The sequence below is a fragment of the Nelumbo nucifera genome, chromosome 5, assembly GCF_055504915.1.
Source record: "Nelumbo nucifera cultivar China Antique chromosome 5, China Antique-T2T, whole genome shotgun sequence".
In the NCBI taxonomy this organism is placed as follows: Eukaryota; Viridiplantae; Streptophyta; class Magnoliopsida; order Proteales; family Nelumbonaceae; genus Nelumbo; species Nelumbo nucifera.
This window is the reverse complement of record NC_142653.1, coordinates 71,379,483-71,523,661: the sequence shown is the minus strand read 5'-3', so window position 1 is coordinate 71,523,661 and position 144,179 is coordinate 71,379,483. Positions and strand designations below refer to the sequence as shown.

The window sequence follows — 144,179 nt, the reverse complement described above, 5'->3', positions numbered from 1 at the left end:
ACCCAGATAGATGCCATCCTGAATTCTTTGCCTCTTTCCTTCAATCCGTTCATCATGAATTACAACATGAATAAGCTGAATGTCAGCGTTCAGGAACTCAGCAATATGTTGCAGAGGGCCGAGGAACTGATTAAGAAGGATGAGCCTATTGCTATGCTTGTTGAAGCTAGCAAGTCGGGCAAGAAAAAGAGGAAGGCAAAGAAGAAGCCCCAGAAGAAAGCCACCAAGTCCAAGAAGCAGAAGAAGGATAGAGCATCAGATGCTTGTCACTTCTGCAAACAGACTGTTCACTGGAAGAGGAACTGTCCTCAATACCTGGAATCCAAGAAAGGTAATTTCGAATCCTATGTCATAGAAACCAATTTGTTGGTAACTTCTACTTCCTGGTGTATTGACTCCAGGGCATCGACTCATGCGTGTAACTCATTGCAGGGGTTCGGGATAAGCAGAAGACTGAGTGACGGAGAAGTAACTCTTTACTTGGGGATTTCTACAAGTGTTGCAGCTACGACTATAGGAACCGTAGAGTTATTTTTTAGAGAATGATTAATTGTACTGAAAGATTGTCTTTATGTACAAAATTTGAGAATAAATTTGATTTGTGTTTCAAAATTGTGTGCGGATGGATATTCTATTCTTTTTGGTAATACGATTACTATTAAAAGAAATAACAAATTCATCGCATACGGAGAACTTGAGAATAGTCTCTATGTTCTTCATCCTTCTCTGGAAACTAACATAGCCAAAACTACGTCGGTTGATATCCCCAAGAAAAGAATCCGTGATACAGTTAATCCCACGTGCCTATGGCATTACCGACTTGGCCATATTAATATAGATCGTATCACAAGGTTGGTAAAGGATGGTCCTTTGGATTTTCTAACTGTAGAAGATCTTCCCACTTGTGAACCTTGCCTTCAGGGTAAGATGATGAAACAAACACTTAACAGTATGCCTGAAAGATGTACAGGCATGCTTGACCATATACATACTGATGTATGTGGTCCCCTGAGTGTTAAGACTCGTAACCAACATGTGTATTTTATTACATTCACCGATGATTATTCTCGGTATGGTTACGTGTACCTGATGAGACACAAGTCTGAATCATTTGAAAAGTTCAAAGAGTTCAGACAAGAGGTCGAGAAATAGTTAGGGAGAGAAATTAAGACCCTTTGATCGGATCGAGGTGGCGAGTATCTCTCTGACGAATTCAGGGTCTACTTGAAGGTCAACGGGATAGTATCACAGTTAGCTCCTCCTGCTACACCATAGTTTAACGGTGTTTCAGAAAGGAGGAATAGGACCTTATTGGATATGGTCCAGTCACTTCTCGTGCACTCAGAGTTACCCACATCCTTTTGGGGATTCGCATTAGAGACTATGATATACGTACTGAATCGGGTTCCAACCAAATTGGTTCCGAATACTCCATATGAACTTTGGACCGAAAAGAAACCAAGTGTCAAACACTTGATGATTTGGGGTTGTCTGGCACACGTTAAAAGAACGAGTGTGCACAAATTGAAATCCAAGACCAGTCGTTGCCTATTCGTAGGCTACCCCAAAGGCTCTATGGGTTACCTATTCTATGACCCGGGTGAACAGAAGGTGTTCTGTAGCCGAAATGCCCATTTCTTGGAGGATTATTACATCCTGAACAATCATCATCAGGAAGTTGTTCTTGATGAGGAGAGCTTAGGGTCAGTGGGAGATGTCCCACAAGTTCTAGGTAGTGACCAACCTAGAAGATCTACCCGAGTATCCAGGCCTCCAGTTCGTTTTGGCTATGACCAGGATAGTTACCTGGTGGAAGCTATGACTTGTGAGGAGGATCCCGTGATTTATACGAAAACTGTGTTGGACATAGATTCCTTGAAGTGGGTAGATGCCATGAGAGCTGAGATGGACTCAATGGAAACCAATGGAGTCTGGTCTCTAGTAGATCTGCCCCTTGGGGTAAAAGCAATTGGTTGCAAATGGATCTATAAGAGAAAGAAGGGCCCCGATGGTAAGGTTGAGACCTACAATGCTTGTCTGGTGGCGAAATAGTATACTCAGAAAAAGGGCATCGATTATGAGGAAACATTTTCGCCTTCGCCGGTGGCCATTCTTAAATCCATTAGGATCCTGCTAGTTGTAGCAGCATACCATGACTACGAGATTTGGCAAATGGATATCAAAACTGCGTTCCTGAAAGGAGATCTTACTAAAGATATCTATGCGCAGCAACCACAAGGTTTCATAGTTGTGGGTCAAGAACACATGGTATGTAAATTAAATAGATCCATATATGGACTAAAGCAAGGTTCTAGGAGTTGGAACATCCGGTTTGACTCTAGTGTCAAAAAGTTTGACTTTGAACAGAATCTGGATGAACCCTGTGTTTACAGGAAATCCAGTGGAGATAAGGTTACGTTCTTGGTTCTATATGTAGACGACATTCTACTCATTGGGAATGATGTAGGAATGTTGACTACGGTGAAAGTATGGCTTTCACAGCAATTCTCCATGAAAGATCTTGGAGAAGCCTCCTATATACTGGGTCTTTAACTCTATAGAGATAGATTGAAGCGGATAATAGGATTATCCCAATCTGATTACATTGACAAAATAGTCAAGTGATACAGCATGGAGAACTCCAAAAAGGAAATGTTCCTTTCAGGCATGGACTCACTCTCTCCAAGGGGCTGTCTCCCAAGACTCCCGAGGAGATTGAGGGCATGAAGGACGTTCCCTATGCCTCAGCCATAGGGAGCATCATGTATGCCATGCTGTGCACTTGTCCTGACATTGCTTAGGCAGTGAGTGTAGTAAGTAGATTCCAGGCCAATCAGAATGATGTACATTATGACATTTATTGTAAATGAATAAAGTACATATTTGATTCATGTTATAGTGGTGTGTTTCCGTATAATACCCTTAAACACGACACTTATGAGACTCGTGTTAGTTTAGAATGTTCACAACTGATGGATAAGTCTGGGGAGATTTATCCTGCTAAGGCTGACACTGATGTGCCGCCAAGTGTTGGGGTGACCTGTCTCAGCTGCCAGGGTGAGACCCAAGGTACATGCAATGTAGGTTTACTTGAAACCCTGAACCGGACCAGATTTCCAGTATTGCCCTGGACCTTGGTGATTAGTGGGCAAAACTGGAAAGTTACATCGGACCCCTAGACTCGATTATGATACCGCACTAGGTGTTGGATTGGGTTGTCTTTGATATGCCGATCAGTGAGATCCTTAGCGGGGGTCAAAACCTGAGTATGTTGGGACAGTCCGAGAATTCATCTGAGTGGGTGATCATAGTGACAGGATCAGTCCTTTTGTCGGACAAAGGTAATGATCGGGGGTGCACTCTCTCTGATGGAAACCAAGACTGCCGGTAGCCAATTTCAGTCGTTGAAATTTGTTTTGCAAAATATATTTTATATATGGATATAAATATATACATATTATGGTTTCAAAATGTTTGCAAAATGTTTTAATTCCCGGGATCCATGTGAGTAGAGAGTGCAGCACTGTTCCTTGTAGCCGAGGGAGTTTTCCTCTCTTGTCGGGTAGTGTATGATCATTATGGGCTGAGAGGTTAAGTGTAAGACCATTGAGGGTAATACCTGATGGGCTAATCTTGCATCTGCCCACAATCCCTGGGTTTTTATAAGGTGGCTTGGCCCAGGGACCACTTAGTGTAAGTGTTGGGCCCATTAGGAGTCCATGTGATGGGTTTCAGGGGGTTCACTGTCTTTTCAGTGAATTCGGCCAGGCCTTGTAACAGAGGCTGGGCTGAACCTATGTGGCTGATGTGTAGATCAATGTTTGGGTCCCACGCCATACAAAGAAGCCCAACTAGGCAGTAGTTTGGAAGCAGTTTGAGCACTTTGACTTCATTGGCCTAAAAGCCCATTTCGAACTGGCCTAATTTGATTAGTTAAATAAAGGGGTGGGTCTAGGATTAAATCAGCAGATAGGATAGAGTCTTACCCTATCCACTCAGAGAGTCCAGATCTGAATTCAGATCTGGAAACCTTCTAATGAGATTAGGAGAGAGCTGATTTAATCTGCAGATAAGATAAGGGCTTTTCCTTATCTCTTAAAGAGAACTCCTTATCCAAATACGGATTTGGATTAGGAAACTCCAAATGAGATTAGGCATTCTCTTTAAGCCTATGAAAGGAGGAGGGGGTGAACCATTCAGGTCATCCCAAGCATCCCAGAAATCTTAGAGATACAAGATCTCAGATTATAGAGAGAAGTCGAATACAGTGCGACTGCACCTTCTCCCTGCGTTCTCCTCCTACTGCCGCCATATTGCCAGTTTGTTCTCCATTTTCTTAGGAGTGATCAAGATCAGATCTTGATATCAGTCTTTGGAGAAAGACTGATTTGAAGTTGTGCTCACTGCCTCCATTGAATTCTTGTGAAGGGTTCGGTTCTTGGGAAGAACACCGCTGATTCTGCTTCACCCTACACTGTGTCATCTTCAGTGGAAGCAGTCTTTGGAGATTTTCTTTGGGCGTAAACACCTTCATTGGGAGATACTATTTCTTTGTATCAGGTATATCCCTCTCCTACTTTTTTGTTCAGATCTTGTTCGGTTCTTGGTTCAAGATTGATCCTTGAAAAATGCAGTTTTTTCTAAAACAGGGAATGTGATTCCCACATGGGAGAGAGAGAAATTTTTGAAATTTCGCCCTACCTTCCTACAGGGTTCGGCCATCCATATGATGGATCTCTCATCCCTTCAGTGGTATCAGAGTCAGGTTCAAATCTTGAACCAAATTAAATCAGATCTGAACTTGCGCAAATGGGCAGAAGGCGTTCTACCCGATTTGCGCAAATTAGGGTTTTTTCTGGGAAATCGGTTCCTAGTTAAAGGGTGAATGATCTGAAATTAATTTTATAAATCTGGATTATATTCAGAACTGTTCTTTATTATTTTCTTGATTTTTGGGTTGTTCGTACAACTGGAGATCGAAATCTTGATTGACGTAGTGAACCTGCGATTTTTAGTTTTTCTTTTTACATTATGGTATGTAAATAATTTTTTTTTATTTTCTAGAGTGAATGTATAGGATTCGATTAGATGTAATATTAATAGAAATCAGGTTTTCTATTTATTTTATTTTCTTGATCGAAGATGGCACCGTAGAAGGAGATTTCGTAGATAAAAAAATCGCTATCTGCGATTTGCAGTTTGTGAAACTGCAAACTGTGTTCTAACATTTGTTTTACAAGATAGAGGTGTGCAAACAGCCCTGTAACTAATTCTTGCCTGTTCTTTAATAAGTAATTATTTTTAGATCATTTTCTTGAATTAAATCTTTAATTAAAAATCAAACCCTAGACCCTAATTTTCAACTTTTGGGTCAAAGGTTGATGGTTAATTAAGAGACTTAATTCGGCCCACACCTGTAAGGCCCAGTTTTAAGGTGTTAAAACTGCAAAAGCTCACAATTTGCAGGAAAGCTATATGGCCCGAACTGCCTAACCCTATTCGGCCCATATACCTAGATAATATTAATTGGTAATATTATGAATTAAAATGGGCTTTACTAATGGGCTTTATAGATATTAATTGATTGGATCAATTCTATCCTTGCATGTGATGTATGGATGTGTGATGTGCTATGTACATGGGCCATAAGTGCTTGGCTCATGCAGATACGATAGTGGCTCTTGCGCACACCATGGCTGAATGCACATCATTGCCATGGTGTCCCTAAAGATCATTAGATGATCTCCCTCAAATATGATAGTGGCTCTTGCACACACCATGGCTGAATGCACCTCAAGCACCAAGGGATAGCTCGGGGTAACAACTACCGAAAAATCCTACTTCGGGTATGTAGCTCTAACAGCTTGAGTAATAAAATCGCTTCGGTAGAAAGTAAAGAGCACACCATACTTAATAGAAAAAGATAAAAATTCCATTACTAATTTATGTAAATAAAAAACCGGGCTTAACAGCCCGGGAAGAGTTCAACAAAAGCAAAATAAGGGCCCAACCGCCCAAGAGAAAGATATTTAAAACAGGGTTCTGACACCCGGGAATCACTAGAATTCGTTCAGAGAAGAAAAAATAGAAGAGCCACCGGCCTCAGGGATCCACCACCTCCACCTCGTCCTCATCCTCCAGAGAGTCAGGCTCCTCCTCCTCCGCTAGGTCTGCCGTCTCAAGATCCAGACCCTTCATTGTTATGCCGTCGAGGTTGAGCCCGGAGAATTTCTTTCGGACTAGCCAATGGCAGAGCTTAAATCCAGAGCGATAGGAGCTTGAGCCATACTCCACTTAGAGGTCGTGGTACTCCTGGAAGTCCTTAAAGTCCCACACCACCATAGCCCGCTCGGCCTCCACCATGCTGTCGAAGTTCTGAGTTCGGTCCTGAAGCGTGGACTCCAAGTCTCAAACCTGCTGGTGAGGAAGCTCTCTCTCCGCTGCCACCCTTGATGACTCCTCCTTGTAGCGAGCACTCTCCTCAGATAGTCGGGTGATCTGCGCCTCCTGGTCCCGGACAAGCAGTTCCTGGGCCTCGCTCCCCTTTTGAGCCTGAAGGACTTCACCTCGGGCCCGGTCGAGCTCGCCCTAGAGCTTCTGCATGGTTGACCTCTGAGCACGAGCATCGCCAGAGTGGATGTTGGTCTAGAGGGCCATGGCATGGATGGCGGAGTTCACCTGCCAACAGGAGACTAAGGTCAGAAAAGAGAAAAGGAGAGAAAAGAAAGAAGGAAGAGAAAGGACACTTACCACCATGCAGTGAGCGGAGGCAAACCTGGCGAGCTCCTTGGGGTCCATCTCTCCCCAGCTAGCGACCTTCTCGTGGCAGATCACCCTTCGGCTCTTTCGTGCAGCCACGATGTAATCATTAACACCCTTCCTATTCCCGGTAGGAAACTACGGGAAGGGAAAAGGGCGGGATGACCCAGACGAAGGAAATTGCCCTTGAACCAGGAGTTTGGGCTCTTCTGTGCCACCTTCCGTGGAAACTCCCTCGAATGGGACTAGTGGAACCTCAAGTGGTGGAGAAGCGAAGGCCGGGTCAGCAAACTCGAACTCAGCACCCCCAGAAGTGGAAGCTCGGTCAGGACGCGACCTCTTTGTCTTGTGCTTCTGGTTGCTGGACAGGAGGCGGCGTGCGTCAACACTAGACATGATGGCTGCCAAAAATCACAAGGTATTAGTCTAGTAAAAAAAAAGAAAAAAAAGAAAGAGAAAATTTTACAAGGCACTACACGACCTAAAAGGCAACCTACCCGGGCTCAGACCGGCCTGCGCAAGCTTCTCCTCGATCAAGTAGTCCGACCAATGGAAGCCGACTGCTGCCCAGGACTGCAGCGTTTTCTGAACTTCAGGGTCCAACTCAACCCCTGAATCCTGTATGGCAGCCCTCTAGTGAGTTGGGAAGGGTTACCCTTCGGGGTTGTGAACAACAAAATAGTCCCGCTTCCAGGCCGGGATCCTGTTCAGAGGCGCTCCAGGAGAAGCATTCTTAATGCACAAAATGGTGGAAAGGATGTCAAGATTAAGGGGAAGACAGTACTCATAAAACAAAGAGATAGTCCCAACTACATTTCGGATGGAGTTGGGGTGAAGCTGGTCAATAGTGAGTGACGTTGAAGTGGTTCAAAACCTCCACTCTCAGAGGATGTAGAGGAAGACGGAGGCCAACGATGAGCTGCTCCTGGAAGATCACTATCTCATCAGGACCATGCTCCCAAGGATAGTTGCCGAAAGGGAGACTATAGACAAGGTCTCTGGGGAGGTTAAATTGGAGAACCAAGGTCCTAAGTCTCTCCATCAACATGGAGGAAGGACCAAAGCTATTGGGCTCCTTGCCCCAAGAGGTGGAAGCAGTCTCACCAGAAGCCTCCCGAGCTTCCGGAGCCTGCCCCCAAGCTCCCCTTGAGCTCGAGGGGGCGTCATTTTGGTCATCACCACGGGAAAAGACGTGGTACGGATACCCAGACGGACTAACAAAATGATAAGACTCACCAGGGAAGAAATGAACCAAAAAGACGGTGTGAGCAGAAGAAGAGCTCGGGCAGCTAGATGAAGATGCGACCTCTGACTCCAAAGGCAAGGCAAGTTAGCGTAAAAGAAATGAGGCCTGGGGCCCTCCCAATTATAGCCATTGTGCCCTCAAATCGACGACTCAGATTAAAACGGATCTGACGGTTCGCAGTCAAGCTGACCACATGCCTCCTGAAGCTGAAACGTGACTGGCTACACGTTTCCCATGATTAAGGTAATGACGACTGCACGTCTTCCGGAACTGAGAGCCGCTTTTGCACGTTCTTTTTGGCATTCAAAAGGTCCAGAGACCCCTTGACTTCTGCGCGCGCATTTAATGCGATCAGTCAATCAAGTTTAAACTTCGGGTCTGATGAGAGTAGAATTTATCATATTTTTATCCCCAATTATTCTGTCTTTTATACTGAATTAGCACCTAATTGGACTCATATTTATGTTCAGGGCATGAAAGAAGGCATCAGGAGCAAAGAAAGACAAATCGGATGATTTTTCACAGTTTCGACATCGTTTAGTAATCTGGGCCTAACTCGCGTATCCGAACTCCAAATGGGATGATTCAAGATCCACTGGAAAGATAAGAGACAAATCCACAACTTTCATGTTTTAAGCTTTCGCATATTCGACCTGCATCGAAGTCAAATATGGGCCCTAAGTCGCGGCAGTTTCATAGGAAGGCCCAATCCGCAGCTGAAGCCCAACTTGCAGAAAAGCCTAGCTGAAGCCCAATTCGCAGAGGAGGTCTAATACGAATCCAAGAACAAGAAACTGAGAAGAGTCATTCCAGATCTAAATTCTTGATGTAATCTTAGAGAGATAAGATGATTGAGTTCATTAGATAAAAAGATAAGATTAGAATTAGGATAGGACTTTCTATTCTTGTAAAGATTAACTTCAAGAGGAACTAGGAGACCCCCCCCCCCCCCCTTTAAGCTATATAAAGGAGGGGGTTGACCAGCTTTAGGCATCACTCAATCACTCACTTCCTGATTTGAATCAAGAAGAAAATAAGCAATCAGCCAAGAATTTCCAAGAATTCAAGAAACGTGGAGGAGGAGATCAAGAATTCAAGAATCCCCAAGAGCAAGGTGGCGGCAAGAAGAGGAGATCTCAGCACCATGGGCGAATTCAAGAGTTTTTTCTTTCTCTTTGTTTGCTTTAATTCTTCCATCATGAACTGATTTGTTTCTTGTTAGGACTGTGGAAAGTCTAACCATGATAATGAATATATTTTTATCTCTATGATTTTTTCAAGATTGTGATTCCCATATAGTCTATGAATTATTGGCTTAATGCGATTAGGAGTGGCCATCTCTTAATTGATTCGGTGTATATGAATGAATCAGAGAGAAATTTATATACTCGACCACATAATTCATGGTGTGAAATGAATGGTATATATACACATGATTCATCTGAATATTTGAGTTTTTCTTGCACTTAATGCATTTCTATTATTGAGAACTCTAGTCGAGAGATCGAGGGGTTACTTAATAGAAATAAGTTTAATATATCTTGGGAAATAATATTAAATAAAATTGGGAAAAACTTCAGCTTATGGGAATAACAGTTAATCTCGGTTAATCGAACCCATTAATATTCATTACATTGGTTAGGTGGACCAAAGGTCCTAGCGATTTCATCATTTGCATATTCGATTAGTGATCACCCTTGCTTTTATTTTCTTTGCTCCAGTTTTATTATCAGTAATTCTTGCTCAATTCCAAAGTTTGATTGTCCAAATAATTAGGAAAAACTGTGACTCTAATACTTATTTTGTTAAATCCCCGTAGAAACGATATTATTATATTACTTGATAAATAGTGCACTTGCTAGGGTTATATATTTATAGCTATTAAGTTTTTGGCGCCATTGCCGGGGATTTAATCCTAAAATAATATTAGAATTTGTTAACTTTGATTAATTTGGACCCTTTTATTTCTATTATTATTTTCTTTTTATTTCTGTTATTATTTTCATTTTTGTTTATTTGTTCGAACTCTTGTTGTGTTCAGATTTATTAGTGCATGACACACACTAGAAGAGAAGGACTAGTAAGATTCGATCCTGCAATAGAAAGAACCCTTCTTTATTTAAAGAGATGCTTAGGGAGTATTCTCACCATGGAATACTAGTTTGGTATCAAAATCAGACATTTTATAATGGCATTACCCCCCCCCCCCCCTAATCAATCTATTATTGATGCAGCCGCAGGTGGCACTATCATGAGAAGAACACCAGTGGAAGCCTATGACCTAGTAGAAGAGATGGTGTCAAACAGCTGCCAATGGAGTAATGATTGAACCAATCAAAGAGGAGTACACCATATCGATTCCTTTGCTGCTCTATCGGCTCAACTTGCTAGTCTGAATAAGAAACTTGATACTCTTAATATTGCAGCAATAAATTCATTATCTAGCATCCCATGTGATTTCTGTGGTCAAATAGGACATACTAATTCTGATTGTCCATTAGGTAGTCCTTTTACTTCATATGAGAATGCTAATTTTATCTCTCATGCTGGCGGGCCGAATTTCAACTCCTACTCAAACATATACAACCCAGGGTGGAGGGATCATCCAAACTTTTCATGGAACAACAATCAACAAAAGGCACCCATGGGATTCCAACAACAGCCACCCCCACAAGAAAAAAAAGAGTAATTTGGAGGAGATGATTTTTAAGTTCATCAATGCTACTGAAGCAAAACTCCAAAGCCATGAAGCATTGATTAAGAACTTAGAAGTTCAAATGGGGCAGATTGTGCATATGTTGTCGGAAAGAAAAGAGGAACGGCTGCCCATCAATACGGAGAAGAATCCAAGAGAGCAAGTAAATGCCATAGCTTTAGGAAGTGGGAAGACATTTGGCGAACCCCAGAAGGATGATAAGGAAGCTGATGTGGCCGATCTGCAAAAGGAGATCGAAGCAAGTACACCTAAACTGAGTTCAGATGCTTTTAAACTTCCTCTCCCCTACCCTGAAAGAGTTTTGAAAGCTAACTTGGATGAGGAAGTTAAGGAGGTTTTGAACAATTTGAAGGCTGGCCAGGAAGGGTGCAAGCCAAGACAAGGTAAGGTTCATTATAATATGTTGCTGATTTCTAATAAGAGACCGTTACCCTCTATTTTGCAGGCCCCTGTTCCATATTTAAACCCACCCATGATGGATGGAAGGGGAGCACACCGAAAGCTAAAACCACGAGAGTTAGAGGATCCGACTTATGATAGGGAAGTTTGCTTTTTCTTTTTGTTCTTACATTTCTAGTTTAGTTTTTTTTGCCTTTTCTTTGCATTTAACCTCACATTGGGGACAATGTAAGTTTTAAGTGTGGGGGAGGGGATTTAGGATTTATGTTAGAATTTAGGTGGTGTTTTAAAATTTGATTTAGGTCATGTTTTCTGCATTTAAAAAAAAAAATCAAAACCTCAACTCTTTTGAAATCAATTGAAACAATGTTCTAGAAAATTTTTTGTAAACCTTGTAATGTGGTACAATTAGGAAGTACACGACCTATCTGAAGCCATTTCCAGTTAAACTAGTCCTAAATTCAGGTTTAAGTAAATAGGGTGAATATTTTTGGTAGGATGGAGCATAAAATGCACCTACCAACCAAATAATTTAATGGTAGGATGGAGCATAAAATGCACCTACCAACCAAGCAATTCAATAGTAGGATGGAGCATAAAATGCACCTACTATCCAGCAAATTCAACAATAGGACGGAGCATAAAATGCACCAACTGGCCGAGTGATCAAAAAGTGAGACGGAGCATAAAATGCACTCACTCCCGAAAAAAAAAAAAAAAAGAGGTTTTCCTTTATTTACTACCTGGTTTGCAATAGCAAAAATTGGATTGGCTGATAGATGAGTTGAGTATAACTTGGTTGTGTTGATTTAATGGTTTGCAATAGTTAACCTAGAATACTTGTGGAGAAAGAGGAAGGAGAGTTGAGTTTAAAAATCGGTAGGAAAGTTAGTTTTTTCTTGCTTTATTTCTTGCTTGAGTTTTGTCTTGCCCGAGGATGGATAAGAGTTTAAGTGTAGGGGATTTGATGAGAGTAGAATTTATCATATTTTTATCCCCAATTATTCTGTCTTTTATACTGAATTAGCACATAATTGGACTCATATTTCTATTCAGGGCATGAAAGAAGGCATCAGGAGCAAAGAAAGACAAATCGGATGATTTTTTACAGTTTTGACATCATTCAGTAATCTGGGCCTAACTCGCGTATCCAAACTCCGAATGGGATGATTCAAGATCCACTGGAAAGATAAGAGAAAAATCCACAACTTTCATGTTTTAGGCTTTCACAGATTCGAACTGAATCGAAGTCAAATCCGGACTTGAAGTCGCGGCAATTTCATAGGAAGGCCCAATCCGCAGCTGAAGCCCAACTTGCAGAAAAGCCTGGCTGAATCCCAATTCACAGAGGAGGTCTAATACGAATCCAAGAACAAGAAACTGAGAAGAGTCATTCCAGATCTAAATTCTTGATGTAATCTTAGAGAGATAAGAGGATTGAGTTCATTAGATAAAAAGATAAGATTAGAATTAGGATAGAACTTTCTATTCTTGTAAAGATCAACTTCAAGAGGAAGTAGGAGACCACCCCCTCCCCTTTAAGTTATATAAAAGAGAGGGCGGACCAGCTTTAGGCATCACTCAATCAGTCACTTCTTGATTTGAATCAAGAAGAAAATAAGCAATCAGCCAAGAATTTCCAAGAATTTAAGAAACGTGGAGGAGGAGATCAAGAATTCAAGAATCCCCAAAAGCAAGGTGGCGGCAAAAAGAGGAGATCTCAACACCATGGGCGAATTCAAGAGTTCTTTCTTTCTCTTTGTTTGCTTTAATTCTTCCATCATGAACTGATTTGTTTCTTGTTAGGACTGTGGAAAGTCTAACCATGATAATGAATATATTTTTATCTCTATGATTTTTCCAAGATTGTGATTCCCATATAGTCTATGAATTATTGGCTTAATGCGATTAGGAGTGGCCATCTCTTAATTGATTCGGTGTATATGAATGAATCGGGAGAGGAATTTATATATTCGACCACATAATTCATGGTGTGAATTGAATGGTATATAGGGATATATACACATGATTCATCTGAATATTTGAGTTTTTCTTGCACTTAATGCATTTCTATTATTGAGAACTCTAGTCGAGGGATCGATGGGTTACTTGATAGAAATAGGTTTAATATATCTTGGGAAAGAATATTAAATAAAATTGGGAAAAACTTTAGCTTATGGGAATAACAGTTAATCTTGGTTAATCGAACCCATCAATATTCATTACATTGGTTAGGTGGACCAAAGGTCCTAGCGATTTCATCATTTGCATATTCGATTAGTGATCACCCTTGCTTTTATTTTTTTTGCTCCAGTTTTATTATCAGTAGTTCTTGCTCAATTCCAAATTTCGATTGTCCAAATAATTAGGGAAAACTGTGATTCTAATACTTATTTTGTTAAATCCCCGTGGGAACGATATTATTATACTACTTGATAATTAGTGCACTTGCTAGGGTTATATATTTATAGCTATCAGGGTCAAATCCACCCGCCACACTTCATGAACTCCTCACGCTAAGGTAGCACCCTTAGCCCGAGGAGTGGGGGGCAATTGATGGAGGGTGATTTGACCCGACCCCTTGATACAGTGACATGTGGACATGACTCAGCATAAGTAACAGTTTGGCACAATAGCCTCACCGTGACTAAGTAATGAGGCCGCAGGACAGCTCGCTACATCATAGCTCGCCATAGGATGAACTTGCTACAGAACGAGCTCGAAGACCCCCGACGTGTTGAAAGGGAATACTCCAAGGCAAGTCTATTCCATCTCGCGAGCTAGGATAACCAGCTCACTCCAATACTTAGGCAGAAAAACTGCCCCAAAGGCAACCTTAAGAGGAATCACCTCGAAGCACCCCTAGGACCTCGCTACAAGGTAGCTCGCGACAGAATAGCTCACTACAAGGTAGTTCGCTACATGGCAGCTTGCTGCAGCATAGCTCGCTACGGGATAGCTCGCTACAAGGCAACTCGCTGCTAAGCGACGTGACGTTTTCAGGAAGCTTCTATCTGACAAGACCGTGCCCTCCAGACTGCACCACGTCTCCTGACTGATGGCGCAGTCCCTGCCAGCCCAACAAGACTGCGCCCACGTCTCTCGACAGATGATGGCGTGTCTGTCCTTCTAGGACGTGTCACTCATCCGATTGGGTAGTACTCTGCAACGGTTACCTGTGCAGCCCTGGCAGATAACGGCTGCGATAGAGGTCCAGTGGCGGTTATGCCCGATTTGACAAGAACGCTCATATTTAAGAGCCTCCTAGTTGAAGGGAAGGGCTCTCTCGAATATCTTGAGTATCTTATCTTTAATATCTTGAACTTACTCGAACTTTCTCTCGAGCTAACTTAGTGATCTAGCGCGACCTACACTTTTAGCCTTCTTTGCACTCTTTATTGCTTTCTCCAGCGTTCTAATTTAGCATCGGAGTATTCCCACCGGGCAAGTCCCCTAGGAATCCTTCATCGTCTTCTTCTCAGGTACTGTCCATCGCTAGCAAGGAGCCAGTTAGCTGCCAAGTAGGAATGCCCGGATTGCACAACATCACCACTTATTAATCTAATTGGATGAATTATATTAGAGAAAATCTATGATATTGGAAAGGCATGGTACTGAAAGAGATTTGACTAATCAAAGCACCGTGCCTGTAAATTTGCCTCATTCATCACCTCTTTTGTGTTAATGGTTGATTGGGTATAAGTTTTTCCAGTATCATGTTTTTCTGATATGATGGTTGAACCCATTATGTTATGAGAGCAACTATACTAAAAACTTTTTCACTTACACAAGGATTATACTTTTTGTACAAGTTTAATCCCCACCCCATTAATATTTCAACATCTTTTAAAAAATTGATTGCACGTATCTCATGTGGCCTTGGTGATTTGAGAGTACCTATGCTAAAGAATGCCTCCTTATCTCTTAAGGGTCTGCAATAAAAGTTTACTCTCTTCCCAAGTGATCATCGGACTTGAGCCACTAAAGCCTTCAAGTGAGGGGTTGCTAGAAGTAAATAGCTCTTGGAAATAAATTGTGAGTCAAAGGGATCTCAATCAGCATGGAAGTCCACATACCATAAGCTTTCTTTAACCATTGAAATGATTCCTTTTTGGGATTCTAGCCGATAAAGGCAACTTTTTACCTCTAATATCAATAAAAATAACATTTTTAATATAATTTATGTAACATGATAACTTTTTTGGAAAAAAATATCAAATAAGGGCATGAGATGTATGCACCGTATGAACAGGATAATTTTTCGCACTGTTCACCCCTTTCCCTTCTTCTTCGCATCGTTTTCAAACCTTCCCTACCTCTGTTCTTAGTTGCGAAAAAAACCTCACAGCAGTGATTCTACTCATTTTCTTTTGGATTTCCGGTCCACTATCACTCGATGCTTATATGGGTCTCCTCCATCGATTCGACTCTCCAAAACCAATCACCAAAGCTCCCTGTTGTTTGCCAGTAAGAGCAGAACTGTCCGTTGTAGGTATCATCTGAGTTGTTCCAATCTTTCTCTCGTTTTCAAATTGCCCTAAAATAGAAGAATGCAGCAGAGAAGGCGGTGTCCGACGGTGGATCCTCCAGCCAGAATATCAAAGCTTTTGTGGATGAAGTTTGACGTTTGGCACAGATCTAGTATAACAGCGCCCTTATTTGATATATTTTCAAAAAAATTATACTGTTCTAATTGCTATATTAAAAGTGTTATTTTTATTGATATTAGGGGCTAAAAGTTGCCCTTATCAGCTAGAACCCCTTCTTTTTCTGCTAGAGGCCAACATCCTTCTATACATCAATACATAAACTTTGCGCACCGAGGAATTTGTTTGACGACACTAGGGCTGCTTGTAGCCCTATGAGTTGGCACTCAATATCAGATACTTTTTTCCTGATATCTATGATATTGCCACACTTGGACTATAGAGATTGCCGAATTACACCACACTTATTGTAAATATCACCGGAGAACTCCCCTCAGAGGGAACGAATGAAAGGCAGAGTAAAAAGAAAAGAGTATCGGTTCATCAAACACCAAGCTTCAAATCTGTTGGAGGGTAAACATTGTGAACTACTAAGAAATAAAAGAAAACAGGAGCATGGCCACCAAAGATTGCAGTCAAATGGTAGACTGAAACATATGGGAAACAAATGGAGCCAATCTGCAGATCCAATTACCCAATCCAGTCTCATGTTAGTTGTATAAGAAATAGTCTTATTACATCTCTTAACTGTTGCAGCTGTGAGCCTGTGATGGACCAGGAAATTGTCTCCCCCCCCCCCCCCCGCCCTTCTTTTTATTAAAGCCACCAATCACGCACTAAGGTAAGGACAGAGGTCTACGATGAGAAAGGAGTACATCATAAAAATTTGCTCGTCCAGTTTGAGAAGGCTGGACATAATGATAGCATAATAGTCACGAGCTACAAAGTAAGTTCAAAAACATGATTCCGAAGGGAAGGGAGATCGATCATATGGATGGCCAAACCATGCGGAGTGGCTGGGCAAAATTTCAAAAAAAATTATTTCCTTTTTAGGAATCCTATTCCTAGATTTAGAAAACCTGCATTTTTCAATGTTCATTCTTGAAACAAATCGGACCAAATCTGAAACCAAGATTAAGGGAGGGATATACCTGATACGAAACCAGCAATAGTTCCCAAAGTAGGTGTTCACGCCCAAAGATTTCACCAAATCCTTTCTCTACTGAAGATGGCATAGCTTAGGGTGAGGCAGAATTAACAAAAAGATTATTCAGCAAGAACCCCAATTCTTCAGCAAGAATCACGTAGGGATGTAAGCACAAATTCAAGACTGTTTCTTCTAGCAAGAAACAATATAAAGATCCAATCTTGACCACTCCAAGAAATAGAAATCGAACCGGGTAGGGTGGCAAGAACAAAGAGAAGATTTGAGATTTGCAAAAGTGTTTAACAGAATGATTTCTCCCTCTATTTATAATCATTCTTGGATCAACTTCCTAATCATATCAGGAGAGGGTTCTTCGATCCAAATCTTTATTTGGATTAGAAATCCTAAGTGGATAAAACATATCTTATCCTCTTGCTGATCTAGAAGCAGATCTAAACTTAAATTCACCCATCTCTTAACTAATCTAATTAGCCTAGTTCGAATTGGGCCTTAGGCCCATTAAGCCTTCAGGCTCACTTCCTTTTGATTGCTGGTTAGCTTGGCTCTCTTTGTATGGCGTGGGACCCATCACTGATCTCTACATAAGCCATATTGGTTAAGCATAACCTCTGTTACAAGGCTTGGCCAAATTCACTGCTAAAGACAATGAACCCCTGAGCTCAACAGTGTGGACTCTTAACAGGCCTAACATTTACACTAAATGGTCATTGGGTCTAGCCACCTTATGAAGGCCCAAGCACTATAGACTTATGTGAGATTAGCCCATCAAGTATGAACCCTAATTGGTCTTACATTTAACCTCTCAGCCCATAATGATCAAACACTACCTGACAAGAGAGGACCTTTCCCTCAGCTGCAAGGTACAGTGTTGCACTCTTTACTCACATGGATCCCGGGAATTAAAACATTTTACAAACATTTTGTGAAACCAAAACATATATGTATATCTATATATAAATATATTTTGCAAAAACAAATTTCAACAAGTTTGAAATCAACTGCCAACAGTTTAGGTTTCCATCAGAGAGAGTGCACTCTCCATTCATTCACTTTGTCCGACAAAGGGGCTGATTCTGTCACTATGATCACATACTCAGGTGAATTCTTAGATTGCCCCAATATACCTAGGTTTTGACCCCCACCAAGGATCTCACTGATTAGCATATCAAAAATAGCTCAATCCTACATCTAGTGCAGTACCATAGTCGAGTTTCGAGGTTAGGTGTAACTTTTCAGTTTTGCTTATCTATCTCCAAGGTCTAGGGCATAATTGGAAAATGGTCCGATTCAGAGCTTCAAGAAAACCCACACTACATGTGCTTCAGGTCTTACCCAGGTAGTTGAGACAAGCCACCCCAACCTTCTTGGCAGCACATTAGTGTCAGCCTTGACAAGATAAACCTCCCAGGTCTATCCAATGGCTGTGAAGATTCTAAGCTAACACGAGTCTCGTAAGTATCCAGTTTAAAGGTATTATACAGAAAGACACCATAATAACACAAATCAATTATGTACTTCATTCATTTACAATAAATGTCAATAAGTACATCAATCTGATTGGAGTTAAGGGCATAACTGTCTAACAACTCCCACTTGCAAATTGGTCCAATCGGGTACAAGCCAGAGTCTCATACTTTCCAGGTGTTTCTCAAACACTTTTTGCATTAGGGGCTTAGTCAATGGGTCTACCACATTCTCCACCGATGCTACATTCTAACAAAAATCTCTCGTAGATCCAGTGTTGTCACACAATAGTGGAATGGGTGGTATACTGAATTCCTAATTCTAGAATGAACAACTTCATTCTTTAGGTACCTTCACTTACAACAAAGTGCTTGGCTTGGGTCGTGGACTATTTTTCTTACTACATAAGACCCCATCATGAAAATATAACCAGATGTAGACTTTCTATCATTTGGGTCTGATTGGAAATCGGCATCGGTATACCCTAGAATCTGTAGTGAACTACCTTCGAACACCAGACAAAACTCTTTTGTTCTTCAAAGTTATTTTAATATCTTTTTCACAATTGTCCAGTGCTCCTGTCTTGAGTTAGATAGATATCTACTTACTACACTCACTGCTTGAGTAATGTCAAGTCGAGTGCACAACATGGCATACATGATGCTCCCTACGGCTGAGGCATAGGGAACCTCTCTCATGCTCTCAATCTATCTCTATAGAGTTGAAGTCCCAAGATGTAGGAGGTTTCTCCAAGAACTTTCATGTAGAATTGCTGCGAAAGCCATACTTTCACCGTAGTTAGCATTCTTACATTATTCCCAATATGAGTAGAATGTCATCTACATACAGAACCAGGAACGTAACCTTATCTCCCACTGTTTTCTTGTAAACACTAGGATCATCCGGATTCTTCTCAAAGTCAAACTGTTAACAGTAGAGTCAAACCAGATGTTCCAATTCCTAGAAGCTTGCTTAAGTCCATATATGGATCAATTGAGTTAACACACCATGTGTTATTGACCCGCAACAATTAATCATTGCAGTTGTTACATGTAGATATCTTCAGTAAGATTTTCGTTCAGGAACACGATTTTGACATCCATTTTCCAAATCTCATAATCATGGTGTGCTCCTACAGCTAGTAGGATCCTAATGGATTTAAGCATATCCACGAGCGAAAAATGTTTCATCATAGTCGATTCCCTCTTTTTGAGTGTACCCTTTCGCCACAAGACGAGCCTTATAAGTCTCAACTTTCCCATCGGGACCCTTCTTCTTTTTGTAAATCCATTTACAACCAATTGCTTTTACCCCATGGAGCGGAACTATAAGAGTCCAGACTTCATTGGTCTTCATTGAGTCCATCTCAACTATCATGGCTTCTACCCATTTCAAGGAATTTATGTTCAACAAAGCTTTCGTATAAGTCACGGAATCTTCATCACTGTTCATGGCTTTCATCAAGTAACTTTCTTGATTATAGCCATAACGAACTGGATGCCTAGAATCCTGGGTAGACCTTCTACGTTGGTTGTTTTCTAGAGCCTGTGGGACATCTCCCACTATTCCTGAAGTCTCCTCATCAAGAACAACTTCCAGATGATGATTGTCCAAGATATAATCTTTTCCAAGAAATGGACATTTCGACTTTAAAACACCTTTTACTCATTTGGATCATAGAATAAATAACCTATAGAGCTTTTGGGGTAGCCTACAAATAGGCAATGACTAATCTTGGATTTCAATTTGTCAGCACTTGTCCTTTTAACATGTGTTGAACAATCCCAAATCTTCAAGTGTCTTACACTTGGTTTCTTACCAGTTTACAACTCATATGGAGTTTAAGAATGGATTTGGTTGGAACCCAATTCAGCATGTATATCGTAATTTCTAATGCGTAACCCCAAAAGGATATAGGTAATTTCGAGTGGACGAGAAGTGAATGGACCATATCTAATAGAGTTTGATTTCTCCTTTCCGATACACAATTTAATTATGGTGTAGCAAGAAGAGATAGTTGTGATACAATCCCGTTTTCCTTTAAGTAGTCATTGAATTCATCGAAGAGATATTTGCCTCATTGATTTGATCGAAAGGCCTTAATTTGTTTCCCCAACTGTTTCTCAACCTCGTCTGAACTCCTTAAACTTTTCAAATGATTCAGACTTGTGTCTCATTTGGTACACATAACCATATTGAGAAAAATCATCAGTAAATATTATAAAGTAAACATGTTGGTTACGTGTCCTAACATTCATGGGGCCACATACATTAGTATGTATCAGGTCTAGTGTGCCTATAGATCTTTCAGGCCTATCTATAAATAGTCGTTTCGTCATCTTACCCTGAAAGCAAGGTTCACAAGTTGGAAGATCTTCTACAGTTAGAAGATTCAAAGGACCATCCTATACAAACGTTGTGATACAATCTTTATTAATGTGGCCAAATCGGTAATGCCACAAGCACGTGGGGTTAATTGTATCGCATGTTCTTTTCTTGGGTATTACATCCGATGTAGTTAAGGTTAAGTTTGTTTCCAGAGAATGATGAAGAATATAAAAACCATTATCAAGTTCTCTGTAAGTGAGGAATTTGTTTTTCCGTTTAATAGTAATCGCATTACTAAATAAAATAGAATAACCATCTATACACAATTTTAAAACAGAAATCAATTTTTTTCTCAAATTAGATACATAAAGACAATCTTTAAGTAAAATAATTCATTCTTTGAAATACAATTCTACAGTTTCTATGATTGTAGCTGCAACTGTTGTAGAAGTCCCCAAGTAAAGAGTCACTTCTCCGTTACTCAGCCTTCTACTTGTCTTGAACCCCTTCAATGTGTTACATGCATGAGTAGAATCCCCAGAGTCAATACGCTAAGACATAGAAGTGTCTGACAAATTGGTTTATATGATAAATGAATCAAAATTACCTTGCTTCTTGCTCTCTAGATATTGAGGAAAATTCCTCTTCTAGTGGTTGGTCTACTTGAAAAAGTGACAAGCATCTGATGTCTTTTCCTTTTTTTTGCTTTTTTGTCTTGCCAATTTTCTTCTGAGGCTTCTTCTTTGCATTCCTCTTCTTCTTGCCTGATTTGCCACGTTCAACAAGCATAGTAATTGGGCTATCCTTCTTGATAAGTTCTTCAGCCCTCTACAACATATTGCTAAGTTCCTAAAGACTAACTTTTAGCTTATTCATGTTGTAATTCATGATAAACTAATTGAAAGAGGTTGTCAAAGAGTTAAGAACAACATCAATTTTAGTATCATCACCAAGCCCTGAACCAAGAGCCTCGAGTTCATTGATATAGTCCATCATCTTTAGACAATGGTCATGAACCTATTAGTTCTCAGTCATTTGAGTGGTCATAAACAATTTTAGGACCTTTTTATCGAATAGAACGATTATGCTCTTCATACGTCGTCCTCAAACTATCCATGATATCATTGGACAGTTCGATCTTATCAAATTGTCGCTGTATCAAATTGTCCAAAGAGGCTATAATATAACATCGGGCAAGAGAATTTGTCTTCTTCCATTCTTGACTCTTTCTTCCGTGCCCTAGAAGCCCAGTCACCCGGACGTTCCGGTGCAGTTTGTTTGGCTACCTTGTCCAATTTCTTGGATATCAACACCAGCATAAGGTTACGGAATCAGTTAGCGCAATTTGGGACCTTAAACTTATTATCATACAATAGTTTGGCGAATTGTCCATTTGCCATTTCTGATAAAAGGCAATGCAAATTATTAGTCCACAACCTAAATTGATTCATGTTATTTACATAGAAAAGGCTTTTAATCTATATTCCATTTCCATTTCTTAATCTCTGAGACTTTCCTCCCATTTCAGTGACAGAGACGCGATTATGTCTCTGGAAATTTGGGAAATCACATATGGTGCATGGAGTTAACTGTTTCAGCTGCATAACCTCACCACTTTCTATGAATGATCATATCCACTCATCTTATGAACTTTCTCTTTGGCCTCTGTCAAACAAAGTTCATTGCTATTTTAGATTAAACATTTCTGTTTAGTAAGTGCGGACCCATCATATTCGTGAATGCCAAGGTACTATGAGAGAGTTCTATTTTATGATAGGCCCCTCCCACATCGGTTTATGATGCCCCAATCGTATTATGAAGCAATCAAACAGACTCACCAGCAAATGGATAGCCCAATTATATGGTGCATCTCCCTATTACTAATAAACCCATTCTCATGTTAATGACGGAAGGCCTTTAGAGAGTTCATCATATGAATCTCTCTATCACATGCACTTATATAAATCTAGAGGGAACAAGTTGTTACATCCCTATATCTGATTTAAGTCAAACCAAAGTGACTCCCACTGACTTTCTTAAAGTCAGATTCAAATGGCCACAAAACGGCTAGGATTCCGCACGGTTCCTCTTATGCGTAGAGAACCACTAACGAATGAACATGGTCTAAGTGTTTATGGCTCATGTATGTAGTACATCACACATCATACATCACATGCATGAAACTATCACATAATTTATCAAATCAATTAAATCAACTGTAAAACCCTAAATTAATTAAGTTAAATCAATATCAACCCATTAAATCCCATAATATTATCATATAACATTATCTAGGTATATGGGCCAAATTGCTTTTTGCATTTCGGCTCATATAGCATTTATGCTGAAAAATGGGCTAATGCAGTTTTAACTCATCAAAACTGAGTTTTATAGGATGGGCCAAATTGCATCTTGTAATGGGCTATCAAACCCCTGGCCCAAATCAGAATTTAGGGCTGAGAACAGACCCCTATTGAATCATAGGTTCGGTCCAACCAATTTGGACCAATCATGGGTCAAACCGGCCTAAGGTTTGGTGTCCATTACTAGATCCAATTCAAAATTGTGATCTGAAATTAATTACAGTCGATTAAAGACAATCAAGAATCAGCAAGAAAACATACCAGAGGGTTGTACGTGTGATTTCAAACCTACAAAACAAAGGGGATTGTAAATAGTGAAATCGATATATGCAAATCGCAGATTGCAATTTCTCAAACTGCAAAAGGTCTTCTCTTCTTCCACACGTTACAGCAAGTCTTCAGATGTAAAAAAAAAAGAAAAACCTAATTTTCTATTAATTACATCACATCAAATCCTATACATTTTGTCTAAAAATTAAAAACAATTATTTACATGCCAAAATGAATAGAATGAAAAATTATAGGGTGCGCAAATCTTGCCACGTTTAAAGAATTCGATCTCCTTCACACAACAACCCAAGAATCCAAGAAACAATTATAGAACCATTCCATAATCAATAAAGAATAATAAATAATTAATTTCATATCTATACACCAAAAAATTGGAAACCAATTCCCAGAAAACTGCAAACTTGCGCAAATCGGGTAGAATAATTTCTGCCCATTTGTGCAAAAATAGATCTGGTCTAGATTTGGTTTAAGACTTCAACTTGGCTCTGATACCACTAATGGGAAGAAGGATCCATCATATGGATGGTCGAACCATGAAGGGTGGCTGGGCGAAATTTCAAAAAAAAATTATTTCTCCATTCTGAGAATCCTATTCCTTGATTTAGAAAAACTATATTTTTCAATGTTCGTTTTTGAAACAAACTGGACCAAATCTGAAACCAATATTAAGAGAGGGATATACCTGATACGGAATCAATAGTAATTCCCAACATAGGTATTCACGCCCAAAGATTTCACCGAATCCTTCCTCCACTGGAGATGACACAACTTAGGGTGAGGCAAGATCAACAAAGAGATTCTTCAACAAGAACCCCAATTCTTCAACAAAAATCACGCAGGGATGTGAGCACAAATTCAAGACTCTTTCTTCTAGCAAGAAACAATATCAAGATCCAATCTTGACCACTCAAGAAATAGAAATCGAACCAGGTAAGGTGGCAAGAACAGAGAGAAGATCTGAGATTTGCAAAAGTGTTTAACAGAATGATTTCTCCCTCTATTTATAATCCTTCTTGGATCAGCTTCCTAATCATATCAGGAAAATGTTCTTTGATCCAAATCTTTATTTGGATTAGAACTCCTAAATGGATAAAACATATCTTATCCTCTTGCTAATCTAGAAGCAGATCTAAACTCAAATTCACCAATCCCTTAACTAATCTAATTAGCCCAATTCGAATTGGGCCTTAGACCCATTAAGCCTTTAGGCTCACTTCCTTTTGATTGCTGGTTAGCTTGGCTCTCTTTGTATGGCGTGGGACCCATCATTGATCTCTACATAAGCCATATTGGTTAAGCATAACCTCTGTTACAAGGCTTGGCCGAATTCACTGCTAAAGACAATGAACCCCTAAGCTCAACAGTGTGGACTCTTAACAGGCTTAACATTTACACTAAATGGTCATTGGGTCCAGCCACCTTATGAAGGCCCAAGCACTATAGACTTATGTGAGATTAGCCCATCAAGTATGAACCCTAATTGGTCTTACATTTAACCTCTCAGCCCATAATGATCAAACACTACCTGACAAGAGAGGACATTTCCCTCGACTGCAAGGTACAGTGTTGCACTCTTTACTCACATGGATCCCGGGAATTAAAACATTTTACAAACATTTTGTGAAACCAAAACATATATGTATATCTATATATAAATATATTTTGCAAAAACAAATTTCAACAAGTTTGAAATCAACTGCTAACAGTTTAGGTTTCCATCAAAGAGAGTGCATTCTCCGATCATTCACTTTGTCCGACAAAGGGGTTGATTCTGTCACTATGATCACCCACTCAAGTGAATTCTCAGACTGCCCCAACATACCCAGGTTTTGACCCCTTTAAGGATCTCACTAATTGGCATATAAAAGACAGCCTAATCTTATTAGGAAAATGTTCTTTGATCCAAATCTTTATTTGGATTAGAACTCCTAAATGGATAAAACATATCTTATCCTCTTGCTAATCTAGAAGCAGATCTAAACTCAAATTCACCAATCTCTTAACTAATCTAATTAGCCCAATTCGAATTGGGCCTTAGACCCATTAAGCCTTCAGGCTCACTTCCTTTTGATTGCTGGTTAGCTTGGCTCTCTTTGTATGGCGTGGGACCCATCATTGATCTCTACATAAGCCATATTGGTTAAGCATAACCTCTGTTACAAGGCTTGGCCGAATTCACTGCTAAAGACAATGAACCCCTAAGCTCAACAGTGTGGACTCTTAACAGGCTTAACATTTACACTAAATGGTCATTGGGTCCAGCCACCTTATGAAGGCCCAAGCACTATAGACTTATGTGAGATTAGCCCATCAAGTATGAACCCTAATTGGTCTTACATTTAACCTCTCAGCCCATAATGATCAAACACTACCTGACAAGAGAGGACATTTCCCTCGACTGCAAGGTACAGTGTTGCACTCTTTACTCACATGGATCCCGGGAATTAAAACATTTTACAAACATTTTGTGAAACCAAAACATATATGTATATCTATATATAAATATATTTTGCAAAAACAAATTTCAACAAGTTTGAAATCAACTGCTAACAGTTTAGGTTTCCATCAAAGAGAGTGCATTCTCCGATCATTCACTTTGTCCGACAAAGGGGTTGATTCTGTCACTATGATCACCCACTCAAGTGAATTCTCAGACTGCCCCAACATACCCAGGTTTTGACCCCTTTAAGGATCTCACTAATTGGCATATAAAAGACAGCCTAATCTTATTAGGAAAATGTTCTTTGATCCAAATCTTTATTTGGATTAGAACTCCTAAATGGATAAAACATATCTTATCCTCTTGCTAATCTAGAAGCAGATCTAAACTCAAATTCACCAATCTCTTAACTAATCTAATTAGCCCAATTCGAATTGGGCCTTAGACCCATTAAGCCTTCAGGCTCACTTCCTTTTGATTGCTGGTTAGCTTGGCTCTCTTTGTATGGCGTGGGACCCATCATTGATCTCTACATAAGCCATATTGGTTAAGCATAACCTCTGTTACAAGGCTTGGCCGAATTCACTGCTAAAGACAATGAACCCCTAAGCTCAACAGTGTGGACTCTTAACAGGCTTAACATTTACACTAAATGGTCATTGGGTCCAGCCACCTTATGAAGGCCCAAGCACTATAGACTTATGTGAGATTAGCCCATCAAGTATAAACCCTAAATGGTCTTACATTTAATCTCTCAGCCCATAATGATCAAACACTACCTGACAAGAGAGGACATTTCCCTCGACTGCAAGGTACAGTGTTGCACTCTTTACTCACATGGATCCCGGGAATTAAAACATTTTACAAACATTTTGTGAAACCAAAACATATATGTATATCTATATATAAATATATTTTGCAAAAACAAATTTCAACAAGTTTGAAATCAACTGCTAACAGTTTAGGTTTCCATCAAAGAGAGTGCATTCTCCGATCATTCACTTTGTCCGACAAAGGGGTTGATTCTGTCACTATGATCACCCACTCAAGTGAATTCTCAGACTGCCCCAACATACCCAGGTTTTGACCCCTCTAAGGATCTCACTAATTGGCATATAAAAGACAGCCTAATCTTACACCAAGTGCTATACCATAATCGAGTCTAGGGGTTAGGTGTAATTTTCCAGTTTTGCCCATCTATCTCCAAGGTCTAGGGCATAATTAGAAAATAGTCCAGTTCGGAGTTTCAATCAAACCCACACTACATGTGCTTCAGGTCTTATCTTGGCAGTTGAGACAAACCACTCCAACTTTCTTGACAGCACATTAGTGTCAGCCTTGGCAGAAACAAAACATAATAACACGAACCACTTATGTATTTCATTCATTTACAATAAATGTGAATAAGTACATCAATCTGATTGGAGCTAAGGGCATAACTATCTAACAGATTCATAATCATAAGCCTAACAAATTTATAATAGATTTTCATAATACAAGAAAGTGCAAAGTAATGGTAAACTTGCCTATTGCCTACTAGACCATGTCATAAAAAATGGTTTAGTAGCTTTCAAGCTTAATTTCAACCTTTTCATTTAAATTGTTTTTTATTTTCCTATGTATTTTTCATATAGGTTTTGTATTAGAGATTCTTTAAACTCATTTTGATTCATTACCAATTACCATCTTAAAGAGTTGTCAATGGATGGGATTTTGATCTACTCCAATTCAATCCAATATAGTAGGATATTTTTTTGAATCTTAAAAGAATATTCGTTCAATCTCGATGAAGATCAGAATGTACATGTCTTCTAAAAATCAGGATGCATAAGCCATGTGGATACATGTAGACAAGATAAAGCATGAAACACAGACTATTATGAGGTCAGAAAGCAAGCTTCTGCAATCAGCAATAATCATGTTAATGCACCACAGAAGACTAGATGACTCCAACAGGAGCATAGTGTTAATGCTAGGTAGTTCTTTAAACCCACCTAACTCAAGTATTGCTTGTACTAGTGACCTTGAAAATCAATACACATTGTGTAATACGCACCTGATACATTGCAATATTTTGAATCCTGATACATTGCAATTGAGGCAAGGCAATTTGGGCTATCTCCCCTTCATTTGTATGCCTTACCAGCTATCACCAAGTCTCACCTTCTATAACCATGTTAAAAGATTGTAACTAGTAGAAACTTCAGACATGGTTGCAAAATATTGTATCAAACCAGTTGGCGAGAATTATTTGTACCACAATAATAAATTATAGAAGACAAACTCTATTACTGGGCAATAGAATTGCAATTACTCATTTATAAAGTTATTTGTATCTTGCATGACGTTTTTGTCCCTGTCCAAAAGATGGCAAGAATCATATTACAGGTTTACAACTCACTTGACCTTTGATCAGATAACAGCAATTGGTTCCACTACTGCAGTTATTGTAAATACATGATTCCTAAGAGTGTGGGGCGAGCTGGATTTTTAGTGCCTGTTTAACCACATGCCAGAGGGTGAATCAAGTGTCTGGCAGATGCTACAGGTTCTCCCTCCATGTACTCTTCAACCAAACTTGGACTATGTTGTTGCAGATAAGACACTATTCCTCTTCAAAGTTCATGGGCGAAGGTCATTACAATTGTAAGATATTTCATGCACCTCTACCCCCAACATAGGTGCTCAGGTGTTCCTCATAACTGAAAGGAACCGGGAGGAAGTCCATAATTCCCATCTGTGGGACTCTTACTCTTAAAAATACAATGAAGATGACTGAATTGGTTCTAGTAGGGTCTATATCGCAGTGATGTTCTAATTAGCCGACTTACAGAGGCATCATGAGAATTTATCAACTGCCAAAAGAATAAACATAAACCAGTGTGAAACACAACTAAGAAGACATTAAGAAATGTAATGTCAAGTCATTCATTTTTGATGAGGGAATGAAGGAACTCCCCCACCCACCACCACCACAAACCCACAATGTAAATGGTTTTAGAAAAAAAATATAGATGCCATATGTAGTTTTAGAGCATGTGTTGGAGAATCATAAGAAATCTTAGAATCATAATCTATAATTGATGTGTAAAAAAGTTGAACTAATATTTACACCAGGTGAAATGTTTTACAATTTCCTTTGAAACAAATAACTCTAGAAACAACATAAAACATGAAAGCTAAAATGCTTTTCTCTTAGATAAGAAATTAATCAAGTAATAGCTATAATTCCTCTTGCCCAAGTAAAAATCCGAAAGCAATCTTCACTTTACTAGGAAAGAGGTTACATTTGAGATGTATAAATCTGGAAACAATACTCACCTTGGTGTCCTGAGTTTGTTGATTGGCTATATTTTGTTGTGTTGAAACAGACATCTCTAATGTTCTGGCTATGGAAGTGGAAGTGGGATCTGTACTCAGTTCGCTTTCTAGGGGAGCTGCGCGATCCAACACAATCTGCAGGCAGTTAAATATTTTTAATTTTAGAGCATAACAGCAAAGGAACAAAACCCTGAAGAGGGACAGAAATGACAAAACAATAATAGCCAAACATTTATCTTCAATGTGGATATCTGTCATATCTGTTGCTGAAAATCTAGATATCATAATCATTGGAATTGCAGGACACTATTGCATCTTTTTCTTTTATCATGATGATGAGAATAAAGTACTTTCTTCTATAGTTAGGTGAGGGAAACACCTCATTTATCTGTACGTGGATATGCTGGTATGCTATTCCATGCATCCCTCCAAAAGTATATTTCATGCAGATGACATACCAGAACAAAATTTTGACAATTGATCATCTTATCTCTAGATGTAGATTTGAGATATGTCCTTGTACTTCATCAATATCTTTGGGATCTTTCTGTGGTTGATAAGAGTTTTGGCTCATGAAAGGAAGCAAGGCCAAATTTTTTAGGAAAGAGTTGTGAGGAGAACCAGTTTATGGGGAGCCCAGACCAACTTATCATCTGATAGTATTCCATTTTATCTGATTTTGAGAGGCAGAATTTCTCAAAATTTTGTATTGGGAGAAAATTATTTTTTGAAAACCTTGGGAGGACTACTCCAAGAAATTCCAAATAAAGAGATTTTTATAGAATGGGACATGAATGGACAATGTAGGGAAAAGGAGTGCAGGATATGATATGGTACTAGAATATCTGGGTTTGGGGAGATGAATAAAAAAGGAAATACAATTTTAGAATTTGTAATAGATTACACAAAGGTAAATAGATATCAAAAAAAGGATGAACATATAATAACATTTGAAAGGGGAACAAACATATAGATTTTTACCTTACTAGGAGAACAGAAAGAATGATGTAAGGACTGCAATGTTATCCCAAGGGATAGCTTAACCACACAATATGACTTAACACTGGTAGATGTGCACATTAAGAAATGGAAGAAAAACATAGAAGAAAATAGGTGCCCTAGAGATCATGATATATCAATAGAAATGGTTAATTTTATAAGGAATAGTAAAGGATCTTTTAGGAGAATTAAAGGAAAATGGCAAAATGCTAAAGAAACTTGATAGTGGAATGAAGATTCCATGAGAAAATCCCAAAAAAAAATCTTCGTTATATGAAAATGAAACATAAATGAAAATTCTCTAGAGATCATGTACAATCTAAAATTTGTATACTCTTATAAATCCTAAAAGAGTAATTAGGATTTTTCATGAGAAAATCCAAAAAAAAAGTCTTCATTATATGAGGCTGAAACTTAAATGAAAACTCTCTATAAATCATGTACAATCTCTAGGTCTATACCACCCAAACTTAAAGCACTATGTTGGGAGGTTTTTCTTGGGAAGGTGAACACCTGCGATATGCTTCAAAAAAGAAGGCCAAATAAATGCCTCTCCCCTCGTGTGTGTGTTTCCTTTGTTTTGCAAATGGAGAATCCTTACCCCATTTACTAATCTTTTGTCCTGTTGTGCTTTATGTTTGGGAGTTATTTTGCTCTCTTTGGGTGCAGGTGGATAACTCCACAGGATGTGGTTAGTCTCTTCAGCCCAAATTTCCTAAGGCAAACAACAAAGAGATGAAGAGTTATATGGAAAACAGTAAGGGCAGCTGTAGTGTGGACTATCTAGGAGGATAGGAATGCAAGGATCTTCAATGAAAAGCATAGGTCAAAGGAAGAAATTGTGGAAATTATAAAAGTAAGTGGCACATTGGGTAAAAACACTTGATCTATTTCACAACTTGAAAATAAATTTCGAGAAAAGTTGTGTGGTGGGGCTAAATGTGGAGGGAAGGAGTTAGAGTCTATTGTTGCATGCTTAGAGTGTCCTATTTCTGCTTGGCCCTTTACCTATTTAAGACTCCCCCTAGGTGTAAATCCAAAGGAAATAGATCAACCACCCTCAGATCCACCACTAGAGTCTGCCATTGACAGATCCACCACCCTCAGATCTTGATCTTCTTGCTGCTTTTCATAAGGATAAGCATGTTTGCATAGATTACCCCCTTTCTTGGTATGTTTCCTTTGCTCACTTATCTCCTTCACATCAATGGTTTATTTTCCTTTTATCCTCTGTTTCCCTACCATTTACTATATAGGAAGTCTTCTCATCTCATGACTAGAAGAAAATGATGGATGAAAAATTTCATGCTCTCCAAGCCAAATAATACTTGGCATCTCACTTCCTTACCACCTAGGAAGCAGGCCGTTGGTTGTCGATGGGTCTATATAGTTAAACATCGTCAAGATGAGAGCATTGAGTGGTTCAAAGCTCGATTTGTTGATCATCTCTTTAGTTGCCCACTTTGATTGGCCCTTGTTTCAACTTGATGTCAAAAATGCTTTCCTCCAAGGTTATTTTCAAGTAGAGGTGTATATGAAGCAACCTTTGGGTATATTGCTTAGGGGAGTCGGGGAATGTGTTTCAATTGAGGAAGGCTATCAATGGGCTGAAGTAGTCAAAGTAGAAATCTGTTGAATTAAAAAATATGAAAGAGAGTAGTTTCTCGATGAGAGAAGGAAGAGAGAAGGAGAAGAGAAGAAGAGAAGTAGAAAGAAAAGAGAGAAATAATTTGGCCGCCCCCTTCACTTATTATTTATACTAAAATAATAGAATAGTACAAAGACAACTATGCCCTTATAGGGCGGCAAAACATAAAACAACATATATAACACTCAAAAAACATAATAAAATTTGGACTCACATAACTACTGTGATCCCCACCTCCTATCTAACAACTAACATAAAACATCTACTCAGAAAAACATCATAAAACTAATTAATCTTCAACACTCCCCCTCAAGAGAAAGTAACGGAATCCTCCCATGGAAGGGATTTGATATGGCCCCCATACATCAGCGTGAACAATATTAAAAGCAGAAGTACTTATTTTATTACTTGGTTTAAAAGGTTGTCTACAATGCTTTCCTAACTGACAACTCTCACACTCCAAAGTAGATAATTGAACAGACTCAAACAACTTTAGGAAAAGACATTTCAAAGAACTAAAAGAAAGATGTCCCAAGCGATTGTGCCAAAGCATAATCTGGTTTACTGACTCGGACCCACTACTACTGTTGCTACTAACATGATGGCCCTGATGTCTTGGAATCTCATCCAGAAGGTAAACTCCATTCACCTCACGACCACTCCCAATCATCTTCTTTGACTCCAGATCCTGTAAAACACAATTACCAAGAAGAAAGGTCACAGAACAATTCAAATTTTTTGTCAAAGAACTAACAAACAATAGGTTGGTATTAAGTCTAGGGACATGTAAAACAGAGGACAGAGTTATATCATTGGTCACTCTAACTGTCCCCTTCCCAACAATGGGCATATGTGAACCATCTGCTATAGAGACTATCTCTACCAAAGCACACCTGAATCTATAATCCAGGGAGGTCCCTCCTTACCTGAAGTGGATGCAAGATTCGCAGTTGCATATGAACTACCTGTATGTGCAAAGGAAGTGGTGTAGTTGGCTCCTGCATTCTGCTGTCCATCTGGAAGGCTAGAGCTGGGTGAATCTTTCTTATTCATAAGCTGTCCAAACCTCTCCAATTCTGTTCTCAATGCTACTACTGTAATGGATTCCCAATCAGTTTGGGAGAGAGGGGTTGAAGAGTCTCCTGTAGTGGCTACATTTGCATTTCCCTTCTTGTTTTTTATCCGAATAGGCATAAGATTTGGATGAAGCTTCCAACAAGTGTCCTTGGCATGCTTAGGCTTCTTGCAATAATCACACACCAAGTCCTTCTCATCTTCCCTTCTAGTCTCACTACTCCCCCTGTCTCCATTCGGCTTAGGTTTTGTTGTACCAACCATAGCCGACTGGTCAATCCCAGGCTGTCTCAACATTACATTCCTCCTACTCTCCTCTCCAGAGACAAAAGCATAGGCCTAAGAGAGTGTCACACCCTCCCTAGAAAGAATATGCTACCTAGCAATGTCAAATTCAAGGTTCAGCCCTACCAAGAACTCAAAAACCCTATTCCTCTCTACCAGTTTGTGATAAGTTGTTGCATCATTTACACTTTCCCATACCATGGTTTCTAAGTGATCTATTTCCTACCATAGGGTTTTCAGCATGGAAAAATACACAACAAGAGGTTTTTCTCCCTGTTTCATACTTATCACCTGATTTCTTAACTGATAGGCTTTGGCTTCATTTTGCTTTTGAGAGTAGATTTCAGTCACTCCATCCCAAATCTCCTTAGTAGTATTGTCCCATAGGAAATTTTTTGCAATATGAGGTAACATAGAATTACACAGCCAGGACATTACCATGTAATTCTCTTGCACCCATCGGGAAGAGTCTGTATCAGGTTTCTTCTCCTCCCAGCGAGATACCCTAATTTTCCACGAGCACCAATAGCCATCTTAGTTGATTGTGCCCACTCCAAATAATTTGTACCATCAAGTTTTACCGTAGTAATGATCCCAGACCCAAAAATATCACTACTACCTCCAACACCCAATCCCACGATACCGGTAGATTTCATCTCGGTATTCCAACTCTCCATTTTACTTCAAACAGTTCAACAATAAGAAAAAATAGATTAGAGAACTTCAAAAAATAATTTAATACCACACACAGAAACCAACCCTTCCGAAAGAAGAAAACCCTAGCTGGAGGGAAATCACTCTCCTCCCCACACCTCTCAACACAGAGAAAAGTGAATCGATCACTCATGGAGGCCTAGAAAATTTCAGAAACCAAATTGCCCTCTTTAGAAAATCAAAAGAAAACTAACAATACCTGGGCACCCAAGATCACATCAAAAACAAAGAGTCCAACTTTTCTGGGACTCTTCCCCGTACTCCAGTTCTTCCTGATTTTGATGCTGAACAATAGATCATCTTCCTGATATCTAGATCCCACCAAAAACTCCAAGAACTGGGCAATCTATAGTAGATCGATCAGCCCTTACTACTTCATGCAGTCAGCTGATCTAGGGCTGCATGAGAATGCTTCAAGAAACCCTAGTCGATGCTCTAATACCAAGTAGAAATCTGCTGAATTAAAAAATATGAAAGAAAATAGTTTCTTGAAGAGAGAAGGAAGAGAGAAGGAGAAGAAGAGAAGTTGAAGGAAAAGAGAGCAATAATCTGGCCGCCCCCTTCACTTATTATTTATACTAAAATAATAGAATAGTACAAAGACAACTATGCCCTTATAGGGCGGTAAAACATAAAACAACATATATAACACTAAAAAAACATAATAAAATTTGGACTCACATAACTACTATGGTCCCCACCTCCTATCTAACAACTAACATAAAACATCTACTCAGAAAAACATCATAAAACTAATTAATCTTCAACAATCACCACAAGCATGGTTTGGTTTTTTTAGTACTGTGGTGCAAGATTTTGGCTTATTAGCCAACCCATTAAATTGTTTTGTCACAACCAATCCACAACACACATTCCCACCAATCCAGTGTTTCATGAAAGAACTAAACATATTGAATTTAATTGCCATTTTGTGAGAGAGAAAGTAACAAGTGGAGATATTGTTAACCCCTAATGTTAAATCGAAAGACCAAGTAACTGATATTTTTACCAAAAGTTTAGGACATTCAAGGATGGATTATATTTGTAACAAGCTGATATATATGCTCCAGCTTGAGAGGGAATGTTAGATTAGTTGATAGGGGCATAATTGTCTTCTCCCTTGTTATTTTCCTCTCTTATATCTGTTGTAACTTATCTAGGGGCATTATTGTAACTTCAGTAATCAATATAACGTTAATACAAGTTGGGTCAACACTGAGGAGAGTTGGTTCAACTTCTCCTTGCTTAACTTCCCTCTTTTCTTCTATTCCTCTTCTCTATCTTTCCTCTACTTCTTTCTTTTGCTTCTTTTCCTCTTTTTTCTTTTATTTTCTCTCTTTACTAAAGTTGGAACATATATCTATATCTATATGTGTGTGTGTCATCATCATCATCTGCCATACCATTGTTAAGTTTGGCGCTTAAATCATTCCTTATTACTTTTATCCATGTCCATTTGGTCTACCCCTTGTCTTTGTAGCCCCTTCAACTTGTAACAAATCACTTCTTACCGGTGTTGTTGATGGTCTTCTATGCACACGATCAATCCATCTTAGTCTACTTTCTCTCATTTTATCAACTATTGGAATTATTCCTTTGTTCCTAAGAATGACTTCATTTCCGATCCTATCCTTTCTAATTTTTCCGTTCATCAATCTCAGCATACACATTTCTGCTACACTCATTTTCTAGACACTTTGTTTCTTGACTACCCAACACTCTGCTCCATACAACATAGTTGACCTTACAACTATTTTATAGAATTTTCCTTTTAATCTAAGTGGTATTCGCCATCACATAAAACTCCAAATGCATCCCTCCATTTTGTCCATGCTGCGCTAATTCTATGGACAACATCCTTTCTTTTGATCAATAACACTTTCATTAATTCATCAGTAGAAAATTTACAAGTGGAAGACAAACACACCTATCTTCACAAAGAACTTCAAGAAAGGAAAAAAGAAAATACAAAGATACAAAGACACTAACGTTACAGCTTAGCCCAAAACAAAGAATCCCTTTCTGCCCCTTGTTTTGCTAAACCGTCAGCTAGGGAATTAGCTGATCTTTTAATCCAACATGTCTTAACTTCCATCTCCCGCACCAGCCATTTGAATTTCCTCTTCTCATTATTATACTTCCATAAATCATTCTATGGACAACATCCTCCTAAACCTCTCCTTTGTGATGAGTTATCAAGCCAAGGTACCAAAAAAGGTCACATTGAGTTATCCCTTGGTCTCGAATCCTAAGTGTACCCTGATTATGTGTGTGAACATAAAATTACAAGGAATTATAGACATAAAATTCTCTTCAAATTTAGCCATGAACTCACCTTCTGTCCCAGAATTCTATGCACTTTTTGAGAAGCATACTCGGCTGAGATTTCTTCCGCAAATGTAACAAAACCAAATCCTCTATGAGAAGTTTTTCTGTCATCCTGTAGGAAAGGATTAAATGATTAAGCCTGCATGTTGGTGCAATAATGAATGTGATGGTTGAGAATGTATCTATACATAAACCATAAAGATTTATGCAAGAAGATGTTAAACAATCTCTTCAAAATGGCATGTGAATCAAGACTGTCAGAATGAAAGCAGGGCCATTAGTTTGCAGCTATCAGCTACGTACTGTATTATATTACTTAATATTAAAAATGTATTCTTTGTATAATATAATCATGGATATAAATATTTCATAGTAACATGGATGACACACATGAAAAATACATATACGTTCAAAGATAAGCATTTACCTTGGGAAGATAGACATCTAAAACATGGCCAAACTGACTGAAATGCAACCGAATATCAATAGCTGAAGCCTCCATAGGAATTCGTCCAATGAAAAGCTTCTTTCCCCACCTAGCAGTTGAACTAGTTGATGGCTGGATACAACTCTCATTTTCAGTTGCAGCCCCAACAACCAATTCAGAGGGAGGCGAGCTTTGTTTAACTCCAGTTGATGGATCTTGATTCACAAAAATCGACCCAGTCCCATGCATTCGATCTGTAGGAGATGCAAAGTCCACAGCAATCTGCATTCTCTAGAATTGGTCAGTTTTAAAATATAAAGAATTTCTTCACAATCAGAACTTGCCAGATGAGGAACTAGAGAGAATATGCATGAAAGTTAAACAGACCCTAAGAGTTCCAAGAAATAGGTTTTTAATTGATTCTCAACAAATTTATCAAACACATCATGAAAGAAGCATGCCAAAGAGTAAGCATCAATAATAGATTGAAAAATGTCAATCATATTTTTTAATCTTTGTAATAACGAGCTGCATGCTAATCCAATCAGATATGGCACAGTCATTGACAATTGTTTCAATTTAAAGTCACCAGACACCAATTCCTCAAATAAACTAATCATTAACCACTAACTATCATAAATTTCTTTAGCATTTTAGGATCTGAAGTTCCTATGCATGTTAACTGATAAATAGCAAAGGACACCATTTCTAATCATTTGACATGAGATTGGAGTTTAGATTTAAGTTGTTTTGATGGTTCTTCAGGGTTTAAATTTCAACTGGTTTATCCTGAAACAAGTGATCATTAAAAGTTAGTTGGAAGAGATGACTGAAAATCAGATGAAAATGATGGCATCATTCATCACTCATCTCATCACCTACACCTCATTTCAAAGAGATTGCAAATTTCAGAGATGTACTGAATCCGTAGATCTATTGCCATTAGTATGGAAAGGCCCTTGATGAATGGGAGGGGATTTCAACATTATTCAGTTTGAGGAGGAACCAAACAGTATCAGCATGTCTATTGCCATTAGTAAGAGAAGTTTTATCTTCTCATCAATACCTGCAAGCTTATAGGATTCCCCTACTTTGATGTGGAATGGGTAGTAGTTGCACAATAGATTGATATTTGCCAGCTAATATCTATGGACATATTGATATTTAAGAGAGCTAACAACTTCAGCAGCACACAAGTGAAAGTTTTCACTGAAGGGGAAAAAACTAACTTTAAGTTGACTTGCTATTCTTTTTTTTTTTTCTGATAGCAAATAGAAAATTTCATTATAAACGAAAAAGGAGATAAAAGAATAGGTAATAAGACATCACCATAAAGAAAGAACAACCAATGACAAAACCAAAATCGAAGACTTTCATTAATGTTGTTTATGTAGTGTATTTGTTCAGTTTTGTGTCCTAGGGGCAATCTGGTCTTTTTCTCTTCTTTATGTTCACCCTAATATAATAATATGAGGGGTTTCTGCCCACTCACTTTTCTTCTCTTATCACTTTTTTCCTCTCTTGATCTGAATCAGAAAACAATTAAAATTCAAAGCAACCACCCCAAGCCCAAAACTTGTCTCAACATCTTTTGAAATGGAATAGTAAGAGAAGAATGTCAAGTTACCTGTCATGTGATTTAAGGTCCTAGAGTTTATGGTCCAAGGGTTAGGCAGAGTGGGATGAGGTAGCATGATGAGCAAAGTGTTAGACAATGTATGCCCTTAACTCCTATCAGCATGATGTACACTATGACATTTATTGCAAATGAATAAAGTACATATTTGATTCATGTTATTATGGTGTGTTTCTGTGTAATACCCTTAAACTGGACACATATGAGACTCGTGTCAGTTTACAATCTTCACAGCCGTTGGATAGATCTGTGGAGATTTATCCTGCCAAGGTTGACACTGATGTACCACCAAGTTGGTTGGGGTGGCTTGTCTCAGCTGCCAGTGTGGGTTTTCTTGAAACCCTGAACCGGACCAAAATTCTAGTATTGCCCTGGACCTTGGAGATAGATGCACAAAACTGGAATGTTACACCTGACCCCTAGACTCGATTATGATACTGCACTAGGTGTCGGATTGGCTGTCTTTGATATGCCAATCAGTGAGATCCTTAGAGCGGGTCAAACCTGGGTATGTTGGGACAGTCCAAGAATTCATCTAAGTGGGTGATCATAGTGACAGGATCAGCCCCTTTGTCGGACAAAGTGAATGATCGAGGATGCACTCTCTCTGATGGAAACCTAAACAACCGGCAGTTGATTTCAACCGTTGAAATTTGTTTTTGCAAAAAATATTTATATAAAGATATACATACATATATATATATATTATGGTTTCAAAATGTTTGCAAAAGGTTTTAATTCCCGAGATCCATGTGAGTAGAGAGTGCAGCACTACACCTTGCAGCCGAGGGAGAGGTCCTCTCTTGTCGGACAGTGTTTGATCATTATGGGCTGAGAGGTTAAGTGTAAGACCATTGAGGGTTATACCTGATGAGCTAATCATGTATCTGCCCACAGTCCTTGGGCCTTCATAAGATGGCTGGACCCAAGGACCATTTAGTGTAAATGTTGGGCCCATTAAGAGCCCAGAGTGATGGACTCAGGGGTTCACTGTATTCAGCAGTGAATTCGGCTAGGCCTTGTAACAGAGGCTAGGCTGAACCCATGTGGCTGATGTGTAGATCAATGATAGGGTCCCACGCCATACAAAGAGAGCCAAGCTAGCCAGCATTAAAGTGGAAGTGAGCCTGAAAGCTTAATGGGCCTAAAAGCCCATTTCGAACTAGGTTAATTAGATTAATTAAATAGGGGTGGATCTGGGATTTGGATCAGCAGATAAGATAAGGGATTATCCTTATCCACTTAAAGAGTCCAGATCCAAATAAATATTTGGTTCAAAGGAACTCCTAATTTGATTAGGAAGGCTGATCTTTATCTGCAGATAAGATAAGGGATTATTCTTATCACTTAAAGAGTCCATATCCAAATAAAAGATTTGGATCGGGAAACTCCTAATGAAATTAGGAAATTGTCTCTTTAAGGCTATAAATAAGAGAGTAGGGCGAACCTTCAAAACAGACTCACTGAATATAGAGAGAAGACAACACAGTTAGACTGATCTTGCCTTTTGCTCTTTTTCTTCCTGCTCTTGCCGCCCTACCCTGTTCGATTTCCAATTCTTGGATTGGATCAACATTCGATCTTGATATTGTTTCTTGCCAGAAGGAACAATTTAGAAGATGTGTTCACTATCCCATTCGATTCTTGCTGAAGAATCACTAGTTCTTGGTGAAGAACTACCTATTGATCCTGCCTCATCCTAAGTTGTGCCATCTTCAATGGAGGGAGGATTTGGTACACTCTTTGAGCGTGAACACCTACGTTGGGAGGAGCATTCTTGCGTGGATTCCGTATCAGGTACATCCCTCCCTTAATTTGGTTTCAGATTTGGTCCGTTTTGGTGACAAGAACGAACCTTGAAAATGCAGTTTTCTAAATTGGGAATAGGATTCCCGGATGGGAGTAAAGAAATTTTTGAAATTTTGCCCAATCTTCCTGCAGGGTTCGGCCATCCAGCTGATGGATCTCCCATCCCTTCACAAAGTAAATACCTGAATGAGAAAACTAGGTGGACAGGACACAATTGCAACCTTGTCAATTTTGGGTAGCAGTCCATGGAATTTCTCCAACTCCTCTGAATAGATGGTTACTCTCTCATTAGAGAATGAAGATAGAGCAATGGGGGCACACTGATTCGTGGATTCACTTGAGGTATCTTCTCTATTGGCATTATTTGCTCTCTTCTTCTGCTTTCTTCCAGCCATGAAGATCCCAATGTATACTCTTACTATGACTTTTCTGCCACAGTGATGACATTCTACTTATTAACTGCCACTTCTTTGTTGAATTTTTGACTTTTAACAGATGTGATGTGCAATTCTCTTGCGTGACTATTTTTCTATTCTTGGAATGATAAACATGAGAATGCATGCTTGAGTCTTCTAGCAGCCATTTTCTGAAAGAAAAATCTGAAGGTTAGGTCCACATCCAAGCCACCCCACCCAGGACTATGGATATTTGGGACCAAGTAAGTGGATCATAGTGATTAGATCCTTCCCTCAATGAGAGCAGATTGTGGCAATTTTTTTCGAAGTAAAGTAATTTGTATTATGAAAAAAATAAGCAAGTAACTGATGTACAACAAGAATCTGTACACCCGACTACAATACTAGCTAAGAGCCCGCAAAAAACTCTATAGACAAAAAGGAATAGCCTATCTCTACACAAAAACTCCATGGATGGAGAGACAGTCCCTCAAAAAAAATAAAAAGAAGAGTTTATCACAGCCCCCATAACTTTTGTTAGCGTCAAACACAGACATTCCTCTCTAGCCATATAACCCAGATGAACGCTAGAGGAATCAAAGACCACCATACAATCCTTCCTTTCTTGATGGATACCCTTTCAGCAACATAGGTCCATTAGAGATTGGAAGTGTTCAAGAAAACACCAATGCTGCAACCACTGAATATCTCTATACATCAAATGCAATGTATTTATAGTTATGGATAAAAAAGATGTTTAGAGGGGTTGTATTCTACAAGTAACTTTTTCCCCTTTTTCCTTTTATGTAAAAAATGAAGATCAACAAGATATTGCTGACCCAAAATTTGATGGCTATCACTGTTTTATCTACTAGTTGTTCTTTAGATGATTAATAGATACCATGAACATATGAAAAGAAAAAATAAGAGTTTCCTAAACTCGTCTGGCCTTTCCTTGTGTGGCTTTCAAAATTCAAACCCCAAGTTTTAGTTCACAACACAGAAGCACTTCAATACAGTAGCAAATTTTGGCTATCTGAACTTTGAATTCTTCATCTATTACTACTATAGAAGTGAAGTAACCCTCCTAGAATCTTGGTGAGGCTCAATCCATTTTCTTATACCATCAGTTACCTTTACTCAAAGGAGATAATGAGGATTTTTATATAAGTTCAAAAGATGATTGAAGCCAGATAACCAAAAGATAGCTAAGCTATTTACAATACCATGTTCTATGGCTCTACTTTTCTTCCCCCCTTCCCCACCAAAAAAAAAACTTCTGATTTGATTTCAAGTACTTATTGCATGTGCAGTGCTGCACATGACACCTTCTATTAAATTCTAAAACATTGATGTTCTGCTAATCTAATTGGTATTTAACATTCAACTTCAAGTAAGATTAGGGGTGCAAATGGATCGGATAATGATCGGATCCAATCCGAGATCTGATCATATTTGATTGAATTCAGATCACCCCCCTATCCAATCCGAGAAGATCCGATCTGATATATATATTATATACTTATATAAATATAAATATATAATACATATAAATATGTTATTTATTTATTTATAAATAGATTTTTTATATTATATTTCTATAAACTTGTTATATTATTTATTTTTTATAAAAAACATGTATATATATGATGAAAATAATTAAAAAATACTTGTATTTTTGTTTATACTTTATTTAAATTAGTATATTTTATTTATCTTTTAATAATTTATTAATTTTTAAAGAAAACAAGTTGGATTGGATGAGATCCGAAGATCCGACTTACCGATAGGATTCGAATTCAAATCGAGTCCTATCAGTTCGGATCGGATCCAACATGAACAGTGTTGGATCGGATTCAAATATACCCTCATTTGAGTCCAATCCAATCCATTTGCATCCCTAAGTAAGATTACCAAGGAGAATAACAATTCCAAAACAAAATGAATTGTTCATATGATATAAAAAAATATATATTAAAAATAAAAGAAAATTAGAGACCTCTCGACCATGAATGAAATGTCTAAGCCGAGAAACACGTGTAGCTGAGGCTTCATCTGCAAACGTTACAAATGCAAACCCTCTATGAGAAATTCTCTTTGCATCCTGTTTACCAAGACAAAATTTGGAATGAAATGGTAAATATTAGCTGAGATTTCCACATTCTTCTATCTTGACAAAGGATTGGTAACATAAATCGTCAAGGAAAGATAGCAAATGAGGCCTTTAGAAGAGAAGCAACGTACTATACCTTTGGCAAGTAAACATCAACAACCCATCCAAACTGGCTAAAATATGCTTGCAGATCTTCAGCTGTAGCTTCCACAGGGACACGACCTATGAACATCTTTTTTTCTGCTCTTATTGTGGCACCTTCAGCAATTTGTACAGTACTGCTCCCTATTGAAATGATACCTCCTGCAATTGATGCACATCCTGAGCTAGTGTTGTCTTTGACAGAGTGGAAAACAGATGGCAATAATTTGTCCGCTTGGAGTTCATTTGTTGCTGTTCTTGAACAGCCATCAGTTTTATAACCAACTATATTTGATGTTCTAGAATCATGTGTTGCCTTAAGATAGTGACTTGAAACCCTGTATCCTCTGGAATCCTCCTGTAAGAAAAGCCAAGGAATACGAGATAAGTTTGAGAGAATTTCTAAACAGTATATTGTACAAGAATCAATTTAAGTGGAGAAAACCCCATACAAGGGTAAATAATTGAATCTATACAATGTGGGTATAAAAATTAAGCCAATGATATTCACAACGAAACAATTAACCTACCCAACCTCTTTAAAATTCCTACTCATTTTTGGCCAAGAATAGTATAACTTAAGAATTAGTTAAGATACAGTATGACAAGCAGCTTTCTAGCATCATTTTCTAAAATGACAGATATATTAATATTAGAAGTGGGCTTGGCTTTGCTCAGATCCTCTTCCTCCATTCCACTCTAGCTATGGTCACATATTTTATTAAACATTTTGCAATGTAAGAAGTACAGTTCAAATCAAATGAAAGCATACCTTGGGAGTTGCTCGATCAATGGCAATTCTAGAACCTCCAAGTTCATGAGTCTCTGATATAAGATGGTCTACTGAATCTGCAAACAATTGTCAATCAACTTGTGAGAAAGCTATTAAAAATTACACCATTCGTGGAAGGGTGATAAATTTCTTAAGAACTAATCAGTTAACACCCTTGCTCTTATTGTGTTGAATTAGAATTGTGATGAATGTTGTGCAGCTACTGGGAGTGTTTCAAGTTTACATTGAAGAAGCCAGATACTTCTTCACCACTGTTTTGTAGTATGGAGTAAAACGGGCAATGTGTACTGCTAGTGGACATAGCTTTTGTAAGGCATAATACTTGTTTATGATAAATAAAAAACAAATCTATAATTTGTTGAAGATCAAAGATCAAGAGAGAAGAGCATCAAAAGAAGAGAAAAAGAAGGAAAAGAGAGTAGGCAAGAAGAATGCAGGAGGAACTGTCTTGGGGATCTTGCACTTCCCACTTATCCATTTATATAAAATGTCGAAAATAACAAGTATACCCTTATACACAACAAATATCGCAATCATCCCTCTGAAATTGAGTATAGATATTAATCATGTTCGGCTTGCTTACATCAATCTCGAACTTAGACATGATAACCCCTTTGGTGGATACATTAGCTAGTTAACGTTCTAAAGCCAGAAAAGGAACACACTTCTCTAAAGGTTAAATATTCATGCCCAGCTTGCTTACTTCACTCTCCAACTTAGATGCACTTCTCTAAGGACAAGTACGAGTTCATGTCACGCAAAGGCTTGCTCAGAACACGTACCAAGCCAGAAAGATATGCCGAACTAACAGGTTTTATCCTCAATAAATTCGTAAATTTCCGGCAGGATTTTGATGCCCCAATTATTGACCATAAATCCCAGAAACTTGCCTGTCCGTACCACAAAGGCAGATTTCATGGGGTTCATCTTTAAGTTAAACTCCCACATCTTTTGAAGACTCAAGTCAGGCTGCTGCTGCTGGACTAACAGAATCTTCTTATGCTGACTGCTGCTCCTGGAACTGCTTGTGCAGCTCCAAAAAGCTAAGCCTACTTCAAAATTTACTTTCAACAACGTCAACAACAACACGAAAAAAGTATGCTTATCCAAGGACACCCATGCTTTATATAAGAAGAATATTTTTTAGCTCATTTGCCAGACCACACTCTTGACCTCCGGTTGAGCTATGAGAATGAGTAGGTAGGCGGCCGGGGTGGGCTTTCAGTCTTTAACAGTCATTGCAAAAGTCAATTCAAGGTTTCCATTTTTTAGTCATTCCATTCTGTTAATGTCGAGTATGTAGGGGTAATTTTGTCTTTATGCTTGTGTTTAGGTGTTGATGTGTAAGTTTATGTTGACTTAATGTCCCTAACTTAAGTAGGGGCATATGTGACTTTTCCACATTATTTTAGTAATATAAAATACATCTGGCCGAATGGGAGAGTGAACTTTTTCCTCTCATTCAAACCAGAATCTTTTCTCCTTGTTTCTCTTCTACTCTTCTCCTTTCTCTCTTTCTCTCCTCTCTTCTCTCTCTCTTCCTTGACTGTTATCAGTCTAACAGGCAGACCGAACACTAACATGGTATCAGAGCTAAACTGAGCAAATCAGATCAGCCCAGAATTCTGTTATCTGCGCACCCAGCCTAGGGTTTTCTCTTATTTTCTTCACCATCAGCTAGAGATAAGGGACAGGGCTGAAAAGGAGTGGTCACCCTCTTCCCTTGGAGGTTTCTATGCCTCCAATTGTGGTGTTTGTGGTCGGTTGCTGCAGTTTCTAAGAAGCCCTCCCTTAATCGATGAAGAGAAGAAGGCTGATTCGTGTGGTGCAGTGGGTGTCTTGTGTGGTCTGATTTTCGGTGATCAGGTAAGAGGTTTTATGCATTTTTTTTGTGTGAATCAAATGAGAAATCTATTTCAGACTGTATGGTGGGATTTCAGATTGTAGTGTGCTAGGGTTTGTGCACCCTTCAGTGTGATTCGAATGGGGGGTGTTCCTCAAACAATGTTGAGAAGTTTCAGGCAGTCGTGGAATTGGGTTTGTGGTGTAAAGAGTGCAATTTGCAGCAGTAGTAAGTGCTGAAATCAGGGTGTAGTGTGATCTAGTATGCAGTTTGCCGAATTCAGCAATGGGAGACAACAGTGATAGCAAGACTAGTGTGATGGTCCCTACTGATTACCTGAATGTTCAAATGACCTCTATTAAACTGAATGGAGAAAATTATGTACCTTGGGCCAAATCTGTAGAAGTCTTTCTTAAGGCAAAGAAGGCGAAGCACATAAGGGATGAAAAACCTTCCACTGATTCTCCCGAGTATGATGACTGAGAGCAGGCAGATACACAGATCATCACATGGTTATGGAATAGTATGGAACCCAAGATTAGTGTAAATTTCATGTTCCTTGATACTGCCAAAGAAGTGTGAGACCATGCTAAGAAGCTGTATTCGGGTCAAAAGAACACAACCAGAGTATATCAGTTGTACCAGAAATACTTTAATCTACAACAGGGTAATCAGAGTCTTGAGGAGTACTATGCTAGTATGAGAAGCATTCGTAATGAATTGAATGTTAATCACCCCCTCACTTCTGATGTCAAAATTCAGCAACAACAGAGAGAACAACTTGATGTGACTCGGTTTTTGGTGGGGCTGAAATCTGAATATGAACCAATGCGGGCTCAGATACTAGGAGGGTTAGCTCTCCCTTCCTTAGAAGAGGTGTTTGCTCAACTCAAGAGGATTTCCATTGGATCTACTGAGAACCCTAAATTTCTGATAGATCAGCCCTAGCAGTATCCAGAGGCCGTGGTGTTAGAGGTGGAGCTCGAGGAGCTCAATCTGGCTGGAGTGGTGGTAGTGGGCCTACATATAACCGTGGTGGTGGTCGCACTGGAGGTCGAGATTTAGGGGAAGCCCGTGGCAGAGGACGTAGTTCGGGTCCAAGGAGGTGTACACACTGTGGTATGGATGGACATACCATCAATTATTGCTATGACTTGCATGGTCCACCTTCAACTTGGGCCAATCATGCCGTGACCAGTGACAGTAGCTTCAGACAGGAGATGATGAGTATTCCTCGTGATGAGTATGAGAGGTTAGTACAGGCCATATCTCAGCAGAACACGACCACTCTCGCACACTCAGGTATGGCTTGTCTAGCATCCACACCCCATCCCTGGATTATTGATTCTGGAGCCTCCGATCACATGACTGGAACTTCAGGTGTGTTTTCTTCCCTTTCTCATTGCTCAACATTACAATCTGTTACCCTTGCTAATGGCTCCACATCCTCCATTTGTGGTGTTGGTAATGTTGACCTGGACCCTGTGTCCCTATCCTTAGTTTTGTATGTCCCTAAATTTCCTTTTAATCTTATGTCTGTTAGTAAGTTGACCAAGTCTCTTAATTGCTCCATTACCTTTTACCCCTCTTCGTGTGTTTTTCAGGATCTCAAGACGGGGATGAAGATTGGTGGAGGGCATGAAGCTGGTGGAATGTATTATCTTGATGGTGGTGGAAATACGTCAACAGCTCTCCAATCGTCCCTCTCTCCTCTCCAGTGCAAGGTTTAAAATGTCGATGTCAATGGAAATGTCGCTTACCAAAATATAGGACATATGTCGGAAATGTCGAGGGGAAATATTGTGAAAATTAGAGACATTGTGGAAATATTATGAAATATGTGGAAATATGCAAAGATATTTTGTAAAATGATAAAAGAAGCATTAATACATATTTCTAGACTATTATCTTATTCCCAACCATTATATAAAGCTAAGAAACTAAAATCAATAACAAATTAGTAAATGACGATTTATTGATTTATTATGCATTTTGATGTTTTTACAAGGTTATCTGATATTTTCTTTTCTTATTTTTAATTCTGATTTATTATAAATTCTAATATATTTATTTCACACTAGTAAATAGAAATACATTTATTCTGCTTTTTTAAACATTGAAGTTATAATGCATTATGTTTAATTATAAATTTAATAAACTGATTCTCCTTTTTGAAGTATTAAGATTATGATAAATTCTGATTTCTTATAAAACTTAATGAATTTATTATGATTTTTAACACTAAAAATATAATAAATTATGATTTAGTATAAAATCTATTAAATTTATTCTGATTTTTTATATTAAATGTAGAATATGGTTTATTATAAAATTTAATAAACATATTCTGATTTTAATAAATATTTAAAAAAAAAAACTAACTAGTTAATATTTTATTACTTGAAAAATATTTTATGTTTTATATTATAGATTATTAATGGAATAAATATAATATACTAATATATTATATTTTTAATGTACATTAGTCGACATCCTGTCGACATCTTGTCGACATAATAGGAAAAACTATATTTTTTTTTGTTATTTGGACCGATTTGGTCGACATTTCCGTAATATAGGAAATGTCGACCGACATAATGTAATTTTTATATTACCATCCATTTTCATGTCGGTGAGCCTCGACATCGACATATGTCGGGCGACATTAGCAACATTTGGCGACATTTGAAACCATGCTCCAGTGGCACTGTCGATTTGGTCATCCTTCACTAAAAGTTTTGAAGTCTTTGGTTCCTTCATTGAGTCATCTTTCTGTTTTGGATTGTGAGTCGTGTCAGTTGGGGAAACATCATCATGTTCTCTTTAGTCCTAGTGTTGATAATCGTGTATTGAGTCCTTTTTCTTTGGTTCATTCAGATGTTTGGGGTCCTTATAAAGTGATGTCATATAATGGATATAAATATTTTGTCATTTTTGTTGATAATTATTCAAGGATGACGTGATTCTATTTAATGAAAGAAGTGAATTGTTTACTATTTTCCAAAAGTTTTATGCCGAGATTCGCAACCAATTTGGTGTTCACATTAAAATTTTTCGTTCTGATAATGGCCGTGAATATCTCTCTTTATCATTTCAGGACTACTTAGACCAACATGGCATTATCCATCAAACATCATGTACCTACACCCCACAACAAAACGGGGTGGCTGAGAGAGAATCGTCACCTCTTGGAAACAGCTTAGTCCCTCATGCATCACATGAATGTTCCCAAATCTTTTTGGAGTGATGCAGTGCTTACTTCCTGCTTCTTGGTTAACCAGATGCCCACGTCTATCATTGATGGTCATTCCCCATTCACCACATTGTTTCCTACCTTGTCTTTGTTTCCTCTCTCTCCTCGAGTTTTTGGCTGTGTTTGTTTTGTTCATAATCTAGGGCCAGGAATGGACAAGTTAGATGCATTGTCTATTAAGTGCATCTTCCTTGGCTATTCCCGGACTCAAAAAGGGTATAAGTGTTATCACCCTAGCTCTCGACGTTCCTTTGTATATGCTGATGTTACTTTCTTTGAGTCTACCCCAATCACTTCCTCCCCTTCCTCTTCCAGTTGTGGACTATGTTCCTCTTGTTCCCGTAGTGACCAAGTCCTAGTCTCCGGTGCCACCACCTGTTGAACGACCACCGATCCATCACATGTATACACATCGCCCACATGTACCGGCACCTCCTCCAACTTCATCATTATCGACAGATCCGGCAGTTGTTACCACACTAGCCCCGACCCCAGTATCTGATCTTGATCTTCCCATTGCCTTGTGGAAAGGTAAGCGCAATTGTACCCTTCATCCTATTTCTAATTATGTTTCACTGACTCACTTTTCCACTTCCCATCGCCAGTTTATCTCTTTGTTATCCTCTGTTATTATACCTAAGGATGTCCAGGAAGCCCTTGCCTCTCCAGGATGGTACCATGCAATGGAAGAAGAACTCTCAGCTCTGGCTCATAACCATACATGGGAACTCACCACTCTTCCTCCTGGTAAGCAGGCTGTTGGCTGTAAGTGGGTTTATACGGTTAACTACTTACCTGATGGTAGTGTAGAGCGGTTGAAAGCTAGATTGGTTGCCAAAGGGTATTCCCAAACTTATGGTATTGATTACATAGAGACTTTCTCCCCGATTGCTAAGATTGGTTCAGTTTGTGTTGTGATTTCTCTGTTGCGGTGTATGATTGGCCCATCTATCAGCTTGATATCAAGAATGCCTTCTTGCATGGTGATATGCTCGAGGAGGTCTATATGGAGCAACCACCGGGGTTTGTTGCTCAGGGGGAGGATGGTAAGGTGTGCCAGCTACTGAAGGCCATTTATGGGCTTAAACAGTCTCCTCGAGCATGGTTTGGCAAATTTAGTGAGGTAGTAAAGAAGTTTGGTATGAAACAGTGCCAAGTTGACCATTCCGTCTTCAGTCATGACTCTCAGGCAGGGAAGATCCTATTAGTGGTGTATGTAGATGATATTGTCATTACCGGGAATGATAAAATGGGCATTGACAGGTTGAAGATCCTTCTACAGGATCATTTTCAGACAAAGGACCTTGGTAAATTTAAGTATTTCTTGGGGATAGAAGTAGTAAGGTCCAAGCATGGTATTAACTTGTGTCAGAGGAAATATGCTCTTGATTTGCTTGAAGAAACAGGTTAGTTAGGTGCTAAACCAACTAAAACTCCTATGGAAACAAACACTAAGTTGAGCAGTGATATGGGTGCAGTGTTTGAAGACCCTGGAAGATACCGACGACTGGTAGGTAAACTAAACTACCTAACCATCACTCGGCCAGACATTTCATTCATAGTTAGTGTGGTAAGTCAGTTCATGCAGAAACCTCTGGTTCCACATTGGGATGCAGTTATAAGGATAGTGAGGTATTTAAAGGGGGCTCCTGGTCGCAATTTGATATACAGAAATGGTGGAAAACTTGAAATAGAAGGATATACTGATGTTGATTGGGCCGGTTCTGTATTTGATAGGAGATCTACCACAGGCTATTGCACTTTTCTTGGGGGTAATCTGGTGACATGGAAAAGCAAGAAGCAGACAGTTGTGGCAAGAAGCAGTGCAAAGGCAGAATATAGAGTTATGGCACATACTACTTGTGAATTAGTGTGGCTAAGGAACCTTCTACAGGAGATGGGATACACTGTTGATACTCCAATGAAGCTCTACTGTGACAATCAGGCTGCAGTTCACATTTCCTCTAACCCGGTGTTTCATGAGAGAACCAAACACATAGAAGTTGATTGTCACTTTGTTAGAGAGAAGGTGTTGAGTAGAGTGATAGACATTGCATATGTCAACATAGGGAACCAGTGGGCAGATTTGTTTACTAAAGGGTTGAGTCGGGGGAGAGAGGACTACATATGTAATAAGCTGGGATTATATGATATATACTCTCTAGCTTGAGGGGGAGAGTTAGGGTCGAGTATGTAGGGGTAATTTTGTCTTTATGCTTGTGTTTAGGTGCTGGTGTGTAAGTTTATGTTAGACTTAATGTCCCTAACTTAAGTAGGGGAATATGTGACTTTTCCACATTATTTTAGTAATATAAAATACATTTGGCCGAATGGGAGAGTGAACTTTTTCCTCTCATTTGAACCAGAATCTTTTCTCCTTGTTTCTCTTCTGCTCTTCTCCTTTCTCTATTTCTCTCCTTCTCTCTTCTCTCTCTCTTCCTTGACTGTTATCATTCTAACAGGCAGACCAAACATTAACACAGTCCTTCTGGATAACGTAAAATGGGACTTCATCAAGTCTTAGAGCTTAGCTAGCATTGTCTCTAGCCATAGATGAATTAATTAAACATGGAAATCCCATGATGTATGTTGTTTCGCTGGTGACATAGAATTCATTGATGAGAGAGGTACTAAATGCAAAAGTAGATTATGAACCGATTTTCCTTAGAAACTATGAAAAAAGGTCAAGGTATGATGGGTCTCAAGAGGGGTGGGTTGGATATAGACCTAACCTTTGGCATTTTTTTTCACTAAGTGGCAGCTCATACTCAAACCTGTACACTAAGCAATGGCCCCTATGCCTTACAAACTTAAGGATTTAAAATAAGTAGGACTAAAACAGAATATATCAATGTAAATTTAATAATAATAGGAGCAAAAATCAAGGTACAATTAGGACTTTCTGGGAGTGCAAGTCATAGCAACAGAGTTTCAAGAAAACAATTCCAAATGGGAAGTCTCAAAATAATATTGTGGAACATTCGGGGCTTAGGCTTTGATTGAAGAAGAGTAGTTGCAGGAAGCTTCTTGAGGGAAAGGAAGGCAGATTTTTTAATTTTGCAGGAAACTAAGCTACAGAATTTGAAGTACAGAGTAGTACAAAGTGTATGGGGTCCTGATCTGTGTAATTGTTTGGCAGTGCCAGAAGAAAACACAGCAGGGGGAATTGTTCCAATTTGGAATAGTTAGCAGTGTGCTTAAGTAGGTGGATAAGGAGGTAAGTTTGTTCTCAATATCAGTTAAGCTCCTATGGTTGCAGAATAGTGTGCCAATTGTGGTCACAGGGGTATATGGGCCTGTTGGCTCCTCTCTAAAATGCAATTTTTGGGAGGAACTGAATGCAGTAAGAAGGAAATGGGATGGTCCTTGGGCTGTTGGTGGAGATTTTAATGCAATCCTAAGGCAGGAATAAAAAAGAAAAAAAAAGAGGTGCAGGAGAACAAATAAGGGTATGAGGTACACTTCGACTAATAACCAGAAGGCTCCTTCTCTGGTCAGATTAGACAGGTTCATATTTCAGCAGAATGGGAAGAATTTTTTCCTAATACCTCCCAGGAAGCTTTGCCAAGAGTCATGTCGGATCATATTCCGATGCAGTTGGTGACTGGTGGTCTAAGGAAGAAGGCTCACCCTTTCCGATTGGAACATTGCTGGCTGGGCACAGAGGATTTTGATGCAAACATAAGAATTGGAGGGCAGAATCTTCTTACAAAGGTTCAGCAAGCCACATCATGAGCAAGAAGCTACAGTGGTTAAAAGGAAACATCAAGAAGTGGCAGCAGGAGAAAGCATCAAAAGATGAAAAAAGGAGGTCTGACTGCTTAAGAATCACTGCCGAAATTGATTCCGAGGAAATTGACAATATTGGGGAAGCAAGTAGAAATGAAAGACTTTTGCCTAAAAAAGACCGACTCTTTGGTTTACAAGGAGGAAGTGAAATGGAGGCAAAGATCCAGGGCTTTATGGTTGAAGTCAGGTGATAATAATACAGCTTTTTTTTTTCAAAGATTTGCTAATGCAAAGAGGAACAATGACATTAAATGGTTGCAAATTGGAGGGTCTCTAGTAGGACAAGAAAAGGAGATTGAGAAGGCCATTGTGAAGTTTCATGAGCAGCTGTATAATGAACTGTGTAAGGGAAGACCAAAACTGGATGTACTCCACTTTGAGATGTTGTCTGAGCAGGCGACTGAGCTCGAAAAACCCTTTTCTGAGGAGGTGAAGAGGGCCATAGGTGAGTTGGAGGGGAACAAAGAACCAGGTCCTGATGGTTTTGCTATTCTCTTCTACGAAAATAAATACTGGGAAGTTATAAAGCATGATTTATTGAGAGTTCTGGAGGAGTTTCAGAATTCTGCAGCCCTAGAAAGAAGCTTAAATGCCTCTTTTATCTCTTTAATCCCCAAGAAGAAAGGAGCTACGTGGAAATGAAGGACTTTAGGCCAATCAGCTTAATTGGAAGTGTTTACAAAATTCTGGCCTCAAGGTTAAAGTGTGTTCTGGGTTCACTCATCTCCATCTATCAAGGGGGTTTCGTCCATAACAAACATATTCATGACGGGGTACTAATAGCCAATGAGCTAATTGATTCATCAAGGAGAAGTGCCAAGAAAGGTTTTGTGTTCAAAATAGACCTAGAGAAGGCTCATGATCATGTCAACTGGGCTTTTCTAGATTATATATTGGCTAGAATGCACCTTGGTTCCAAATGCAGCAATTGGATGAAGTTTGTGTGACCACCCCTAGGTTTTCTATCTTAATTAATGGGGCTGCTAAAGGGAATTTCAAAAGCTCAAGAGGGTTAAGACAAGGTGGCCCGTTGCCACCGCTGTTCTTTCTTGCTGTCATGGAGGGCTTGAGCAAGCTGGTAGCTCGAACTGTTGAAGCAGGTTGCTTTGAAGGCTTTGAAGTTAGGAAAAATGGCACAAAAATTGCTCTGCTTCAGTTTGCAGATGACACATTCTTCTGCAATGCCTCCTTGGAACAGGTGATCAATTTAAAATATTAATATTTTGGTTTGAGGTGGTGTCTGGCTTAAAAGTGAACTTTGGTAAAAGTGAGATAATGGCAGTTGGAGAGGAAGAAAATGTAGCTGAGTTGGCTGATTTACTGGGCTGCAAAGTTGGGTGTCCCTCTTCTAAAATCTTGGGCTTGCCGCTAGGGGCCAAGTGCACCTCGAAAGCCATTTGAGTCCAATCTTAGAAAAGGTAGATTTGAAGTTAGCTTCCTAGAAAGTCCGGTAAGTGGAAAGGTAACTGTAAAGATAGTTGTTAGTGTGTGGTCCCACTTTATATTTGTGTTTATCTTTATGTTATTTCATGGTAGTTGTGGCAGTTAGGCCACTTATATATGTTTTTTGTTTCTTATGCAGGCGGCAGGGGTATTAGTGGGAATTTCACTAATGTTTTCAATTGCAAACATATAAATAGATTAGTGGGGTGGCAAGACATAACTAACCACACCCTTTTTCTTTCTCTTCTTCTCTCTTTTCCTCTTCTGTTCTTGGTTTATCTTTCATCTCTTTTCTCACTGAATTCACATCAGAGAACAAACAGATTCTAGTTTCTTTTATTCAAGTTGGTATCAGAGCCAACCAAGGGCAGATTAGTGTTCTGATGTGAGCCTGATCCAGTTGCCTGCATGAGAACTTCCTAGGACAGGAAGCTCTGCATCATTGCCTGATTCTTGGAGGTTGCTGGAGGCTTTAGTTACTGCCGAAGGGATTGCATGACCTTTGGAGAATGCCTGGTGACCAAGAAGGAATAGAGAAAATAGGCAAGTCCAAGATTAGGGTTTAAACTGAAGATTGAAGGTGGCGATCAGTTTTCTTCTGAGTAAGCTTTCTTTTTTACTGAGTCCGACATTGAATAGAAGTAGTTTAAACCATTCTGGAAGCAGCAGTTGACAGATTTCTGTTTTCCCTGTTCTTTTCTCTGGGGTTTTTCAAACTCTACGATCAGTTTTTTAGCTCTCAGGCTTATTATTTTGACTGTGAATAATTTCTGGGTGGTGTCTTTGACTATGGATGATTTCTGGATCTGGGTGGTTATTGTTGACTCTGAATGATTTCTGGTTGGATTATTTTAATTGTTTAGGGTTTTCTGCATAGAAAAAGGCAGTTCTGGGGTTTGATGGAACCAATTACCTGGAATGGGCCCAATCAGCTATGATGGCCATTGGAGGTAGAGGCGAATTAGGCTATGTAAATAGGGATACAAAGAAGCCATCCAAGGAAGACCCATCACATGCCAAATGGGTTCAAGAGAACTATTTGGTGATGACTTGGCTGTGCAATTCTATGCAGCCTCACATTAGCCAAAACAACTTATGGGCAAAACAGTGTTTTAAAAGCGCAAGGCGTAAAAAAGATGCAGGGGTCAATTTGTGCTTGAGGCGCAAGACGCAAGGTGAGCCACATGTCTTTTTGAAACAAGGCGCAAAAGATTAAAAAATTCTAAAAATGTCAAAAAAATAAAAAAAAATGCAAAAAATAATATTAAACATAATATTAATAAAAAATATAAACTTTAAATTTTAAAATAAATGTTTTAAAAAACCTATTATCTAAAAATAAAATACATAAACATAACATGTAGAGTATATTCATGCAACTAAAATATCTTCGTTGAGCGAGCAAAGCAGAGTAGAGTAGAACCCCTTATTTGGTAATGTTCATTCATTCATTCCACTAAAATATCTTCTTAAAAAGCAATTAAAATTATAAAATCGTTATTTTTTGTGTGAGAATTAAGAATTTAGGACCCTAACATGGACTTGTTTGGACTTGTCTTGAGGAGCGTGGCACAGGGGTCTAGGGATGGAGCCCCCAACCTAGTCACTAGGGTCAAAAAAAGCAAAAAAGAGTCAAACTTTCAAAAGGCGCATGCCTAGGCTGAGGCGCAAGGCGCATCAGGCACACACCTAGGCGCACCAAGCGTGTGCCTTCTGAAAGGGCTGCGCCTAGGACTTGGGCGAGGCACCTACCCTAAAATGCGCCTCGCCTGTGCGCCTAGGCGAGGCTTTTAAATCACTGGGGCAAAAACAACAAAGGAGATTTGGAAAATATGAAAGAGACATACTCCCAACCCCTTAATGTTGCTAGGGTTTATATGAGCTAAAGTGTTAAGTGAATAATCTCAAGCAAGGGGAGAAGCCAGTCTCAGTTTACTTTGCTACATTGAAATCTTTGTGGCATGAAATTGATCACTTGGAGACAATTGAGCAAGAAAGTTAGAAGGACGCAACAACATATAGAAAGTTGATTGAAACAAATAGAGTGTTTAAGATCCTAGCCGGTCTGAATTCAGAATACGATATTGTGAAGCAACAACTACTTACCAAGGAGAGTGACTTTGTCTTAAGCTTTATTCACTAGTGCATAGTGAAGAGAGTAGGAGAAAGCTTATGTTACAGTTTCAACCAATGGAATCAGCCTTAGCATTAGTGAAACCAAAAATTGGGGGTGATAAGGAAATTGAAGTGAAGAAGGAAGATAAAAGGGAGATATTTTGTGATCATTGTAAGAAGTTGAAGCATGCTAGGGACACTTATAGGAAGTTGTACCCCCATCTTATTCCAGTAAGACTCAGAAATAAGAAGGGAAATGCCAATGTGGCTGTTACTACTAATAGTGCATCCTCTTCCAATACAAGGACCACATCCCTAGATGCCTTAATTGTTATCCAAGTTGCCTTGACACAATTTGAGAGTGAAGCTGGCACTTTTGGGCCCTCATCTCAGCCACCAGCTACTACATCTGCTACTCCCACTTCAGCCTTTGCTCACTCATGTACAAGAACTACAACATATCATGTATCAGCCCAAGGTAACATTAGGCCCAAGGTAACACTAGACCTTTTTGGGTAATAGATTCAGGTGCTTCTGACCATATGACTAGTTTATCCACCTTGTCTATCCTTTGTCCATCAAACCTTTTTGGGTAATAGATTGTTTGACGCCATCTCCCTGTCCTCAGTTCTACATGTTCCTAAGCTTAGTGCTAACCTGTTTTCAGTTAGTAGTATTACTAAGAATCAGAATTGTTTAGTGACTTTTTTCACTGATCGGTGTGTTTTTTAGGATATGGAGACAAGCATGTTGATTGGGATAGGCCGTGAGACGAAAGGAGTCTATCTGCTTGATTATCCACAAGGGAAGGACAATGAAGTTGGGAGGTTATTTGTTTCTAAGTCTATGAGTTAGATTATGCTTTGGCATAATTGGTTAGGTCATTTATCTCTTGAGTCTTAGAGAGTTTGTTTCCTAATTTGTTCGAGTTAGTCCAAGTCTCTAGTTTGAGGTGTGAGAGTTGTAAATTTGCAAAGAATTGTAGATCAACTTATTCTTTGAGCAATAAAAGAAGCAGTGTTACTTTTGAAATTGTGCATACAAATGAAATTCCCATATCAAAATTCATATTTCCTTGATCATGAGGTCATCCATCAGAGCACTTATACTTTCACACATTAGAAAAATGGGGTTGCCGAGAGAAAGAACAAACATATCTTGGAGGTAGCTAGAAGAATCATGCTAAACTCTAATGTTCCCATACGTTTCTGGGGGGATGTTATCTGTACAGTTGTATACCTCATTAACAGAATTCCTTTACGAGTTTTTGACATGAAAACACCATTTAACCTCTTGGCTCCTGCATCCAAACAAGGATTTTCTCACTATTCCCCTTAAAACTTTTGGGTGTACTTGTTTTGTTCAAATTCTTGGACTTCATCACTCCAAATGTGATCCCAAAGCTGCCAAATGTATCTTCCTTGGGTATGCACAAAATCAAAAGGGATGTTGTTGTTATGAGCCTATTTCTGGGAGACAGTTTGTCTCTGTAGATGTCACATTCTTTGAGGATGTGCCCTACAATCATAGGGTTTCTTCTCAGGGGGAGAGTAATGAGATGGGCATTTTAACCACAGAAGTTTCGTTACCTATTCCAATCATTAAAGGGGAGTGTGGTGAAGAGGGTTGTCAGAAGTGTAGGGAATTGAGAGTGTTTCACAAACGGTGGAGGCAGGTTGACTTCGGTCCTCAATAGTCCAGGCCGACCCCATTCTCTTTTACGGCTCTAGATCTAGGCACTACCTTCCTGTTGAGCCAATTGTTGCAGATGATATACCTAACATTGTTGAGCCTTAGCCTCCACCTTCATATGACCTTGATCTCCCACTTGTAGTTCGTAAAGGGAAGCATCGTTGTACTTCACCCACTGTTCATTGTATCTCCCAGTTCCTTTCTTATGATTGTCTTTCATCATCCTATAGATCTATTTTGGCATCTGATGCTGCTATTTCTATTCCCAAAACAGTACAGGATGCCTTGTTCATACCTGAGTGGAAGGATGCAATGAAAGTAGAAATGGATGCTCCTGTTAAAAACAATACATGGGAATTAGTTGACCAACCTGAGGGGAAAAAACCTGTTGGGTGTAGATGAGTGTTTACAATGAAATACAATGTTGATGGCTCCGTAGAGAGATATAAGGTCAGATTGGTTGCAAAGGGATTCACACAAACTTATGTCATAAATTATTTGGAGGCGTTTGCACCAATAGCCAAGATGAATACTATCAGAGTCTTGTTATCTATTGCTGCAAATTTCTCATGGCCAGTGTTCCAGATGGATGTTAAGAATGCATTCCTCAATGGAGATCTGCAAGAGGAGGTGTACATGGAGTTGCCCTCTAGGTTTTATAGTAGAGAAGCAAGAAAGTAGTGTTTTAAAAGGCGTGGGAGGCATACGCCTGGAGGCGCACCCTAAGGCGTATGCCAGAGGCATTGACACCTCTGAAGCACATGCCTCAGGTGCAAGAGGTGTACGCCTCTTGCGCCCTTTTCACGAGGCGTGCTAGAGGCATACGCCTCTCTTGCACCTTTTTCACGAGGCGTGCTAGAGGCATACGCCTCATGCGCCTCATGCACATCTGATATAAAAAGACAGAAGAAAAAGAAAAAAGAAAAAACAAAGGAAAGGAAAATAAAGGGAAGGGAAAGAAAAAGAAAGAAAAGAAAAAAAGAGAAAAGAAAAAGGAAAGGAAAGTATGTTCTTGAGAGGCGTAAGCCTCCCCATCTAAACATGGCACCTTTGTCTCCCAAAGAAAGTATGTTCTTGATTTGTTAAACCTACTGACACACCCATTGAGTTGAACCATAAGATAAGTGTAGAAGGTGAAGAGCCTCTTGGAGACAGAGTTATGTATTAGAGGTTGGTTGGGAAACTTCCTTATCTTTGCCTGACACGACCTGACATTTCTTATGCTAGCAGTGTTGTTAGCCAGTACATGCATTCTTCAAAAACCACCCATCTTCTTGCGTTGAAAGGATACTTGCCTACCTAAAGAGATGCCCAGGGAGAGCCATACTCTTCAAGAATATTGGTCACATGAAGATAAAAGTATACGGGTGCTGATTGGACTAGATGTGTTAATGATAGGAGATCTACCTCTAGGTATTGTGCTTTTGTGGGGGGAAATATTGTTTCCTGGAGGAGTAAGAAACAAAATGTTGTTGCTCGCACTAGTGCTGAAGTTGAGTACAAATCTATGGCTAATGGTGTGGCTGAAGTGTTATGGTTGAGATCTTTACTTGATGAGCTGGGTGTTGAATATGAGAAGCCTCTGATACTGTATTGCAATAATCAGGCTGCCATTAATATTGCTCACAATCCGATACAACACGACAGAATTAAACATATTAAAATGGACCAACACCATATCCGAAAGAGAGTTGCATCTCAAGAAGCGTGTCTTCCCAATATTGCCTCAGATATGCAGCTAGCTGATCTCTTCCTAAGGCAGTTACAAAGACCAAGTTGGACATAGATTTACGCAAGTTGGGAATGACTAATATCTATTCCCAACTTGAGGGGGAGTGTAGAGATAGTTGTTAGTGTGTGGTCCCACTTTACATTTGTATTCATCTTTATGTTATTTCATGGTAGTTGTGGTAGTTAGGCCAGTTATATATGTTTTTTGTTTCTTATGTAGGCGGAAGGGGTATTAGTGGAACTTCACTAATGTTTTCAATTGCAAACATATAAATAGATTGGTGGGGCGGCAAGACATAACTAATCACACCCTTGTTCTTTATCTTCTCTTCTGTTGGTTTATTTTTCTTCTCTTTCCTCACTGAATTCACATCAGAGCACAAACAGATTCTAGTTTCTTTTATTCAAGTGTAACTTTAATTAAAAGTATGCTGGCTAGCCTCCTAGCATATTACATGCCTATCTTCCCAAATTCCGCCTAAGGTGGCTGAACAGTTTGAAAGAAGGATGTGATTTTCTCTGGAGAACCTGGAAGGACTCTTCTAAATATCATTTGTAAACTGGCATCAGGTCTGCAAACCTGTGCCTCATGAAGGTTTGAGTTTAAGGAGGGCTAAACTGTATAACAAGGCACTTTTGGGTAGATGGTTTTGGAGATTTGCTACAAAACAAAACAACCTTTGGAGGAAGGTTATAGCTGAGAAGCATGGAATTTGTAGCAATGGTTGGGATACAGAAATTCCCCTTTCATCCTATGGATGTGGTGTAGAAGGGAATCTCAAAAGATTTCAACAGCTTCTGTGAAGCGTTGATCTTCAATGTGGGGGATGGTAGGAAGGTGAGATTTTGGCTTGAACCTTGGTGTGGTGATTTGGCCCTAAAAGAGAGATTTCCTTGTTAAGTATGGCAGAAAACAACCTGGCCTGGGTGGCAGAGTCCTATGAGGTAAACAGCAGTATGATTTGTTGGAGTCCTTTCAGAAGAAGTTTTAGTGATTGGGAGATCGATGAGGTAAATGATGTTTTATCTATACTTCAGAAGTAGCATCTGGACTTACAGTCTCAAGACTCAAGATGTTGTAAGTGGACTTCATCCAAGATATTCTCACTCAAATCCTTTTATAAGGGCCTAGTAGGAGCTCCAAGGGATAATTTTCCTGTCGTGGCCATTTGGAGTTCTGCTACACCTTCCAAAGTGTAAATTTTCACTTGGGTGGTAGCCCTAGAGAAATGTTTGACCAAGGAAATTTTGATGAGAAAGGGGTTCACTGTCCAAGACAGACTTTATATGCTTTGCAATATAGAGGAAAGACAGTTGGCCATTTGTTTTTGCATTGCACTTTCAGTTCAGCTGTATGTTGTCACTTCACAAGGGCACTCAATCCACATTGGTGCTTCCCCGTCTCAGTTAAAGATTTTTTACAAGAATGGGGCACCTTGGGTTTGTCCAGAAAAGGGAAAGTTTGCTAGTCAGCAAGTCATATGAAAGTTTTGTGGGCCATTTGGTCTGAAAGAAATTTGAGGATTTTTGAACAGAAAGCATCACCAAAATAGGGGTGATACATAAAGTTGTAGAGGATCAAAGTTGGTTGTCCATATATACTGTATTTAAATATGATATTTCTCTCTTCTCTTTTGAGGGTGGATTTACTTTGCCTTAAAAAAAAGGACTGGAGACCAAGAGATATCTCCATATGATCTCTCCTTTTTTTTACCTTGGTTCAATGATACATAACAAGGGAGAGAATGATGAGGATGTCATTCACAGTGTTAGAGCAGGATGGGTGCCAATGGATCAGTGATCACAGGAACAGTAAGTACCATATCATTTATATTGCTGTATCTTATTAATGTATGTGTTAAAAGAGGAAAGAGAGAATAGAATTATAAAGAGGTTCTTTTTTTTTCTATTCTCTCTCTCTAATTAAATAAAACAGAAACTCCATCCTTGCTTTTTCTATTTTACTTTCCATCTTGAATATTTATATGTAAAGTTAATAACCTTCTTTAGCTGCTAGAAGAGGATATGTGAGAGTTGAGAAAAACTGCTCTAAGGAGAGTGGAAGAGGGAAGGATGAGGGTATTGAGCTGGAACGTGAGGGGCCTTAGGGAGAGTAATAGGAGGGCATCAGTGAGGAACATGATAAGGCACTGCCAGCCAGAAGTAGTCCTGTTACAAGAAACAAAGCTGGGTTCCTTTAATCGACAGTGGTTTAGTTCGGGGTCGCCAGATGTCTATCCTAATCGACAGTGGTAGCACTCTAAACTTTGTAACCGCTGTGCTAGTCAGACAATTAGGATTGCCAGTTCAGCCCACAGCCTCATTTAAGGTCCATGTGGCAAATGGGGCCTCACTCCAATGCAATGGAATTTGCACAGGCATTGGGTTACGCATCCAAGATCAACAATTTCAGGTTGATTTGTATCCACTAGAGTTAAGTGGGGCCGACATTGTATTGGGAATTCAATGGTTGCAGCAACTTGGGCCTGTTCTATGCAACTGGGCCCGTTTGTCTATGGATTTCATGATAGAAGGGACAAGAGTACATTTGCAAGGCCACTCAACTAGCCGAGCCAGCCCAATAAGCTTGGCAGCCATGTAGAAAGAAGCACGAGACCCAAATCAGCTCATCATCTGGGGATCAAATCATACAGGCCCAACGCTATCTCAGGCTCAGGATACAGCAACTCAAGCTGAATACAAACAGCAGCTCCGCAACATCCTCCAGCAATATGCTGCAGTTTTCAAGGAGCCAACAGACCTACCTCCAACAAGGGATCATGACCACAGAATCCCACTATTGCCGGATGCGCCTCCTACCAATGTAAGGCCCTAGCATTACCCTTATTTTCAAAAACAAGAAATTGAAAGGCAGGTTCAAGAACTGTTGGATAAAAATTTTATTCAACCCAGCCACAGCCCATTTTCTTCACCCATTCTTCTCGTCAAAAAGAAAGACGGGACGTGGCGATTTTGTGTGGATTGTAGGGCACTTAATAATATTACGGTTAAGGACCGCTTTCCAATTCCAATAATAGATGAGCTACTGGATGAACTCAAGACTACAAAAATTTTTTCAAAGTTGGATTTATGGGCTGGATACCATCAGATTAGAGTCCATGAAAGTGACATTCCAAAAACGGCCTTCCAGACTCATGATGGCCACTATGAGTTCCGGGTTATGCCATTTGGCCTTACAAATGCCCCAGCTACCTTCCAAGCCTTAATGAATGACTTGTTCAGGCCACATTTACATCATTTCATATTAGTCTCTTTTTATGACATTTTGGTGTACAGCCCCACATGGGCCCAACATTTAGTGGATTTACAGATCACCCTGGACATTCTGTTACAAAATCAACTGTATGCCAAAGAATCGAAGTGTGCCTTTGGGCAGGGCCATGTGGTGGAAGACGGAAGGGTCTCAACAGATCCAGACAAGATAGCTGCCATCCAACAGTGGCCAACGCCACATAACACCAAGGAAATCCGGGCATTCCTAGGACTCACAGGGTACTACCGACGCTTCATTAAAAGCTATGGGATAATTGCAGCTCCACTGACAGCCCTTCTAAAGAAGGACTCATTCAGCTGGGACAACAAAGCCCAAGTGGCATTTGAAGCCTTAAGAGCAGCGGTGTCATCCCCACCAGCTCTAGTCTTACCGGATTTCAACAAACCATTTGTGGTTGAGTGCAATGCATCGGGACTGGGCGTGGGAGCACTGCTGATGCAAGATGGTCAGTCCCTTGCCTTCTTCATTAAGGCATCATCCATCACACAAAACCACTCTTCAGTCTACAACCGGGAATTGATTGCAGTTGTATTAGCTGTTCAGCATTGGCGCTCCTACCTGCTAGGCCGTAAGTTTGAAATTAAGACTGATCACCAAAGTCTGAAATTCCTATTGGAACAACAGGTCCTTTCTCCAGATCAGCAGCGGTGGGTCTCAAAGTTAATGGGCTTTGATTACACTATTGAATACAAATCGGGAGCAAGAAATAGGGTTGCGGATGCATTGTCACGTCAACCCAAACATGGAGTGGGGAGCATACTCCAATTGCAGGTGTTCCAACAACCCACGACAGCACTATGGGACCAACTAAGGGAGGCAGACGACAGTGATAAGGAACTCCAAGCAATAAAGACAGTTGTTGCAGCAAACAGGGGACAAACCGGGGTATTCTATCCAAGGGTCAGTGCTGTACTATAAAGGGAGAATGGTGTTACCAGCAGACTCAGCACTTTTGGACCAACTCATAAATTACTTCCATGCGACACCAATGGGTGGACACTCAGGAGTCCTACGCACATATAAGAGAGTGTCGTCCCAGTTTTATTGGAAGGGTATGCTAAAATCCATAAGGAAATACATATCTACATGCCAGGTATGTCAACAATGCAAGTATGAGGCCCAATCCCCCGCTGGCCTGCTAAAACCATTACCCATACCCAACCAAGTTTGGGAAGATATCTCTATGGATTTTATAACAGGCCTACCGACCTCTGCCGGTAAATCAGTTATATTAGTAGTGGTTGATCGCCTTACAATATACAGCCACTTCTTAGCACTGTCACATCCATTTACTACAGTTACAGTAGCTAACACTTTTGTGCGGGAAATAGCTCAGCTCCATGGGTTCCCAAAGTCTATTGTTTCTGACAGAGACCCAGTCTTCATCAGCCTCTTTTGGAAAGAACTTTTTTGCCTCCAAGGTGTACAGCTCAGCAAATCCACAAGCTACCATCCACAGTCAGATGGGCAAACGAAGGTGGTCAATCGTTGCTTAGAAACATATCTACGATGTTTCACCGGAACAAAGCTGAGACAATGGTTCAGCTGGCTGCATTGGGCTGAATGGTGGTACAACACTACCTATCAAATATTGGCTGGGATGACCCCTTTTAGGGCATTATATGGTCGTGATCCACCCGCACTGATTCCCTATGAAAGGGGGGCTCCACAGCAGTAGCATCACTAGAAGAACACCTGCTAAATCGAGACAGGATTCTACAGGAACTTAAACAGAACCTACTCCGGGCCCAACAATGGATGAAACAATCATATGATAAACACCATAGGGAAGCACACTATCATGTTGGTGATATGGTTTACTTGAAATTGCTTCCCTACAAGTTGCTTTCTGTACAAAAACAGAGATGGAAAAACTGGCACCCCGCTACTTTGGACCCTTCAAGATCTTGGAGAAAATTGGACCTCTTGCATACAGATTGGATCTCCCACCAGATTCAAGAGTGCACCCAGTCTTCCATGTCTCAGTTCTCCAAAAATGCCTGAAACCAGAGGCTATAACTCAACCACATCTTCCAAAATTCTCAAGTGACATGAACCTAGAAACAGATCCGGTGCATATCACTAATTTCAGATGGGTCAAAAAGGGCTCCCACATTAATCCAGAAGCCTTAGTTGTGTGGTCACAACTACCGGAAGAGGATGCCACATGGGAACCCTATCTACAACTGCAACACCAGTTCCCCCATATTGACCTTGAGGGCAAGGTCCAGCTTAACAAGGGGGGTATTGATAAGACCAAGAGCTGCGGTAAACCAACGCCTGTGCACGGGAATAGCCAGCCTGCCTACCAAGTTTACAAAAACAGGGAGAAGCCACATCAGCAAGAATGTAGTCCAAGTGGCTGACTGTTAGAACAGAATAACAGTCCTACAACAAGCTGTAACCATCTTGTAACAGACTGCAACTGTAAACAACTTACCTGTCTATAAAAACCAGAAGAAGAAATAAAGAGCCACGGAATTCCATCTGAACAAATCTCTCTCTCTCTCTTTCTCTCTCTCTCTCCCTCTGAATCCCCTTTTCTTCCCCTCTCTCTGTTTCCCTTCAGTTCCTCTTCCCTCACAAGCTTGGTTCACTCTACGAATCCTGAGTTAGGAATGTTTGTGTTGATTAAATCTTAACAAATAAGAAAATAATAAAAAGATATTAGTATATAAACACATAAAATGAATATTCTTGTTTAATGTATATTTTATAATTATAATCTCAAAAATAAAGAATAAAAAAAGTATTTTATAATAGAAAGTACTGTTGGTTCGGCTGATATTTTGTTATCCTCTTGTCTGGGTTGGGTATTAAGTCTTTAGTTAATGGGCCTATTTTTATTTAGTGTCTTATTTGACTGGGTGTCCCATCACTAATTAGGGGCATCCTGGTCCTTTTATGTAACTTTATGTACTGTTATTATATAAGTGAACAGGGCCGGCTGATGAACAATGCCCATTCGAACAGTTCCTTTCTCCTCTTCTTCTTCTCTGCTCACTTGACAGGTTCAGTTCGGCAAACATGGTATCAGAGCACTAAAACTCGCCTGGTTACAGCAGCTGCCTTGCACCTCTCTCTCTCTCTCTCACCTTTCTCTCTATCTTGGTACTGCACAGAAACCCTAGGTCTGGTCGTAGAACCCAGCAGAACCTATATCTAGGGTTTCCCTTGGTTGTAGGACCCAAGGGGAGTTAGTCCCAGTAGCTGATGCCCTAAGAGACACACACAGCAAGTTGTAGCCATTCGACTAAGTGAGATCTGTGTAGAACAGATCTGGAAGAGAGGACTGATCTCAGCAGTCCTAGAACAGTTCGTGGGTGAGGGTTCAGCCTGCGATAGTAGTGGTTAGCACATGGTAGAAACCGCAACAGCAAGGTCCAGGCTGCGGCAACAGTGGCTAAACACAGCAGAAGGGTTTCAGTTCGGTGCTTCAGCAGTTTGGTGGCAGCTTGCAACAGCAGTAGTTAGAGCAATACAGCAGAGTGGAACTTGGTATTTCAGCCCTGATACGGACCCTCCGGTCTGAGTTTACAGTGCTGCAAGCTCCGTAAGTCTGAAGTGGTTTCATATAACTTGTGTGACAGTTTTTGGTACTCTTGCAAGTTGGAGAAGATGTATCCATATCAGGGGAAGTGTCTTCTAGAGATGTTAAGGCTAGTGGGAGGTCTCCTAATCTGGAGAACCCAAATCTGCACAGCCTACAGATAACAAATGTGTTGCTAGACGAATACAACTTTAGGGAATGGTCTGTTTCAGCCATGCTCTTTATCACATCCCGGGATCTTACCGGCTACTTGGACGGGCAGAAGAAAGAACCCGAAATAGAGAGTGCTGAATATGCTATTTGGAGAAGAGAAAAATGCTAGAGTCATGTCCTGGCTACTTGCTTCAATGACTCCAAGGGTAGCTAGGACCGTTCAACACTTCTCCACAGCTGCCAAGATATGGGAAAAAGTGTCTAAGACCTATGGGCAGAAAAAAAATAATGCCCGAATCTATAGACTGAATCAAGATATTGCTGCCCTGAGGCAAGGAGATATGAGTGTTGCAACATACTTTGCTACATTAGAAGGACTATGGGAAGAGCTGGATCACCACCTCATCATTGACTGGGAGAATGCCAGAGACAAGGAGAAACATGACAAACAAGTTGAAGAGGGTAGAGCATTCAAATTTTTGGCTGGCCTAGATCCAATATATGAGAACATAAGGTTCCAAATTCTGGAAGAGATGAGATGCCCGACTTACATCATGTCTACTACCTTGTGAGAAATGAAGAGGTGAGAAGAAAAGAAATGCATGTTGATTCTCAGACTAAACTAGCTGAACAGTCTATAGAACATTCAGCCCTAATTTCTACAAATCAAAGGGGGAACAAGTTCTCTAACAAGAGACACCTGAAGTGTACTCACTGTGGCGGTGAAAAGCATGTGAAAGAGACCTGTTGGGTTCTCTATTCTCATCTGAAACCAGAAGGGCCAATCTGCAAGTGGGAACCTGGCAGAGAGTCACAGTGATGGAGGTTCTAAACACTCATCCACAGTTGCTACCTCTTCCATGGGACAGACAACTAGTTCCCAAGGACATGGGTCTATGGATTTCACAGCTGATGAGGTAGAGGTACTTAGCCGAGCACTGGCCCGCCTAAGGACAAATTCCCTTGCTTCCACCTCCCTTGCCAGATCAGGTATTGTCTCCGCCTTTAGTGCAACTAGTTCCACTGATCCAGCCTCCTGGATTATTGATTCCGGTGCGACTGACCACATGACTCACATGTCTTCTTTATTTTCTTCCTATCATTTAATGTCTGGCCAAGACAAGATGAAGGTTGCTGATGGTTCCCTCTCTACCATACTTGGGAAAGGAGTGGTTGACCTAAGCAAGGACCTCTCACTCAAATCTGTCTTGCATGTTCCCAATCTCTCTTCAAACCTTTTATCTGTTTCAAAACTTACCAAGAACTTGAACTGTAGCATAACCTTTTTTCCTACTCATTGTGTTTTTCAAGACAGTTTGACGAAGAGAACGATTGGGAGCGGTCATGAGAGTGGAGGCCTCCACTACCTTGATGCAGACATCAGTTCGGCCCTACAAACATCTACTACTAGTGGTCAATCTAATGTGGAGTCATTAACTAAGCTACACCTGTGGCATGCTAGGCTAGGTCATTTATAGTTTTCGTCATTGGAAATGTTGTTTCCGGAATTATTCCAAAGTGTTTCAAGTCAAAAGCTAATCTGTGAAGTCTATCAATTATCAAAACAGTGTAGAACTGTGTATTCAACTTCTACTAATGAAATTCAAGCACCTTTTGACTTAGTCCATTCTGATGTTTGGGGTCCTTCTCCATTGTTTCTATTGATGGCTATCGATACTTTATCAGTTTTATTGATCACTATTCTCGATGCACATGGATCTACTTATTAAAGACACGAGATGAAGTGTCGTGGGTAACCAAGGCATTTGGCAAAATGATTGAAACACAATTTGGCAAGAAAATCAAGCAATTCAGGTCAAATAATGCTGCTGAATATTTCGAAAGGTCCTTAAACTTGTTTATGGAGGATGCGGGAATGATCCATCAGTCATCTTGTGCTAGTACCCCCCAACAGAATGGGGTCGCTGAGCGCAAGAATAGACACTTATTGGAGACTGCACGAGCTTTACTATTTCAGCACAAGGTTCCAAAAGCCTATTGGTCTCAAGCAATCCTTACTGCATCATATCTGATAAACCGAATGCCATCTAAGGTCTTGGGGATGAAGACTCCATTTTTTGTTCTTTGCCCTCACCTTCCTGTTTATTCTCTTCCACCGAGGGTCTTTGGGTGTGTATGTTTCTGTTGGGACCCAAATACCTTCCCTAACCCAACACAGGGAGTGGAGCAGGCCACTACGCATCAGCAGTACTCAAGAAAGCAGAAAGGACAGGCGACAGAGCCTCAGGGACAAGCAACAGAGCCTCAGAATTAGTTACACACAGAGAGGGTGATTCTGTCGACAAAAGATATTCCCTCCATGATATTTCCCAGAGTTTGTTATCAGTTAGTTATTCTGCCAATCAGAGGATATTCCCTCTATGATTACACCTATAGGCCAGATATATAAGGCCCTACTCTTTTAAAGAAGGAATGAATGAATATCCCCTGTTTTTCTCTTTCACTGCATCCCTCTTTTCCTACCTTCCCTTCTCTTCTTCCTCCCCATTTTCTGTTTCAGGAGGTTAAGCCACCCTCTAAGGGGCTTCCGAGGTGAGCGGTATCTCACCAAGCTGGTATCAGAGCAAGGTTGTAGACCAGCTATGCCGCAGACAAGATCCTCTACCATGGAAGACAGAGTCGACCAACTTGAGATTGGGTTCCACCAAGTATTGAACGAACTCAGGGATCTCAAGGTGGTCATCTCTAACCTCGCCTCCCAACAACAGTCCGGCGAGACCAGTCAGCCAACAGGGACCGACGCCTCTGTTTCCGGAAGCCAGGGAACTAGGGGTTACCCCACCGGAAAGGTTACTAAAATCAATTTTCCCAACTATTCTGGTGGAGATCCCATTCCTTGGATCTTCAGAGCAGAGAGATTCTTCGAGTACCATGAAACCCCTGCACACCAGCACGTTGCCATCGCCTCCATTCACCTTGAAGGAGACGCTATTCTCTGGCTTCAGTGGTATCGACAAACCCATCCTCAGGTAGCTTGGGCGGAGTTCACGGAAGCTCTGTGCATCCGTTTTGGGCCGACGGCGTTCGTGGATTATGACGAACTTCTCACTCGATTAAAACAGACAGGGACAGTAGCAGACTACCAGCTCGAGTTCGAAAGAATGGCGACCAGAGTACACGGATGGCCGGAGAAGGCCTTGGTTGGGTGTTTTGTGGGAGGTCTTAGAGAAGACATCTGCCTGGAAGTGAGAGCTCTTCGACCAGCGACAGTCATGGCGGCGGTGGGCATGGCTTGCTTGCAAGAAGAGAAGATTGATAGCATGAGCAGGACTAGCAAGCCATCCTATCCGAATGTGAGGGCTCTCTAGCGGGCCGAACAGCAACCCCAAAAACAAGTTGGGGATCCACAGAAGCCCATTTTGCCCAAGCCCATTGTGCCTTTCAAGCGCCTCTCGTGGGCTGAGATGCAGGCCTGACGCGAGAAGGGCCTCTGTTACAACTGTGATGATAAGTTTGGGTCGGGCCATAAATGCCGGGTCCAGCGAGTATTTCTCCTTCAAACAGAGGGAGAACCAGAGGGGACAGAACCAGAGCACCTCGAAGACTGTGAGCTGATATCAGGCGAACCAGAATCGGTTGGAGCCGAGATCTCTCTACACGCTCTCATGGGCCTCAACCCTCTTCAATCCATGCGAGTAGAAGGAAGATTGGGTGGCCGATCTGTGATGGTTTTGATTGACAGTGGCTCTACTTTGAATTTCATCACTTGCCGTTTGGCAAAGCAACTAGGTATGACTATACACCCCACTCCTCTCTTTTCAATCCATGTGGCTAATGGGAATCAGATGTTATGTGATGGTGTATGTAAGAAGGAAAGGATCCTCGTACAGGGCCATAATTTCGTGGTAGATCTTCACCCATTGGAATTCTTGGGGGCTGATATCATTTTGGGAATCCATTGGTTACGTGGCCTAGGTCCTGCACTGTGTGATTGGGCCAGAATGACAATGGATTTTTGCCAAAATGGACAGACCTGCCATTTGCAAGGGGTGCGGCCCCCTAGTCCCCGAGGTGATACCTTAGCCTCTATAATACGGGCCTCCAAGGATACTGGACAGCCCTTGTTTATGCATTTGGGCATTCGGCCCACAGTTCCGATTTTAAACAATCAGGACTGTGACCAACCTACTGAAGCCCAACACCAGAGCCTAAGATCGATCCTCGATCAGTTTGGTAACATATTCAAGGAACCAAACCAGTTACCTCCACCCCGGGCCCATGACCATCAGATACCCCTCTTACCCGAACCCAAACCAGCCAATGTGAGGCCATATAGATACCCTTATTTCCAAAAGCTGGAAATTGAGAAGGCAGTAAAAGAGCTACTGGACAAGGGGCATATACAGACCAGCACCAGCCCGTTTTCATCCCCCGTACTCCTAGTGAAGAAGAAAGATGGTAGTTGGCAGTTTTGCGTAGATTACCGGGCCCTGAACCAGATTACAGTGAAGGACAAGTTCCCAATACCTCTCATTGACGAACTGCTGGACGAGTTAGGGGAAGCACAAGTGTTCTCCAAACTGGACCTGCGGTCCGGGTATCATCAGATCCGGGTTCACCAGGCTGATATCCACAAGACAGCCTTTAGGACCCACAATGGCCACTATGAGTTTCTGGTTATGCCGTTTGGTCTTACCAACGCCCCCTCCACCTTTCAGGCCCTCATGAATGACATCTTCAGGCCTTTCTTAAGGCAATTTATTCTGGTATTTTTCGATGACATCTTGGTTTACAGCAAGGATTGGGGCACCCATATGAAACATCTCAAACTTACCCTCACAATTCTGAGAGAGCACCAGTTGCATGCCAAATTGGCAAAGTGCTCCTTTGGACAAAGACAGATTCGGTACTTAGGCCATGTGGTTGCTGCAGGCCAGGTCATGGCAGACCCAGAAAAGATAGGTGCCATCCAAAATTGGCCCAAGCCCACCACTGTAAAGGCTCTCAGGGGTTTTCTTGGGCTTACCGGTTATTATAGGCGCTTCATTAAGGGGTATGGGCTTATGGCCGCCCCTCTAACACGCCTGTTAAAGAAGGATTCGTTTGGATGGGCTGATGATGCCCAACGGGCCTTTGAAGACTTAAAGACAGCAGTCTCTAGCCCTCCAGTCCTCACTCTTCCGGATTTCTCTCAACCCTTTGAGATAGAGTGTGATGCATCGGGTGTCGGAGTGGGGGCCGTTCTGATGCAGAAGGGGCAACCCATTGCTTATTTCAGCAAAGCTCTCTCAGCAGCCCACCAAAATCAGTCCACCTATGTCAAGGAAATGATGGCCGTGGTAATGGCAGTACAGAAATGGCGTGCATACCTATTGGGACGCCAATTTATCATCAGGACAGACCAAAGAAGTTTGAAGTACATAGCAGAACAAAGGGTGCACACCCCGGAGCAGCAAAAATGGCTTAGTAAACTAATGGGATTTGACTACCACATCGAGTATAAACCTGGGCCTGCCAACAAAGTAGCTGATGCCTTATCACGGGTAGAAGAGCTGACCCAACTAACCTGTTCTCAGCCCAGTTTTCCCTTATTTGAAGCTATACGGCAAGAAGCCAGATCTGATCCACAGCTGCAAGACATCAGGGAAAGATGGAAAAGTGACCCTTCTCAGGTTCCGGGTTACCAAATTGTGGGGCTTGATCTTTTCTTCAAGGGTAGGTTTGTGGTTGCTCCAAATTCCACCCACAAAACTGAACTGCTAAGGTTGTATCATGATTCCGCATTGGGAGGATATTCAGGGGTGCTACGGACCCTAAAAAGACTCAGCAGCCACTACCATTGGGTAGGAATGCACAAGGATGTGTTGCACTATGTATCAGAATGCCCAACTTGCCAACAGCAGAAATACTCCTCACAGTCACCCGTGGGCCTTCTACAACCCCTCAAGATTCCAGAGCAAGTGTGGGAAGACCTCTCCATGGATTTCATCACAGGACTCCCTCGTTCTGCAGGAAAAGAGGTCATCATGGTAGTGGTTGACCGCCTCACCAAGTATAGCCATTTCTCTGCTTTGCCTCACCCTTACATTGCAGCGATGGTGGCCGACATTTTCATACGGGACGTGGCGAAACTGCATGGAACACCAAGATCCATTGTCTCGGACCGTGACCCTGCCTTCCTAAGTTCATTTTGGAAGGAGTACTTCAGATTGCAAGGAACCCGACTACACCCATCCACCAGCTATCACCCGCAAACTGATGGACAGACTGAAGTCATTAATCGATGCTTAGAAGCCTACCTTAGATGCTTCATAGGGGAGAAGCCTAGACAATGGGCTCACTGGCTTTCGTGGGCAGAATACTGGTACAACTCAACTTATCAGTCAGCTGCAAGGATGACACCTTTCAAGGCCCGATATGGCAGAGAACCCCCTCCCATATTACCCTATGAATATGGGTCGTCCAAGGTGGCAGAAGTAGAGACTCGCCTACTAGAAAGAGACGAGATTCTTAGACTGCTCAAGGCCAATTTGACAAAGGCCCAGCAACAAATGAAGATCAGCTACGACTCTCACCACCGCCCATTAGAGTTTCAGGTGGGTGATTTTGTCTACCTTAAGCTCCAACCTTACCGCCAGGTCTCAGTGGTAAGACGAGCTTGGCACAAGCTAGCTCCCAGGTATTATGGGCCCTACAAGGTGCTCGAAAGAGTGGGCCTTGTTGCTTACAGATTGGACCTCCCTACTACCTCGAAGCTTCATCCAGTGTTTCACATCTCTCTTCTCAAGAAGGTTGTGGGAAATCATACTCCTACCTCATCTAGCTTACCCCAACTCACTGAAGAAGGGGACATTTACACAGAGCCCATCAAAATTGTGGATTTTCGATGGGTCCGACGAGGTGAGCAGGTTGTACCAAAAGCCAAGGTAGAATGGGCCGGGCTGCCCCCAGAAGACGCCACTTGGGAACCTTATCTCAGGCTGAATGAGAGGTTCCCGAACCTAGACCTTGAGGGCAAGGTCAATGCTAAGGAGGGAGGAATTGTTGGGACCCAAATACCTTCCCCTAACCCAACACAGGGAGTGGAGTAGGCCACTACCCATCAATAGTACTCAAGGAAGCAGAAAGGACAGGCGACAGAGCCTCAGGGACAGGCAACAGAGCCTCAGAATTAGTTACACACAGAGAGGGTGATTCTGTCGACAGAAGATATTCCCTCCATGATATTTCCCAGAGTTTGTTATCAGTTAGTTATTCTGCCAATCAGAGGATTATCCCTCTATGATTACACCTGTAGGCCAGATATATAAGGCCCTACTCTTTTAAAGAAGGAATGAATGAATATCCCCTGTTTTTCTCTTTCACTGCATCCCTCTTTTCCTACCTTCCCTTCTCTTCTTCCTCCCCATTTTCTGTTTCAGGAGGTTAAGCCACCCTCAAAGGGGCTTCCGAGGTTAGCGGTATCTCACCAGTTTCATACATGTCAAGGATCCGAACAAGACCAAATTGGATCCTCGAGCTACGAAGGGAATTTTCTTGGGGTACTCTCCTACTCAGAAGGGATACAAGTGTTATGATCCAGTCACCAAGAAAAAATATGTCACAAATGATGTGGTGATCTTTGAGTCTCAATCCTACTTTCAATCTTCCCTGGATCCTCTTCAGGGGGAGACTAGTGGGATGGAAGAGGACCCTCCTATTGATCCTTCTATTCCCTCCTTTGTGCCCCTCTCTGCCTCGGATCTTCCATCCTCTCCTCTTGATCCTCCTAGTTGTAGTATCCCAGGTGAATCTAGTGAGGCTCCCATTGGCCCAGCTACTACTAGTGATGTTGCAAATGTTACTAAAGACTCCAGCAGGCAACAGAAAGATATCAGAATCACATACAATAGAAGGAAGAAGAGTCCTCCAACTCATGACAGCAACCAATTGGACTCAGATCAACCTGTCTCAGTAACTCAAGGTAATCCTATCAATTCCTCTGACTTGGATCTTCCGATTGCCCTTCGTAAGTCTACCCGTTCTTGTACTATCAGACACCCCATTGCTGATTTTGTGTCTTACTCACATTTGTCCCCTCGTTATTGTTCTTTTGTGTCTGCTCTCTCTTCTGTGCATGTTCCTACTAGGTACTCAGAGGCAGTGTCTGACCCAAAGTGGAAAGAGGCTATGAATGAAGAAATGAAGGCCTTAATGAAAGCAGGGACTTGGGAATTAGTAGATCTACCAAAAGGGAAAGGCACTGTTGGATGCAAGTGGGTGTTCACTGTGGAGCATAGGGAGGATGGGTCCATTGAAAGATACAAGGCTAAACTCGTAGCAAAGGGATTTACTCAAAAGGAAGGAATTGACTACAAAGAAACATTTGCTCCGGATGTGAAGAATGCCTTTTTAAATGGTGATCTACATGAGGAGGTATTCATGGATCCTCCACCAGGTTATGAATTTTGGCAGGAAAGTGTGTAGACTGAGAAAAGCACTATATGGCCTTAAACAGTCCCCTCGAGCTTCGTTTGAGAAGCTATGTGGAGCCATGAAGAAAGGTGGTTATACTCAAAGCGGGGCAGATCATACCCTATTCATAAGGAAGAGAAATGGGAAACTTATAGCTCTTATCGTCTATGTAGATGACATGGTAATTACTGGGGATGATAAGAGATTAAAAGGTTAAAGGAGGTCCAAGCTACTGAATTTGGAATCAAAGACCTGGGTCAACTAAGATACTTTCTAGGGATTGAAGTTGCTAGATCCAAAGAGGGCATCTATATATGTCAACAGAAATACATCCTTGACCTTCTAGAGACAGGCATGTTGGGGTGCAGGCCAGCAGATACTCCAATAGAACCAAACCATGGTCTACAGGAGTCGGTAGGAGAGGACTACCCTGATAAGGAAAGATACCAAAAGCTAGTGGGGAAGTTAATTTACCTGTCCCTCACTCGTCCTGACATTGCTTATGCTGTTCATGTTGTCAGTCAGTTCATGCACAATCCAAAAATTCCTCACATGAAAGTTGTAGAAAGGATTCTCAGATATTTGAAATCTTGCCCTGGGAAAGGGATTCTGTTCAGAAAAAACAATAAAATTGAAGTTGAAGGGTATACTGATGCAGATTGGGCTGGTTCTGTGGGTGACAGAAAGTCGACTTCAGGATATTGCACCTTTGTTGGAGGAAATTTAGTTACATGGAGAAGTAAAAAACTGAATGTGGTTGCCAGGTCTAGCGCAGAGGCTGAATATCGGGCTATGGCTCATGGTGTGCGGAACTGTTGTGGCTTAAGATTCTTCTTAGTGAACTGGGAGTGAAGATTGAGTGTCCTCTCAAGTTGTACTACGACAACAAGGCTGCCATCAACATTGCAAATAACCCAGTGCAACATGACAGAACAAAACATATTGAGATAGACCGTCACTTTGTTAGAGAAAGAATAGTCTCAGGAGAACTCTGCATTCCTTACACTCCCTCAGAGATGCAGATTGTAGATGTCTTAACTAAAGGGCTAACCACAGTGAAATTCTTGGACTTACTTGGCAAGCTAAACATGATTGACATCCATGCTTAGCTTGAGGGGGAGTGTTGGTTCGGCTGATATTTTGTTATCCTCTTGTCTAGGTTGGGTATTAAGTCTTTAGTTAATGGGCCTTAGTTATTGGGCCTATTTTTATTTAGTGTCTTATTTGACTAGGTGTCCCATCACTAATCAGGGGCATCCTGGTCCTTTTATGTAACTTTATGTACTGTTATTATATAAGTGAACAGGGCTGGCTGATGAACAATGCCCATTCGAACAGTTCTTTTCTCCTCTTCTTCTTCCTCTTCTTCTCTGTTCACTTGACAGGTTCAGTTCGGCAAACAAGTACAAAACTGCTTGGCCACTAGACGAGGCAAGCCTCAAAGGGTGCCTTATCGCCTAGGTATCGCCTTAACAACTATAGTTTGTTGAAGGTGAACTTAGAAAAGAGCTTATTGATAGGAGCGGGAGATCTAAGTAGGGCGGCTGTGGAACAATTTGCAGTGCTGTTGGGTAGTAAAGTTGGGGAGCTACCTTTTCACTATCTTGGGCTGTCGATGGGGTCTAACTCAGCAGTGGTTAACATTTGGAGGCCTCTTATAGAGAGAGTGGAGAGGAGGTTGGACAGGTGGAAGGCCAAGGTATTGCTCATTGGGAAGCAGAACACTCTCAAAAGGAGTATTCTTTCTAGCCTACCAACTTATTACCTCTCATTGTTAAAGGTTCCTGAGGAGATGGCTGTGAAAATTCAGAAGATTCAAAAGGATTATTTCCTATGGGAAGGGCTGGGTGGTCCAAGAAGTTTCACTAGTCAAGTGGGAAAAGGTGTGTAGGTCAAAGGAGGGAGAGGCTTAGGCTCAGAAGGATAAAATCCTTTAACAAAGCATTACTAGGGAAATGGCTGTAGAGATTTGGGCAAGAGAGAGAAAGGGAAGCTTTATGGAGGAGGGTGGTGGTTGGAAAATATGGAGTGGTAGGGTTTGGGTGGGAACCGAGAAAAGTAAGAAGTTCTTATGGATTATGTGTTTGGAAAGGAATCATGAGATTTAACCAGGAGTTCAGGGGCTTGATTAGATTCAAAGTGGAGATGGGTCTAGAGTTAGGTTGTGGGAAGATGAATGGCTCGGGATAGGGAAACTATGTGATGCTTGTCCAGCTTGTCCAAGATTATACAGGTTGACTGAACAACAAATCACAATTGATCAGTGTTACGAGTGGAGAGGGGAGCAGCCAGTTTGGAGAAGTTAGAAGGCATCGGTACTTCTAGGTCCACAGGAGATGGTTTATGGTGGAAAGAGTGCAAAGAAGGAAGATTCTCAGTGAAGTCATTCTACAAGGCACTAGTAAGAGAGAGTTTGGAGTCAGGTCAGATAAAAGGTGTGGGGGGTAATCTGGTACCCCTCCAAGGGTAGAGGACTTTGTTTGGTTGGCAGAGCATGACAACATTCTTACTACTGACCATCTAAAGACAATTCATATGGCAACCTACTGTTATTTATGCAACATGGGGGAGGAGACAGTCCTTCATTTGTTCTTCTCGTGAAGTGTAGCAAACTTGATTTGGAAGTTCTCCTTCTTGTTTGGAGTGAGTGTCTTCCAACCTTTATCTCCAGCAGAAATCTTTTCCAAATGGACAAAACTCAAAGGAAGTAAGAAAGCTAGAATCCTGTGGAGCTGCATTCCATTTGCAGTCTGCTGATCTATATGGAACAAGAGGAACAGAAGGGTATTTGAAGACAAGTCAAAGAGCATTGATCTTCTGGTAGCAGCAATGAGTAATTTGATATCAGATTAGGTGTTGCGGCTTCCAAAGTGAACAAAGTAGATCTCTTAGAGATTTTTGGAGTACTCTTAATTTGCATCCTTGTAATTAAGAATTATTTTCAGTTTGAGTTGTCTAGCTTTTGGTTGGTATGTCAACTTGACAACCCGCTGATATGTAATATACCTCTTTTTCAGATTAATTAATTTTCTATTTATCCTTCAAAAATAAAAAATTTTTTGGTTGTCCTCTTGACCTTGTTTTCTCCATCACAAACACTTATGCCTCTATTCAAATTTTGAATTCTTTTTTGTTTCCATTCCTACACTGGTGAAAATCCATCCTCCATATGCATAATCTTGTACTCTAAGTTTTCTTCAAAGAAAGGTGTTTATCTAGAATCCAAAAGATAATATACAAATGAAACAACTTCTTTCCAAAGGACCAAACTCTTTTATCAAACTTGGGGTTATAGATGGATGCACTTCTTCTCATACACATTGACTAGACAATGACAAAAATGTTTTCTCCTCTTTTCAAGAACATTTGGACATATTGAACTTCTTTGACACCATCGGGGTTGGTGATAACGTGAAGAGAAGGAAGGTGGGGTGAAGAACTTCAGGGGTTGGGGTTGAAAGGAAAGAAACAGAGGTTCAAAGGAAGAGTGAAGCGGTTGCAGGGAAGGGAGAAGAGGAGAGACAAGGGGCCGAAACTGAAAAGAACACTGAGAAGAGAAAGTGAGTATTAACTGTCTGTGGATTGACAGGTAGGTGGAGGTTGGGAAGTCTTTGGGCCTATTCTTCCTGAGAGAGGAAGGGTTAGTGAGGAAGGCAATTTAAAAATTTGAGAAAAGTAGAAGAGAAGAGCAAATCAAAAAGAATTTAGTCAGGGAAGGGGGTGAGGCATGGGAGGAAGGAGAAGAGGGGGTGGGGAAGGAATAACTGATGAAGAATAGAGGGAGAACGCTAAAGCTTAGAGGGAGTGTGGAGTTTAAAGTTGAAGTTGAAGTTGAAGCTAGTATATCATGGATGATTAGGGGCCTGAGAGATGAAAGAAGAATGGTTATAAGGAATCTTTCTGAGAAAACAAAATCTAGAGGTAGTGATGTTGCAAGAGACAAAGATGGAGCCTATTGAGCTGAGAATAAAGAATGAATTTTAGTGGTCTATCGGGAGATGCATTATCATCTGGGATTCAAGGGTCCTTAGAAAGACCGGAGTGAAGCTGGAAGTGTTTTCAACTTCAATTTGCTTCCAAATGGTGGAAGGGCAGTGGAGGTGGGAGCTTACAAATATGTAGGGCTGGATGGAGTGAGGGTGGAATTTTTGCAGACTGGATCTTAGTTTAATCAGATTTTGGCCAATTTTTCAAGAGGCCTCTAGAGATAAGCTTGGAAGTAAAGGGTTTCATATGTATAATCTGGATAGTCTATTTATGATTTGTATTTGACATGTTTCTGTTAGAGTAGCTGGCATGTGGATGTTGCCTTAACACCTGGATAGGATGTAATATTTTTATTTTTTTAATGAAATTTTGTTTTATTTTTACTATCAAAAAATAATAAAAGTATCCTCTTGGCTCAGAGGACCAAACTCTTTGATCAAACAAGGAGTTCCAGGTGGATGCACCCTTCTCTAGTCAGAGGTTATTTCATTAAACTCTGTCCTAAGATTGTTGTTGTCCCACCACAGATTTTTCTGAAACTTAATTTTCGCCCCACTTCTAACAACAAATTTGGTGAAAGATGTAAAGCAAAAATGTGAATCACCATATACATTTTCCTTCTTTTTTGTCTCCCCGTTGTCAAAGGTGTAGCATGTCCAAAAGCAGATATTATCACAACAGTTTCCATAACCATAAGTACTATTTTATTAAGTACAACCTTTGGAATTGAGTAATGAAATACCTGGATTTTCATATGTAACAAATCCTATCCCCCGATGTTGCTTTGTTACTGGATCCTAGAACGGATCAAAATATCAGATTTCAATGCCTCGATATAAATGGATAAGTCAAATAACATATTTCAAAACTCAACATAAATGAAAAAGATAAACATAACAACTAAGGCCATCTCAAACAGCCAGTGGGTGTTTGGAAGAAATACTGAATCCGAACCAATTTCCAGTTATGCCTGGACCTTGGAGATAGATGGGCAAAACTAGAAAATTGCATTTAACCCCATACTTGATTATGATACTTCACTAGGTCTTGGACTGAACTGCTTTTGATATGCCAACTAGTGAGATCCATCAAGGGTAGAATATATGGGCATGTTGGGGCAGTTTAAGAAATTACTTGAGTGGGTGATCATAGTGATAGGATTGGCCCATTTTTTAGACAAAGTGAATATCATGGTTTACACTCTCTCTGATGGAAATCTAAACTATTGGCAGTGGATTTCAACTATATTTGAAATCTGATTTGCAAAATGTATTTATATGTTATACTGCTATTTTATGAAAAGGATTTGCAATAAGATTTTAATCCCGAGATCCATCTGAGCAGAGAGTCACACTGCATTTTATAGTCAAGGAAAAGGTCCTTCCCTATGAGCAATGTTTTGATGATTATGGGCCGAGAGGTTAAGTGCAAGAGACCATTACAAGGCTTATTACCTAATGGGCTTCATCTTACATAAGTCTATCATCCTTGGGTCTTCATAGGGTGGCTTGAATCGAAGGATCATTTATGTTTAAATGTTGGACCCAAACTAAGTCCAAGCTAATTGGGCCAGGGGTTCACTACCCCTGGGCAAAGAATTCGGCCTAACCTCTTTTAGTGTAAGGCTGGACCCTTATGGACTTATATGAGACCTTTGTGGGTCCCGTCCCACGCTATACAATGATCAAGCCTATGTGGCCTTACAATGCCTAAGTAAACCATTAAAGAAAATGGGCCTAAAGCCCATAACTAAAGTGATTATTTAAGTGATCACCATAGTCTTCAAGGCGCCAAGGCAAAGCTAGGCAAGAGGGGGGCACCTTGTCGCCTAGGCGGGTGCCTAGGCATCACCTAGGCGATGGATTTTTTTTATGTAAAAATCACATTTCCTAGGGTGGTTCCCTAGGTTCCATAACCAACTTTCTTTAATAACTATCTGTAATTTTCATAAGAAAATTATAAACTTCATGTTTAAGTCTAGAAAATCAGCATATTTATGAGAAGAAAAAGAAGAAAGGAAAGAAAATCCAAAAAATATAGGGGCTGAACCCCTATTTTTGTTATAGGAAAAGAAGAAAAGAAAAGTTAGAAGAAGAAGAAGATGTGGAAGAAGAAATGTGTTGATTAGACAAAATTTTAAGTTCTTCCCTTATTGGTTCAGATTTTGAAGTCATTGAGGGTTCAATACAGCAGTTAGCAATGTTTGTGTTGATTAAACCCTAACAAATAAGAAAATAATAAAAAGGAATTAGTTTATAAACAAAAAAAATGAATATTTTTCTTTAATAATGTCTATTTTATAATTATAATCTCAAAAAAAAATAACAATATAAAACTATTTTTTTACACAGTATGCAAAACTGCTTGGCAACTGTTAAAATAATTTAGTTGCTGATGTTAGGGCCTGTTTGGCTAATTAAAGTGTTTTTTTTATTTCGTTTTTTCTTTCTGTTATGTCTGTTATTGTACTCAGGGGCACAAGGGTCTTTTCCCTTGTTATTTCTGCCACCCTATATATATTAAAATAAAGGTTGGCGCCGCCTGTACTGTTACATTGCAAAACCCTTCATTCTTCTCTTCTCTTCTCTTCTCTTCTCTTCTCTTCTCTTCTCTTCTCTTCTCTTCTCTTCTCTTCCTCTTATTTCTGGCCGGCCATACTGTCAAGATGGTATCAGAGCGGGAATACTGATTAAAGAGAGCAGATCGAACAACCTTACTGAGAGAACAGATCGAACAAACTAGCTGAACCTGGGCGGAACAGAAATCTGATTTTGGATTGAAAAAACAGCTCTACAACTGGTACAGTTCTCCCTGTTTTCTCTTCTTTACCCTCCTTGGTCATGTGCCGAGTGAAAACCATGAGTCTGGGCGGCTGAATGTTGTCGAATATGTATACCCCCTGTTTTTTTGGATCGTGTGATCTTGTTCATGTGTTAAGACAACTGTAGGTCAAGGATGACCTGTCTTCTCAATGGTTTGATTTGACTATAAGTAAGAAGGATCTCTCCTGCTGCTTAGTGGCTATTAGACATTCTAGAATTCTGGTAGGTTGGGACAGTTAAAATTATACAGGTCTGAAATCTACCGAATACTACCTCTGTTTTGTCCGGAATTTGGTACTGTTTGTGCTCAACCTGGTTGTTAAACCCAAGTGTGTGGGTGTGGACTGAGTGGAGCATTGTTTTGTGGAGTAAGAAGGGGTCCTAAGTCCGGTGTTTGGGACTGATTATCTGTTTGACCATGTCGACTGAGAATTCTGCTACTTCAGAGATTTCAGGGAGCCACAATGGAGTGAGTGGGGGAATGGATATGAGCTTTCCCATGGCTGTTATTCCCTTTGATGGTCTGAATTACCTTGAGTGGTCTAGGGGAATAAAACTCTACATCACTGCTAGGGGGAAAATAGGATACATCAATGGAGAGTGAAGGAACCGAAGTATGGAAGTATTGAACATGATAGGTGGAACCAAGAGAACAGTATGGTGATGGCTTGGCTTTTGGTTTCAATGCTGCCACAAGTAAACTTTTATGTGGCTAAAACTGCTTGTAAGATATGGGAACAAGCGAAGTCCACCTATTCAGAGCAGAGACACTATGCCAAGATATACCAACTGCAAGCTGAATCCTCTACTTGCAAGCAGGGGGAGAGGAGTCTCTCGATGTACTATTATGATTTGACATCAATATGGAAAGAACTTGATCACTATCAAAATGTGAATTGGAAGTGTGATGAAGATGCAAAGGCCTATATGTCACTTGTATCTCAGCAATGAGTGTTTGCTTCCTCCTAGGGCTGAATCTGTCGTATGAGTCCATCAGGGTGCAAATCTTGGGTAGTAAAGACTTGCCATCAGTTCAGGAGGTGTATGCCTTGGTGCAGTTAAAAAAAAGCAGAAGAAGTGTGATGAATGGTGTAGAAGGGGAGTCAGTTGCCCTAGCTATCCGAGGAAATTCAGATACAAATGTCGGAGGTGGTTTTAAAAAGGGTGACACTCAGAAAAAATCAGATGATAAGAGCAAGCTTTGGTGCACTCACTGCCAGAAGACACGACACATGAAAGATACATGTTGGGATCTCCATGGAAAACCTAAATGGGCACAAGATTTGGGTAAGAAGTCAGCACCTGATCAGGGCAAGAAACTAGGCCAGCATAATCAAAAAAGGTATAACTCAACTAATATGGCATCGACAGAGACTAGTCCTTTGGTAACTCAGGAGAGGCATCCCAGTTCTGACCCTAAGGAAGATATTATCAACTCCTTTCGTGAACATTTGGAATTGTATGGTAGGACTCTCCGCCAGATGGATTCTAGGCCTACTCCCTCTACCTCGTTTGCGTCTACATCAGGTAATGCCACAACCTTCCATGTGTCATCTCATACTACTGATTCTCCTTGTATTATTGACTCCGGAGCCTCAAATCACATGACCGGTAAGTCTAATTTGTTTCAGACATATAAACTTCTCTCTGGAAGAGATAAGGTAAAACTGGCTGATGGTTCTTTTTCTACCATAGCTGGCCGAGGCACCATACCTCTCCCACTTGGCCTTACTCTTCCTAATGTACTGCACGTTCCGAAATTACCTATTAATTTGTTGTCTATTAGTAGTCTGACTCACTCCTTGAACTGCTCAGTCACTTTTTTTCCGTCTTCATGTGTGTTTCAGGATTTGACCTCGGGGAAGACGATTGGTAGAGGAAGCATGGTGGATGGTCTCTACATGTTGGAGAATAATGCTGGTCTAGTGGCGACAGAGTCCACGAGTTCGTCAAGTGAGAGTCAAGCCTATTTATGGCATAGTCGTTTAGGTGTTCTTTCTTTTGAGTCGTTAAAAGTTATGTTTCCAAAGTTGTTTGAGTCCTTGTCAGTGAGTCAGTTACAGTGTCAAACTTGTCAGTTGAGTAAGCATTGTAGAAGTTCTTTACCTTTACGAAATAAAAGATCTGAATTTCCATTTCATATTGTTTATTCTGATGTTTGGGGCCCTGTTACTCTATCTACTGCGGCTGGCTATAAGTACTTCATTACCTTTATTGATGATTATTCTAGATACACTTGGGTTTACCCTATGCAATCTCGAGATGAAGTGCCACAAATTGTGAAAGATTTTCAACGCATGGTATTCACTCAGTTCCAAACGGAAATCCATATCTTCCAGTCAGACAATGCGAAGGAATATTTCCATAGCGATCTCACAAAGTTTTTTGCTTCGAGTGGGTCACTTCAGCGAAGCTCTTGTGCTTGGACACCCCAACAAAATGGTGTGGCTGAACGGAAGAACTGTCACCTTCTCGAAGTCGCTCGTGGCTTGTTGATTCATATGAATGTGCCAAAACAGTTTTGGATGGATGCAGTCTTGTGTGCAACATATATCATCAATCGCATGCCCTCTCGGCTACTAGAGTATAAGGCCCCACATCAGCTCTTGTTCCCTACAGCCCCGCTGTCCACCATTCCGATGTGTGTTTTTGGGTGTCGTTGTTTTGTCCATAACCTGTCCCCTACTCGTGGTAAGCTTGATCCTCGGGCTATTCCTTGTGTTTTTCTTGGTTACCCTTTATCTCAAAAGGGGTATCGCTGCTATGATCCCATTGCTCGCAAGTACTATGTTTCCATTGATGTCTCATTCTTTGAGAATCAACTTTTTTTCTCGGTTTCTCCTCAAGGGGAGAGTAGGGTTGAGGAGAAACAGGCGATGACTCAAATTCAACTACCTCCTTTACCCGATCCTCCTCCATTCCGAGTTTTTCATCGTCGCCATAAGAGCCAGTAGAGTTCAAGAGCCGTGGAGCCTGACACTATGCAACCAACATCATCGGATTCACCCAAGGCAGATCCGTCTCATCAGCCAGGTACACTTGCTCCCATTGATATATTTGTTCCTTTAAATGTTGATTCACCTGTCACCAATGATCTTAATATTCCTATTGCTAAGAGGAAGGGTGTTAGGTCTTGTACCACTAATCATCCTATCTCTAATTTTGTGTCCTATGAGCATGTTTCGCCTTCATACCGTGTCTTTCTCTCCTCTGTGGACAGTGTCCCTGTTCCTAAGACTGTGGCAGAAGCTTTGTCAAAACCTAAATGGACAGATGCAATGCAGGAAGAAATTGATGCTTTACACAAAAATGGCACTAAGGAGTTGGTAGACCTTCCTGAAGGGAAGGAACCAGTGGGGTGCAAGTGGGTGTTCACAGTGAAACACAAGGCTGATGGAACTGTTGAAAGGTACAAGGCTAGACTGGTAGCAAGAGGCTTTACACAGGTATATGGAGTGGACTATGCAGAGACTTTTGCTCCAGTAGCCAAGATAAACTCTATCAGGACTCTTCTTTCCTTGGCAGCAAATCTTGACTGGGATCTTCACCAATTGGACATCAAAAATGCTTTCTTGAATGGTGACTTGGAAGAGGAAGTGTACATGACCCAACCCCCAGGGTTCGGTGCCAAAGGCAATGAACAAAAGGTGTGCAGGTTAAAAAAATCTCTATATGGGTTGAAACAATCACCTCGGGCTTGGTTCTGTAAGTTTCATTTAGCAGTTCAACAGATGGGGTTCAAACAATGCCAGTCAGATCATACTCTATTTGTGAAAAGAGGTGAAGGTAAAATTGTAACCCTTATTATGTATGTGGATGACATAGTGATCACAGGAGATTGGGAGGCTGAAATCCGGAGACTGAAAAAATTCTTAGCCACTAAATTTGAGGTGAAGGATCTAGGCCCCTTACGATACTTCCTTGGAATTGAAGTTGCCCGCTCTCACAATGGCATCTTTATTTCCCAACGGAAGTATGTACTAGATCTACTAGAAGATACAGGCAATTTGGGGGTAAAACCATATGATTCACCTATTGAACCTAATCACCATCTGGGAGACAGTCAGGGAGAGTTTTTGAAATATGTAAAGACGTTCCAGAGACTCGTGGGGAGACTTTTGTATTTGTCTATGACCAGGCCTGATATTGCCTATGCAGTGGGTGTCCTTAGTCAATTCATGCACAGCCCTAGGACAACTTACTTTGAGGCTGCAGAGAGGATCTTGAGATATCTCAAAAAGTTTCCTAGAGCTGGTTTGTTGTTCCAGAAACACAGTCACTTAAAAGTGGAAGTATATACTGATGCAGATTAGGCAGGAGCAGTCAATGACCGAAAGTCTACCAGTGGGAATTGTGCCTTTGTAGGAGGAAACCTTGTCACATGGAGAAGCAAAAAACAAAGTGTGGTGGCTAGATCCAGTGCTGAAGCAGAGTATAAAGCGATGGCTCATGGGGTTGCCGAAATCATGTGGATAAGAAATCTATTAGGTGAACTGGGTTTCGCAGTAAGCAATCCTATGTCACTCTACTGTGACAATAAAGCTGCCATCAATATTGCTACTAATCCAGTTCTGCATGATAGGATGAAACACATTGAAGTGGACAAGCATTTTATTAGAGAGAAACTTGAAAGTGGAGAAGTGTGTACACCATATGTCAGCTCAGAAGAACAACTTGCAGATATCTTCACCAAAGGTCTTCATCATGTGCAGTACAAAGATTTGTGTGACAAATTGGGCATGATTGACATCTATGCTCCAACTTGAGGGGGAGTGTTAAAATAATTTAGTTGCTGATGTTAGGGCCTGTTTGGCTAATTAAAGTGTTTTTTATTTCGTTTTTTCTTTCTGTTATGTTTATTATTGTACTCAGGGGCACAAGGGTCTTTTCCCTTGTTATTTCTGTCGCCCTATATATATTAAAATAAAGGTTGGCGCCACCTGTACTGTTACATTGCAAAACCCTTCTTTCTTCTCTCCTCTCTTCTCTTCTCTTCCTCTTATTTCTGGCCGGCCATACTGTCAAGAGCGACTAGGCGAGGCGAGCCTCCAAGGGCGCCTTGTCACCTTGACAACTATGCTGATTGCATGACAACTTAATTTGTCACGTCATTTGGATCGAAAATAGGTATTGATCTGGGTATGGAGCGCCCATTCTCTTAAGAAGATAATGCTTATTAATTAAAGATAAAGTCTTGATCCAAATCTGATTTGGATCAGCTCCTAATAGGATTAGGAGAATGCTCTATTACAAGGGACTAAGAGGGGAGGGACAATTCACTCTATTCTCTCCATTCTCTTGCTCTCTTCTCTTCTCCCTTGCTTCCAATAAACCCTAGTTTGAACTAGCTGTGGTAGGGGCTGAAATTGGTCAACCCTCTGTAGTGTTTTGGCAAAAACCTAAGACACACTCAGGCTTACATTGCTGCAACATATCCAAGACAGTTTGGAGATCGATTTTGCAGAAAAAGGCATTGTTGAATCAACTTTGCTTTGCAAGTGCGCCATCTTTAGTTGAATGTCGGTTCGGGTCCGACATTGCACATGAACTACCACTTTGAGAGCTGCTTTTGTGGACTTCGTATCAGGTCTGATCAGAAATTAATCTGGGTTTCAAATTTAGTCCGGTTCAGTACAAGACCGATCCTGAAATTTCAAATTATCGAGAAATGGTTCCCAGGTTGGGTTAGAAATTTTTTTAACAATTTAGCCAACCACTAGATCTGGTTCAGCCATGTCTAATAGAATCTCTAACCCTCTCAAAATATTCTACATGTAACTAAAGTTTTCTCTACACTGAAGCTCGGCTTGGTTAGTGCTAGTCCTACAAAAAATTTTAAGAAAGTTTACAAGAGAAAGGGTGTGAAGACGAAATCATTGGAATTAGTTGATCCTAGTAGGGGAGAACTGGATTGCCATCCGATTTTAGTTTCATAGATGGTTAATGCTCAACAAGCCAAGAATACTGAGGAAGGGAAAGAAACAAACTTGAGGATAGCTAGCACGATTTTAGGAGAAAATGGAGAAGAAAGTTGGACTAGATATTGAGAAAATTGTTGAAAAAAATGTTGGAGTTGGAAAAAAACTTGGTCTTTTCTTTTTGGAGGAAAGGAGTTTGCTAGAAGAGCCATTAAAGAGTTTGAGAGGAGGGAGGAGAGTCTGAAGAAAATTATTATGGGGGAAGGAGGAGAGGCTTAGAATGAAGCAAATGGGAGTGATGATGGGTATAGAGAGTAATGGTGGTTGGGTCATGTCTTGTCTTTTTTTGTTTTTGTTTCTTGTTGTGTCTGTTATTTTGGGGTTTAGGTGGAAGGGGGTTGGGTGTTAGGTTTTGAAGGGTCCTTTTGTAGGTTGTTTTGTTTTTGAGTCATGTTTTTGTCAAGGTCTCCTCTTCTTTGTGGGTGATTGCTTGTCACCTCTCTCTTGTTTTCTTTTTTCTTCTTTAATAAATATTCTTTTATTTATTATAAAAAACCACTAAATAATCAAACACAACCAAGTTACAAACTGAAAAATTCAGATCTTTGTCAAGTGCAGAATCTTTTCGTGTTAACTCATTCAAAAAATGATTTCAACTAAGCTAATCTTTAAAATTGCAAAACACAATTTCAGTATATGGTGTGAGTAAAATCTTTTTGACTAGATCAATTAACTCACTTAGTACTTTAGGGAGTGCTGAATTGTTTTTTGTATTTCTAAAACTGTCATCTCTTATTATATAATTGTGTTTGACATATGTTAATAGTTGTCAAGGCAACACCTAGTGGGGATGATATTCTTGCCCCTCCTAGAAGAACAGCCAACAAATTTTTGGCGTTGGGCCTAGGTTTTCTGTCTATGCCTGGCCTACAATGTCTATATGTTTTATATTATATGAAGTATAGCATATATTATATGCCATATAATATAAAGCATTATATATGTATATTGATATAATGTATTTAACATTATATATTAGAAGGCAGACCTTGACACAGTGGTTGGGTCACTCCATTGTGACCTGGGTGAACAGGGTTAAATATTGGAAATAGCTTCTTTGTTTATATGAGGCTAAAGCTGCATACATCTGTCCCTCCCCAGACCCCACATTGGTGGGATCCTTGTGCATTGGGCTGCCCTTTATTTCAAGTTATATATACTTGTAGTCTTAGTAGAAAAAGAAGAAAAACAATAGAGAAGAGAGAAGAGATGAGAAGATAGGGAGAAGAATGAAGAGAGTTTGTGAGCCAAAAAAAAACTTAGCCTGGCAGCTCTCAATTAGATAGATATAAATAGGGCAACAGTCAACTATTGTAAAGCAAAAGAATGCCCTTATTTAAAGAGCGTGTAATTTAAAATGGGACCTCACTAAACTTAAGTCATCATGTGGTCCCACTTAAGTCGTCATCAACAAGTTGCTCCTTTGAGTTGACATAGGGTGTAGACACTTCACCCTCCTCAAGTTTCTCTCTTATGAAATGCTTATCAATCTCGATGTGTTTAGTTCTATCATGTATAAGCAAGGTTTAAAATGTCGATGTTGGTGAAAATGTCGCTCACCCAAATAAAGGATATATGTTGAAATGTCGGAAATGTCGAATGGAAATATTGTAAAAAGTATAGACATTGGGGAAATATGCACTAATATTTTGTGAAATGATAAAAGAAACATAATTACACCTTTCTAGACTATTCTTTTATTCCAAACCATCACAGAAAGCCAAGAAAGTAAGATTATGAACAAAATGATAAACAATGAAGTTGTCCTATAGATTTCAACCATTTAATATTTTAACATTTTATTATTATGAAATAATATTACATGTATGCATATCTTTGGTTCTAATAAATAATTAGAATAAAATCATATAAACCTTTTAATATTTGTATTATAATAAAAATATTTTATTTATGCATTTTATTTTCTTCTAATAATTAATTAGTTTAATCAGTTTTGTTTTTGTTTTTTTCTGAGTATTTTATCTTTAATATTAACGTTCCTACTATTTATTTATTTTTATTGGATTTTATTATGAGGGTCTACAATATTACCATATAAACCATTTAATATTTTTATTATTATAAATATTTTATTTCTGATTTTTATTTTATTCTAATAGGTAATTAATTTAATCATTTGTTTTTATTTTTTTTTTCCAATGAGTATTTTATATTTTATCTCAAATATTAATTATCACATTATTTATTCATTTTTTGGTGGATTTTGTAGTGAGGGTCTACAATATTACCATAGACCTTCATGTACTGTAATAAGAGTGAAATTAAGATTCTATTTATAAGTTTTCAATTATGAAGTCTATAATATTACAATAGATCCTCTTGCATTGAAACATGTTTATAAAGGTGTTTTAAAGATTCCATTTCAGGGCTTGCTATTGTGATGGTCTATAAGCTTCAATAGACCATCATGGACTGCAACAAGTCTTTAAAGTTTAAACAAACTTAAAGAGTTAAAGGCTTGTTGAAGTTCGGCCTGCCCTAGAAGTCTGTTTTGTTTGTTAGCTGAAAAGTAAAGTAAACAGCAAGAAGGAAGAGAGGAAAGAAGAAGGAAGAAAGAGGAAGAAGAAGAGAAAAGGTCTCATTCGAATTAGGAAAAAGTCAACCCTAGTTTCGGCCAGACCTGTTATTATATTATTAATATAATTGGAAAAGACATAAGTGCCCTTATTTAAGTAAGAGGCACTCGAACTAACATAATAGTACACATCAGCATTCTCAACAGGTACAAAGACCGAAATACCCCTTCACTAACAAGGCTAAGGATTCAATATTCATTCAAATGAACCCTTTAACCTCCTAAAATCTCAAAGAGACACAGAGTGCATCTGTGCAAGCAGGAGCAGAAAATCAGCACTCAATGAAACCCTTCAAGAAAAAACTAGAAAAAGAAGACGATAAAGACAAAGAGCATTCTCCTCCTCGACCTCGAATTCACACCTTCTGACCCCCCCCCCCTTTCTCTCTTCTTTTTTCCCAATTTTTTCATGGTTATTCACTGTGAGAGAGAAATAGGGTTAGTATTGCATACCTGAATCGAGATGAGAGCAAAATGAGAGTGACTTCTTCAAAGTTTCACAAGTCTAGCATCCTGCTTCCAAGAAAAAGGTATTTCAGTGCAGGACCAAGGGTAGAGACCACTCGTGCTTGGTTAGATCCTGAAGTTGTAGTGCTTCCAGCTCCAGGTACACAAGCTGAAAACCTCTTTTTTCCCCCCTTTAATGTCTCTTTTTCTCTCTTTTGTTTGACATGAGGTGTTGGTACTTCGAATATATGATGAGTTGTCGACATATGCTTGCAAATATTTTGAAATATTAAAAATTCTTTGTTTTTTTTTTTGATAAACAACAAAGACTTTCATTAATAGATATTAATAAAGAAAGATACAAAAGGAGGGGTAAAAACTCTTAACCCTCCTAAGAATACTGTTCAGATTACAATATTGCCCAAAAAAATTGACTCTTCCCACCCCTTGTTTGGCCAAGGAATTGGCACACCTCTTAGCCCATAGAAATTTGACTTCCATGTTTTGAGTGAGATGTCTAACTTTCATCTTCTCATTTAGAAACTTCCACAAACTAGAATCATCCTCCATTAGCCAGTTTATAGACAATTTAGAATCACCTTCCACTATCAGTTTTCTAATATTTAACTCTTGAGCTCTTTTTAACCCTTCCAAAACAGCCAATATTTCATCTCTAAGAGAGTCCCCACATCCAATAGAACCAGAATATAATGCAATAATTCGACCTTCACCATCCCTGAAAGCTACCCCTATACCCAATGGGCCTGGATTTCCTTCGCTACTTCCATCAAAGTTTAGTTTAGTGAACCCCGAAGCTGGAGGACACCAAATTGGGTTAGGTGAAATCTTCCTTGGAGCTGACCAAGCCACTTCTTTCCACTTCTTGATGATATCTCCTTCTGAATAGTTTTCAGAAAGTTGCAAAGTCTTAACCCAATGAACCACCCTTATAGAAATTAGTTCAATGGTTACACTCTTATTTCTTTCTTTCCCATGAAAGGTCTATTGATTTCATTCCTCCCAGATTGTTTGTTATGCAGGAGAGAAGAATGGAAGAAGAGAGAAAAGAGAGAGAGAAGAAGAGAGAAGAGAGAACTAAGAGCAAAAGATCCTACTGGCGGCGCAGCTTTTTTAATATATATACTAGGGCGACAACAACTAAAATAAAAAAGAGTAAAAGTACAATAGTACCCTTGCGGTACTATACATAGGAAAAATAACAGTTGTTAACACTCCCCCTCAAGTTGGGACAAAGATGTCAATCATGCCCAACTTGTCACATAAATCATGATGTCATGAGTGGTGTAGTCCTTTTGTAAAGATGTCTGCAAGTTGATCCTCGGAGTTGACATAGGGAGTACACACTTCCCCTGTGATAACCTTCTCTCTGATAAAATGTTTGTCGACTTCGATGTGTTTAGTTCTATCATGTAGCACAGGGTTAGTAGCAACGTTTATGGCTACTTTGTTATCACAGAATAGGGTCATAGGTCTGTCCACTGGAAAACCCAACTCACTCAATAGATTCTTTATCCACATAATTTCAGCCACTCCATGAGCCATTGCTCGATATTCAGCTTCAGCACTAGATCTAGCTACCACACTTTGCTTTTTGCTTCTCCAGGTAACTAGATTTCCTCCTATGAAGGTACAACAGCCACTAGTTGATTTTCTGTCATTTAGGGATCCTGCCCAATCTGCATCAGTATACACTTCAGCTTTCAAATGTTCGTGCCTTTTAAACAACAAGCCAGCACCTGGAAACCTTTTAAGGTATCAGAGGATTCTTTCTGTTGCTTCAAGATGAGTGGTCATAGGGGCATGCATGAACTGGCTAAGGACACCAACTGCATAAGCAATGTCTAGGCGGGTCATAGAAAGATATAACAATCTCCCTATAAGTCTCTGAAACTGTTTCACATCCTTGATAGGTTCACATTGGCTGTCACCTAATTTATGGTTAGGTCAATAGGGGAATCAACTGGCTTCACTCCCATTTTTCCTGTATCCTGGAGTAAATCTAGGACATACTTCCTTTGGGAAATGAAGATACCCCTTTTTGAGCGGGCAACTTCAATTCCTAGGAAGTATCTTAGAGGACCTAGATCCTTTACTTCAAACTGTGTGGCAAGAAAACTCTTCAACTTTTGTATTTCATCCTTAGTCGCCAGTGATAATTATATCATCAACATATACTATCAAAGCAGCAATTTTACCTTCTCCTCTTTTCACAAACAATGTGTGATCAGATTGACATTGCTTGTATCCTTTCTGCTGAACCGCTGCATGGAATCTGCTGAACCTGGCTCTCAATGATTGTTTCAGCCCGTATAAAGACTTCTTCAACCTGCACACCTTTTGTTCATTGCCTTGAGCCTAAAAACTAGGGGGTTGTATCATGTAAACTTCCTCTTCAAGGTCTCCATTCAAGAATGCATTCTTGATATCAAGCTGATGTAGATCCTAGTCAAGATTAGCAGCAAGAGAGAATAGAACTCTAATGGAGTTCATCTTGGCAACGGGTGCAAAAGTCTTTGCATAATCAACTCCGTACACTTGTGTAAACCCCTTTGCCACTAAACGAGCTTTATACCTCTCCACCGTGCCATCAGCCCTATGTTTGATTGTGAACACCCATTTACATCCAACTGGATCCTTTCTCTTAGGAAGATCTACAAGTTCCCAAGTGTCATTTTTATGAAGGGCATTAATTTCTTCCTTCATAGCATCTGTCCATTCAAGTACTGAAAGAGCTTCTGCCACATTCTTAGGGATAGGAACACTATCAATGGATGTTAGAAAGGCTCGAAAAGAGGGTGAAATGTTTTCATAGGAAACAAAGTGGGAAATGGAGTGTTTAGTGGTGCACGATCTAACATCTTTCCTGTGAGCAATACGAAGGTCAAGGTCATTAGCAACAGAGGTATCAATTGCAATGGGGTCAGGGACATCAATGGGAACCAATAAACCTAAGTGAGTATGATACGCCCCCGAAGAGTTTAATGGCATTGGAGGTACAACTTCTGGATTCTCCAAAGCTCTTGAATTTGGTTGGCCTTTGTGACGACGGAAGAAGACACGAAAAGGAGGAGGATCAGGAAGAGGAGGGAGCTGAACCAGTTTCTCCTCATTCCTACTCTCCCCCTGAGGAGAACCAGGGAAAAAAGGCTCACTCTCAAAGAAAGAGACATCCATGGAAACATAGAATTTTCGAGAAACAGGATCAAAACAACAGTATCCCTTCTGAGTGAAGGAGTACCCCAGGAATATGCAAGGAATAGCACGAGGATCCAATTTTCCACGAGTGGGTGACAAATTCTGGACAAAGCAATGACAACCAAACACACGAGGAGGAATGGGAAGAAGGGGGGCCTTAGGAAAGAGAATCTGATGTGGGGCTTTGCACTCTAACCGAGAGGGCATACGGTTGATGAGGTAGGTAGCACAAAGGACAGCCTCAAGCCAAAAGCGTTTTGGGACATTCATATGTAGTAAACCCTTGGCCACTTCAAGGAGGTGTCAGTTCTTTCTTTCAGCAACACCATTTTGTGGTGGTGTTCGGACACGAGCTACGGTAAAGTGAACCACGTAAAGCAAAAAATTCCTTGAGATCGCTATGAAAATACTCTTTGGCATTATCTGACTGAAATATTTGGATTTCAATTTAAAATTGGGTGAAGACCATCCACTGAAAATCTTGGATAATTTTTGGTACTTCATCCCTGGTCCGCATGGGATATACCCATGTATATCTAGAATAATCATCGATAATGGTAATAAAATACTTGTAGCCACTCTCAGATGGTAAAGTAACAAGGCCCCACACATCAGAATGAACAATGTTAAAAGGAATTTCAGATTATTATTTTTTGAAAGAAAATGAGTTCTACACTGCTTACTCAATTGACAAGTTTGACAAGAGAAATCTGAAACAGACACTGACTTAAACAATTCTGGAAACACCACTTTCAAAGACTCAAAAGATAAATGACCAAGACAACAATGCCATAAATAAACTTGACTCTTACAGGGCCGACTCTTAGACTCTGTGACTTGAAGACCAACCTTATTCTCCAGCATGTAAAGTCCATCAACCATACACCCTCTACCAATCGTCCTCCCTAAGGCCAGATCCTGGATCACATAGTAAGAAGGGAAAAAGGTCACTGAGCAGTTTAAGGAATTAGTAATACTACTAATAGAGAACAAATTAATGGTAAATTTTGGAACATGTAAAACATCAGAGAGGGTAAGGCCAAGAGGGAGAGAAATGGTTCCTTGACCAGCTATGGTAGTGTATGATCCATCAGCTAGTCTCACCTTGCCTCTTCCAGAAAGAAGGTGATAGGTTTGAAAGTAAGAGGACGTACCAGTCATGTGTTTTGACGCTCCAGAATCAATGATCCAGGGAGTGTCAGGGTTATGAGAAGCAACATGGTAAGTTGTGGCAGAGTTACCTAATGTAGACGTAAATGAAGTTGAGGGAGGAGCATCCACCTGACGAATTGCTCTACCATAGAGCTCTAAATGGTCATGGAAGGAATTTATAATAGCCTCCCTTGGGTCAGATCCAGATGAATGTGTCTGAGTCACAATATGAATGGGGGGCTGATTCTCCTGTAGCCATGTTTGCCATAGTGTGTTTTCTTGTACATTGCTGTCTTGACTTTTTATTCATATTTGAACCTTGTTTCTTATCCAGATCTTGAGCCCATTTCGGCTTCTCATGAAGATCCCAACATGTGTACGGGTGTGTCGGGGTTTCTAGCAATGAGTACACCACAATTTGTCCTTGTCATCCATCTTCTTCTGAAGATCCCCCTTCTTAGAAGTATTTCCCCTACCGGTAGTAACACTCCCTTTCGCTGCCAACACAACTGCATCTCCTCCAGAACTGTTCATCAAATTCCTTCTGCTTTCTTCTGATTGTACAAGAGCATAAACTTCCTGAACTGATGGAAGATCCTTGCTACCTAGGATCTGGACTCTGATAGATTCATATGTAGGGTTCAAACCATGTAAGAAAGCAAACACTCTCTGTTGGGAGACGAGTTTTTTGTACAGTCTTGCATCTTCATCACACTTCCAGTCCACACTCTGATAATGATCTAACTCCTTCTAGACAGAGGTCAAGTCTGAGTAGTACACAGATAGACACCACTCCCCCTGTTTACAAGTAGATGATTCGACCTATAATTGGTAGATTTTTGCATAGTGTCGCAATTCCGAATATGTTGATTTTGCTTGTTCCCAGATCCCATTTGTCGTTTCAACCCACATGAAGTTCCTTCTTATTTGAGGTTGCATAGAAACTAAAAGCCAAGACATGACTATGCTGTTTTCCTAGTTCCATCTGTCATATTCAACACTCCCAAAATGTGGTTCTTTGATTCTCCCATGAAATTCCTCTTGACCATTCTAAATAATTTAAACCATCAAGAGGAATAACAGCCATGGGAAAGGATAGGTCCACACCCCCACTCATTCCATTCAGCATCGAGGAAACACCGGATGTAGCAGAATCTTCACCACTCATGATTTCAAATTCAAAAACAACTCTTAAATGGGGTACACAGCCTTAAAGAAATTCAACACTGAGCGGGAACGAAAAAAAAATTTCAGAAAACACACCTCCTTTTGTAAAAACACAGGTGTTGTTACAACACTAACAGGTCATCCCTTGACTTACAAGATCAATACAAGTGTTGCCACAGTGCATACAGGTCATCTCTTGACCTACGCATCAACAGGACTGCTGTTACAGCAAGTACTGGTCACTTTCTGACCTTCAGTTCACCATAAAAGCTGTTGTTGCAGCACACAAGAGGTACTGGTCACTTTCTGACCCTCAGTTCACCATAAAAGCTGCTGTTGCAGCACACAAAAAAGGTCCTCACGACCTACAGTTTCATAGGGGTCAATCAACCCCACAAAAAAGGAAAGAAAGAGGTGCTGAACACCTCACATCCAATCGGCAGACCTAGTACAGGTTCTGCCCTGGCACACGACCAGAAAAAAAAGGTAAGAGAGAGAGAGAGAGAGAAAAGTTACTTCAGTGTGTGAGATCTTCAATCAGCAGAACAGCAGATGAGGGCGGCAGATCTGGAAATCTGGTGCAAAGAAGAAAAAAAACTGTTCACTCGACTTCTCCTTTCAGATCTGATAGTCCCGTTTTGATACCATGTTATGCAGGAGAGAAGAATGGAAGAAGAGAGAAAAGAGAGAGAGAAGAAGAGAGAAGAGAGAAGAGAGAACTAAGAGCAAAAGATCCTACTAGCGGCGCAGCTTTTTTAATATATATACTAGGGCGACAGCAACTAAAATAAAAAGAGTAAAAGTGCAATAGTACCCCTGCAGTACTATACATAGGAAAAATAACAGTTGTTAACACTGTCCAACATACAGTTGCTCTTACACATCTCCACAGAATTTTCCCTCTCTTCTTCAGCCCCCTAACAGTAGTAGAATGGAATAGGCTTTGTACATTTGAGGGGGGGGGTCCACCTGCAACCAAAAAGATAGAAAAACCAACACCAGATCTCTGAAACAAATGGGCAAGAAACCAGTAAGTGATAACAATTCTCACCATTCTTCTTACAAAGGATGCACCAGTGTGGGGACAAACACCAATTAGGCCTTTTTCTTTGAAGTAGGTCGCAAGTGTTACACTTTTCAAGGAAAGCTTCCCAACAAAAAGCACTAATTCTGGGAGGAATTGGTCTACCCCAAACTTCCAAAACTAGAAAAGGGAGTCCAAAAACAGGTGGGGAATGAGCCAGTTCTTTGAAGAAAGAGGAACATGAGAAGACACCCGAAGGAGAAGGGACCCAAATCCTACTGTCCCTCCTAGAGGGGTCAATATCCACCTCAACTAGGATTTTTAGTAGGTCAGAAATTGAAGAAAACTGAAAAGAGGAGAGCTTGAGAGTTCGGCAATGAGGGTCTGAGAATGAGAGTTTCGAGCCTACTCTCTCTCAGCACCCTAACACTATTTATTAAGATATATTTGAATAATTACAAGGAGGCCCTTAGTTGGGCAACATTTACAAAGAACTTAATATAGACAGGATGGGCCCAGAATAAGGCCCATTACAGAAAAACATAAATAACAAGAAAGAATAAACAACCTATGGGCCATTCAGCCAATCTTCTCTACACTCCCCCTCAAGCTGAGCATAGATGTCAATCATGCCAAGCTTGCTGGTATCATGCTGAAGTTTTGCCTTGGGAATGCCTTTGGTGAGAAAATCTGCCAGCTGTCCTTCAGATGTGATGAAAGTAAGACACACTTCACCCGAAGAGACCCTTTCCCTAATGAAGTGTCGATCAACTTCAATATGCTTGGTTCTATCATGTTGCACTGGGTTGTGAGCAATGTTGATGGCAGCCTGATTATCACAGTACAACATCATTGGCTTGTCATATTCAACTCCAAGTTCTTCCATCAATGATTTTAGCCATAATAATTCAGAAACTCCATGTGCCATGGCCCTGTATTCTGCTTCAACAGAAGACCGAGCAACAACCGATTGTTTCTTGCTTCTCCAAGAAACAACATTACCAGCCACCAAGCTGCAATACCCAGAAGTAGATCGTCTATCATCAATGTTTCCGGCCCAGTCAGCATCGCTGTAGGCTTCAAGTTTCATATGACCATGCTTGGCAAACAGAATACCCTCCTGGGGAGCCCTTCAAATAACATAGGATTCTCTATGCTGCTACCATATGAGTGTCTCGGGGAGCATGCATGAATTGGCTAATGCAACTGACTGCATATGCAATATCTGGCCGAGTCATGCATAGGTGCAAAAGTTTCCCAAGAAGTCTCTGAAAGACTCCTTTCTCTTCTAACAATGTCCCTTCTGAGGCTGAGAGTTTATGACTCATATCAATAGGAGTAGCAACTAGTCTAGCACCCGTCTTTCCAGTTTTAGAGAGCAAGTCAAGAACATACTTCCTTTGGGAAATAAAAATCCCATCCTTGGATCGAGCCACTTCTATGCCAAGAAAGTATCTCAATTCCCCCAAATCTTTAATCTCAAACTCTGTATGGAGAAAAGATTTTAGATCATGAATTCCTGAAACATCATTACCAGTCACTACAATATCATCTACATACACAATGAGGTATACTGCCAGAGGTCCACTCCTCTTCACAAAAAGAGTATGATCGGACTGTGTCTGCACATAACCAAAGTTAACAAGTGTTGTTTTAAATCTCTCAAACCATGCTCTAGAGGACTGTTTTAATCCATAAAGAGATTTCTTCAGCCTGCATACCTTCCCTTTCATATCAGTTCCATACATCCCTGGAGGAAGAGACATATAAACCTCATCATGTAATTCATCATTCAGAAATGCATTCTTCAAATCCAATTGATAAAGGGGCCAGTCAAAGTGAGCAGCTAAAGATAGAAGAACCCTCACAGATGTCATCTTGGCAACAGGTGCAAAGGTCTCTAAATAATCAATCCCATATGTCTGTGTATAGCCTTTTGCAACCAGCCTGGCCTTGTACCTTTCAATGGTGCCATCAGCTCGGTATTTGATAGTAAAGACCCACTTGCAACCGACTGGATCCTTCCCCTCAGGCAAATCCACCACTTCCCATGTGTCATTCTTGTGTAGGGCATCGATTTTAGATCTCATAGCATCCCTCCATTCTGGAATCTTAAGAGATTCTGACACAGACCTGGGAATAGGATGAGAAGCAACAAAAGAGAGATAGGCAAAGTATGAAGGTGAAAGCAAACTGTAAGAAAAGTGCTTGGAAATGCAGTGTGCAGTGCACTTCCGTTTTCCTTTCCTAACAGCAATGGGAATATCAAGGTCAGGGAAGGATGACTCCAAAGGTGCTGAAGCAGAACCTATTGTCTCTTCTGTGACTGGAAATGTATAAGGCTCATGTGTTGTAAGAAAAACAACCTGCACATTTCTAGATCTTTGCCTTTGATACACCTTGGGATTGAGGATAGGACGAGGAGGTAGAGTACTGGGACAAGGAGAATGGAACGACTGATCCACCCTTGATACATTTGAAGGAGAAGCAGACACATCAAGAAACTCAACAGGGACAGGAAGAGGAAGAGCAAACACCTGTGACAAATCCTCCCCCTGTGGACAATGTCCTTCTGGAGAGGAACCATAAAAGGGGGAAAGCTCATCAAAAGTGACATCTATTAAGACATATTGCCAGACTTTGGATCAAAACAACAATAACCCTTCTGTGTGGGGGAATAACCAAGGAAGATACACTTTTGAGCTTTGGGTTCAAATTTATGCCTTTAGACACTTGGAACATGTACATAACAGGTGCAGCCAAAAACACGAATAGGAATAGGAAAAAGGTCCTTGTCCGGATGAAGAAGATTGAAGGGAGACTTAAACCCCAAAACCCTGGATGGCATACGGTTTATAAGGTAGGTAGCAGTAAGAATAGCATCACCCCAAAACCTGGTAGGAACATGTGAGGGAAATAAGATACTTCTTGCAACTTCAACAATATGCCTATTTTTCCTCTCAACAACCCCATTCTGTTCTGGGGTCCTAGCACATGAGCTTTAATGAATAACCCCCATGTCAGAGAGATAGCAAGATAGGTTTTTCTCAAAGTATTATTTTGCATTGTCAGATCTGAAGATTTTAATCATGATATCAAACTGGGTTAGAACAAATTCATGGAATTGTCTTACAAGTCTTGGAACTTCATCACGGGATTTCATTAGGAATATTCAAGTGAACCGAGAAAAGTCATCAATAAACAGGATAAAATATTTGTAGCCACCCATGGAGGGTAAGTGGTATGGCCCCCACACATCAGAATGCACAATATTAAAAAGAAAAGAATATCTTTTATTGCTCAAAGGATAATTGTTTCTACAATGCCTTGACAATTCACAAGACTCACAATGAAGACTGGACAAACTAATTCCCTTAAACAGTTCAGGGAATAGATGACTCAAGGCAGAAAAAGACAGATGACCAAAACGACGATGACACAACATAATCCGACTAATAGACTCTGAAGAGATAGATCCGAGAGCAACATTCTCAAGATGATCAGTGCATTGTCCCGGAGTATCAAGCAGGTATATTCCGTTCGCCTCATGGCCACTCCCAATCACCTTCTGAGACTCTAGATCCTGAAAAACACAGTAGGAAGGAAAAAAGGTTACACAACAGTTTAGTGACTTGGTTAAACTACTCACAGACAACATATTTGTATTTATTTTAGGTAAATGGAGGGCAGAAGGTAGGAACAAGGAATCCGTAGCCTTGATGGTTCCCTTACCAGAGATAGGGGCAAGTGAACCATCAGCTAAAGTGATTTTATCACGTCCAGGAAGCAAGTCATATGAAACAAACAAGGTAGACAGATTGGTCATATGGTCAGAAGCTCCTGAGTCAATAATCCAAGGGATCTAGAGATTACCTGAAGTGGTAGCATGATTGGCAGAAGCCCTTATACCTAAATGAGCAAATACTGAAGCAGCAGAATTTCCTGAAGGGTTGGAAGGAGAGGTCACATCACTCAGCTGACTGATCATCTTCCCAAACTTTTCATATTCTGCTCTCATGGCTGCCAACTGTGCAGAAGTAGACATCTCTTCACTATCTGGCCCGGCAGCTACATTTGCACTTCCTGATCTTTTACTATCATGTTTTTTCTGAAACCGAATGGGAACAAGATTAGGATGTAATTTCCAGCACTTGTCTTTGGTGTGCTTCGGCTTCTTGCAGTACTCACATATAACTTCTTTCCTGTGCCACCAGAAGTTCCAGCATTCCCTTTAGGTTTAATCCCCATATTGGCAAAGTGATCATTAATATCAACCCCTTGAACCTAGACAGCCCTTCTGCTCTCTTCACTACTCACCAATGCATAAGCTTGTGACAAAGAGACACATTCCTTGGAAAGAATATTTTGTTTTGTGATATCATATTCTGGGTTTAGTCCAGTTAAGAACTCAAATACCCTGTTCCTTTCAATCAATTTTCTGTAGGTCTCTGCATCATTGGTGGTGTCCCAAGTTACAGCTTCTATTAGGTCAATCTCTTGTCATAGGGACTTCAGGGTTGAGAAATATACAGCAAGAGGTTTCTCCCCTTGCCTTAAATTCTTTACATCACTTCTCAATTTATATGCCCGGGCCACATTGAGTTTTTGGGAATAGGTTTCTGCAACATTGTCCCAAATTTCTTTTGCTGAATTCATCCATAGGTAGTGTTGGCTGATTTGTGGCTGCATTGAGTTCACAAGCCACCCAATGACAGTGTAATTTTCTTGCATCCACTTCTCGTAGGATGGATCATCTTCTGGGGGAGCCTTCTTACTCCCGGAAATGAACCCCCACTTTCCTCTACATACATGAATCTTTACTGATTGTGACCATGCCAGATAATTAGTTCCATCTAGTTTAACTGTGGTCATAGTCAATAAGGAATCACTTGGAGTCCCCTGAACCAGTCCATATTCAGCACCACTTTTGTTTTCAAACTCTGAGGAGTACATCATGTAAACACTCCAAATATGATTTCAGATGACTTCTACAAGTATACTGAATGAGGACAAGCAAGAACAGAGTTCAGCCGACCACAAGAAGGCAATACACTGAGTTCAGCCTTCAAGAAGTAAATAGAAACTTCTAGGCACTCAGCCGAAGTAACTTTTCAAATTTGGACTTCAAGGTAAATACCACTTGGTATTGCTGAAATAGCCCTTTTTACAAATACAATGTGGATAATAGAGACAACCCCACTGTCAAAAAGAAAAAAAAAGGCCTCAAGAATAGTTCGTACAGCCCCCAAAAACAGCCAAATATAAGTAACAATCCACAGCTTTGTTACAAGGATGTTTCGGCAGTTTTGACAGTCCAAGAAGGAGTGAAAAACAGCCCAGAAATTTCTGGGTTAAACCAGATTCAATGGCAGTCGAAGGTAGTACAGAACAACCAGAGTTTTCGGACACTTCAACAGTCCAAACAGAGCCGAGTGTAATACAGAACAACCAGAGATTTTCGGACATTTCAACAATCCAAACACAGTCGAAAGTAATACAGAACAACCAGAAAACTGAGCACAACTTACAGTTCAAGCTTCAAAACAGAACCGAGCTGTTCCCCTTCCTTTTTTTTTTCTCTGATTCTTCCTGGCCACCAAACCACTTCTCCAAGAGATTCTAGTCTTGGGCACTTCCAATGACCTCCAAGAATCAAGCAATACGAGCCTAAGCCTCCATCTCTAGAATATTGAAGTTCGGGTATGCTCTGATACCATGAAGAAAACTGAAGAGAGAAGAGCTTGAGAGTTCGACAATGAGGGTCTGAGAATGAGAGTTTCGAACCTACTCTCTCTCAGCACCCTAACACTATTTTATTAAGATATATTTGAATAATTACAAGGAGGCCCTTAGTTGGGCAAGAATTTACAAAGAACTTAATATAGACAGGATGGGCCCAGAATAAGGCCCATTATAGAAAAACATAAATAACAAGAAAGAATATACAACCTATGGGCCATTCGGCCCATCTTCTCTACAGAAATAATGTTCAATTCAGAATCTCTAAGGGCCCTTCTAAAACCTAAGTTCCAGTCAATAGTTATATTATCCCCCCAAATGACCCTCAAGATGGGGAGAAAATCCAACTGAGTCTGCTACTCTTCCAAACGCTTCTTACCCACCAACCATCAAAGTCAGCAAGTTTAGATTCTTGAATCAAGACCACATCCAGCCTTTCTTTCCTCAGCATTGCTTTGATAGTTGCTCTCTTTATTGCCCTACCCAGAATCATCACCACCTGAAATTAAGGCCCTTGCTCGTACTCCTCCCTACTTGTTCCCCCTAACCCTTCCTTTCCTGCCACTGAATTCCTTATCCACTTCCACATCCTTTTTAATCTTTCAACCTCACTAAGTTTTCTTTTCCTAGCCCCACCCACTTCCTTCTTCTTTCTCACAAAAGTGTTTACCTCAATTGGCTCTTTTAACTTGCACCCCAATTTATTTGTGAATTCAGCAACTGACTTTTCCTTTTCTGTATCATCACCTTCCACCCTTGGAACCCCAAAGCACTTCCCACTAATAGCACCACCAATATTTTCTACTCTTCTCCTCCTTGACCTCTCATCCTCTAATTCTTTTCTCTTCATTTCCTCCAGAAAACCTTCTATCAATTCCCAGATTTCCGTCCCATTCTCCTCCTCCACAACTACTTCCTAGTTCCTACTCACTCATACCACTGTTTCCAGCTTGCAGCATGAAGGTCACCCGGGTGCCCAGAGGAAAGGCTTCAGACAAAGAGCAATGGAAAGGGTTAGCCACTAAAACAGAATTCACAAGATTACTTGGGTTTAGAACGTGGTTGGAATCATAAGAGTGGCTGGACAACTTTCCTAAGCAATAGTTTGGAGTTTGCTATTTTGGACCAGGTGAGACCAAAATTGGGAAGCTTTCCTCGGTATCATCATCATTCTGTTTACCCCCAATAATCTGTGGCTTATCCTCCCTCGATGCCCCACTGCAATACTTAAGATTAGTCTCCACCAACCCCTCACAGACATCCTGTCTAATTTTAGAGTTTGGTTCTGGCATCCCCTTATTTAGGCTTTGGCTTCATGTAAGCATGTAACTTCTACAACAATATGAAAAGGAAATTTCTATAAAACAGCTGTAACCTGTAAGGCCAGCTATTCTGTATGGAGCAGAGTACTAGGCAGTCAAGAAACAAAATGTCCAAAAAATGAGTGTGGCAGAAATGTGTAAGCTGAGATGGATAAGTGGAAAAACTAGAAAGGATGGGATAAAAAATCAAGTCATTCAAAGTAACACTAGAGTAGCTCCAATAGGTGATAAAATGAGAGAAAGTAGATTAAGATGGTTGTCGCGTGCATGGAAGACCATTGACAGCATCCATAACAAGTAGTGATTTGTTGCAAGTTGAAGGGGCTAGATGGGCTACAGGTAAACGAAAAAAGACATGGGTCGAAGTAGTAAAAAATGATAAGTGCTCATAATTTAACAATGGATATGGCATTAAACAGAACAGAATGGTGAAACAGGATTCAAGTAGCTGACCCCATATAGTTGAGATAAAGCATGGATGATGATGATGATGACTAAAGGTTATAGGCCTAGGGTGTGGGCTGGATTGGGCCCAGGCCCAAGCTATAGACCTTATCATATGTTCTAAGCTCAGCCTTGGCCATACCCGTCCCGTGATCATCCTTATAACTTCTCAACAAGGCACCCATAGAGGGTTGCCTCATACAAGTGCTTAGTTTTTGTATAAGGCGCCATATAATATTTTATATTTTTACGCTTTTACTTGTATACTTTCATATTTTGTTTTGTGAGATTATAATATAACAAATAGTCATTATTATACTAAATTATTCATTTTGTGGTTTATAATATTTTCATAGTTCATTTACTAGTTTCTTTTTTTATAATTTTTTAATTTGTTGAAGTTAAATCAACAAGCATAGTGGTGGATGCTTTGTTAAACTCTTGAAGGCTTCAAAACCTTAACTGATAAGCAAGGAAGAACTTGAAGACCTTATCCGACCAACACATAGGAGTAACTCAGGTATCTTGCCTTCTTCTTCTGCCCCTTTCGTTTCTTCTTTTTATGGGGAAGAAACAGGGGCTCCACTCTCTACTTTTTATTTACACTTTCTATGGAGAATTTTTCATCTTTCTTAATGGATGACATCATCAGAAATTGGTGGAAGTAGCAGGAACATCCATAAATAAGGCTATCACTCTTATCATTCTCCACCAGAAAGAGGCTTTATTAAACTCAATTTTGATAGCAGCAACATGGGAGACCTAGAAAATTCAGGAGTGAGAGGAGTTTTAAGGAAAGATTGAAAGAAAAGGGCCATATTATTGCTATTTTTTCAAGCCCAATTGGTGTAGGTGACTCTTTAAGGACAGAAACTATGGCTGTGATGGAAGGAGTGCAAGGGCAAGGATCTGAATATAAAGAAGTTGATCATTGAATATTCATCAAAAATAAAAAGTTAAAAAGTTGATCAGTGAAGGAGATTATAAATTCTTGATGGGATGGTTACAGAGCCTAGAGGAAAGTTTTGAGCTTATAGAAATGAGATAAAGAAATCCAGATGGTTGACTAAAGACATGGAACTGAAATTTCAATGGGTAAAAAGGACTGCCAATAGTGTGGCTGATACTTTAGCTAAACAAGGAGTGGGGGATATCAAATTTTTTGGGCATGATTGTAAGAAAAAAAGAAAGGGGAGAGACAAGAGGCTTTATCTCTCTTTTGATTGATTGTAAATTCTCTTTAATTAATAAAGTTGATGGTTATTGATCAACAAAAAAATGTTCAACAGTCTGGCATATCAAATTATAGTACTGGGAAAAGACCCTAATCAGTGCATCCAATTATCAAATAAGCTAACAACAAAGTGAATTTTCCAACAACAAAAAAACTGGTGATTGATGAGAATTCGTTTATACCTTTGGCATGTAAGCATCTACCAGTGGACCATACTTCATAAAATAGCTGCAATGATCACCTATAACCAATCAAATTTCTGAGAAACAAATAATGCCATTATATTCTTATAAACTTTAGGAGTGATAACTTGGTCACTTAACCTGTTAAGGGGAAAATTACATAAAAAAGAAAAAGAAAAAGACATGATGTCAAAAGAACCATCCTGGATTTAAAACCTGTGAAAATCTTCATCTGTCACACTTGGAGGTATTCTGGCAACAAATATGCGACTGGTTTTCTTGGATGAAGGTGCCATCTCCTCCTGTATATGAACAAAAATTAATGCATGCTATTTTTATAAAAACAAAATGATAGGCCTGTATAAACTACTAATAGTAACATTTAAGTTTTAAGCAATTGCAAGGGGGAAAAAGATCCTACCTTTAAGAGGCACAAAGAATGAAATATTTTTCAAGCCAAATAACATGTACATCCATTGACAATTGTAAATGAATTATATGAAGCACAATTCATATTTGCTGCATTAATAGGTGATAAAATGAAGTTATTCGAAGGAACCTAGGAGTAGCTCCAATAGGTGATACAAGGAAAGAGTAGATTAAGGCCATATTTGGGAGTGCTTATGTTAAAAATAGTGCTTATTGAATAAGTGCTTATTCGAATAAGCACTTATTTGCATTTGACACCCAGCTTTTTCAAGTGCTTATTTTAAAAAATAAGCGCTTATTTAGTATGGGGCATTTGGTGGTATTTTTCTCCAATAAGCACTTATGACTCTTTTGTCCTTCATTTTCTTTCAAATTTTCAAAATATATCCTGTAGGTGGTAGGTATATTTTGAGCTTCGGGCTCATCTTGAGCTCCAAGAAGTGCTCCTACGGGCTCATCTTGAGCTTCAGCGAGATCCTTATCAACTTCATTCCAACAATCTCTGGCACGTCCCTGGCTGAAGCCCCGGGATTCTTGAAGGCTTCGGGCGGTGCTCCTACCAACATTGCCATCACGGACTTGCATCAGACTCCAGCACCAGTTCTTAAGCTTGCAAGCTCTTCATTTCTTGTTCATTTGGTAACTGCTGAATAAACAACAAATGGATGAACATCTGCAAATCCAATGATTTAACAGACTTCCTTTGCCTGAGGTTTTCGCACTTAAAAACCTTAGGCCCAGACATCCCCTCTGTTGGAGATACCGTTGGCCATCATCAATGAACATTCTGTGACCCCGAGCTCCCTTTGGACACCACGTATGCATTATGGACGCTTTTTTGATCATCTCATTTGCATGGTAATGGAATAAACAGCTCAGCCCCTCTTAGTTGTGGCAAGCCTGCACTGGGGACGGGGATTGGCTCTCGCAATCGTATCCGATGCCATCAGCACTGGGACAGGGATTGGTTCCATTCTGCAATGGAACCCCATTCGATAGCCCAAAATAATCGCTGCGATTACACATTAAGGGGATTTTGATCATCTCACTGGCGGCCACAGTTTGGTTGGATGAGGTGGACAGTGGGAGGGAGTTTGCTCCCAGTAAGGACGGCAGATTCTCAACTCCAAACAGCGTTTGGATGCTACCCAGAGTCGTCTTGTTCAGAGCTCTGTAGTTGGCCATAGCTGCAAGGGTGACAACGGAGAAGTAGAAGAAGCCCAACGTTTTTTACATTGAAAGGGTATAACCGGTATTCTAAAAATTGACTCGGGCCAATTCTGGGAGAAAAAAGTTGAATAAGTTCTAATTGTTGAAGCACTTAAAAAAAGCTGGAAATTTGGGATTAAAAAATAATCCCTTCTTTTAAAAATAAGCACTTATTTCAGGCTTATTTCCCAAACACCAACAAGTGCTTAATGGTGTGGTCCCGGCCCAAATAAGCAATTATTTTTAAGCACTCCCAAACATGGCCTAAGATGGTTTGGTCATGTGTAGACAAGACCATATACAGCACCCATAGGAAGTGATCTTTTACAAGTTGGAGGGGCTAGAGGAATAGGGGCAGACCAAAAAAGACATAAGTCAAAGTAGTAACAAATGATTTTAAGAGCTCATAAATTAACAATGCATATGCACTGAGTAGTACCGAATGGCAAAACAGGATTCATGTAGTCGATCCCATATAGTTTGGACAAGGCATAAATGATGATGATGATGATTATGATCCTTCTAAGACATGTAAAGGTGTTGGTACTCTTCTTTCAACTAGTCCTAACAAAGGATTAAGATGTCAGTTTTGGTGAACATCTCAACCACTTAAAACTAAGAAATATGTCAAAAATCTTGGAAATCTCATATAGATTCATTGTAGAAATTTTATAACATGATAAATATCTATAAAAAATCTTTTAATAAGTTCTGAAATTATAAAAGGCTATACTCTTAAACAATTGTATCACTATAAAGTTATAGATAACTTTTAAAATGATTACATCATTCCATGATTTTACTACACCAGTGGCTACTTAGTGATCAACATAGATATATTAAATCAGCCAAAGAGCCCATAACCTATTTAATGACTTGTTTACCAAAAGACAAAGCAATAGGCCATTCTTTTCAGCCACTTCATCCAAGGATCAAAGTTTTGATACTATACGCCCCGTATCGGGTGTATTGTATCGTATCTTTTGGTTGATACAATACCCCGTATCAGGTGTATTTAATGACCTGTTTACCAACAGTAATCAACCCTCTTTTTTTTAAATGAAAAATATATAAAATCCCATCCAAAAACCAGTTTTTGAAAAAAAAATAGAAAAATATAAAAGCGCACTGTTTTTAGTACCAATATGCCTCTGCCGATACACAGGCATATCAATACTTTGAGCCTTGACTTCATCCATTTCCAAACAACCTATAAGTTCTAAGCACTGCCACTGAAGAAGTTTGCAGGATCCACAGTGCAAGGATACAAGAGTCCCGAGATAATTGATATATCAGAGAGGCCAAAGGTAAAAGGCAGGGAGTCAATAGGGATGATTTGTCATGGGGAATAATTTCACAATAATCTTGTTTTTGTATATACGGTTTTGGGTTAAGGAGGCTAGCCTAAATCTTATAATTACTTTGTACATATTAATTTTTAATTTTTAATCAATGAATATGCTTGTACTGTTGCCTACCGAAAAAGGTAGAAGGCAGGAAAGCAATTTGAATTTTAAAATCATAATGGTGTTTAGGAGAAACCTAAATAAAAAAAGAGAATGTCAATAAGAAATTGAGCACTTGCCTTAGGAGTTGCAACTTTGACCTCAAGTGTCCTCCCATTTAAGTTATGTTGGGCTGAAAGTGCTTTCTGGCATAAAAAAATATTAAAAAAAAAAAGTATTCAAGCATTTGAGTGTTAAATGTTCAAAGCAGCTATGCAGTCTAGCATGATTCACAGCAATAGGAAAGATACCTCCGCATCTTCCAAACAGGAAAATGTAACATAGCCAAAACCACGTGAGCGTCCTGATGCACGATTCTACAAATGCTAAACTCCATGAGCTAATAGTTGCAGCTAGTCACAAGTGTTCGCTAGTTGAAGATTTATACAAAATTGCTTACACAAGAAAGTTAACTAGAAAATCTGTAAGCAAACATTTCAAACTCAAACATAGAACTAGCAAGACGAGAATTTTGTGTTAAAGATCCAGCTGCCTTAACAGGTTGAATGAAATTAGGAGAAAAAAAAATAAGGTCAACACAAGGACTTTTGGTGATGCCTTGTTGTACACAAGAAATACATCATTAGTAAACATGTAGGGTGGTCCTCAAAGATAATATCAAATGTTAATAACTAATCTACAAGCTTGCATGGTCCTACTCCCAGAATATTTAGCTCAACACAGATAATTGCTAACACCAGAAAATTGCAAATTCCCAAGACAAGAAAAATCTTAGTTCTGCCCCAGGCTTTCCAAGTTACTTTTCAGAATCTTACTCTTGCAACTTAGAACTCCTGTTTTCCAACTATTTTTGTCTACCACCTTTCCCTATTAAAGTTTCATTCTTAAAGTTGCTCCATCTTTATTCAAATCTGTTATTATGATGGTAATAAAGAGGTAAACCTAAAAACAATTTCTGTGTATAGAACAAAAGCCCAGAACAAACAGTCAAGCCAAGAGACTCAACGGAGAAATTAATGCAGAGTACAAGTCATTGGCTTCCATGCTGCACCAAAAAAAAATGAATTTCCCTTAAACTCTTTGTAGATAAGAAGATAAGGTACAAAAGAGACCTCTTCTGTGAATGCCCTTAATGATAGCATTGCAAAACTTAGACTACTAGCAGGTTCTGACTCCAAACAATAGTAAAAAGATCACCCTCCACCTCCAAAAGTTATGACCCTAGCACATAGCCCAGCACCTAGAAAGTAGAAAGTGTAAGGAGTTACAGTTCACACTACCCAACCAACTTAGAAATGAAATCTCACTTATCAAGGACAAGACTAGATTCCTACAATAAAGAAAAATCCAACTTGAACAAATTGTAGAGCAAAATTAGCAAAGTTTCCATACCCAAGAAAAAATAGAATAGAATGCTATATGTAGTGGTACATGGGATTCACATCTTAAGAGTAAACCTTAACTTATAAATATAGTTGTCAAGGCATCGCCTAGGCATCAACTAGGAGACTAGGCAGAGCACTTCACCTAAACACCTTGACGTATGGCAACTAGGCAACCAACTAGAAACATTTATATGTTTTCTTAAAATTCTACTATTCAAATTTAAAAGATCCAAGAGTTTTAAGAAGATAAAAGGAAATAAGGAATAGAAGTATAAAGAGGTTTCTTTTTTCTTTTTGTTCCCTCCCTCCCTCTCATATAAAATTATAGCCTTCTTTAGTTGCTTGTTAGATATGACATTGCTCTATTAAATGTTTATTATATAAGTATTGTTTTGAAAGTACTGGAATTAATATATTTGTAATACTATTGTCCTAGATGATGATTTGACATGTTTTCAGAGGACTTATAATGTTCTCAACAAAAAGAATTGTTATTTTTTTTAGTTAATATTCATGCTGAACGGTATATAAACCTAGGGAATCAAGTAAAATTTAGTTTTTTTTATTTTACAACATTCTTATCACCTAGGTGTCAACTAGGTGCCCCACTGTTGCCAGAATCGCCTAGACGCCTTGACAACTATGGTTATAAAAGCAAGAAAAGGATCTAAAGATTTCTACAAAATATTCCCTTGTAAAACTAAGGAAAGGGATAATGAGTCTGTGTCAACATTACCAACACCACATATGGCTGATGTAGAGCCATTGGCATGAGTAACAAATTGGGAAGTGGAGGATGGAGAAATGGATGAAAACACACCTGGAGTTCCAATCATATGATCGGAAGATCCAAAATCTATAATCCAACAGGAAGGTGTGGATGCCATACAAGCCATACCTGTGTGTGCAAGGGGTAGTCGTGATCTGTTGAGATGTACCCTGAATTAACCGCTCATACTCATCCCGTGAAACACTCACCATCTCCTTTCTGGAAGCATCTGTAGATGTAGTGGGGATCTGATCAGTAACTTGAGAGTCTTGTCTTGAGCTACCACCATTTACAGTTGCATAATTTGCCCAGGTTGAAGGTGGACCATGTAGATCATAGCAAAAGTTGATAGTATGTCCCTCCATACCATAATGAGTACACCTTCTTTGATTATTACCACGTCCCCTACCATGGGCTTCCCCTAAGTCTCGTCCTCCAACACGACCACCACCACGACCATACATGGGTCCACCACCACTACCACGGCCATGCTGACCTCCTCTACCACCACGACCTCTCCCTCTTGTAACTGCAAATGCAGACCTATCTGAAATACTGGAAGTCTCTGTGGGTCCAACTGAAATCCTCCGAAGACGAGTAAACACTTCCTCAAGAGAGGGAAGAGCAGATCCACCTAGTATCTATGCCCTTACGGGTTTATACTCAAACTTCAGCCCTACTAAAAATCTGGTCACATCCAACTGCTCTCTCTGTTGTTGCTGAATTTTGACATCAGGTGTAAGAGGATGATAAACATTCAACTCATTTCGTAAATTTCTCATATTGGCATAATAGTCCTCAAGACTCAGATTCCCTTGTTGCAGATTGAAGTACTCTTGATACAGTTGGTAAACCCTAGTAGTGTTATCTTGTCCAGAATATAGTTTCCTTGTATGATCCCAGACTTCCTGGGCTATATCTAAAAACATGAAGTTCACACTAATTTTGGACTCCATGTTGTTCCATTGCCAAGTCATAATTTGAGCATCCTCCTGCTCCCATTCATCATATCCCAGAGAATCAATTGGGAGTTTATCTTCCCTCACATGTTTCACTTTCTTTTTGGCTTTCAGGAAAACTTCAACAAACTTAGCCCAAGGGACATAATTCTCACCATTCAGTTTTATAGAGGTCATCTACACATTCAAATAATCAGAAGGCACCATCACACTTGATTTGTATTCACTGTTGTCTCCCATGACTGCACAAGAAAACAATGGGAAGCTGTACCACTAAATTCTTACTCTACTGCCCTAATAAATCACCACACTCCACACGAATGACTGAACACCACTAGGGTTCCTAGTACCGGGTTTCAGCAACAACACTCACAACTGTTCACCACTGCTTCAGCAACAATATTCATACTATTCACCACTTTTAGCAATAGCACTACTGTTGCCGTCTACTGTCAGCACTAGAAACCCTCACAACACACCTCACGAATAGAATATTCAATTCTGCAACATATAAAAAACTTGCTACATATCACAACTTAATTCGGAGATCATGTACCTATCGAGTAGAGGGTACCAAGTCTGCACTGTCACCATCACAAAACCAGCCCTCTTCAAATTCTACAAACCACACAAAACCACAATGACTGCACTCATTGGAGGCATGGAAACCCCCAGAAGGAGAAAACGACCAGTCCTTTTCTTTCTTTCTGGAAAACTCTCTAGGTATCAATGAGAATTCTGCAAAACCCTAGAAAGGAATGCACAGAACAGAGAGAAAAGGAGATGACTGATCTGAACTAATTATAATGGCTCTGATACCATGATAAAACTCAGACTAGATGTTGTATAAGTTCAGATCAGAAGAAAGAGGAGAAGAAGAGAGAGAAGGAGAAGAAGGAGAAAAGGTCACAGCCGAACTAGAGAAAAAAATTCAAATCTCTCTAGTCGGCCATTCTTTTATTTATACTCTTCTAAGATATACAAGAATTACCATTGTGCCCTCACTTACGTGAGAGCCACATCAGCTGAACAATACATATATAACTACACATAAAAGGACAATACTACCCTTGTATAGCCGGCTCTAACACCCCTCCCTCCTCTCCCCCCTCTGATTCTTCGGAACTTTGAACTTCTGCACCCCCCCCAGTCCTCTCCCGCTTCCTCCTTGCCCCCCTTCTTCGTCCCACTCTTTGTCCTCAATTCTTTCCTTTCTTCAGTTTTTCTCCCCCCTCCTACTTCTCTCAAACTGCTCGAATGTTTTTTTATAATAAAAAGAAATATATTAATGAAAAAAAAAAAGAATACAAGATCAAGGCATAGTTTTCAAGGCACCAAGTCGAGGCCAGGCGATTGGGGGGCGCCTTGTCGCCTAGGCGATGGATTTTTTTATGTTAAAAACATAGATCCTAGGGTAGTTCCCTAGGTACCATAACCATATTTCTTTAATAATTATTCATGATTTTCTTAAGAAAAGTATAAATCTCATATTAAAGTATAGAAAATCAACATATTCATGAGAAGGAAAGGAAGAAGGAAAATAAAATTCAAAAACTATAGGGGCTGAACTCTTATTTTTGTTATAGGAAAAGAAGAAAATAAAAAGTATTGGTAGTAGTAGTAGTAGAAGAAGAATAAGTAGAAGAAGAATATATGGAAGAGGAAAATGTGCTGATTAGATAAAATTTTAAGTTCTTCCTTACTTATTGGTTCAGGTTTTTAAGTCTTTGAGGGTTCAATACAGCATTTAACAATGCTTGTGTTGATTAAACCCTAATAAATAAGAAAATAATAAAAAGAAATTAGTATATAAACACACAAAATGATTATTTTAGTTTAATAATGTCTATTTTATAATTATTATCTCAGAAAAGAATGAATAAAAAAAATATTTTATAGTAGGAAGTAGAAAACTGCTTGGCAATTAGGCGAGGCGAGCCTCAAAGGGCGCCTTGTCGCCTTGACAACTATAGATCAAGCTGACAAACAATGACCCACAAGAAGGAAAGAAACACCTCAGAACTAACAAGACAGAAAACAAGACTACAGAAAACTCCCCCTAACTCATCCTCAACCACCTCACCCCTGACCCCTGCAACTACAGACAATTATCAATTAACTAATCAAGACAGACCAAAAGACATGCACAAATACCTACATTAATCCTCCCCTCCAACACTTCATCACTCCCATCATCAGTTTCATTCCAGACCTCTCCTTCCCCTACCACAAACTCTTTTCAAGCTCTCCTTCACTCCTTTTTTCTATCAAACTCCTCAATGACTCTTCTAACAAAAGCCTCACCTCCCAAGAAGAATAAACCAAGGCTTTTACTGACTTCAAAATTTTTCTCAGCAATTTTCTCAACAGGCAAACCACCTTCCTTTTTCATTTTTTTATTCTAGCCTCCCACCGTCCATTTTCTAATTAGCTGCCTCCCCTTCCACATTTTTCTTCCTCTCCTGCAAGTTTTCCAGCTGCCCATCTGAATTAGTAGGGATGACAGGGTCTACCTTTCCAGAATAATCTGAAGCCAAAGCTTTTGGTTTCACTCCATTTCTCTTATAAACTTTCTTAAAACATTTCCAAGCAAGTAAAACCCACAATCTCTTTTTTCCTCAATTGCATTACTTCAAGTAGCTAATGTGATATAAAACATATTACATTCCTAATTCTACGAGCCGCCTTTTTGGCTTTTTTTTAATTTTTTTGGCATTTTTCTGAATTTTCTGACTTTTTTAGCATTTTTTTGTATTTTTGTGCCTTGCTTCAAAAAGGCGTGCGCCTCGCCTTGCACCTTGCACCTCAGGCGCAAATTGGCCCCTGCACCTTTGTTATGCCTTGCACTTTTAAAACACTGCCCCCACCTTCAATTTCAGCTTTTGTACCTCTCGAGCAAGATTCCTCTTGAGCAGGACTGCGCACTTGACTTGGCAGAGAAGAATCCTTCTGATCAACAGAAACACAGCCTACCTCCGAGGATTCACCATTCCTGAATTTGCAAATCCCACGAGGAAAATCAATTTCAACACTTCTATCACCACTCAACCCAGCATGCTTCCTCACTTCAACTTTTTTGGTCAGTTTCATACCTTCCTTATCGTAGCTTGTAATCTCCCAAAACCAATTCACTTTTTTTTATTATGCTACTTTAAAATTTTTTGCCTTTTGAAAACAACGCAGAGTTTTTTGTCAACCGGAAACTTGTGCACCTGGTTCAACCCCCCCCCCCCTCTTGTTAAAACTATACCTCTTAGAGCCATCCTTCTTCGACCCAACATTCAAACACGCAGCCCAAGACAACTCAACCACTTCTTTATTCACAGCCGATTCTAAATCCTCCCCTGCTCCACATAGTCATTCTTCCGACCCTCCACGTGTCCCACCATTCCCCTGCTCAAATGCTTTCGGCTATCCTCGCAAATTCTTCCCCTTCCCAAAAAAGTAAGCCCAAAGATTTGCCTACTGTCACTCCCTCTCCACCAGAGTCAATTTCCACCTCTCCATTCTAGATTATTTCTAAGCTTTTGAGGACCTCCCCCCTCCCCTTCCCTCTCCTCCTCCTCTCTCCCTCTCTCTTCACCTCTAAACACCCTTCCCAAACTCTCTCACCTCCTCCCCTTCTTTTTTTTTTATAGGAAACGGTAACTTTCATTAGCTAATAAACCAGAAATACAACTGCCACCTACTAAAGTGAAATGTGACCCCTGAACAAAAACAAATTACAATACTGCCCAAAACAAAAATTCCCGATTAACCCCTTGCTTTGCAAGGTTGTCAGCTAAAGCATTTGCTGACCTCTTAGACCACAAGAAACTTGTACGCCCAACTCCCTTGTGAGGCTCAACAATTCCCTTACAGGTTGTCTAAGGGACCACGTTCCAAAACTATTTGGTTGCAGCCAACCTACTACTAATTTTGAGTCTCCCTCCACTTCTATTTGTTGATAGCCCAAGTGCTTAGTCAATCTGAACCCCTAAAGGAGGGTCAACACTTCAGCTCTAAGAAAGTCCCCCAAGCCTATTGGACCAGAATATAAAGCCAAGATTTTTCCTCCTGCATCTCTAAACACACCCCCTATTCCAGAAGGCCCAAGGTTCCCAACAGAGCTGCCATCAAAGTTTAGTTTGACATTACACTGCAAAGGAGGGGACCAAATTGCTTGTATGGTAAGTGAAGTAGGAGACCTTGCTAAGATACTCTAGCCTTTAATCAAATCATCTAAGGACACATCCTTGAACAAGTCAACAGTTTTCAGCCAATGTATAGCCTTGATGGTGATCCCCCTTCTATAAGTTCAGGAGCTGATTTTTCTTTCCCTTGGAAAATCCTGTTATTTCTCTCTTCCGACACTGCCCACAAGATCCTCATTGTTCTCCACATCACCCAAAGAGAGAAGAGAACCAATCCCAAAAAAGAGCACTAAAAGGACAAGAAATTAAAAGGTGATTCTCTGTCTCACCATTCCTCAAGCAAAAGCTACAAACACGAGGGGACAAGCACCAATTTGGTCTCTTTCTTTGAAGCACTTCCAAGGTATTAATTTTTTGGAGAACCACTTCCCAACAAAAAGCCCTTAACCTTTGGGGGTACCTAAGCGCTCCAAACTTCTTTAACAGGAAAGGAGGTAACCGGATTAGAAGGGAGGACCATAGCATTGAAAAAGGATGAATAGAAAAGCAACCTTAAGATGTTTCAGTCCAAATTCTACTGTTAGGACAAGAGTGGTTTAGAAAAACCAAGTTTATAAGAGAAAAAAGATTATCTGCTAAACCCACTTCTGAGTCCCTCAAACTCCCTTCCCTTCTTCAACACTCGAAATGATTCCCATTAATCTTTTTTTTCCTTTTGTACACTCTCTCTTGCTTGTCGCCCCCTTCAAAATCAGCAAGGGGCTTTCTCTTCCTTCCCCCAAACCTCTCCCCTTCTTCCCCACCCCGTTGACCCACCTGTTGAGCCTCACACACCTTCTCCAAGTTTAGAGCACTATCTGTGTTGTGTATACATGCCTCTTTTTCAAACTAACCATTGTCGAACCACAGCTCACTGACAACCTCCCCTTCTTTGTTTGCGGATGCAATACCCTCCAGCTCCAACTAGGACCTCACTAGAGTGAACAATTCCCCCACTACCAATTGAGAAAAATAAGCCTTTGAAGATAAGGAGCTCCCCTCCCTCAACTTCCTCACCATCCACCAGCACCTGCTTGTTGGTATCCTGCAGCTCCCTTTCTTCACCATCCACTCTAGATCTTATAGGTGGGTTGCCAAAGCAAGCCTTCCAAAACTTGCAGGTTAACCACATTTCTTTATTTAAGTGTCATGGACATGGATGTACAATCACAGACTTTCAGGCCTTAAGTTTTGATTACATAAATCTAGTCATGAACCTCTGTTCAGATATGAGTTTGGATTTATACTTAAGAATGGGCTTGGTTATGAACCCAAGATTGGACTTGGAGCCTGATTAGTGATAAAGTATTGAGATTGTAACCTTACAGGCCCCAATAAAGGTCCAGTGAAGGAGAAAGAAGAAACAAGAGAATCTCATTGTGAGAAATTTCTGGGCAGTAGTAAACATTGAGATCCACCAACCCAGCCATGCCAAAGGGGATTCCTAGTTAACCCCTGCAGCTAAAGGACATTTGAGATTCCAGAAAATTCCTATTTTGGGGTACAAGGACATACAAATAACTTTTGTTCCTTTCTTTAGGTTGACCTTTTGGTGTTTTTAGAATCTTTTGGGGTCACATTGGGCATAGGTAACAGCTTTTTCATGTGTAAGAGTCCTAAACTAGACTAGTTAACAAGTTACTGAGTTATCTTTATTTTGGGTCCTTTTAGACAGTGTATGCACTTAGCAGCTTAGCTCTAATCAGATTGATGTAAACTGGCATTTATTATTGAATAAAATCAGTGCATAATTATTTCATGTGTGTTATGGTGTGTTTTTGTCAGCCTTTGTGGATCATAGCAAGAGCCTTTATGGATCACTTTAAATCCATTTATGACAGCCCAAGAAGAGAGAGAGAGAAAGAGAGAGAGAGAGAGAGAGAGAGAGAGAGAGAGAGAGAGAAGATCTTCCTGACTTTGACTGGCAACCGGGAAACAGAGAACTGATGGATGAGTTAGAAAAGAATTTTGAGATCCAAGAAATGAAAAATGTTGTGTTTTCAATGGAAAGATCTAAACCCCAGGACCAGATGGATTCACGATGGCCTTTTACAAAGATTGCTGGAACATTATAGGTGGTGACTTAATGGAGGTTTTCTCTGAATTCTTTGAGAGAAGTAAGATCAATTCAGTAGCCAATGCTACTTTTATAGCTTTGATTCATAAAAAGGCAAATGCAAGTCACCTAAAGGATTTTAGGCCCATAAGCCTAATTGGTAGCATGTATACGGTAATCTCAAAGGTTTTAGCATAGAGAACCAAAAAGGTGCTACCATCTTTGATTTCTCCAAGCAATGAGCGTTTGTGTCAGGAAGACAAATTATTGATCAAATCCTTATTGCCAATGAATGTGTGGATTACAAAAAAAGATAAGGAGAAAAGGGGTTGATTTTCAAACTAGGCTTGGAAAAGGCCTATGATTTGGTGGATTGAGGATTTCTACTTGAAGTGTTGAGAGTCAAAGGTTTTGGACAAAGGTGGTGTAATTGGGTTAAGGGTTGTGTCTCTTCTTGCCACTTTTCCAAGTCAAAAATTACATCACTTGTCCGACCAAGTTTGGGCCTAATTAGTGTAGGGACAATTCACTAAGCACCACCTAGTGAATTCGACCCATGCATGTAAGTGTAAGAGCTGAACCTATTTGGTTTAGATTGAGATCTTTGTGGGTCCCATGCCATACAAAGATAGGGTTCAATGGCTGGTTAATGTATGAGAGAATTAGGATTAATTAAGACGCAAGTTTGTTTCCAACTTCCTAGTTTGACTAGGTAGGTAGTTTGTTGGAAACATATGGTTGAATTAGGAAACTAAAGAGACCCCCTTTATCCTAAGTTGGGATTGTTTCCTAATTTGTAGCTTTCCTATTCAGCTAGGAGAATGATTAGGAAACTCCTACTTGGACTCAAAGAGCCTAAACTATAAAAGTTACAGAAGGAGACTAGGGTATGCATTCTAGACAAGTCTTCTTGCTAATTGCAACCCTAATTCAACCTAAGGGAAAAGGGCAGCCTTTTCTCCTTCTCCCATTGTTGGATTCAATCAAGCATGGAGAGTAAGCTATTAGCACAGATTCTCTAATTGGACTAGCAATTTGATCTCCACATCGGGCTGCACCATCTTCATCTTGGAGGCGATTTTGGACCTTGTTCTTTAGGTGTGTTAACCACTTAGGGAGTTGCAATTGTGGTCTCCATATCAGGTACCTTCTCCAATTTTTGGAAGCCTATTTGGCATGATAGTTCTAAATCAATCCTAGAGAAAAAGCTAGTTTCTCATGAGAGATTCAATCTCTCCTATGGCTGATTCAAGAAATTTTTGGAATTCACTATTTTTCCATCAAGGCAGAACTGGAAGCCAAATTCAGCTGCATTTAGAGCTCTGGAAACTGCTTGGCGGAGGCCTAACGAAACAAGGGACTAGCAGATCTTAAGTCTGCTATCCAAGCACACTCAACCATGGGGAGTGAGAAGCCATGAGAATTCACCAAATGCTCTTGCAAACCACTCACCATCCAGTTTCGCCCGACCGATTCAACCATGGAGAACCGGTAAAGCCAGTCACCATATGCATCCGTCAAAAACTTGCACCCAACTAAACCATTAGTTTTGCTACCACTTGTTGGGGGAACTGGGAGAGTTGTCAAAGGCCAGGATCTCATTTACACTCACAGGACTTGCACACAAGAGTTGGACACCACCTTTGACCCAAAATCTTAAGCTATTAGGTTGTAGGTCATCTTGATTATAAGTCCCTTGCCTCTCTTATCCCTTTCCAATGTGGAGCACCATCCACTCACACATGAATCCCCTAACAATACTCCCCTCCACCCCAAAAAAAATTAAAATAAGGTGTTTCTCAGTTGAGAAGGTATATACAACTCAGGTCAGATTCTAGAAGCATAAACAGTAAGGGAAAAAACCTAGAATAAGTTAAAAGGGAACCAGCATTCTGCTATAGTTGATAGTATAGCATGCATATAATGATTTTAAAATGTAAAAGGAAAATATCAGAATAATTATTATGAGAGAATACTACGATTTCAATTAAAGATTAATCTTTGATACAAAGAAGAATTATTAAACAGAATAAACCAGAAGGGTGTTTTGCAGTACCTTCATCACCATAACATCAGCCAATTCACCAAACTGGCTCATATACTGCCGTAGCCCTTCACTGTCAATATCCCATGGAATCCCCAGGACCTGCAAAATCCATGGAAGAAATAAGGTTTATATGATTCAAATACATAAAAGAATATCTTAAGTATATAGAAGCTCAATGTACCACTAGTTTTCTCCCACCAAGTGACATTATTGTTCTCTCTCACAGCCTGCAAAATAAAATCAACCTACATGATAGTCAATGCTAAAATCCACATCCCACAAATCAAAAATTAACTATAAATGGTAAGTTGCTTCAAAACCAAAAAAAAACAAATCTTGTATGCAGTTCTGCATATACGATGCAAATAAAGAGGCATAATTGGACTTAAGAGTATTAATCAAATTGAACAAATCATCTTCTTGCACAATCAACACTATGGTACATTCCTAGACGGCTAGACCTTCTTACGCATATTGAATTCAGCAAACAATTCAGAAAGGGTGGCATCATTATTGATTGGTGAGACATGAAATTAAATAAAGAGCAGGTAGAAAAAGTATTAACAATTTACATTTTAATAGTATTCAACAGGTATGGTGGCATGATTCTGTCTGGGTCACAAGATTCATAAAGCCAGAACAAAGTCTGGATAAGCTTCTTAATGGACAGGGGACACCACGTAAACTAGTATCTTATTATCTGATTGCTACATATACGTGCGCCGCCAATGGTGTGTTTGATTTAGGATAGACTCTAGTGTCTAAAATGGAATTTGAAAGTCCAACATGGCAGGATAAACATATGCCTCTTCAGCAAAAATAACTTCAGCTAAGAGGATTGTCTGTAGATCCTAAATCTTCAGGTGAAAACCAAACCGAAAAGTTTATTCTTTGATCAAAGCAACCCGCATTACTCTAGAAAGGACATTATACCTGCTATTTTATCCGAAATAACTCGAAGTGCTTATCAAATCAAAACAGGAAACAACATTAAAGATAAGAGTCTAGCAAAAACTGACATGATTGCACAAAATTATGACTAAACAAGGAAAAATAATTGTTAAGGGCATTCAAACAGGACTAAGATTAGGGATTTTGCTCCTTTCTGCTTTTCGTTCTTTCGCCTTACCTACCTGAATCAAAGAGAGCAGTTTTCAGGTGAGAAGTGCAATCAAGATCTTAATGAGAACGTATAATCTCTTGAAATCTCGTATGGAGATGGCAAAAGAAACAAGGAGAATTTCCGTCGAAAAGAGAAAAGCCAACTTGACATGCTCACGCTGCTTGGATATATTCTTCTGCTGCTTCTGAGTCAAGCGAAATGGGGCTTTGTTGGCTCGTTGCACGGTTGGCAAAGCGAGATATTCACTTACTTACGGCGAGACCGTGGCCAAGATTGAACAAGAGCGAGAGCACAGCAAGCATGAGAACATACAAAAAATTTGCTTTCAGACAAAAAGAGAACCCCATGTCACCATGACGACTTTTCGCACTTCTCCAAACTCATCATAACTTTTCAAAACTGCAGCGAATCCATGTCAGTGGGATTTTAGATTTAGAGCATCCTTAATGCATATTAAACGAAGTTGTCTACATCAGCATAAATGTAATTTTATAACTAAACTGCCCTTAAATGATAAATCAGCCTTATTAAATATATTTTATGACTAAAATGCCCTTTAATTAGTGCCTAATTGCCTTATTTCTATTCGTTGAGAGTTCCAATCAAAATCAAACACTTCATAGTTCACATGGACACTCCACTTGCATGTCCAAAAAATTAAATGGTACTTTCCCATTAGCTTTATAATACAATTTTTGAAACTGAAAAAAGAAAAGGTAAATTACATGGACCCCCGTACTATGGGGTCTGTGTCAAATACCCCTGTATGATTTTTTGCTACAAAGAACCCTGCACTTTAACCGTTAGACACAGACCCCCCTTTGTTAGCGGTCCAGCAGTTATAGCCGATAAAAAGTTAACATTTCTCTGTTACAACACTTTTAAATACCCAAAATGCCCTTTTGACATTTTGCTTGACCATTTTACCCCTTAGTTCATTTTAAGACTTAGATTTGGCAAGTTATCTCATTTCTCTGGTGCATTCAAGTCTGTAGAGGTTTTTTGCAGCAGAGGTATTTTCTTCTTAGCGAAGGTTGGCTGCCAACAAGTCTTCCCGTTTCGGTGATTTCAAATCCGCCATTGGTATCCCCGTTTGTCATAAGAGTATACTTGAAGACAAACCCTAATGCTAAAAAAGATACTTAATGTCGATGAAAGTTTATGGTTTTTCTATTAGGGTTTGTCTTCAAGTAATATTTGATAATCTTTGGTGCTTGTCTGCATGAAAGTGCAAGGGTTTTCTTGCTATTCTTTCGTGCTTGTCTGCATGAAACTGTAAGGGTTTGCTTGATATTCTTTTAGTGTTTGTTTGCATGAGTGTGTAAGGGTTTTCTTGCTATTATTTGGTGATTGTCTTCATGTACGCATAAGGGTTTATTTGAATAAAAGAAGTAGAAAAGAATGTATTTTCTGATGTAATTTAGAAAGAAAAAGAAGTCAACCTTGGTTCGAAGAGAAGAAGAAGAGAGAAGAAATAAGAGAAAGGGGTGCGGTAGTTGCCTCACTAAATCTTATTTATATTTGTGGCTTTACAAGAAGTAGAGTTACTCTAATACCCCTACTAAAAACAAAAGAAAATAAAAAAGGCCCAACCAGCCCAACTACCATAATTGTAGCATAAAGAAATAAATAGTAAAATAAAGTGTGAGGCTAGGACTACACACACTAATAGTTTATCAAATAACTCTACACTCCCCCTCAAGTTGGGAGTAGATATTTGTCATTCCCAACTTGTGTAAATCTATCTCCAACTTGATTTTTGTGACTGCTTTAGTAAAGAGATCAACTAGCTACATGTCTGAGGCAATATAGGGAAGACACTTCTTGAGATGCAACTCGCTCTCGAATAAAATGTTTGTCCACCTCGATATGTGTAGTCTTGTCATGTTGTATTGGATTGTGGGAAATGTTAATTGCAACTTGATTATCACAATACAACATCAGAGGTTTCTCATTGTCAGTTTCAGCTCATCAAGCAAAGATTTCAGCCATAACCATTGTTTCTTACTGGACAAGCAACCATGTATTTAGCTTCAGCACTGGACAAGCAACAACAATTTGTTTCTTACTTCTCTAGGAAATAAGGTTTCCCCCTACAATGCACAATACCCAGAGGTATATCTTATGTCATCAATACATCCAGCCCAATTAGCATATGTATATACATCTATCTTCATGTGACCACTATTCTTGAAGAGTATGCCTCTCCCTGGGCATCTCTTCAAGTAAGAAAGTATCATTTTCACTGCAAGAGGGTGAGTGATCCTAGGAGAATGCATGTACTGTCTAACAACACTGACAACATATGAAATATTTGGCCATGTTAGGCAAAGGTAAAGAAGTTTCCCAACCAACCTCTGATACATAGCCCTGTCCTCAAGAAGTTCTCTACCTTTTGCACTTATTTTATGGTTCAACTCAATGGGTGTGTCAACAGGCTTTACTCCTAACTTTCTAATTTATTTCAATAAGTCAAAAACATACTTTCTTTGAGAGATAAAAATGCCATGCTTAGATCGAGCTATCTCAATTCCTAGGAAATAGCACAATTCCCCCAAGTCCTTCACTTCAAATTCCTTGTGAATGTGCTGCTTCCCGTCACCACAATGTCATTCACATAGACAATAAATAAGGTCAATGAAGAATCTGCCTTCTTAAAGAAGAGAGTGTGATTTGACTAAGCCATCATGTAACTAACCTTTTCCAAAGCCAGTTTAAACCTATCAAACTAGGCTCTTGGAGATTGCTTCAACCAGCAAACTTTCTTTCCTACTTTTGTATTGTAAAACCAGGGGGTAACTCCATGTACACCTCCTCTTGCAAATCTCCATTGAGAAATGCATTCTTGACATCCATCTAAAACAATGGCCAGGAGAATTTTGCAGCAATAGACAGTAAGACTCTGATAGTATTCATCTTGGCAACTAGTGCAAAGGTTTTCAATAGTCTATGCCATAAGTTTGTATGAATCCCTTTGCAACCAATATGGTTTTATATCTCTCTAAAGAACCATTAGCATTATATTTCACTATAAACACCCATCTGCATCCAACAGGTTTCTTCCTCTTAGGCCGGTCAACTAGTTTTCATGTATTGTTCATAACAAGAGCATCAATCTCTACTTTCATCGCTTCCTTCCACTAAAGTATCAATAGAGCATCATGCACTGTTCTGGGTATAGGAATAGTAGCAATAGATGCCAGGAAAGATCTATAGGATTCTAAGAGACAACCATAAGAAAGAAATTGGGAGATACAATGAACAGTGGATGAATTACAACAACGCTTCCCTTTACGAATTGCAATTGGGAGATCAAGGTCATCTGAAGGAGGAGATTGAGGCTCAACAGTGTCAAACAAAGTATTTACAACGGTGGAATCAACAGTAGGAGTAGTGCCTGGACCTGGAGTTGTAGGTGTTGGGATCGGCCTAGACTACTGAGGATGGGAATCAACCTGCCTCCACCATTGTCTATGATACACTCTCAACTCCCTGCACTTCTAACAACCCTCTTTACAACACTCCCCCTCAGTAACCAAAATAGGTAATGGAACTTCTGGGGATGAAATCCCTTCCTCACTACTCTCCCCCTAAGGAAAGGCCCTATGATAGTAGGGCATATCCTCAAAAAAGTGACATCCATGGACATAAAACGCCTCCTCGAAACAGGCTCATAATAGCAACACCCCTTTTGATTTTATGCATACCCAAGGAAAATACATTTAGCAGCTCTTGGATCAAATTTGGAGCGATGAGATCCAGGATTTAAACAAAAAAAGTACACCCAAATATTTTAAGGGGAATAGTGAACAAGTCCTTGTCTGGACATAGAAGATTGAATGGTGTTTTTATGTCTAGAACTCGTGAAGGAATTCTACTAATAAGATAAACAGTTGTACGGATTTTCTGATGTAATTTATAAAGAAGAAGAAGAAGAGAAGTCAATCTAAGTTCAAAGAGAAGAAGAAGAGATAAGAGATAAGAGAAGAAATAAGAGAAAGGGTGCAGTTAGATATTGTTCTGGCCGCCCTACTAAATCTTATTTATATCTGTGACTTTACAGGAAGTAGAGTTACTCTAATACACCTACCTAAAACAAAAGAAAATAAAAAAGGCCCAACCAGCCCAACTACCATAACCGTAACATAAAGAAATAAACAATAAAATAAAGTGTGGGGCTGAGACCACACACACACTAATAGTCTATCAACTAACTCTGCAGGTTTTTCCATGGAATAATGGTTCATGAAACTATAAGAATTCTTTGCTATTCTTTGGTGATTATCTTCATGTACGTGTAAGTTTTTTTTTTTTTTCATGGAATAATGGTTCATCAAACTATAAGAGTAGAGTTGTAAGGGTTTGCTTAACCCATTAGTTCATCAAACCCATTACTACTTTAAAATGCACAAATGGCCTCAAGAATATTTATAGAATATTTTCCCTCATTTTTATCAATAATTTTAAATATAGAAGGGTAATGGTTCATAAAACTATAAGAATTGTTTGCTATTCTTTGGTGATTGTCTTCATGTACGTGTAAGTTTTTTTTTCATGGAATAATGGCTCATCAAACTATAAGAGTAGAGTTGTAAGGGTTTGCTTAACCCATTAGTTCATCAAACCCATTACTACTTTAAAATGCACGAATGGCCTCAAGAATATTTCTATAATATTTGCCCTCATTTTTATCAATAATTTTAAATATAGAAGGGTAAATTTTGTCCTCATAATTCGTGATTGAGATTAAATGAGTTGAAAATAGGTAATTTTAAGATATTCAATGCATTCAATTTCTTTTCATTAAATCCAACATTGAAGTTATTAACTTGCATTCATGTTCATTGAATCATATATTTAAGCATTTGTTTCTTTTCATCATTAAGTTCTATTAATAAAATCAATACTTAATAAATTAATAATTTTAATAAAATAAAATCTTATACTTTTAAAATCTACCTAGAAAAAATAGTGTTTTCATCTAGGTGGTGGTAAGAAATTAAACCATTTTGGGTCAAATGGGTCAATCCATGTTGCCATGATTAAATAATAAAATAAAAAATAGATAAAATGAAAAAAAATAAAAAATTGAGAACATTTTTAACATACATTAAACAATAATAAGTACGATAAATAAGAAATGTTTTTATTAATTTCTACATGTTGCCAAAATGATGGAGAGGGATGCTCATTCCTCTTTCTTCTTTCTTCTCCTTCTCTTCTTCTTCTTTCCTCTTGTCCGAAAATCCTTGTTCTTGTTTTCCTTTTCTTATTTTTTTTTTGTGAGTGAGGGAAATGGAAAAGTGAGGTGATGAGTGATGGTGTTTGGTGGAGGTTAAGGGAGATGGACATGGGAGGCTAGGAAGTCAAAGACGTTATGAAAGGGATAGAGCTTGAAAGGGGTTTGTTGGTGAAAGGCTAGTGAAGGAGAAAAGTTGTTTCGTTCATGGAGGTTTTTGGAGGTTAGGTATGAGAGAAGGAAGGAGAAGATGGGGTGTGAGAGTTCGGTGGAAGAGTGGGAGAGAAGGTGTGTGTGACTGGAGGAGAGGGTTGCTGGTTCTATTCTTTGGATCATGAATTTGGGGCGTATCGAGCGATGAGGATGGTCCATTTGGAATCTTTTTTAGTGAAGGGTAAAATGGTAATTTCAAGGTATGCAATGTAATATATCGTCAATCGGGAGGTTTTGATGGGATTTGGAGATGTCGGATGATGTGTAATGATGGATATCTTTGATTTGGGGAGTGGCGGCCATTGGTCAATTCATTGCTAGTGAAAAGATGTGTAGATATAGCAGGTATATATTGATTTTCATTTCTCTTAACCTATTTAACTTTATGAAGCATAATGTTGCAGAATCAATTGAGTTAAAAATTTAATTTCTTGAGAATTTTAGGGTTCCACTAAAGAAAATAAAAGAAAAGGAAAGAAGTCTTTTGATTAATTAAGCAAAAGCATAGTTCTCTTGTGTAAAAGTATCCTGAGGTATCATTTCCTCACTTTGTGTTCAATGACCATTTCATCTCAGGGGCACCCTTATCATACTCAAGCATCATGGGTTCCATCCACACCTGTTCACCATGCCCATGACCCCAACTCATATTTAGCTTGCTCTCAAGGACCTTCTCAATGGGTTCAAACCCAAGCACAATCCTTGACCTTTACCTTGGTCCAAATTCAAATACAAGGGGCAACATCAATGCCTCTGGCCCAAAGTATGATGGACTAAAGGTTTGGCCCGCACAGAATAGAGCCTTAGCAAGTAGCAAGGCAATCACTTGGATTTGGCTGACTTGAACTTAATCGCATGCCATAAACTTCCCCAAGGATTTAAGTGGCCTAAAGTTGAATGTTATGATGGGTCACTATTCATCATCTTCAAGCTTTTGAACAATGGCGGTGCATAACCCTCCCCCCTCGTTGTTCATCACCATTTTTGACAAGCAACAGAGGAGTTGCAGTGGTAAAACTCCTTGAATTAACCCAATTGATATCCAATCACATTCCACTTCCTCATCGTTCCCCCTTAATATTGCATTGTTTTCAAACTCTCTCACCCCATCAGTGCCACCTCTATAGCTTCACCATTCAGACAGGAGAAATTGACATAGAAGCCATATAGATCCCTCCAATTAAAGAGATTCAATGCGGCATCTTGCTTTGCTCCCATGAATCCTTGGGCTATCTTCCATAGGAGTCAAACCTGAGGAGGATAGCCTAGGGATCAAAGATAAACAACCTAAATCCGACACAGATCCAAGCTCCTTTGCTCGCCAGTCGTTCTCAACCCATAATTCTTAGTCTAGGTAAACATGTTCCCTCGTGTTTCCTTAGATTTCTCTCCTACTATATTTCATATCTTATCAACTTCTAGCATAGATAGATTGGGATCTGAGGGAGAGATCGAGAGTTAATGGAGCTAGTTCTGTCGAACCAACTCCTGTAAGCTCTCGATCTCTACCCAATTACACTAGTGTGGTTCTCTTGATAGAAATATCTTTGAGCTTGCTTTGAAGACAAAGATTGATATTTTCTTATGTTCCCCGATACTAGTTTCCTTTGTACATGGTTTACTTCTGTTAGGGAATTAAGATAAGGTTTGATGTATGGTCTGTTATGATAAGGGTGATGTTGATAGAGTTTGAGATGGATTAAGATAGACTACATAGAGTCCAAGATAGAGTCTAAGAGTTTGAGTTTGAATAGATTTGATCTGCTTTATTCTATAAATATGATGTAATTATCATATTCAATCAAATACATTCTTTTTGGCCTTCTTTGAAATCTAATTTGGTAATAAAGCCAAAGGTTCAACCTTGAGGTCTTTCAAATTGTTCCCGTGTTTCCAGCAGGTGGCTAGCATCTTAGCCACCTGCTGGCTACCTTCTTGTTTAATTGGATTTCCATTCATATTTCTTGTTATAGCCAATTCTAGTTTAGTTCTACTTTCACTTTTACTTTGGTTATATTTGTCACATTCACCCATTTGCCTAGTTTCCAGTCCATCACCGTTGCCCACTATTCGTTGATATAAAGTTGCATGTTGAAAGTGAAGACCGGTGTTTCCTTCATCACACCATCAGAACTATCAGCACCCAATTTTTGTTCAGTCCCCTCTCTAATCCACTTTTCACATTCCAAATGCTCGATTAGACCTTACCAATATCTTTAGAATATGCCAAAAGCCTAGGTGAGACCTGAGGTACATGCAGTGTGGGTTTTTTTGAAACCCTGAACCGGACCAGAATTCCAGTATTGCCCTAGACCTTGGAGATAGATGGGAAAAATTGGAATGTTACACCTGACCCCTAGACTTGATTATGATACTGTACTAGGTGTCGGATTGGGTTGTCTTTGATATGCGAATCAGTGAAATCCTTAGAGGGGGTCAAAACCTGGGTATGTTGGGACAGTCCGAGAATTCATTTGAGTGGATGATGGATCTCTCATCCCTTCAGTGGTATCAGAGTTATGTTCAAATCTTGAACCGAAATTGGCCAGATCTGAAACTGTGCAAATGGGCAGAAGATGTTCTACCCGATTTGCGCAAATTATTGATTTTCTGGGAAATCGGTTCCCAGATTAAGGGCTATTGATCTGAAATTAAATTTTATAAATCTGATTTATATTTAGAATTGTTCTTTATATTTATCTTGATTTATGGGTTGTTTGTACGGTGGAGATCGTACTCTTGATTGGCGCAAGAAATCTGCGATTTGCAGTTCTTTTACATTCTGGTCTGTAATTAATTTTTTTTTTATGTTCTAGACAGAATGTATAGGAATTCGATTTGCGCAAATTATTGATTTTCTAGGAAATCGGTTCCCAGATTAAGGGCTATTGATCTGAAATTAAATTTTATAAATCTGATTTATATTTAGAACTGTTCTTTATATTTATCTTGATTTATGGGTTGTTCGTACGGTGGAGATCGTAATCTTGATTGATGTAAGAAACCTGTGATTTGTAGTTCTTTTACATTCTGGTCTGTAATTAATTTTTTTTTATTTTCTAGACAGAATGTATAGGAATTCGATTTGATGTAATATTAATAGAAAATTAGGGTTTTTGTATTTTATTTCAATCAAGATCGAAGTAGATTGCGCAAAAGGAAGGATTTTTGCAGATTAGGGTTTGACTATCTGCGATTTACAATTTGAGAAACTGCAAGCTGCAAATTGACCTCTGTTTTGCAGGGTAGCAGGTATGCAAGCAGCCCTAGTACTGATTCTTGAATGTCTTTATCAGTAATTTAATTTTAGATCAATTCTTGATTTAAAATCTTGAATTAAAAATCAAACCTTAGACCGATTCGAATCAGATTGGACCAAATCTGTGGTTCGATGGGGACTGTTCTCAACCCTAATTTTTCATTATTGGGTTCAGGGGTTGATGTTTAATTGCAAGACCTAATTCGGCCCACACCTGTAAAACCCAGTTTTAATGTGTTAAAACTGCTTCAGCCCATTAACTGCACAAAATCTATATGGGCCGAACTTCTCATTTCTATTCAACCCATATACCTAGATAATATTAATCAGTAATATTATGGATTATTATGGGCTTTAATAATGGGTTTTACTGATATTAATTGATTGGATCAATTTTATCCCTGCATGTAATGTATGGATGTGTGATGTGCAATGTTCATGGGCCATAAGTACTTGACCCATGCTGATACAATAGTGGCTCTTACGCACACCATGACTGAATGCACATCATTGCCATGGTGTCCTTAAGATCATTGGATGATATCCCTTCATGGTGAGCCCCACACCTCTCCAAGAGGAATCGTGCGGAACCCTAGCCGTTTAGGGCCCACCAAAATCTGGCTTTATGAAAGTCAGTGGGAGCCACTTTGGTTTGACCTAAATTAGCTAGGACGTAGTAATTTTGTTCCCTCTTGAAATATGGGTGCAAGTGATAGGGAGATTCATGTGATGAACTCTCTAAAGGCCTTCCATCATTAGCATGAAGATGGGTTCTTCAGTAATGAGGAAACACACCATAAAATTGGGCTATCCATTTGCTGTTGGATCTGTTGGAATGTTTCATAAGATGATAGGGGCGTCATAGACCGATGTGGGAGGGGCCTATCTTAAAATGGAAGACTCTCTCACGGTACCTTGGCGATCACGAATGTGATGGGTGAGCACTCCCTGGATAGAAAGGTTTAACCAAAAATGGCAATGAACATTGTCTGACAGAGGCCAAAGAGAAAGCTCATACAATTAGTGGATATGATCCTTCATAGAAAGGTGGTGGGGTTATGCAGCCGAAACAGATGGCTCCATGCAACAACTTATGTGGTTTCTTACATTTCCAGAGACATAATTCGTAGTCTCCGTCTCTGAGATAGGAGGAAAATCTCAGATATGAACAAATGAGAATGGAATATAGATTAAAATCCATATCTATGTAGATAACATGAATCAAATAAGGTTGTGGACTATATTTGCTTTTCATCAGAAATGGCAAACGGACAATTCGTAAAATTGTTGGATGACAACAAACTAAAAGGCCCAAACTATGTTGACTGGTACTGTAACCTTATGCTGGTCCTAACATTGGAAAAACTAGACAAAGTAACTAAAAATCCTGCCCCGGAACGTTTGGGTGATAGGGCTTCTGAGGCCCGTAGGAGGGACTACCTGGATTGAGAAGAGAAAAATTCCATAGCCCGCTGCTACATCATAACCTCCTTGGATAATCTGATACAACGTCAGTTCGATTAGATCGAATTGTCCAAAGATATCTTGGATAGTCTAAGGATGATGTACGAAGAGCAGAATCGTTCTACTCAGTAGAAGGTCTTGAAGCAGTTCATGACCGCGCAGATGTCCAAGAACCAATAGTTCGTGACCATTGTCTTAAGATGTTGGGTTATATCAATGAATTTGAGGCTCTTGGATCCGGGCTTGACCATGTCACGAAGGTGGACGCCATCCTAAATTCTTTGCTTCCTTCCTTTAATCAGTTTATCATGAACTACAACATGAACAAGCTAAATGTTAGCATCCAGGAACTCAACAATATGTTGTAGAGGGCCGATGAACTAATTAAGAAGGATGAACCCTTTGCCATGTTTGTTGAAGCCAGAAAATCGGGCAAGAAGAAGAAAAAGGCAAAGAGAAAGCCTCAGAAGAAAGCTGCTAAGTCTAAGAAGTAGAGGAAAGACAAAGCATTGGATGCTTGTCACTTCTGTAGGCAGGCCGGTCACTGGAAGGGGAACTGTCCTCAGTACCTGGAATCCAAGAAACAAGGTTATTTCGAATCTTGTGTCATAAAAACCAATTTGTTGGTAACTTCTGCTTCCTGGTGTATTGACTTTGGGGCTTCGACTCATGCCTGTAACTCACTGCATGGGTTCAGGATAAGTAGAAGACTGAGTGACGGAGAAGTAACTCAATATTTCCCTGGCATTTACGTACATAGACATTCCATACAAAAGTTCACTAATTTGATATTCAAATTTTCCATCTATATTCCATTCATATATCACATTTGCATTATATCTTACATGTTCTTTAGCTGGTTCTTGGAATAGTAGATCAACGGGTGCATGCTTGGGATAATAAAGCTTTTGAATTTTATAAGAAAATTTATTTAGTTTCATTGGTATCTGTTTTAATTCCCTATTAAGAGATTTTAGAGACTTTAAAGATTATTTTCTAATTCCTCATTTAGGAAGTTAAGTGATTTAGATGATTGTTTATCATCCTCTAGGTTCATATCTTCTCAGGTTACCTATTGCTTCTTAAGTGGAGCTTTTGAAGATTTTCTTTTTTCCCATTTGGGGTTCTTATGTAAGGAGACCAATCTAGTAGCTATTTCTTTGAAATCTAATTTGATTGTCAAAGGTCTCTCTATTAATTAGAGTAGGCTTGGTTTTTTCTTTTCAAGGAGTTTATAGAGCTTATTAGAGCCTCTATTCGGCTAGTTTGTTTTCCAATTGTCTACAAACATATATTAGTAGAATCTTTTTGTGCTAGGATTAGAGAATAGTGTTAAGGAGATCAATTTTGTTCTTGACTTCTTTTATAAGGGTTACATTTTTAACGGGACTCACTATTAGTTCTTCTTTTCCAACTTTAATAGATTCCGTAGGATGTTTTGATTCTATTGTTTTCTTTGTGGTGGTTGTTTTCCGTGGTTTGGTCAATTTCTCAGTGGTACATAGGGCTAATTATTCTTCTTCGGGTGGATAATGATCATTAAACTGTTCTTGTTCTCTAAACCATTCTCAGAATGGGATATTTTCTTTGACACTTGTCATTTTATCATACCATAGTGTTCTTATGTGATCTCTGTCTTTTTTAGAGTAGTTATCAAAAACCATTTTCTTCTTTTAATTTGGAATTAAAGTCTATTCTTAAAAAAGTTTTATCTATTTGAAATTTTTCTTCTATTTCTGAGACATTGATTTCAAAATCAGCCTTGATTGGCTCATACAATCTTATTGAGGGTATTGCCCTTAGGGTTTCATATGGTGAAGGTGGAGTGGTCCGGATAGTGGTTTCATAAGTGGCATACATAATAGGGTAATAGCATATAAGGGAAACTTTTGGGGTTTAATATCAATAAAAGTAATATATTTAAAAAAATTCAAAAATAGGTTAACTTTTTAAAAATAATATCAATAAAGGGCAAAAACATTGTTCATCTTCTTCTTCTTGCCATTTGTTCACTAGAGCTGCCGTCCGCCACTGCCTCCGACAATGTTGCCGGCGGTAGAGGTGGCGGCGGCGGCACTGGTGGTTTCTCTGTCCACCTCCGCCACCTCGACCTCCACCTCCGGCAACATTACCGGAGATGGGTGGAGACAGAGGTGGCTGCAGCGGTGGATGGCAGCTCTGGTGAACAAATGACAAGAAAAAGATGAGCAATGTTTTTACCCTTTATTGATATTATTTTTAAAAAATTATCCTATTTTTAAGTTTTTTTAAATACATTACTTTTATTGATATTAAACCCCAAAAGTTGCCCTTCTATGCTAGAAACCCTACATAATTACTAGGTGTGGTATTAAAAAATCTAGTGGCATCTTCGAAGGAGCAGGTCTCATTTCTAATGGTCCTCCATTAGAACGGATGCTTTCTTATCGCCTTTCTATTTAGGATAGAGTTTTTTCTTTATCGTTTTAAGCAATAATGGAGTCTTTTACTGTTATTGATCGCTGATTGATAAGCATGACAATGTTTGAGTCAGAGTCTTTAATAGATCCTTTTCTTTTCTCTTTCATTTTCTTAGCCATGTAGAGAGACATTCTTCCAGTTGGACTGGGTTTAGATCCAAAAACTTATAACGGAGTTGCTGCTAATAAGATTAAAAAAAAAAAACTAAAAGATATCTTCTGGAATAGGCTTGAGTGCAGAAGTGATATCAAATTTATCCCACCATTTGATTTCAATCTCCCATTCTAGTGCGAGGGGTACCCATGAATTGTCCAGACAATACTTCCATCATAAGATCCATGGAAGCCAAAAGGTCTTAAAATTCAAATTGTTATAAGCATTTTTTCTTTTCTTTGGCCAACTTTTGTAAATTTATCTAATAATTCCTTGTAGGAAATATATCTTTTAATGCACCCCAAGATGTCCACCATACATAAACCCAATCAGTGTAGGGAACTTGAAAATCATCTTAAAAGCGGATGAACCAAGAGTGTCTAAACACAGTGGTCTTGTGATGAATTTAGGCCTATTAAATTCTCCTCATGTTTCCTTTGTGAGGAAGTTGTTTATTACTAGCTTTGAATAGAGAGATCAAATCAGCCCCCCACAAGACTGTCCCCCACAATGTCCCACAACACATCCCCACCGTGTATTAGGAATATCTCTCGATGATATACTAGAAATAATGATGTCATCATCGGGAGATGTTCCCAATGCACGGCGAGGATGTGCTATGGGGGGCTGATTTGAACTCTTGAATAAAAGCTACATCTGTTTGTTAGACAATGTATGCCCTTAGCTCCAATCAGAATGATGTACCTTATGACATTTAATGTAAATGAATAAAGTACATATTCGATTCATGTTATTATGGTGTGTTTCTGTGTAATACCCTTAAACTGAACACATATGAGACTCATGTTAGTTAAGAATGTTCATAGCCGTTGGATAGATTTGGGGAGATTTATCCGGATAAGGATGACACTGATGTGCCGCCAAGTTGGTTGGGGTAGCCTGTCTCAGCTGCCAGGGTGAGACCCGAGGTACTTGCAGTGTAGGTTTACTTGAAACCCTAAACCGAACCAGAATTCCAGTATTGCCCTGGACCTTGGTGATTAGTGGGCAAAACTGGAATGTTACACCTGACCCCTAGACTCGATTATGATACTGCACTAGGTGTTGGATTGGGTTGTCTTTGATATGTCAATCAGTGAGATCCTTAGAGGGGTCAAAACCTGGGTATCTTGGGGTAGTCTGAGAATTCATCTGAGTGGGTGATCATAGGGACATGATCATCCCATTTGTTGGACAAAGGTAATGATCGGGGATGCACTCTCTTTGATGGAAACCAAAGCTGCCAGCAGCCAATTTCAATCGTTGAAATTTGTTTTTGAAAAATATATTTATATAAAGATATACATATATATTACGGTTTCAAAATGTTTGCAAAAGGTTTTAATTCCCGGGATCCATGTGAGTAGAGAGTGCAACACTGTTCCTAAAGGGATGAGAGATCCATCGTATGAACGCCCAGATCTTGCGGAGTAAGGTGGGCGAATTTAAAAAATTTCTCTCCCTTCAACTGGGAATCGCATTCCCTAAATTTAGATAAATCATATTTTTTAATGATCAATCTTGAACCATATATCGAACTAGATCTGAACAAAAGCAGTGGGAGAGGATTATACCTGATACAGAGAAATAATATCTCCCAACGAAGGTGTTCACGCCAAATGAAGAATCCAAAGACTGCTCCCACTGAAGATGGCATAGTGTAGGATGGAGCAGAATCAGTAGTGTTCTCTCTAAGAACCTAATCCTTCGCAAGAAGTAGCAGGATGGCACGTGGGCACAACTTCCTATCAGTCCCTTCACAAGGAACTGATTCTGCTTGAAGTCAAACGATTTGATAGCAGAGTCAAAACGGATGTTCCAACTCCTAGAAGCTTGCTTAAGTCCATAAATGGATCTATTAAGTTTACATACCATGTGTTCCTGACCTACAACAGTAAAGCCTTGCGGCTGCTGCATATAGATATCTTCAGTAAGATCTCCATTCAGGAATGCAGTTTTGACATCCATTTGCCAAATCTCATAATCATGGTATGCTGCTACAGCTAGAAGGATCCTAATGGATTTAAGCATGGCCACAGGCGAAAAGGTTTTCTCATAATCGATGCCCTCTTTCTGAGTGTACCATTTTGCCACCATACGAGCTTTGAAGGTCTCAACCCTACCATCAAGGTCCTTCTTCCTCTTGTAAATCCACTTGCAACCAATTGCTTTTACCCTGGAGGGCGGATCTACTAGAGTCCAGACTTCATTGGTCTTCATTGAGTCCATCTCAGCTCTCATGGCCTCCACCCACTTCTGGAAATCTATGTCCAACATAGTTTCTGCATAAGTCACAGGATCCTCCTCACTAGTCAAGGTTTCCACCAGGTAACTATCCTGGTCATAACCATAACGGACTGGTAGCCTGGATACCCGAGTGGATCTTCTAGGTTGGTCACAACCTGGAACTTGTGGGACATCTCCCACTGCTCCTAAGCTCTCTTCATCAAGAACCACTTCCTAACAATGGGTGTCCAGGATGTAATCGGTTTCCAAGAATTGGGCTGCAGAACACTTTCTACTCACTTGGGTCATAGAATAGGTAACCCACAGAGCCTTTTGGGTGGCCTATGAATAGGCAACGGCTGGTCTTGGATTCCAACTTGTCTGCACTCGTTCTTTTAACATGTGCTGGACAACCCCAAATCTTCAAGTGTCTGACACTTGGTTTCTTTCCGGTCCAAAGTTCATATGGAGTGTTCAGAACCGATTTGGTTGGAACCCGATTCGGCACGTAAATCGCGGTCTCTAATGCTTAACCTCAAAAGGATGTGGGTAACTCTGAGTGTATGAGAAGTGACCAGACCATATCCAATAAGGTCCTATTCCTCCTCTCTGAAACACCGTTAAGTTATGGTGTAGCAGAAGGAGCCAATTGTGATACTATCCCATTGTCCTTTAAGTAGTCCCTAAATTCGTCAGAGAGATACTCGCCACCTCGATCTGATCGAAGGGCTTTAATTTCTCTCCCTAACTGTTTCTCGACCTCTTGTCTGAACTCTTTGAACTTTTCAAAGGATTCAGATTTATGTCTCATTAGGTACACGTAACCATATCGTGAGAAATCATTGGTAAAGTTGATGAAATACACGTGTTGATTCCGTGTCCTAACACTTAGGGGACCACATACATCACTATGTATAAGGTCAACTGTACCTGTACATCTTTCATGCTTACCGTTAAATAGACGTTTTGTCATCTTACCTTGTAGGCAAGGCTCACAAGTGGGAAGATCTTCTACAGTTAGAAAATCCAAAGGACCATCCTTTACCAATCTTGTGATTCGGTCAACACTGATATGGCCAAGTCGGTAATGCCACAGGCACGTGGGATTAACTGTATCACAGACTCTTTTCTTGGGGATTTCAGCCGATGTAGTTTCGGTTATGTTAGTTTCTAGAGAAGGATGCAGAACATAGAGACCGTTCTCTAGTTCCCCGTATGCGATGAATCTGTTATTTCTTTTAATAGTAATCGTATTACTAAAGAAGACAGAATAACCATCTGCACATAGTTTTGAAACAGAAATCAAATTTCTTCTTAAATTTTGTACATAAAGGCAATCTTTGAGTACAACTGTTCATTCTCTAAAAATTAACTCCATGGTTCCTATGGCCGCGGCTGCAACACTTGCAGAAGTCCCCAAGTAGAGCGTAACTTCTCCTTCACTCAGCCTTCTGCTTACCTTGAACCCCTGCAGTGAGTTATATGCATGAGTTGAAGCCCCAGAGTCAATACACCTGGACGTAGAAACTACCAATAAATTAGTTTATATAACACAAGATTCGAAATTACCTTTCTTGGATTCCAGGTAGGCAGGACAGCTCCTTTTCCAGTGGCCGGTCTTCTTGCAGAAGTGACAGGTATCCGATGCTTTGTCTTTCTTCTGCTTCTTGCCCTTAGTGGCTTTCTTCTAAGGCTTCTTTGCCTTCCTCTTTCTCTTGCCTGTCTTGCTAGCTTCAACAAGCATGGCTACAGGATCATCCTTTCTAATCAGTTCTTCTGCTCGTTGCAACATATTGCTGAGCTCTTGTAAGCTGACATTCAGCTTGTTCATGTTATAATTCATGATGAATGGATTAAAGGAAGAAGGCAAAGAATTAAGGATGGCGTCTATCTGGGTCGCAACGTCCAGCCCGGATCCAAGAGCTTCAAGCTCATTGATGTAGCCCATCATCCGAAGACAATGGTCAAGAACTTGTTGCCCTTTGGACATTTGAGCGGTCATGAACTGTTTCAAGACTTTTTGTCAAGTAGAACGGTTATGTTCTTGATACATCGTCTTGAGACTGTCCAATATGTCATTGGCAAGTTCGATCTGATCAAACTGCCTCTATATTGGATTGTCCAAGGTGGCAATGATGTAACACCGGGCAAGGGAGTTTTTCTCCTTCCAATCCTAATAGTCTCTCCTTCGGGCCTCAGAAGCCCTATCACCCGGACGCTCCGGGGCTGGATTTTTAGCCACTTTGTCTAACTTTTCAGAAGTTAGGACCAGCATAAGGTTCCTATGCCAGTCGGCATAGTTCGGGCCCTTCAACTTGTTGTCATCAAGAAGCTTTGCAAATTGTCCATTTGCCATTTTCTGATAAAAGAGCAAACATCGGTCCACAACCTAATTTGATTCATGTTTATCACATAGATATGGCTTTTAATCTACGTTCCATTCCCATTTATTCATCTCTAATATTTCCCTCCCATCTCAGTGAAGGAGACTGCGAGTTGTCTTTGGAAATGTGGGAAATCACATAGGGTGCATGGAGCCAACTGTTTCAACTGCATAACCCCACCACCTTTCTGTGAAGGATCATATCCACTCATCATATGAGCTTTTCCTTTGGCCTCTGTTAGACAAGGTTCTGAGCCGTTTTCAAGTAAACTTTTCTGTCCAGTGAGTGCTTACCCATCATATTCATGAACGCCAAGGTACTGTGAGAGAGTTCCCATTTTTTGGTGAAGCCCCTCCCACATCGGTCTATGACGCCCCTATCATCTTATGAAACACTCAAACAAGCCCAACAGCAAATGGATAACCCATTTTCTAGTGCATTTCCTCATTACTGAAGGACCCATCCTCATGCTAATGATGGAAGGCCTTTAGAGAGTTCATCATATGAATCTCCCTATCACATGCACTCATATTAGCTGGAGGGAATAGTAATTACGTCCTAGTTTGATCTAGGTCGAACCAAAAGTGGCTCCCACTGGCTTTCATAAAGCCAGATTTCGATGGGCCCAAATCCGCTAGGGTTCTGCACGTATCCTCTCCATGAGGTGTAGGGCCCACCACTAAGGGAGGTCATCCAATGACTGAAAGGGACACCATGGCAATGATGTGCATTCAGTCATGGGTGCACAAGAGCCACTGTCGAAATTGCATGGATCAAGTTCTTATGGTTCATGCTCGAAGCACGTCACACATGCATACATTACATGCAAGGATAAATTGATCCAATCAATTAAATATCTGTAAAGCCCATTTGAAGCCCATTTTTAATCCATAATATTAACCATTAATATTATCTAGGTATGTGGGCTGAATTAGGGTTGATCTGTTCGGCCCATATAGCTTAATCCATGAAGTGGGCTTTAGCAGTTTTGACAACTTAAAACTGGGCCTTTACAGGTTGGGCCGAATTAGTCATTTAATTAATTATCAATCCTCAGGCCCATTAGTGGGAAAAATAGGGCTGACTTTCAGCCTTGATCGAACCCTAGATTCGGTCTAACCAGTTTGGACCAATCTGGTTCGAATGGGTCTAGGGTTTGATCTTTAATTAAAGATTTAATTCAAGAATTAATCTGAAATTAATTACTGAAAAAGAACAGGCAAGAATCAGTCAAATAGGGCTGTTCGCACAATCCATCATGCAAAACTGAGGTTAGATCACAGGTTGCAGTTTCATAAACTACAAATCGCAGATAGCGATTCTCCCATCTGCGAAATCTCCTTCTTTGCGCCGCCATCTTCGATCCAAAATAAAATAAATAGAAAACCTAATTTCTATTAATAATTACATTAGATCGAATGCCTATACATTTAGTCTAAATATATATATATATATATATATATATATATATATATATATTTTACAGACCAAATGTAGAAAAAAACAAGAAACTGCAAAATCGCAGGTTCCCTGCACCAATCAAGATTTTGATCTCCACGTGTACGAACAACCCATAAATCAAGAAAATTATAAAGAACAATTCTAAAATAATCAGATTTTTAAAAATTAATTTCAGATTAATCGCCTATTAACTGGAAACAAATTTTTGAGAAAAACATCATATTTGCGCAAATCGGGTAGAACACCTTCTGCCCTTTTGCGCAGGTTTAGATTTGATCGAATTTGGTTCAAGACTTGAACCTGGTGCTCTAATACAACTGAAGGGATGAGAGATCCATTGTATGGACGCCCAGATCTTGCGGAATAAGGTGGGCAAATTTCAAAAATTTCTCTCCCTTCAACTGGGAATCGCATTCCCTAAATTTAGATAAATCATATTTTTCAAGGATCAACCTTGAACCATATATCGAACCAGATCTAAACAAAAGCAGTGAGAGAGGATTATACCTGATACGGAGAAATAATATCTCCCAACGAAGGTGTTCACGCCCAATGAAGGATCCAAAGACTGCTCCCATCGAAGATGGCGCAATGTAGGATGGAGCAGAATCATTAGTGTTCTCTCCAAGAACCTAATCCTTCGCAAGAAGTAGCAGGATGGCACGTGAGTACAGCTTCCTATCAGTCCCTTCACAAGGAACTGATGTCAAGATCGAATCTTGATTTCTCCCACTGAACTGGAGATCGAACTGGCAGGTGAGGCGGCAATAGGAAGGAGGCGGCAATAAAGAATTTCGCAGGGTTGCTTAATTCTTCCTTCTGTGTTTTCAGCTCTGAAGAGGATGTGAATATGTGTCTTCTAAAGGCTGTGGCCCCCTCCTTTTGTAACCTCAATGGGATGATCTCCTAATCCCATTAGGAATTGCTAATCCAAATCATATTTGGATCAGACATCCCTTTAGGTGATAAGGGTAAACCCTTATCTTATCTGTAGATTAGATCAACCTTCTCCTAATCTCATTAGGAGGTTTCCAGATCTGAATCACATTCAGATCTGGACTCTCTGAGTGGATAGGGTTAAGACCTTATCCTATCTGCTAATCCAATCCTAGAATTCGCCCCTTATTTAACTGATTAAATTAGCCCACTTCGAAATGGGCTTTAGGCCCATTAAGGTTATGTGCTCACTTAGCCTCCTAATTGCTGCCCAGTTGGGCTTCCTTGTATGGTGTGGGACCCAAACATTGATCTACACATCAGCCACATGGTTTCAGCCCAGCCTTTGTTACAAGGCCTAGCCGAATACACTGTTATGGACAGTGCACCCCCTGAAACCCATCGCATGGGCTCTATGGGCCCAACGCTTACCCTAAGTGGTCCCTGGGCCAAGCCACCTTGAAACACCTAGGGACTGTGGGCAGATGCAAGATTAGCCCATCAGGTATTACCCTCAATTGTCTTACACTTAACCTCTCAGCCCATAATGATCAAACACTGACCGACAAGAGAGGACCTCTCCCTCGGCTGCAAGGAACAGCGTTGCACACTCTTCTTTTATGAATCCCGGGAATTAAAACCTTTTGCAAACATTTTAGAAACCGTAATATATATACTTTTATATCTTATATAAAATATATTTTGCAAAACAAATCTCAACGATTGAAATTGGCTGTCGGCAGTCTTGGTTTCCATTAGAGAGTGTGCATCCCCGATCATTACCTTTGTCCAACAAAGGGCTGATCATGTCACTATGATCACCCACTCAGATGAATTCTCAGACTGTCCCAACATACCCAGGTTTTGACCCTCGTTAAGGATCTCACTGATTGGTACATCAAAGATAGCCTAATCCGACACCTAATGCAATATCATAATCAAGTCTACGGGTCGGGTGTAACTTTCCAGTTTGGCCCATTAATCTCCAAGGTCGAGGGCAATACTGGAAATTTGGTCCGGTTCAAAGATTCAATTAATCCTACACTGCATGTGCCTTGGGTCTCACCCTGTCGGTTGAGATAGGCCACCCCAACCAACTTGGTGGCACATCAGTGTCAGCCTTATCAGGATAGGTCTCCCAAGACCAACCCACTGAGTGTGAACATTCTAAACTAACACGAGTATCATTAAGTGTCCAGTTTAAGGGTATTACACAGAAACACACCAAAGGAACATGAATCAAATATGTACTTTATTCATTTACAATAAACTCATAATGTACATCATTCTGATTGAAGCTAAGTGCATACAAAAACTGTCTAACAGTTCCTTGCAACCGAGGGAGAGGTCTTCAATTGTCGGGCAGTGTTTGATCATTATGGGCTGAGAGGTTAAGTGTAAAACCATTGAGGGTAATACCTGATGGGCTAATCTTACATCTGCCCATAGTCCCTGGGTTTTTATAAGGTGGCTTGGCCCAGGGACCACTTAGTGTAACTGTTGGGCCCATTAAGAGTCCATGGTGATGGGCTCAGGGGTTCATTGCCCATAACAGTGAATTCGGCCAGGCCGTTTAACAAAGGCTATGCTGAACCCATGTGGCTGATGTGCAGATCAATGTTTGGATCCCATGCCATACAAGGAAACCCAACTGGGCAGCAGTCTGGAAGGTTAGTGAGCACATGGACTTAATGGGCCTAAAGCCCAATTCGAACTGGTCAAATTTGATTAGTTAAAGAAGGGGGCAGATGTGGGATTTGGATCAACAGATAGGATAGGGAGTTATCCCTATCCACTCAGAGAGTCCAGATCCAAATACAGATTTGGATTTGGAAACTCCTAATATGATTAGGAGGGCTGATCTAATCTACAGATAAGATAAGGGCTTATCCTTATCTCTTAAAGAGTAGTCCTGATCCAAATACACATTTGGATTAGGAAACTCCTAATGAGATTAGGAGCTCTCTTTAAGGCTATAAAAGGAGGAGGAGGGCGAACCTCCATTCATCTCAAACAATAAGATCTCAGATCACAGAAAGAGAGAAGACAACTACAGTAAGACTGCGCCATCTTCTGCTCTTGCGCCCTCCTCCTGCTGCCGCCATTGCCAGTTCTATCTCCACCGTAGGAGCGATCAAGAAGTGTTGTTGATATCAGTCTTTGGAGAAAGGCTGATCTGAAGTCATGCTCACACTCCATCCATCGAATTTCTTGTTGAAGGATTCGGTTCTTGTGAAGAACCTGCTGATTCTGCTCCACCCTACATTGTGTCATCTTCAGTGGGAGCAGTCTTTGGTGTTTTCCTTGGGTGTGAACACCTTCATTGGGAGTTACTACTACTCCATATCAGGTATATTCCTCTCCTACCTTTGGGTTTCAGATCTGGTCCAGTTTAGGTTCAAGATTGATCCTTGAAAATGCAGATTTTCTAAAACAGGGAATGTGATTCCCACATGGAAGAGAGAGAAATTTTTGAAAATTTGCCCTACCTATCTGTAGGGTTCGCCCTACCTACCTGAATGTCAGCATTTAGGAACTCAGCAATATGTTGCAGAGGGCCGAAGAGCTGATTAAGAAGTATGAGCCTCTTACTATGCTTGTTGATGTTAGCAAGTCGGGCAAGAAAAAGAGGAAGGCAAAGAAGAAGCCCCTAGAAGAAAGCCATCAAGTCCAAGAAGCAGAAGAAGGCCAGAGCATTAGATGCTTGTCACTTCTACAAACAGACCGACCACTGGAAGAGGAACTGTCCTCAGTACCTAGAATCCAAGAAAGGTAATTTCGAATCCTGTGTCATAGAAACCAATTTGCTGGTAACTTTTGCTTCCTGGTGTATTGA

The 144,179-nt window shown here is 39.9% G+C and overlaps 1 protein-coding gene across 10 annotated transcripts; it reads right to left on the bottom strand.

Moving 5' to 3' along the window:
- Positions 1-23,277: 23,277 nt before the first annotated feature.
- Positions 23,278-121,968, bottom strand: LOC104610178 (uncharacterized). 10 transcript variants are annotated; one of them, XR_016076340.1, is made up of 16 exons: positions 121,559-121,968; positions 120,607-120,652; positions 120,435-120,524; positions 109,328-109,393; positions 109,157-109,222; positions 106,150-106,235; positions 105,934-105,979; positions 79,353-79,407; positions 43,324-43,400; positions 42,547-42,909; positions 42,297-42,401; positions 36,458-36,739; positions 36,038-36,142; positions 28,983-29,117; positions 23,904-27,827; positions 23,278-23,492 (listed from the first exon to the last, which is right to left on the bottom strand). XR_016076340.1 is itself a non-coding variant. In XM_010276684.2 (15 exons), exons 2-15 carry the CDS (start codon positions 120,631-120,633, stop codon positions 27,801-27,803), a joined length of 1,530 nt encoding a protein of 509 aa, XP_010274986.1. In that variant the 5' UTR covers positions 120,634-120,652; positions 121,559-121,968; the 3' UTR covers positions 23,278-27,800. The 10 variants fall into 10 exon arrangements, 8 of the variants coding, with proteins under 8 accessions (XP_010274986.1, XP_010274982.1, XP_010274984.1 ...); XR_002023384.2 differs by having other exon boundaries at positions 27,718-27,827; XM_010276684.2 differs by having other exon boundaries at positions 23,278-27,827.
- Between the last annotated feature and the right edge of the window lie 22,211 nt (positions 121,969-144,179).

Bases quoted from the DNA above. Each gene is read 5' to 3' on its own strand.
- LOC104610178 (XM_010276680.2), bottom strand. From the start codon at position 120,633: ATGTCACTTGGTGGGAGAAAACTAGTG. The intron at 106,236-109,156 runs GCAAGTGCTCAA...GTTCATATACAG, and splicing joins TCAAAGTTGCAACTCCTAAG to GAGGAGATGGCACCTTCATC. The intron at 79,408-105,933 runs GTATAAACGAAT...GATCCGTTCTAG, and splicing joins TAGATGCTTACATGCCAAAG to GATCCAGTAACAAAGCAACA.